Consider the following 144,179-nt stretch of genomic DNA (forward strand, 5'->3'; position numbering starts at 1 on the left):
GTTAGCACACTTCAGCGAATGGCTTAGTTGTACAAAAGCACCGCCAATTCAGAGGATCTGTTTGGTGCCATGAATCGCAGGTGTGGAGAGAGACTATACCCATCCCTCTCTTGGAAACCGTGATCACGCAGTTCGTATATACCGAGGCGATGCCACTGACTGGCGGGTTCATCAATAGCGTGTGGGATGACCACATCTAACCATCAGACTTCGTACGCCCTCTACGTGCACATATCCAGCAGCTACGTCTCGTTGTTGCGAGAGACAAGCAGACCCGTCGACCATTTTGTTTTCTACGAGCTACAAAGCTGAGATTTGTACAGCATGACGCAGCCACATTATGACAGACCTTATCGCGTTATCAGTAGGGACGTAACAACTTTCATAGTCGATGTCATGGGTACACCTACCTCCATATCAGCTCTCGGGTTCCAATGAGCTTTCAGTGCCCCCTACACCGGTACGGTCTCATCCACGGACACAACCACTACGGACTCAATAGACGGAACAGCAGCAACGCCTCTCGCTACAGATAAGTAACAGCGGACGTCGGAGGCTACGTCCGACGACCCAGCAGCAGCGTGTGCAAGACTGGTTGTAACATGTTCTGTTCAACAAGAAATATCGTTGACATTAAAGAGGAGAGTGGTGGAGTACAGCGTTAAGAGAAGTGTAGTGTCATGCATGAAAATGATTATTCTGAGCATTGTTTATATCTGATGCAATCTCAATTGCATTTATGTGACGCAGTCTCTGATTGATTTATGTTTGCTACCTTCTTATTAATGTTTGTGCTGTTTATATTCCCTGATTAGTTACGGGATAAAAAAGTTTGGAAATTTGTGATAAGGCCTTATGGGACCAAAGTGCTGAGTTCACTGGTCCCTTTGGTTACACATTAATTAACATAACTGAAACTAACATACGCTAAGGACTACACACACACCCGTGCCCGAGAGAGGACTCGAACCTCTGACGGGAGAGCCGAGCGGACCGAGTTAAGGGATAGTTTTTAGCTTTGAAATAAAGTGAATTTATTAAACCCGCAACATCACCATCCATTCTGTATTTAAAAGCTTTCAAAGCTAATATCTCTGAGGCAAGAGTAGACTTTGTATAAAGTTGTTTATATATGGCGTCCCACAGGGAATAATTAATTGATTCCTTGTTTGCTTGGAACCAGCTTCCATCGGAATTAAGCAAACCAAAAGTTTTCTCTTCTCTGTGAGAATGAGAGGTGAACACAAATAACATTAAAACAGTTTATTAAAACAACGAAAAATAATTAAATAAATATAACTGAAATATTGGTCTCAGGGCGCTAGCACTAGCCTTCGTATTTGGAACAGGTTTTCTGAGAAGCATGTCACTTGGCTCTCAACAAAGGCTTGATTCCGCTGTCGTCAGTGTATAGTTGGCTGTTGGTGGGTGTCGACCTCCAACGACATGTGTCTTGGTCTGGTGTCTTGTCCTCCATCTCTGCTATCACGCAGTGAATGGAGGATGACTGACATCTGTCTGTGACTGAATGGCATATTACCTTTGTGAAGGTCGACAGAACTAGTTGTCCATCTGCTGGCGATGGCCATTCATTTAACTGTTAGAGGTTGCCTCTCCGATGCTGTAATGTAGCCAACTTACAAAAGTGGCAACCAATGAGACGGATGTGCACCAGCTGGCTGTGGTCATGAGAATGATTCGTTGAAAACAACTCGGATTAGTGCCTGGTCAGACTACAAAGGCAACCTGAGATGAGACATGGAGGCTGGAATGAGGAAAGAAAACTATACCTAATGCTCCTGAGAGTAAGCCGTGGGGTGGAATGAAACCTATGAAAGACTGGAAACGCTCTACGAGCAATATGGAGTAGACTGAACGCGTCATGGGATCGAATCAAAACCAGCGGTTACGTGGCTACTGTAGGCCATGTCCTGACTAAGAATTCACGAGATGGTCCCAAAACGAAGTCTCTCGAATGAGTACACATGAAGCCTCAGTCATTGCTCTCAGAAACAGTTGGCCGTCTTTTAACACAGATTTCCTCCCTCTAACACTTCCAAAGTAATGAGATTTTGCTGCCACGTCTCGACATTGGCTAAAAGTATATCAGCACCAGCCAACAGAAAATTTCTCCTGGGTAATTCTTCTCCCTTTAATTCCTCATTCCAGGACCGAGCATCCTGTCGTTGTTGACGCAGTTTCACGTACAAGCGTCCAACAAGCGCTCTCGTAGTCTTGTTCTACACTATGACATCTCGTGCCATGTCGCAGGCAAGCCTAACTATCCTGGAATCTTCAAGTGACTTTCAGGTGGTGGTACACAGGATAGAAAGTTAGGATCCACATCTCGCTTCTCATGGAGGCAAAGGTTTAGCGAAATGATGCGTTTTCCGATTGAAGAAATTCTGCTGCTGACGAGTCAGTCACAAGTCTTCAACAGATACAAAACAGAAGATATAACGTGCATATTAAGATAGAAACGAAATAAATGACTTATAAAGTACACAATGCACGGATAGTTTACTCAAAATGAAATATAAATAAAGCAGTTCACCAGCAAGTCCTGCTATAGTTCCAGATAATATGCAGACAAATAACACCACGACAAAATAAAAGACAAGCAAAAAACAAATACCATAGATGGCGGTACCTCACATCTAAAGTTAAAATGTCTCATCAGACATCAAATTATTACATGACCATATGGTATACAAACAAATTAACAACAACAGCTGAGCAGTTGTATGTAAACAGATAAACAACATAAACGTGTCGAACATGCTCTGTTCCGCTAAATTGTGAATAACTATGCAAGGAAGAATATAATGTATACCTGAAACTTACTTACATTCTAAATGACACAGAAAATACAAGATAAAAACCGAAGAAAGGAAAAAAAGTAATTCTGTCATACTGCACTACTTGTAATTGGTATGGGCTTGGTGGGCGCTTTATCGTGCTGAAGGCCTCCTGTAACTAACAGCTATTCAGTATTTGTATCACAATGCCTTGCCTTTTGCTTAAAAAGCTGATTCGTGTACAGGAAAAGGAAGCATTGAATATGTGTCCAGCTTTGGTCACAAGTGTCATGAGTATAGCGTGCCTAATGAGTGTAAAAGGTATCTTCTCTTAAACTTATCTTCTAGCATGCCTTGTTACTAAAACTTCCTGGCAGATTAAAACTGTGTGCCGGACCGAGACTCGAACGCGGGACCTTTGCAAAGGTCCCGAGTTCGAGTCTCGGTCTGGCACACAGTTTTAATCTGCCAGGAAGTTTCATATCAGCGCACACTCCGCTACAAAGTGAAAATATCATTCTGGAAATGCCTTGTTACTATTAAAACCAGACATGGCTGGACAGAGTCTTGAAAGGAGGACGGAACACCAAGCAAACAAAGGGTAATATTGTCGAATTAAACCAGGTGACGCTGAAGAAATTAGGAAATGATACTCTAAAATTAATAAATGAGTTTTGTTAGTAGGTCAGTAAATTACATGATGATGGCCGAAGTCGGTAGGAAGTAGAACATAGACTGGCAATGGCTAGAAAAGAGTTTCTCAAGGAGTGAAATTTGTTTACATTGAATATAAACTTAAGTGTCACACGAACACACATTTATACAGATCACTAACACTTTTGTAAAGGTTTTAATAAGGAGTATAGCCAAATGATAAGTTGACAATGAGCAATTCAGACAAGAAGGAAATAGCTGCATTTGAATAGTGGTGTTGCAGAAGAATGCAGAAGATTAGACTATTAGACAGGGTAGTTAATGTAGTGAATGGAAGTGGGGAGAAAAGAAATGTGTGCTAACCTTGCTTCAGAGAAGAGATAGGTTGATAGGACTCATTCTTAGGCATAAAGGAATCGTCAATTTAATATTGGAGTTAAGTGTCGGTGGTAAACATCGCAGAAGGACAGAAATTGTTGAGTACAGCAAGGAGGTTCAAATGGGTGTGGGTTGCAGTAGTTATAAGATGTAGAGATGGGGCAGGATAGAGCAGATCCAAGAGATCCAAGAGCTGCATCAAACCAGTGTCGGAAGGAATACCACTACAACAACAGCTTACATACATGGGGACCAAGTTTACTAAATGACTTATTGTGAAACGACTTGTTGTTTCGTTATTTCCGTCCTCGCTTGCGCCATGGGGTCATGGGTTACTGAATGCTACAAAACGCTTCCAGGATTACTGTGCATAGGAGCCGTTCTACACCCATGTGAACAATGGAAAATTATACGTTGTTAAATTAACATTCGGCAACAATCCAGACAAACAAAGCAGTACATCCCCTTAAGTGGGGTAGGACGTCCAACGGTCCGACTTGGAGCAGGAGAGGCACCACAGGACATTTTAATTTCGACTGCCTATACTTTTACAAGTAAATTGATAAAACTTCGTCAGTATGAGAAGGAAGCATTCAGGATTCACACTCGTAGCAGCGGAAGTTCAAAAACATAACAAAATAATTGTTGTACATGTGAAATTTGATCATTTTTAAAATTAATATTGGCTGGAATTGTTGCTATAAGTACACTTTTCTTCGTAAGTAAGAGAGACTGTTCGATGAAGTTTGCACAGCATACAAACCATACTTACAGGTGTCTACTTAATTTAAGACAAAATGAATGAGCTGTTTCTTTTTAAACTTTATGTTTAGGAAAAAAAACTAAATTTGCAATTAATTATCTCAATTTTTACAACAGTTTTTAACAGATTAGGAAAATTCTAGAGTTTCACACACCTGTAAGTATGGTTTGTATGCTGTGCAAAATTCATCAAAGAATCTCTCTTACTTGTGAAGAAAAATTTACCTAGAGCAACAAATGCAGCCAAAAGTAAGTGAAAAAAATGATGAAATTTCATATCTAGAAAGAATTTATTATGTTATTTTTTTATACTTCCAGTGCTATGAGTGAGCATCCTGAATCCTTCGTGGTCATACTGATACAGTTTTATGAATTTATTTGTAAAAGTAAGGACAGTAGAAAATAAAATGTCCTGTGGTGCCTCTCCTGCTCCAAGTCGGCCAGTTTGACTCCCGAACCCCTTAAATAAAATAGGGAATAAGGCATTAGAGGTACGTCAGCGCAAGGCTAATGGAGGCGCTCTCCGTGTGGCAGACTTGACGTGTATGGTTCGGGTTGCACGCTGGCACACTCTTTTGAGCACTGCAACCACTCTGTACTCACTCACGGCAAGTAAATGGTATTATTATGCATACGAAATATCATGCAACAAAATTAAGATACATTTAAGGTCGTAAGAGTGACGGAAACAGAAGACGGTAATTACTCATTTACAACAACATCATCGGCCAGGAACCTTTTCCTATCAGGAATCAACCTACTCAGTACTGCAACAGGATCCGACTATTCGCTGATAGCGCACCTCAGCGAGTCTTGTTGCTTTCTAACAATCACCGGTGGCAATTTCACTCCATGTGAGTTGCATAGTCATCGTAGGATTTTGTCTCTGGTATTCGGAATCACGTTAGTGCGCTTATCGATGGGTTCTCACACACGAGGATGTGTGGCGGTCTCAGTTGTAAACTGGCATAAGTCTCAAATGACAATAGCTCCGTTCCCGCATAGGCAGCACGAACTGTCACAAGAGCATACGAATCGACTATGCCATTTCTTTTAGATCATATTAGAGCCTGTGACAGGCCCTCCACAGCCACAGCACACTCGTCAGATTCCTCCGGATATAGCACGTGCGGGGCGTTGTTTATTATTACATACACGGCGGTAAGGAGAAGGGGGCACAGAGTGATTCGGCAGCTGTGTTCGTAGTGCAGCTGTAAACGAGCAGAAATGATTAGCGAACACGTAAATACAGCAAACAGAAGTTTCAGTTAAGTAGTAGCTCTAACCAGGAATAAAGTCCAGCTATTACAAGAAGCAAACTGAAGATCATCGTGCAGTGTGTGACTCCGCTGGCAGCGGTGGTCTCGCGGTTCTAGGCTCTCAGTCCGGAAACGCGCGACTGCTACGGTTGCAGGTTCGAATGCTGCCTCGAGCATGGACGTGTGTGATGTCCTTAGGTTAGTTAGGTTTAAGTAGTTGTAAGTTCTAGGGGACTGATGACATCAGATGTTAAGTCTCATAGTCCTCAGAGCCATTTGAACCATTTTTTGAACAAACTCTTAAACATAATAGCCTTAATACAGCTGTTATGTTCGTAATTGTCCCAAAATAATCCAAAGGCAAGGCGACGACCTGTTCTCCTTTGTCACAGCAATATTACAAATACGGCTACCACATTGGGCAGTTTCCTTCCTCCATCAACTGATCATCGGCTCATACCATTTGTAATGCTATAAGCAAATTGAATTGCTTGCTTTGCAACATGGAGGGAAAAGCGACAAATTACAGGTCCCGAGGAGAAGGGCACTAAAACAGACTAAGTTAATAACATTATTAAGGAGTAATAATAGGCCATACCGAAAGATTATATTGTTTAAATGGGCGATTGGCATATGAACAGTGACACAAATTTAAATTCTGTTATCTGACAAGAATGAAACTTGTATTTACCAAGTTACTGCCTATCTGCAGTAATAAGGTTCAGTGTGTGTAATTACAGCCAGCACGATACGGCAAAAGGAGCGTTTGCAGTTATGAATACTAACAGGCTAGCCGATCTAGCTCAGCTGACCAAGCTATAGCACAAAGTCACATGCGAACCTACACTTGAGCCTACTACACTAGTGAGACCTTTAACCAGCGTACATAGTTCCAGTAATTATGCTCGATTCACAAGAAACATTCACAACCAGATTGTCATCCTACTCGCCACTTTACAAACATTCGTTACCCTCAGATTGGTCCGATGCGCAGCAAGGCTGGCAGTTTATAGTCTCCGGAATTGGCCTCATAGGGCAGCGTACACAGTGGCATCCACAGACGCGAGTGCACCACGTCACAGCTCCACCTTCACCTCCACGAGAGACAATCGCAGCCGACAATGGTAGCAGCCGCCAAGTGGGTACGGGCCCGTCTCCACACCCCGTCCAGGCATACAGCGCTCCTCCAGACTTCATCTCGCGAGCGCCGTCCGCATGCATCTCCTCATCTTCTCGTTCACGCACCAGCCCCGATCTCTCGAGGTTGTGTCTCTACTCGACCTCGGGAAATTCTCTCAAAGATCTTCTTGTCCAAGGAAAATTGCCCCTCGCATTGACCGGCCGGGGTGGCCGAGAGGTTCTAGGCACTTTAGTTGGGAACCGCGCGACCGTTACGGTCACAGGTTCGAATCCTGCCTCGGGCATGGACGTGTGTGATGTCCTTAGGTTAGTTAGGTTTAAGTAGTTCTAAGTTCTAGGGGACTGATGGCCTCTGACGTTGAGTCCCATAGAGCTCAGAGCCATTTGAACCCTCGCATTGAGCGCCACGGCTCAACAATATTTTCTTCACCGCTGCTGCCGTTTCCACCCCATTGAATTTGATCCTGAAATAAATTATCCAACGCTCTCAGGCTGAATTTCATGACTACGGCCCTTTCCGACAATACGTCGTTGCCGATAATAAGATCAAACGAAAACCCACCAGTAATGATAATTTTAACTTGAAATTCGCTTCGTTAGGGACTGAGTTACACTAAGCCTCGCTCATTGCGCGTTTCAATGTTGCCCTAAACCAGTGTATAAGTGAGATTTCTTTAACAAGAATCTCGGCTAACTTTCTGCTGTCTCTCCACCAGTTTTGTGTATAACGTCATGGACACGTCCATTACTTAAGGATCCGTCTCTTCACAAGCATTCGTATGTATCTTCTCATAAGTCTCCCTTCCACAGTTATTTCGATGAGGGGATACCGAATTTCAGCCTCTCCAGACAGACATCGTATGTGCTAATGATCGCCAGCACCTCGTACTGCGTTTGAGATTATCCGCGCTGAAGGATATGTCCCTTGAGGAATACTGTTCTCAGTCTTGCCTTTCATATACCTCTTATGCTTCCGCCTTAGGTAGCGCCAGAGGCGGTTGATTTGTTTCGTTGCTGCGATATTTCTTGTTTCGTGATGCTCGGAGACGATTATCGAGGCTTATTTGATGCGGCGATTCATTCCGTCGCTGATCAAACACGATTGGTCCAGAGATCAACCACAGTGTCTCCTATGCGTGTCAAGATTACTACACTCCTGGAAATTGAAATAAGAACACCGTGAATTCATTGTCCCAGGAAGGGGAAACTTTATTGACACATTCCTGGGGTCAGATACATCACATGATCACACTGACAGAACCACAGGCACATAGACACAGGCAACAGAGCATGCACAATGTCGGCACTAGTACAGTGTATATCCACCTTTCGCAGCAATGCAGGCTGCTATTCTCCCATGGAGACGATCGTAGAGATGCTGGATGTAATCCTGTGGAACGGCTTGCCATGCCATTTCCACCTGTCCCCTCAATTGGACCAGCGTTCATGCTGGACGTGCAGACCGCGTGAGACGACGCTTCGTCCAGTCCCAAACATGCTCAATGGGGGACAGATCCGGAGATCTTGCTGGCCAGGGTAGTTGACTTACACCTTCTAGTGCACGTTGGGTGGTACGGGATACATGCGGACGTGCATTGTCCTGTTGGAACAGCAAGTTCCCTTGCCGGTCTAGGAATGGTAGAACGATGGGTTCGATGACGGTTTGGATGTACCGTGCACTATTCAGTGTCCCTCGACGATCACCAGAGTTGTGTACGGCCAGTGTAGGAGATCGCTCCCCACACCATGATGCCGGGTGTTGGCCCTGTGTGCCTCGGTCGTATGCAGTCCTGATTGTGGCGCTCACCTGCACGGCGCCAAACACGCATACGACCATCATTGGCACCAAGGCAGAAGCGACTCTCATCGCTGAAGACGACACGTCTACATTCGTCCCTCCATTCACGCCTGTCGCGACACCACTGGAGGCGGGCTGCACGATGTTGGGGCGTGAGCGGAAGACGGCCTAACGGTGTGCGGGACCGTAGCCCAGCTTCATGGAGACGGTTGCGAATGGTCCTCGCCGATACCCCAGGAGCAACAGTGTCCCTAATTTGCTGGGAAGTGCCGGTGCGGTCCCCTACGGTACTGCGTAGAATCCTACGGTCTTGGCGTGCATCCGTGCGTCGCTGCGGTCCGGTCCCAGGTCGACGGGCGCGTGCACCTTCCGCCGACCACTGGCGACAACATCGATGTACTGTGGAGACCTCACGCCCCACGTGTTGAGCAACTCGGCGGTACGTCCACCCGGCCTTTCGCATGCCCACTATATGCCCTCGCTCAAAGTCCGTCATCTGCACATACGGTTCACGTCCACGCTGTCGCGGCATGCTACCAGTGTTAAAGAGTGCGATGGAGCTCCGTATGCCACGGCAAACTGGCTGACACTGACGGCGGCGGTGCACAAATGCTGTGCAGCTAGCGCCATTCGACGGCCAACACCGCGGTTCCTGGTGTGTCCGCTGTGCCGTGCGTGTGATCATTGCTTGTACAGCCCTCTCGCAGTGTCCGGAGCAAGTATGGTGGGTCTGACACACCGATGTCAATGTGTTCTTTTTCCATTTCCAGGAATGTATCTTCCATGTTGTACTGATGCGGGTCATTGATGTGCTTGGCTCGACCCTGGCCGGCCTGTTCTTCTATCGCATCGTGGGCCTACAGAAAAGACTCCTTTGCTTGCATTCTCGATTGTACGCTGCCCGTGCATGTAGAAATGTGAACACAAAACGATAAACCACACCTCATCCACCATTTTGTTATCCAAATATCCATCGGAACTGTAAATCGCGCTGCAAATGATGCCATCTGCTGTCGTGAATGTAGCAGATGGTTCCCCCGAATAACGTTCGTTTTTGCAGTCCCCCTCGCATTTAGATTCCAATCGGTAGCCAGGAATTTCGCACAATAGTAGCAGCATGTGCTATTTTAGTGACTACAAAAACACCAGAAAGTTCCCTCGTGATCTAATGCTTGACGTGCCAAAAGTAGCGCCTTATATTCGGCCACTTTTTTCCCACGTAGGAATGTAGGTTTTTCGTATATGTTTACGGGTATATGTTCAGTAACTGGCCACACCTGGGAAGTGCAATATCGACCTCAGATCTGGAACCATTGTAGGTCGACATGGCGATGAAACTTGTGTCCCAGGGCTATTTAACTACCGAACTGCCAACACTCAAGTTTTAGTATTTATATCCTAGCTTGTTTATTGTCCTGTTATTATTTGCATTCCCCATGTGCCAAATGAGTGATTCTTTTGCCCTCGACGCTGGTGAAGATATCCATCCACCATTTTCAATTTGTGATTGACCTCGCGATGACGCTTTTCCCTCCGTCCCTTTACGACGAACCTGCACTTACCTGTGAAAATTGTCTCAGCATATCACCAGTAGGAAAGCGGAGCGAAACCTACTTTACCTCGACGTGAACCAGGCTGCAATTAAAGTCACTACTCTACGTTTCGAAAGAAAGCCGTTGAGATTGTCGAATACGCAAATTGCACCTCATTCAGTAAGTTGCTTACCTCTCGCTTCTGGGACATGATCATCAGTCTTGTGGTAGCACTGCCTTATATCAAATAAAATTCTCATATATGAGTCTGGTTTCCTTTGCTCATTTCCTTTCTTGCTCTGTGGTCTTATCCCTAACCGGAGCAACTCCGCCGAATGCCCCATGGTGTTCCTTAATGCTGAGAGAACAGTTTCCGGTGCAACACACATGAAATAGACATATTTTCTACAGCAACGCTGAGTGGAGCTTCGCTAGCATTCCGAACTGTGCTCAGTCTATCTATCCGACTGCATATTGACTAACTGTTCTGAGACAATTCTCATTTAATTCAAAGAAGATATCCGACAGGATGAGGAAACACTTAGCACTGTTCACAGAGCTGGTTTCAGTAAACTTGTGACTGCGGATGCACAGAAAAAGTTAAGACATCTGTGGAGTCTTGCTCACCCGTCGCTACTACGATGCAACGTTCTCGAAATTCTATACAACAATTCAAACAAATAACATTAGTATTTTATTTCTAGAAAGCAAGTTGACAATAATAAACTCTGATAACAGCAAAAGTCGCTAGCAAGTGGTGACATGAAAACAGTAAAGCTCTAGCTATACACAATGTCCAAGTAAGCACTTGATACGGATCATGACAATCTGATAGTGTACCACTAATGTCCGTCTCAGACTGGGGCCGATCTGAGAAGATGAGGTTAGCAGGAGCAACGCTTATAATCACTTTTTCCTGGAGTCGCTCTTGGCTCAGTGCGGTCCAGTTCCGAGAACCATTGGCTGATGAATCCTCACCGCTTCTCTGGTCTTGCGTACTGCATCTTCGTTCCGGCGTTTGTGGTCACGCCAGAAAAACAACGACTAACGATACATGCAAATTAGAACATAACAATAAATAGGTGGATGATACATATACCGTACTTTTCTTTTCAGTTATCAGTTTTATGACTGGTTTGACTTGGTCCGCAACGAATTCCTCCTTATGGCCAACCTCTTCATCTCAGGGTAGCACAACCTACGTTTTGAATTACTTGCTGGATGTATTCCAGTCTCTGGATTCCTCTGCAGCTTTTACCACTACAGCTCCTCAGGTAACATAGAAATTATTCCCCGATGACTTAATAAGAAATGCTCACATGGGAAATGGGAAGAAATCGAAAAATAAATGATTGTCAGAAGGACTGACTCAGAACGTATACAAAAGTCAAAACAACGTAAGGTGGAATTAAAAGGGAAGGCGGTAACATTTAGAGTGAAATGGGAATTGCACTGCTAAACATAGAGGAGGGAGGGTAAGGGTGAAAACAGTGCATTGAGGGCGTGTACCAGGTAACATGGAGATTATCCCCCAACGACTTACCAGATTTCCTTTTATCCTGTCCTACCTTCTTGTCAGAGTTTTCAAAATATTCCATTATCTGGTGGTCCTGTGAAGAACCCCCTCATCCCTCACCTTATCAGTCCTCCTAATTTTCAGCATTCCACTGTAGCACCATGTCACAAAATCTTCTATTATCATCTTTTGCGGTTTATTTTTCCGTCCATGTTTCACCACCCTGAAATGCTGTGCTCCAAATGTACATTCTTCGAAATTTCTATTTCAAATGAAGATCTGTATTTGTTATTAGTACACTTCTCTTGGCCATTTCTGGTTTCCTTCTCGTTCTCCTTGCGTCGTCCGTCATGAGATACCTCGTTGTCTAGGTAGCTGAATTCCAGAACCTCATCTACTTCGTGATCACCAATTATTATGTTAAGTTTCTCGCTGTTCTCCTGTCTATAACTTCTTATTACATATGTTCTTTCTTCAATGTACTATGAATCCGTATCCTGTGCTCATTAGACTGTTCATTCGATTCATCTGTTCATTCCAGCTTTCTTCACTCTCACTATTGACAACAATGTCATCAGCGAATCTTAACGTTTTAACGTTGATATACTTTCATAATGAATTTTACTCTTCCGTCATTGCTTCTTCCAGTATAGATTGAGCAGTAGGGGTGAAACACAACAACCATCTCTTACACCCCTTTTAATCCGAACACTTCGCTCTTGGTCGTCCACTCTTATTATTTCCTCTCGGTTCTTGTACATGCTGTATATCATCCGTCTATATTATAGCTTACACATATTTCCCACAGAATTATAAACATCTTGCACTATTTGACATTGTCAATCGTTTTTCCATATCCACAAATCCTTTGAACAGGTCTTGATTTTTCATTAGTCTTGCTACCATTATCAAGCGCAAAGTCAGAATTCCCTCCCTGCTGCCTGTACTTCTCTAAAGCAAAACTGGCTTTTATCTACCAAATCTTCAATCTCTTTTCCATTCTTCTGCATATTATTTTGCCAGCAGCTTGGATGCATGATTTGTTAAGCTTATTGTCCCATATAAAATTCTCGCACTTATCAGTTCTTGTAGTCTTCGGAACTTTCTCCCGAAAGTCGGATGGTATAGCGCCAGTCTCATACATTCCACGCACCAACATGAATAATCATTTTATTGGCAATTCCTATAATCATTTTATAAATTCCGATCTAATGCTATCGATCTCTTCTGCCTGTTTTGTTTTTAATTTTTCCAAAGCTCTTTTAAATTCTGACTTCAATACTGAATCCCCTATCCCTTCCTGTGGATTCTTATTTCTTCTTCTATTACGTTATCAGGCAAGTCCCACCCCTCACGGCGGCCTGAATGCAATCTTTTCACCTATCTCCTCTTTCCTCTACATATGGCAGTGCAATTCTCGTTTCACTCTTCACTCTTAATGTTATCGCCTTCCCTTTTAATTCCGCCATAAGCTGTTTTGACTTTTCTATAGGTGGGTCAGTCCTTCCGACAATCATTTATTTTTCGATTTCTTCACATTTCATATGTAGTCATTTCCATGCACTTCCTGTTTATTTCACTCCTAAGTTACTTGCGTTTCTGTATTCCTGAATTTCTCCGAACATTTTTGTCGATTAACTGAAGCCTTCCTTCTGTCAACCATGGTTTCTTTGCAGTTACCTTCCTTGTACTTATATCTCTTTCTCCAACTTCTATGATTGCTCTTTGTAGAGTCGTCCATTCCTCTTCACCTGAAATGCCCACGGAGCTATTTATTATCGCAGTACCTATGGCCTCAGGGAACTTCAAACGTATCTGTCATCCCATCCTTTAGCATCCCACTTCTTTATGCACTGATTCTTCCTGATTGGTCTCTTAAACTTCTGCCTACTCTCCATCACTACTAAATTGTGATATGTGTCTTTAATGCAGTGGTTTCCATTGCCTTCCGCATCCTCATGCCGTTGATCATTTCTGATTCTACCGCCGTAATGGGCGGTTTCCCACCCGAAGGGCAAGGGGTTGCCGTGGAAATCTGGCGACCCCTCCGCCCTGCTTGACAAGACTATTGGTTGAACGAGAGTGACAGCTTATACATAAAAAGATACTGTACTTAGTAAGAAAACTCACTCACGCACACAAACACACACACACACACACACTCACACACGCACACCATGCATGGGTGACAATGTGTGCACAATATAATTACCGCGTCCTAATGTCCTGCAAGGAGTTGGTTCGTTGACAGTTTGCCATGCCCCACATGGCACACAGTCGTACATAGTCGGTGCCTAATGTTGGGATGCCAGAAATGTGATAATTAACGTGATATCAGGTCCCATGGTGGACACTTAAATGTTGTGAATGAAACAGAGAGAAAGGTAATTGATTTCTTGTTTGGTGGGAGCCATAATTTGTCATAATTAAGCAAAGCAAAAGTTCCTATTCACTGTATGTGCGCAAATTATTGTAATGACTGCGTTGTGAACACAGATAGTAAGATCAAAACAGTTTATTGAAATAACCACAAAAAGTAAACATCGTCGAATGCCTGGTCTCTGGGCACTGGGAGAGGGCTAAGACACCTGTGATCTCTGAGGAGCTGGTTACTGTGTTAGAGCGCACCAGATCTGCGACGTCGTGTGCCTTCGGCTGCTGTTTGTCCTTTATCGATGCGAGCGACAAGCGCGTGGCGGATTCAGAGCTGTCGGCAGTTCTAAAGTCGAACGTTTTGGCGCTGGGGTCTGCTGGCGAAGTCCAGGGGTTCGGTGCCCAGGTAGTAAGCTGTAATACTTCACATTACGAAGGTGGCACCTGAGTCCAACGGTCATGAGAATAATCATCGAGCTTAATGAAATCCAGTAGGGACTGGAAAGCGAGTCAGAGTAACGTGGAGTACGCTGAGGACATTACAGCACCGCCGGCCGAAGTGGCCGAGTGGTTCTAGGCGCTACAGTCTGGAACCGCGCGACCGCTACGGTTGCAGGTTCGAATCGTGCCTCGGACATGGATGTGAGTGATGTCGTTAGCTTTACGTAGTTCTGAGTTCTGGGGACTGATGACCTCAGATGTTAAGTCCCATAGTGCTCAGAGCCATTTGAACCATTTGAACATTACAGTACCGTATCAGCCCCACGAGTTAATGTGGGCCGTGTCCTGATTAACGTGTCTCGAGTTTTCACAAAATGAAGTCACTCGAAAGAATGCTCGTAAGGTCTCACTCACCACGCTAACAAAAGGGAAGCTCTCTCCACTCGCAATCTCCCCGATTTACACGCATGCAGGTAAGGCGTCTTAAAATTAATTAGAAATCACATAACCAAGTGAGATAGCCGCAAGCGAATCCGTAGTACTGTAATCAAACAAAAAATTCAGTCGATATCTAATAAAAATTCTATTGCCTTATTTGGCCAATCCTCCTTGTGTACATAGTACCTACTGAATGAAGTTTTGGAGCCACTTGTGTGTCACTTTCACACATTTACGGAGCATTGGAAAGCTACATGATACATACGAAATGGAAATTGTTTTATCATAGTGGGCACAAATGCACCTCCTCATTTACGCCCAACTCACGGCATGTACTCATTCTTTGTACTACGACGACAGTGCTTCTATCTTCCACGTGAGTTTCCACGCGTCTTGCGTAGGTCTATGCCACAACTACCTGGAATCATATTGTCGGCCATCCTGCCGGTGTCGTTGCTACGAAACCAGCTGTTGGCTGCTCCATTTACCTTCCCTGGCGGGCTCCGTACATCTCTTTGCAGTTGATATTCTTCTCGTAACTTGTATTCCCTCTTAGATACACATAACTGACATATCTTCATTTTTATAGTTTCACTTTGTGGATAGTCTAGAGGTAGCATCTTTCATTACTAATCGAAACGTCCTCGGTCCGGGGTTCATTGGCGACCGAAGACTTCCGGCATAGGAAATCACCTTCATTCTGCCAACGGTGGTTTCAGAGAGGACGGAGGTGACGACAGAGGTTCATGGGAGTCTCTTGTCCTTAGTGTGGGGAAACTGATTCTAAAGGCGGAAGAATCAGCAATGATCAACGGCATGAGGATGCAGAAGGTCATGGAAACCACTGCATGAAAGACAAATAACGTGTATTTAGAAGACATGTGATTTGTAATTGAAAAAGTGTCATCATTATTTCTCCATTGGCAAAAGATTCCGGAACAGTCACCCATTCGAATCTCCTAGAAGGGACTGCCAAGGGGGAGGTGGCCGTGAGAAAAAACTTGAATAGCCAACGAAAGGGTAACGTTTTACAAGCCGAAGCGTGTAATGTCAGTAGCTTCAACGTGGTAGGGAATCAAGGAAACCTGCGATTGGAAATCCAAAGACTCAATCTAGATACAGTAGTGGTTAGTGAGGTGAAATGGTAAGAAGTGAAGGATTTCTGGTCAGATGAGAATAGTGTAATATCGACAGCAGCAGAAAATGGTCTAACGCGGGTAGATTTCGTTATGAATAGGATGGTAGGTTAGAGAGTGTGTTACTCTGAGCGGTTCAATGATAGGATTGTTCTTATCAGAATCGACAGCAAACCAACACTGACATCGATAATTCAGGTGTACATGACAATGTCACAAGTTGAAGATACAGAGAGAGCAAATGAGGATCCTGAAATTATAAAACAGTGCTCAATAGGAGATGACAATCTGGGGTATTGGAATATAGTTGTAGGGGAAGGAGAAGAACGTAAGCTTACAGAAGAATATGAGCTTGGGACAACAGATAAGAGAGCAAAAATACTAATTAAGTTCTGTAACAAATTTCAGCTTATAATAGTGAATACTCTGTTCAAGAATCACAAGAGCAGGAGGTTACTTGTAAAAGGCATGGTGATACAGGACATGATCACACAGAGATTCCGATACCAGATTGTGGATAGGAAGATGAACCCAGGAGCAGATGTAGACTCAGATCACAATATAGTAGCGATGAAGAGTAGGTTGAAGTTGAAGAGATCAACCAGGAAGAATCAATACGCAAAAAAGTGGGATACGGGAGCACTAAAGAATGATGAGATACGCTTGAAGTTCTCTAAAGCTATAGATACAACAATAAGGAATAGATCAGTAGGCAGTACAGTTGAAGGGGAATAGACATATCTAAAAAGGGCAATCATAGAAGTTGGAAAGCTAAACGGAGGCACTAAGAAAGAAACTTCGAAGAAAGAAATGACCCTCGCAAGGACTGACACAGAATGTAGGAAAATCAAAACAGCAATTAAAGGCAAGAGTGGAATTTGTCGATCTGGAAAAAGGATTCGGCAGTGTAAAATTGTGCAATATGTTTGAAATTCTGAGAAAAATATGCATAAGCTTTAGGGACGAACAGGTAATATACAATATGTGCAAGAACTAAGAGGGAATAATAATAGTGGACGACCAAGAACCAAGTGTTCGGGTTAAACATATACATAGAAGAAGCAATGGTGAAAATAAAATAAAAGTTAAGAAGCGTAAAAAAATTCAAGGGGTAAAGATATCAATGACACGATTCGCTGATGACATTGCTATCCAGAGTGAAAGTGAAGATGGTTTACAAGATCTGCTGAATGGAATGAACAGCTTAATGAAATCAGAATATGGATTGACAGGAGATCGAGAAAATAAGAATGTAATGAGAAGTAGGAAAAATCTGCTTGTATCTGTATATGTGTGGATGGATATGTGTGTGTGCGCGCGCGCGCGAGTATATATCTATCCTTTTTTCCCCCTAAGGTAAGTCTTTCCGCTCCCGGGATTGGAATGACTCCTTACCCTCTCCCTTAAAACCCACATCCTTTCGTCTTTCCCTCTCCTTCCCTCTTTCCTGAAGAAGCAACCGTTGGTTGCGAAAGCTAGAAATTTTATGTGTGTGTTTGTGTATTATTTTATTGTGCCTGTCTACCAGCGCTTTCTCGCTTGGTAAGTCTTGGAATCTTTGTTTTTAATATATTTTTCCCATGTGGGTGGAAAACACTAGTCTAACATTACCACTCGTAAATTTTCGATGAATTTTTTTTCTTACATTGAGTTCTGTATGGGTGCAGACGGTATTCTGTGTGACACAGTAACTATAAAACAAAATGCAGATAGTCACAAAAACCACAGCTCATGTATCAAGCGATAACTAAAACTCTTGGTCTTTTTCCCAGTTTGTGATTGCTTTTCTTAAAAACTGACATTCTATGTGTACAAATGGTAAAAAGCAGTTTTCCTATTGCTTGATACAAATAAATTAGAAATGTCGCTGATGATGCAGTAACTTCAGCGAAACATATCTGGCTAGAAAGTAATAAATAGTTGTGTTTGCGCAAGTCAGAACCTATCCAAAAGTAAACTGAAATGTAAGCACATATCGACATAAGCTTTAGCTCCACACACATGACGGTTACATGGTCATGGAATGCTACTGGTCAGCTCAGTCATAGGGCTGAAGTAGCATGGACTGACGTACTTGAAGCTGTCATTAAACATGTGTTCGACTTGATGACAAGTGGGCTAAAGCCCTTGTCGCATAAACAGGTGACTACTCTATGAACTAAAATTCCACCCTCTGTAGCCGAAATCACCTACAAAATGAGTCTTACATACTTCCTTCTATACTGTGTATACACAACACATAAACTTTCGTTATTTCCTGCCTATATCCTGGTGTTGAATTTACTATGGTCAACAGTGTATTTTGTCTTCAGTCAGCTGTGTTCAATGTTCTTTTATTTTGTATAGTTTTCAAATTCGGAAGCCCTCTAGTCTTAGGCACTGTAGTTCAGTAATCAGTGTCAAAACTGTGGCTAGTGCGAGTACTAATCTGAGTTCCGTTCAGCGCATTTAAAGACCAATAACAGAAACCTGTTCCTCAACTGTGTATAGTAAAATCATGTGTAATAACTAACTAAAACAGTGTTTGCTACAGAAGCTGATGTGACTGTTTCCGGATAAAAATTCATGATTTTTAAGTCGCATTCTTTTTAAGTCGCATTTTTTAAATTTTACACAAAGTCATATTTTTAAAAGGGAACAGGGCTTTCCAAACGTAAGGTTATATTCAAGTTCCATTCCATGTATTTCAGCACATGACATTCGTGGTACGCTTCAAGTCACTCACGTATGCCTTCATGAAAAAAGTTTCCATGAAAAATGAAAATACAAGTTCCTGTGGCTCAGAGCACTTACTGTTACATTACTTTACTTTACTTTACACGTGGTAAGAGCTTTATCGACGATACGTTTGCTCAATGAATCTCTTCAGTTTCTTTCTATCGAGTTCACTGTTTGTCCATTTTGTATTGTTGTTCATCCAGGCTGTGTTCTACCGCATGTTGTCTCGACACAGTGTTCTGCATCTTCTTGTTCCTCTCGTTCCGTCTATCCTCCTGCAGAACGAGAACCTAGGTAATACATTCTCTGCCGTTCGTGCTAGATGGCCAGTCCTGTTCAAAAATCTCTCCTTCAGCACAATGTTATGGTGTTTGTACAACTCTCCTGATTCCATTCCATGTTATTTTCATCACATTGATTTTTTGCTGTCGTCGATGGTGCTAGTTGGATAACTATTTCTACAACTTTCGTATTGTTGCTCCTAAAAGGACTTCCCAACTAAATGATCGGTAAATCGAATCCACATACAGCCAAAGGAGCATCACCTCCGATTTTCTTAGTTATGGCCAGATATTTTGTCTTTTCTTCTTTAACGCGTAATCCGGTTGTCTCAGAGACACTGTAATAATTTTGCATCGTTATTATTAACTCCGTGTATGGACCATTTAGATGGGTAGATCACATAACTAATGAGGAAGTATTGAATCGGATTGGGGAGAAGAGAAGTTTGTGGCACAACGTGACCAGAAGAAGGGATCGGTTGGTAGGATATGTTCTGAGGCATCAAGGGATCACCAATTTAGCATTGGAGGGCAGTGTGGAGGGTAAAAATCATAGAGGGAGACCAAGAGATGAATACACTAAGCAGATTCAGAAGGATGTAGGTTGCAGTAGGTACTGGGAGATGAAGAAGCTTGCACAGGATAGAGTAGCATGGAGAGCTGCATCAAACCAGTCTCAGGACTAAAGATCACAACAACAACAACAATGAACCATTTACTAATGCTACAGAATTCGCATAGGCAAATCTGGTACTCAGCAAGTGGATCACTTATGGATTAGTATTAGTAAATTCTCTAACGATCTTCTCTAACGCAGTGTTAAACAAAAAAACGTGATATGGTGTCCTCCCTCAAATTTTCAGTTTCTCCTCCAAGTACCTTTACATGACTTACAATTTCGTCTAAACCAATTCTAACTGATCTGATTAACTTTGGGAGCATTTCAAATACTCCCTTTACATACAGGAACATCCTCCGGCATATGTTATCATAGGTCTCTTAAAAAAATATAGAAATAATTTTTGGACGTTTACACTAGATTCCCAGGATTCGCAGTTATATCTCTTAGAATGAACAAATGCTGTAATGTGGAACTATTTCTGCGGAAATCGCATTATTAGCCCCAGTTACGTCTTAAATTATGCGGACCAGTCCGTTTTATAGGCAAATCCATAGGATTTTATGACGTAAAGAAATTCCTTTGCTCTTATCGCAAACAATGGGATATTTCTCGTTAAATGTGATATATGATTGCGGTTTTCCAGTCTTCGAGTTTAATTTCTGTCTTAAAAATTGTTTCTATTAAAGACTGTGGTTCTGAATTCAGTTGTGGTCCTCCATTTTTAACAGTACAGCGTATACCTGGTTTTCAGCGAAATCCTAGTTTCTCTTTAATTTCTTCATTGCTTGCTGTATCCCATTTACTGGTGGGGTGGTTACTTGCACATAAACTGTATCGCGTTCTTTAGCTTTACAGTAAGACTTGATTATTTCTGTTGAGTAGTCGTGAAAAGCAGATTTTCCATATATTTCAGTGTCATTCTTGTTGGTCAGCACTTTCCAGTGCTGGTCCTTCACAATGTGTTCCCTTTCAGTAAATGTACCAAAATATTTTTTTACTTATATTAATACACCTGCCTTCCCTTTTAATGCTTGAAGTTATCATCTGCTTCCCTTATGGTATTATTCCTCTTGTCTTAGCGTGGTGTGAGGTAACGAGCATTTCGCTCTCGTTTCAGTGTATGGCCGAAAGATTCAGCCTTCAGAGATTGTGAAACAAATCCTGTCGTCCAGGACCGGATGCTACAAAGGGCACAGATTCACCATGAGATAGGGAAACTCACAGATGTCTATTGTCTATTGAGAACTAAGCGCTGTAGTTTGTGGGTGAGACAGACGAGAACCTATGTCATAGGGAAACCCAGTAGAAGCCGTTTGTGGCCATGGAGACGTAGCAGTGATAAATATGGTGGACCTAAGATCGGCCATAATGGGAAACATTTATGAAAACTATTTAATTCTGTAGTAGCGCAGTCAATTAAGCCACAGTAATTTAAATCGACTATCCTCCATTAATTTCCATGGTGATCCCAATAAAACTTGTATATTGATCATACGTATAATAGTTCAGGATTTACTGCTAATGTGAAATTAACTTGTTTTGCAACAAAGACCTTGAAAGGTGGCTACACTGAGTCACAGCTCCAGAGATTGTGCCAAAGAGTATTATTCAGCCGCCTCCACTGGCAGTTGCAGCTGAGAAGTTGCTGTGGGAAGTTGTAGTTCTGAGGTAGCAGTAGTTAGAGTACTAGTTGTGAGCATGTCGTGTGCAGTTGTTCTGCTGGGCAAGACGCCAGATGTTGTTGGATTGGGGATGTTGTAATGATCAGAGTGTATTTTTCGTCAATATATATAAAGGTAAAGAATTTTTTTTATTTCAAATGTCTTAAATAATAATGCCTCTTGGTCACAGGTTCAGTCAACAAATTATCTGGCTCGTGTTCTTGTATTAGACTGTAATTCTGGTTTCTATATGCAATTATAGTATTTGTGGTTTTTTTTAATTACTTCAGTGTAAATGGTGTTTAAAATATCTTGTTTTATCGTGGAAGAACGGTGCTAGATGTGTACGTTGAATCACACTTCCACACAGAGGACAGTTACATTTGTGCTTTGTTGTTTCGTAGCTTTTTTAGTTGCTGGGGACATAATTAATTAATTGTGTTAACGGAAATTTCCTTTCCTTCTTTGTTGTTATTCTAAGCAGTCAGATTGTGTACTAATACTATTCAGGCCAACCGGTTACGAGACTTTGTAATCGGACAAACAGCGACTAGAATTAAAAATATTTCCATTTTATTTAATTAAGCCCCCATGCAACCTAAATACAAAAAACTGAACACTTTGTTCGAAATTAACGATCGACATTTCATATAGACGTGCGCCATTAGAAGGACAAACGTTGTAAATATCAGCTCTGTAAATTTATTTTGTTAAAAGATACAGTAAATTTAAATTATCAGTATATCAGTTAAGCATCAGATCATCATTTCCTCCACACATAACACATTAAATGATGGCAGCTTGACACATTATTGAATAATTAGATAATAGAATATTTACTTTAAAGTTCATAATGCTTACGTTTGTTCTTTACTTATTTGTCAGAAAGCACATTGGTGCAAGGCTACTGGCCGTGGCATTCAAAGCTAAGAAAGATATTGTATTGATTTTACGTAAAATACTTTAACGCTTGTTATGTAATGGATATTATTGTTTCTTTACCTAGAACGTGAAAAAAAAAGCAGAACAAACCGTAGCCAATCAGATGGAAGCCTTCAGGAGAGGGAAGTGCACTAGTCAGTTGAGTGCAGATGGTCGGTGCGCGGGAAACGTAGCCGAGGACGCGCACAGGAAAAGTTCTGGTCTACACACCAAAGAGGACAGTTCGGCCGGAGACACCAAAGGGTACAGCTCGGATTGAGACACGAAAGTGGACAGTGGGTTTTTAGGGTGCTAGGAAATGAAACTACTTAGAAAATTTCGCCTTGTGTGGCATCGCGGGACTTAGGCTCTGAATGGTGAGCAACCGCGAGTCTGGTGTGAACTCTCACTTTTCGTGTAAATGACGAGGTGGAGTATCGGACTTGCATTTCACGATGATACTGTGACTGATCGAACCGTGTGAATTGGATATGAGCTCGACTGTAACATTACCTCTAAATACAGCCACTTTCGCTATTAGTTTGCTTTCTGAATATACATTATTCTAACCAAATCGCAGCTGTATGACGTACATTATTTATTGGTCGCTAATTTAGTTTCCGATATCATTTTTACTGTTATTATATGGTATAATAACTTTGTTTTTCGCAAATTTGCCGTCAGGCAGGCAATTTAACCAAAGAGTCACAAGTGTCTAATTTTTGCCGTGTAATGCTTTACGTGCTGTTCAACCCATCGACGAGTTTGAGCTTAGACATTTTGACGAAAAGGAAAACCATGAGAGACCAAACGTCTGTTGGATGTTAGCTGTCAGTGTGTAGTGTTTCCATGCTAATTTTATAATATCTTTACTTTAGAGTAACGTTATTCATTTTTTAAATCCATGTTTTCCTGGCATCTCTTCTATCCAACACTTTCTCTTGACACTTTTGTTAAACAGAATTTTGCTAGGTCAGATTCTTTTTTCTGTAAGTTTGGAAGTTACTTCTTGAACCTGTTTCTTTAGGTGTCTCCATCTTATTTCCACCACTTGTTCTTCCCAGTGGACCAGTCCACCTTTGTTCGGTTACTTTCCATTCTTTTTGTGTTGTTACATATTTGCTTCCGTTGGATTTACACCCTGACAAAACTCTACGATCTGGTGAGCAACATGTATGCAACAGGAGAAATACCCTCAGACTTCAAGAAGAATATAATATTTCCAACCCCAAAGAAAGCAGGTGTTGACAGATGCGAAAATTACCGAACTATCAGTTTAATAAGGCACCTCTGCAAAATACTAACGCGAATTCTGTACAGACGAATGGAAAAACTGGTAGAAGCTGACCTTGGGGAGATCAGTTTGGATTCCATAAGAATGTTGGAACACGTGACAATACTGACTTTACGACTTGTCTTGGAAGAAAGATTAAGGAAAGGCAAACATACGTTTCTAGCATTTGTAGACTTAGAGAAAGACTTTGACAGTGTTGACTGGAATACTCTCTTTCAAATTTTGAAGGTGGCAGGTGGAAAACACAGGGAGTGAAAGGCTATTTACAATTTGTACAGAACGCAGACGGCAGTTATAAGAGTTTAGGGGCATGAAAGGGAAGCAGTGGTTGGGAAGGGTGTGAGACAGGTTTGTAGCCTCTCCTCGATGATATGAAATCTGTATATTCAGCAAGCAGTAAAGGAAATGAAAGAAAATTTCGGTGTAGGTATTAAAATCCATGGAGAAGAAATAAAAACTTTGAGGTTCGCCGATGACATTGTAATTCTGTCAGAGATAGCAAAGGACTTGGAAGAGCAGTTGAACGGAATTAAGGGAGGAAAGAAGATGAACATCAACAAAAGCAAAATGAAGATAATGGAATTTAGTCGTATTAAGTCGGGTTATGGTGAGGGAATTAGATTAGGAAATGAGACAGTTGAGGTAGTAAAGGAGTTCTGCTATTTGGGGAGCAAAATAACTGATGGTCGAAGTAGAGAGGATATAAAATGAAGACTGCTAATGGCAAGGAAAGCGTTTCTGAAGAAGAGAAATTTGTAATCATCGAGTATAGACTTAAGTGGCAGGAAGCCGTTTCTGAAAGTATTTGTATGGAGTGCAGCCATGTTTTTAAGTGAAACATGGACGATAAATAATTTGTACAAGAAGAGAATAGAAGCATTCGAAATGTAACGCTACAGAAGAATGCTGAAGATTAGATGGGAAGATCACATAAGTAATGACGAGGTATTGAACAGAATTGTGGAGAAGAGGAGTATTTGGCACAACTTGACAAAAAGAAGGGATCGGTTGGTAGGACATGTTCTGAGGCATCAAGGGATCACAAATTTAGCATTGGAGGGCACCGTGGAGGGTAAAAATCGTAGAGGGAGACCAAGAGATGAATACACTAAGCAAATTAAGAAGGATGTAGCATGCAGTAAGTATTGGGAGATGAAGAAGCTTGCACAGGATAGAGTAGCATGGAAAGCTGCATCAAACCAGGCCCAGGACGCAAGACCACAACAACAGCAAATGTACTTAGTTTACCTTGGAATTTATTTTTATTCTTGATATAATTATTAAGTATGGTCTGTGCCGGAAACTGCGCTCCTAAAGGTTCTAACAACTTTAAAATTCCTTGGATCTTTTCTGGATGGCTTCACAGTCAATTTCATTCACTGCATCTCAGTCTGTTGATATCTTGTTCCTAAATGAATCATTTACACGGATATTTTGTGAGGCTTAGCGCAAGGTCAAATGTGATTCCAGAGTTTATGAGTCGAATCGCTTTATTTGATCTTTCCTCGTGCAAGCAGAAATTACCAGTGATTCGTCTGTAAGATTCTTTCTTTCCTACTAGGCGTTAGACTCTTCTAACACTACTTTTAAACTACGCCTACTTATTGAGTTGCACTTGAGTTCCAGTTGGCTGCAGAATTCTTGCCGGCAGCTGTGGCCGAGGGGTTCTAGGCGCTTCAGTCCAGAACCGAGCTGCTGCTACGGTCGCAGTTTATAATCCTGCCTCAGGTATGAATATGTGTGATGTCCTTAGGTTAGTTAGGTTTAAGTAGTTCTAAGTCTAGGGGACTTATGACCTCAGATGTTATATAGTGATTAGAGCCATTTTGAGCAGAATTCTTCTTAGCGTAACTGCTCACAGGGAATAAACCATGTTCATATGGATGATTGATTCCGGAGTAGAAAAATTATGAAGGGATCATATGAAATAAATGAAATTTAACGCTTTTATTAGCTATTTTAATATGATTGTTAAACCTGGGAAACCAGAAATAGATTTGTACGAAAGCAGCTTTCTCTGCAGTAAGAAGTTCTCCACACATCAGGAATGAATAAACGGGAATTGTATCGTTTACGATATTGATTATTTATTTTCCTGATTCACTACTGAACTCTTTCAATACTTACACATTTTGCTCTCCTTTATTCGCTAGTATTATGTATGTCATGTATTTATTCCTGTCCGTAGTGTTTCATAAACAGTTTCTTCTATCTAGGTTGTATTCTACCTTCATACTTTCAATCTAATGTACGCTAACGGACGTGGAAAACTTTACTTCGTGAAGATTGAGGTCTATATTTCTCAAATAATGCGGAGATTTTCGTCACATAATGCGTATTAACTATTTAAACGTTAATACCAATCAAAGCTAGTAAACATCACCGAGTTCAATATGAGGTGTAACCTCCACGGGTACGTAGACACTCTTGTATTCTTTAACTGATTTTGTGACACGTTAAGCTGATATTTTCTTTGTGACTGTTAAAATTATCCTGGCGTCAAGACTATTCTATGAAATTTCGCGATTGCAGCCGTAAAACATATACTTTCTTCCACGATATATTTCTACTTCCTGCCACGATAGTTCGGCTGACAACTATTCAGTCGTTTTCAGGATAGACTTTTATACTGGAGGTCGCTAGTTTAGTCGGTACCTTCACACCGAAAATAGGTGCGAAGAAGCATGTGGGAAGCCAGTCGGTACATGAGCGATGTCTGTCGAGTTACGCCTCCCTTCGAATTCTGCTCCATTTGTGGCGTGTAGGCGCATGCGTAATGATATATTGCATGTACCGTCTTTGTCGGAATGCGCTCTCACGGAGTGAACATTCAGACGCTAAAATTAACTACATTAAATGTCAGTAGACGTGTCATTGTTCATAAAATGATTTCTTTCTCAAGAAATTAAAGAAGTCATAAGGTCTCTCGTCTTATCCATTTGAAAGCCACCATCTCAAATGATAAGATTTTGCGTTAAACGTATTTCCACTGGCTCTGAACTTATTTCCACTGATTCCTCAGTAACTGAATCCCAGAAAGATGTCGAGGCCAATATTTCTTCGGCAGAGATACAATGCTCCACTATGGCTGACTTACCTGGGCTAAGAAAGGTGAGTGTGGCGATCATGTTCAACGCATCTTTCACGGACTGTGCGTGTAGCCTTTGCCACACAAGGTATTCTGTAGAGTCTTCTCCCCCAATCCCTTTACTGAACCGAGAAGAGCAGAAGTCTTTGTAGGTGGGTGAAAGATTACTTTGTCATGACGTTTTCTTAAGGGTCTGTCTAATTCCGACAAAATTTTTTACTATCTAAGAGCGCTGGAGGGGATTAAGAAATGCCTAGAGTCGATGAAGGGAAAGTCCTGATCTACACCACTAGGAGGTAGAGAGTGGGCAAGGTCACTTCAGGTGATGGCAAACGTAAACAAGGACCCAGGGATGACCGTGATAAGTCATCACTCCAGCATTTGGTAGTCAGGGCACACTCTTTCCCTGGAAATGAGAAATCATTTGCAAAGGCAGAAGAACCATGTAATGGTCAACGGCATAGGATGTGAAACGCAACGGAAAACCACGACATTAAAGAACTACGGTTACCCCAAACACCATCAGTAAACCACGCCAGTATCTTCTATAAACTTTTCCGGGGAAAAAATTGTCCCTGTAACATTCCAAGGACAGAAAACCCCAATTAACAAATTTTGTGGAAACTTAAAGCAGGGAAGTGAGTTATCTTGACAGTGACGGCAACTATTCACGATAAAATCTACACTGGTAATATTTTGACACCTATATCATTCAAATACTGAAAACGCATACAAAAAGCGGAGATAAAAGGAAAGATTATCATAGATGCTTTATCAACAGAATAAATTCTAAATCATATGAACGAAGGTTAAATCCAAGATAGTAATTCAGTCAAAGATAACATTTACCACGCCAGAGAGTCCTAGTCGCATTATAAAGGAAATTCCATGCGACTACAATGCAACTCGGATATGGACATATTTGATTAGTTGCCCTTGAGTCGCTCTAGAATGCTTTTGCGATAGTTGTCTGGATGCAAACTCTGTTAGATTGTTTCAGTTTTGGAAGTTTGATAATTGGTGACATAGAGATTGAAGTATTGCTCAATCATTCGACTGAAGAAAGGTAATCTTTACCGTTCTAAACGCGACGGTATAGTAATACGAGAGTTAGACTTCAAATGAGTGTTATTGGTTTGTCGGACTTATCTTTTCTACTGATGAACAGTTACAATTCGTAGCCTTGAGAAGGACACAATAAAACTGTAAGAAGGCTGTTTAGGTTTTCTTATTGGCAACGCCACATAGCGCTCTGTATGAAAATCACTGGCTGTGCTGTGCGCAGTCAGTGGCTAGTTTGCATTGTTGTCTGCCATTGTAGTGTTGGGCAGCTGAATGTTAACAGCGCGTAGCGTTGCGGCAGTTGGAGGTGAGCCGCCAGCAGTGATGGTTGTGGGGAAGTGAGATGGCGCATTTTTGAGAGCGGATAATCTGGATGTGTGTCCATCAGAAACAGTACATTTGTAAGAATGGATGTCATGAAATGCTGTATATATATATTATCATTTTTTAACACTATTAAGGTAAATACATTGTTTGTTCTCTATCAAAATCTTTCATTTGCTAACTATGCCTTTCAGTAGTTAGTGCCTTCAGTAGTTTCAATCTTTCATGTAGCTGGCAGTAGTGGCGCTCGTTGTATTGCAGTAGTTTGAGTAACGAAGATTTTTGTGAGGTAAGGGATTTGTGAAACGTATAGGTTAATATAATCAGGGCCATTCTCTTGTAGGGATTACTGAAAGTCAGATTACGTAGCGCTAAAAAAAAATTGTGTGTCAGTTTAAGCACAGTCATGTACAATTTTTCTGAGGGGACGTTTCATAAGTCGACCCTTAGCCGAGGATACCTCACTGGAATCTTCTGATTTTTTTCTTGTAGTTTATGTAATTAGTGTAGCTGTTGTTTATTGGTAGGGCATAATTATAGAGAGAATTTCCTTTGTAGTTGTAGTTTTTCATTGTTGTACAGTAAAACACTTGTGGCATGCATGTAGATTTGCACCAAGTATTTCGCAGCTGCGCTTGCTATTAACAAGATATTGTTTTCAGTGCTATGTTAATGAGTTTTCTTATTTTGCTCTTCAAATTGTGCTTTTCTGTGTTGTCGTGTGAAATATTGTGACAATAATGGCGTGTGAAAAACGTAATACTAGGCTCCAAATAAAGGGAGGAATGACAGTGAAGACGTGAGTAGTGTGTTAGCGCCACCGTGTAATGAATTAACTAATGTTCAAACTAGTAATTTGGTAATCGTGCATAGGGAAATGGGGCGGGCGGCAAATAATGGTGTAGACAGTGAAACAAGTAGTGGACAGGGAAGCATTATCGATCGATCGATTGGTCGGCAACAGCTCGCCTCAGGAATCCGAAATGACAGAACACAATATTGCAAATACTGTAGACTCAGGATTTGGGTCCTCACCGTCTTCTCAACTAAGTCAAGACACATTTTCTGCTCGTCAAAATGTGAATGTTGCCAGTGCAAATGCACTGCCGAAAAGCATGGGGTAACAGATTCCAGACACTACTACGTTATTATTGCAATTAACGCAGCAAATGAAACAAAATCAGAGAAAAACACAGCAACAGTTAGACACAATGGAACAAAATCTTCAATAGTTAGACACAATGGAACAAAATCAGAGACAAACACAGCAAAAGCTTCAAAAGTTAGACACAATGGAACAAAATCTTCAGAAGTGAGATACCACGCTTGAACAAACACGTAACGAATTTACTACTGAGTTACATAAAATCGAAGCTAAATGTCAAAAAGTCGGTAATGACGTAAAAACACAAATTTGTGAGCATTTCCAACCTATTTTTTCGCGTCATGAAAATGCATTACAGAATCACAGAGCAGCCATAAAGGAACTGCAAACTATTGTTCATGAAAATCACGACACCTTGCAAGCTAAATTTGACTCTGTTGCATCTACCGATTCGGTTACACAACTTGCAAAAACTCAGGAAAACTTAAAGGACACAATAGATACTCTGAAGATTTGTTCAAAAAGACACATGGAGGAAATTTGTTCATTATCAGATAAAGTAGCTGAACTTTCGAATCAGCTAAATAATTTATCTACGAAGGTAGATGATAATCTGAATGACACAAAACCGGTAGTCTTTCATGACACAGAAGAGTGCGACAAATTAGGATGTTTAAACAAAATCAGAATCAAATTAATATGCAACACCAAAGAGAAATCTGGGAAGTACAAGATCAGTTGACACAGGTAATACAAGAATTACATATTTTAGAGGACACTCGCGCTTCAGTACAGGAAGATGGACATAGAAATACGGAACAGCCACTAAATAATAACACAGCGCATTTCGGAAATTATGAAAGAAAATGGCAAGGTGCACCGAATATTGAAATGGAACCGCCAAAACGACGTAACAATGAGCGACATACGACTCGCCGACACGATGGTTTCGACTGTAAGCAGTTCATTACTACACGCAAATTCAAAACATTTAAGAATTCCGGCAACGACATTCATCCACAACCGCGGCTTCATCAATTCTCTCATTGTCCCCCCCCCCCCCCCGGCCACCAACTGATCATTAGAGCAAAGTTTCGAATTTATGTGTGGCTATTTAGAGAATGAACCAGCTGTAAGAATGCGATCGGTCCTTCACGATTGCCACAGTGAAGGAAAATTTTATCATGCCGTCCTCTCAGCATATTGGTCTCAAGCTACACAAGACCGAGTAAAACACAGCATCATAATGATGAAACATTTTGAACAATCTGAATTTTCCAGTCTTGTGAAATATTTTGAAGACATGTTGCACAAGAGTCAGTACCTGTCAAACACATACAGCCCCTCAGAACTCATCCGCATTTGCTTAATCAAATTACCTGAACATTTACAACATATTACTTTGGCACGACGTTGCAAAGACGAGATTGAAGGTTTTCAGGGACTCTTACAAGAATTAGAAATTTACACTGACAATTGCGGAACGCGAAATCAGGAACACAACAATTACAGGACACATCCGTCGCAATTCCACGGTGAAAGAAATAATAACTGGACACGACAAGGCTATTCTCACAATACAAATCATGACCAAAACAGACACCATCCGTATGACAACCGTTGGCAGAGTAATAATTACATGGAAAGATCACCTCTCCGCAGTAGTGACTATCACAGAGACAATCAGAGAAACAGACAATATGGGAACCAAAATAAATATAATCAAGGGAGACAGAATAATTTTAAACGAAACGGTACAACGCGCAGTTACGATTCAGGGAGAAATTCTCCACCACGTGACTGACAAGAAAGGAACTATGGAATCTACCGACATGACGACAGACGATATAATCGTAACGACAGACCTGAATTGCATCAGAACTGGCGGGATTCAAACAGGGAAGGGCCCTCTCGACAAGATAAATTTCTAGAAGTTAGGTCTCCTAATCCCAATAACGACGCGCGCCAACAAAGAGACAGACAATGACTCGCACCGCAGGCAGCCACGTGCGCCGGCTGGATCAGGGAAAAATAACATAGACGCAAACCTTGAGAGAAATTCCAGTATTTCTTACCGATATATACAACATGATTAATGCTTTGAAGATGAAACTCTGCACGCTAGTAAGGGTAAATGGTTGCATCACATTTCACATGTAAAACCGTTTATTGAAAGATAATCTGCTTTTTACCTATGTCTTTGCCATAAAACTTTTCATATCATGCTACTAGTACAATTTGTCACACTGAGAAACGGTTAATATGCAACAATGTTTTGAAGTTAACTATCCAGTCTATAACCTAGGGTACATATGTAGACAGCAATTACGAATGCATTGTTATAGTGAACAGACAACACAGTGTTATTGTGTGTGTACATTCTTGCATGTTAGTGGCACAGCTACGTAACGACCAAAGGCTCACATACTTAGAACATGTACTGGTACTGCTAATGAGATTTTAATCCAACATTTTGGTTTACTTGAAAATACATTCTGGATTTAAAGTACTTTCTGAGAGATTTCTGATGACACAGTGGTTAGTTTTTTTGACAGCTACATGTTTATATCACGACGCTACTAATGAGTGACACAATTTATTTTATTGCTTTTGCGCTGTATTTGCACAATTTTTCTATACTATTCTGGAAAGTAAAACATGTTTTAGTAGCAACTTTTGTGGCATAGCTACAACGAGACAGCCTTTTTCGTAGCACAACAATACGTTGCATTATAGTACATTCTTTATCATGGCAAGGTACGTAGTAACTACGATATCTATACGCAAAGCATTTCACTTTCGTTTATGATGAGGTAAGTACATCGACTTCAGCAGAACTTTGCTTACAGAGGACGATAGCTACGACACTTCCACTGAATTATGTTACAGAAAGACGCACATTTAGCGCTACAGGACACGCGTATGTGTGATTAATTTTGTACTTAAATTATTTATTTTGCAAGATTTTTTGATTACAAAGAAAGTTTTCCATGATACATTTCATTTCATTGCTGTAATCTGTAGAACCTGAGGTATAATTACATTAATCCTCAAGGGGTGGACGCTTACTTTGTGTACCATGTGTCTGGCAAGCACAAGGAGCCCTAGCTAATATGGTATTTGCTTATACAATTTTACACATCCTTACCATATTTCTCTAACACATAAATTACACAGCTATCTGATTATCTAACAGAGAAACAAACATTATTTTTAACTGTGTCAGTGACAGATATTTACGCAATTACACAGTTGGATAACTTCATACCTATGAAATTGTATTTTGTCTGTACTTGTAAACTGTTCATATTTTTTCGGAACCATTGTGAAAATATGAGAGCTTTGAATGTCATATTTGGTATGGGATCATGACTTTTAAAGTACGTTTGAGGTAGATGACACTATTGAAATGAGCAAAGAATTTTTTTAGGTTTTGAAATTATTGGTGGAAGCTATGACGTTTTTGAGAATTGACTGAGATGTTATGATATTATTACGACGACGACGTGTATTATGCTGTTGAGGTATGTTTATGATCAATAACATGACGCTACCCTATATGAGGAATTTGATTATGCTACGTATTTCTTATGATGAAATATTGAAGAAGTGTAGATGAATATGTAAGGTAAGGAATAATGAGTAGTGGTTAGGGACGCTGATTAGTGGAAAAGGATGTTGGAAACCAAGAATCGTACTTTCAGAATTATGAAATGTATGTATATGTTAAACGTATCACAACGCCGACGAAAATTTTTTGGACACTGTTATATTTACAGGATTTTGTTTACATATATAAGTAACGCAAATCCTTGACCTGTGAAATCTTTTATATGAGACTGTCACTGTAGTGCAAACTGGTGTCGTAAATATTTCGGTAAGAAAGCTAAGAGACCCAGGTGGCACCCAGGTGTGCCAGTCGCCTGGAAAAAAAGCCATTAGCTAAGAAAAGGTCCACTATCCTCGAGATTGACATTTATTTGTAGAAAGCATCGCAAATAAGACACACTCAATCTTGAAAACATATGATTACACTGTGGAGCTCTCAATTTATGATGTTTACTGAAATGCCTAATGAAATGACGACAAATATTTTATGTCTATACAGCTGATTATGACTATCGTATTTCTAATAGAGAGATTTTTTTACTGCCTTATGAAATGACGTTTGGCTAGTGAATGATGTTTCATGCCTTCCTTTGTACACATTTGCTCATTTTATTTAATATCTAGTTTCTAGCTGCACTGCAGCATTGGTTAAAATAAAATTTAATAGATGTACTAACATCACTATTTTCTGTCTGCAGACCCAGTAAAGAATAATTTTATGATGTACTTTCGTAGAAAAGAGAGCACAAATAGACATTTCCCTTCACAGAAATTGCAAAAATAACTTTTTAACGGTTTGGTAACTTGTCTGCTACAGTAAGCCAAGGTGATGTATCACTATAGTGTTCAGATATGACATAGGTATTACACATGGCGTTTTTCATGGTAATATTTTTTATGCTTGAGCTTTGTCATAATTAGACATAAGTTATTGCATTTGCTGCTGCTGCTTTCTTTGCCAATTTGCATTTTTTTGTCATTGCTGCTTGTATTAATTGTTTTGTGCTTCTGCACTGCTTCCTCCCTTAGTTTATTCATCTGAGCTCAGTAGATTTAAGTTAGCGTAAGATAGGATAGGCTATATATGAGAAAGAGTGGCGATGAATTGAATGAAATGCATTGACAAGCTATAAGAAAATGGTTTGGCCAAAAGAAAGTATTTTGAAGTAGGATACGAACAAGAAAGTAGGGTTTAGGGATAACAGGTTTAGGTAGGATTTTCTAGGAAATAAATGATGAATTAAGATAATGGAAAATAAATATTAAGGTAAGAAAAATGTGGACATATAAATACAGAAAGGATGCTTGGCTAGGACTTTTTTGGTGGAAACAAATGTTGAAATAAGAGGAAAGATCTATGAAATGAAGTTTTGGGTTCGACTGCAGTACCAAATGTTACACTGAAAACTAACCCTGTCTTTTCCTTTTGTGTTATCCCTCTATGTGTTTGTGTACCCTTGTTTATTTGTGTTTTTCCTGTCTTTATCTGTTTAGCTGATGAGAGCTGTGGTGTAGAAATTTTCTAATACTATGTTATTTACTTCGTAAAGATGTTAAAACATTATGTGTTCTGTTTTGTTTTAATGCTCAAGTGTGAAGTTCATATTTCGAAAGTTATTCAGATCTTTTATGTATTTACTTATGTCATAATTCCTGTAACACTGGTGTATATGTTTATTCCTATTGTTTTATAAAGCCTCTATTACTACAACTGTTATCTGTATCATTATGTTTTAATGATGTTTTCTGTATATTCGTAATTGTATTCTCATTTTACAAAACTGTAATGGACACCATTTCATCAAATTAAGTATCATTTCGCTGCACACATTTCTGTTGCTCATAGTATAAGCACAATATGTGAAATAAAAGAGGATTGTTAGTGCTCCCATGTGTGTTGATAATTCAGCAAGGTACTGGTTAACAGCGTTAACAGCATTGCTGCTTCTAAGGACAATTCCAAAAACTTTGTGAGTGCACAAGTGGTGGTTCATCGACTTGCTACATTCTCTGCAAGACTCTTCGATGGTGATTGTGCACCTGCACTGTCGCAACAGATGGCTGCTCGCCGTCTCTACAAGGATTACAGTGGGTCTGCACCTTTCATGACTTACCAATACCATTATTTATACAAGGACTGCAGTGGTTCTGCACCTCTGGTGGCCCACCAATATCATACTCTCTACCAGGACTACAATGGGTCTGCTCTGTGATGACCTACCTACCAATATTCTTGAAATTGGACTGACTCTGCTGTGGGTTTGCTCTGTTGTGAACCAATAACTGTTGACATGTCAAGAGTCAGCACTGTCTTTCTGTTGGAAGGACAACACTACTTCTTCAAGACTGCATTGAAATCCACTACTTCCACGTGCATTGTCTTTTACTGCTCAGACTTTAAGAAAAAAACGGCAATTTTACTGTGATGAATGATCAGTACTGTCTTTATGGACTGTGAGAATATTTCAGACACTGAACAACATTGTATCAATAAGTGTGTGTATATGATTTCTTTGTTAATGTAATTGTGAAATTTTTTTAAACATATATGTATTGGGCAGTGCCCAAAACAATTTGTAAAATTTTTTGTGGGGAGCATGGGGGCTACGTAAGTTTAGGTTTTCTTATTGGCAACGCCACATAGCGTTCTGTATGAAAATCACTGGCTGTGCTGTATGCAGTCTGTGGCTAGTTTGCATTGTTGTCTGCTATTGTAGTGTTGGGAAGCTGAATGTTAACAGCGTGTAGCGTTGTGGCAGTTGGAGGTGAGCCGCCAGCAGTGGTGGATGTGGGGAAGTGAGATGGCGCATTTTTGAGAGCGGATGATCTGGATGTGTGTCCATCAGAAACAGTACATTTGTAAGAATGGATGTCATGAAATGCTGTATATATATATTATCATTTTTGAACACTATTAAGGTAAATACATTGTTTGTTCTCTATCAAAATCTTTCATTTGCTAACTATGCCTTTCAGTAGTTAGTGCCTTCAGTAGTTTGAATCTTTTATTTAGCTGGCAATAGTGGCGCTCGCAGTATTGCAGTAGTTTGAGTAGCGAAGATTTTTGTGAGGGTAAGTGATTTGTGAAACGTATAGGTTAATTTAGTCAGGGCCATTCTCTTGTAACGATGACTGAAATTCAGACTGCGTTTCGCTAAAAGAAAATATTGTGTGTCAGTTTAAGCACAGTCTTGTACCATTTTTCTAAGGGGACGTTTCAAAACGAAGACACGAAGAATGGCAAGTACGCCAATTAGTCAAAAGTTGTCGTCAGCATCACGATTACTGAAATGAGCAGAAGTTAATCTTGAATGTTATATCGGTGTGCGTGTATTATAGGGGCAAGCAATTGATTACAGAAAGAACAATAAAATATGAGTCAAAAGATAAATGTTACCTGTCGGCTAACTCATTAAACGGACAATACATTGTGTATAAATGCAAGTTGATTGACTCTTTAAGCATTTTAGGTGACTAAGTGAGTTCATGAATAATGGACAGTGGAAAGTGATTAGTTTAACCAGTATTACTGCGTATTAAAAAATCATTTACTGCAACTTAAGTTATCTCTGGAGTTACGTAGGACCGTTATTAATAACTTAACGTATCAACGGCATAGCAACGGAATAACAGACAGCAAAATTTCATCCTCGCTATGTATGATGTGAAAAACGACCGTAATGAAGAAATCAAGAATCAAGATTTTATTTCAACACGGAACTAACATGGTATAAAAATCAAAATAAACTATTGAAGTTTACGAATTTGCACAAGTTGAGAAGACTGTTGCGGACAGGTAACAGCATGTTTCTAAACAACGCGAGGAGGTGTGTTCTTACGAGAGTTACAGGTGCTGCTCCACGTCATACCGACGGGGACGAACATCGTTACGAGTCGCATCTCCTCCCGACGAGTGAAGAAGGAGGGAAGGGACGTCACGTTCCCCAATCGGAACTCCAGTGCGGATTGCAAAAGATATAGAGAACGTGAAGGAAAATAATCCTAATTTTAAAATAGAAACGTGGAATGTGAGAACATTGCTTTAGTGTAGCAAACTAGAAAATCTAAAACAGGAAATGTAAATAATGTAAACCGATATCCTAGACATATCGAAGATGAGATGGCCCCAACGAGGTAATCTAGTATAAAGAATACAGAATCATTCACACCGGGACCAATATAGACCAGGAATGGGAGGAGTTTGAATAGTTTTCAGGAAAAATTATGGCTCACGTGTCAAGGGATGTGTGCAATATAGCTCTCGATTAAGACTAGTCAAACTTAATATTAAACAAAAGCACACTACGATAATACAAGTATGCAAAGCAAAATCCAAAGAAAATGATACAGTCGTTGACGAAATAAACGATTATGTAAGTAACGCGATGAGAAAAGTTAAGGGAGGTGAGAACCTGTTTGTCAGGGACGACTGGAATGCGATTGTGCGTGAAGAACTGAAGGAAGCAATTGTTGTCAAACATGGACTTGAAAGAAGAAATGAAAGAGGAGATCGACTAATCGAGTTATGCTAGAGACAGCAATTAGTTGTTGCAAACACACTTTTCCAACGTCAAAAACGAAGAAGATACAAGTGGAAGCCCTTGAAGACCTGAGGAGACAGCAGATTGATTACATTCTAGTGAAAGCTCTTTTTAGGAACCAGGTAAATGATCCAGGAGCTACCCATCTGCCAACATAGGCAGTGATCTAAACCTGGTCCTGATGAAAACTTCACCTCAGATTCAAATGTCTCATGAAGGCGACAGCAAAATTTAAATGGGAAATAGAAAAACTGAAAACCGAAGGACTGGTAAAGCGCTATGCTTACGCAACAGAGAACGTTGCTAAAACTTTTCAACATGGTGGAGCAAATGAAGACTGGGATCAGATTAAATCTGGTTAATACAAACAGCAGAAAAGATAGTTGGAAAAACTAAACCCAAAAACACGATTAAATGGAATACAGCAGATGTTATTGAACTTATAGGACAAAGGAGATTGTATAAAAACGCAACTGTTGAACAAGGAAATGCTGAGCACAAAAGACTAATGAATTTTTTCATTAGAAAAGCTAGGAAACCAGAAGAAAATTTTCTTTAAAAATGTGCAGAGAAGTGAAAAAATATGCAAATCGGAAGAACTGATTTAGCCTACAGAATAGCAAATAAATTTTTTAACAAATGTAAAACAACACTCTTAGTTACAATAGAAAATAATGTGGGGAAAATGCTGTTTGGTGAAGACATGTAGAAGAGATTGAAAGAACACATTTAGGCCTTGTATGCCGGAACACCTCTTTCGAAGGAAGTAATAGAAAGAGAGGAGCAAGTAGATGAAGATGGCAAGGGAGACGACATTCTGCAAGAAGATTTTGAGAAAGGTCTAAAGGAACTGTGGAACAACAAAGCTAGAAGTATTAATGACATCTCCTCAGAACTAATAAAGAATGCTGGTGACCGCATGAAAACGATGCTGCTTAAACTTATTAGGTCAATCTACAACATAGAAATGATGGCAGACTTCCAGAAATGCATCGTCGTTCCTATACCAAAGAAGGCAACAGCTACAAAATGTTAGCAGTACCGAACTTTAAGCCTAATATCACATGTATCAAATATTCTCATAAAAATAATTTTGAAAGATTTGACGGTGTAGGATATGCTGAGTGAATATCAATTTGATTTCAGAAGGGGATTGGGAGCAATAGAAACGATTCTGGCACTGAGATTCCTATTCGAAAAGCAATTACAGAAAAATAAAACAACTTATAATGCCTTTGTATACCTGGAAAAGGCATTTCATAACGTCATCTGGCAAGAGATGTTAGGACTGCTGAGGAAAAGTGGAATGAAGTACTAAGACATCCGTGTGATACTCAGTTTCTATAATAATGAGGTGACAGTGATTAGGAACTGTCACCAGTAACAAGAAGCAAATATTAGGAAAGGGGTAAGACAAGGATATGCTCTCTCTCCTCTTATATTCAACAATTACATCCAGAAAGCTATAGACCAAGTTCGAGAAACTATTGAGATGGGGATCAAAATTAATGGGCACAAGACGCTACGTTATGCAGATGATATTGCTATAGTCACGGAGACAAAAGAAGGTCTACAAGAAGTCAGAAATGGAAAGGATTCTATGGAATCATTATGGAATGAGAATAAACAAGAAAAAGACTAAAATGGTGGTATGCAGTACAGAAGCAGAATATGAACCTCTGAGAATGAGATTTCGAATAGAAGAGCTGGAAATGATAGAAGAATTTACCTACCTGGAAAGCAAAATCACAAGGGAGGGTAGAAGCCATACAGAAACTGTGAGCAGAACACAACAAACGAAATTTTCATTTAATCTGAGGATGAACTTACTCACCAGCAAGAACATCAGTCTCAAAATAAGGAAACGTAGCATGAAAGTTTTTGTTTGGAGTGTGGTGGCTCTATAAGGATGTGAAACGTGAACAGTGGGAAGAAAAGAGAGATGGCAAGAGTCCATGGAGATGTGGTGCTATAGAAGGACGATGAAGATGAGCTGGAGAGACAAAGTAACAAATGAAGAGGTGCTTAGAAGAGTACAGGAAACCAAATCTCTATGGAGGCACATCCAAACAAGAAGATACAAACTTGTAGGACACATCCTAAGACATACCATCATCATTGGAATGATAGCAGAAGGAGCTACTGAGGTAAGGAATCGGCGGGGGCGACCAAGCAAATCGTACACGCAACAGATCATGAGTGATGTTAGACGTAACACGTACGTTGGAATGAAGTGGAAGGCAGACAGAATAGAGGAATGGCGCTCTGCCGCAAACCAGCCTCAGGGTTGAACACTAGGAATGAAGTTGCCGACGCATGGGAGCAGTAAACCATGACTTTAACAGATATTTTTCCTCTTTCTCGTGTAAGTGGCCACGTTTCTTCTTCCTTAAATGTGTGCCGATCTAATGTGGCATATAGGTAGTGACATGAACTAGGAACATCCAGTGCAAAACACTCACATGAATATAGCTGAATGACTGTCAGCCGAAATATCGTGGCAGGAAGTTGACGTTACCCAGCTGCAATCCCGAAAATTCATGGAAGACATTTTCTTTAATTGAAGTACGATTGTACACCTTTCAGTCTTAGGCCACTTTCAAATGTATGTAACAGATGCATTGCACACTGAAATCATTAGTACCACTTATGAACTAAACACAAGAACAAATCATATCCCTACATATACTAGGAGGATTGTAACTTACTTTACTGACGATCCTTTAATAGTACATTATGCCATAAGGGTCTTTTCTCCTATGTTGTGATTACGACTGCATGTTAACTGTTTTAACATAAACTGGAAATACGTTGTCGCTATAACGGGAGCACATTTCCTTTAACTAGCTATTGCTAGGCACTTACATAAAAAGTTAATGTTATTAACGTACAGATTCTAGGAAGATTCAAAACTGGCTTACATGATAGCTTTATTTTAGTTGAATATATCTTAATATTTTGGAGTCCAATAAAAACTAAAAATCGTTGTCCATCATGCATATACGTTAAATTCATCGACTTTATGTACAACATTTTTGTTACAACTGTGCTCCCCTTAAAAGCAAAACAAATTTTTCGAACTTATTTTATGGGAATTGCTGCAGTCGTATTTACAACAATGATGTACTATAGTGAGACATACTTAACAAAAAAGAGGTATTCTGCGTAATGTATCATTAACGAAATTCTGTAAACTACTTTAAACTCATCTTATGTACGTAAAAAACATGGACTTCATATGTTCTTTGCAACAACTGCTCAAGAGTAACGTGGCCCTATAATAACAAAAAAATTTTTGCAGTTTAATTTATGACAAAGATATGAGCTCACAGTTACAACATAGAAACAAGAAAGATATATTGACGTAATTTACATGAATGAATTACCCCAAAGCAAATTATAGTCCTATATGTCATGGGATACGACTTTTCTTATGTTTAATTCAGGAAGTGATAGTAACACATTCATTCTATTATAGTTCCGTTTAAATGCTTAAACAATACAAAGGTCTAAATTGTACAATCGTCCACCGAATAATGAAAATGTCCACTGAAAGTATCAGAAAAACATTAAAAAATTAACAGGAACTACGGCCCCTGTAGTAATGAAGATTATAGAAGCACTCTTGTAACAGGAAAGCAAAGAATCTCCTAATGTCAGATTAAACACACAGTGTTATTTCATGAAAATTTCTTACTGGATGTTGGCATAATAATATATACCATCTCAGATATGCTATTTGTGTGACATATATGGGGACTATTCTAGCTACCCAAGGGTCCTTAGGTATCTCATTTCCTTTGTGATGAAAATTTCAGTGTTGACCATGCATTGTGTTGCATTATGGAGTTTTTAACCTACTTTATATCTTAACTTTGTGGGTTCTTGCCTGAGTTCGTTCTCTGTGACAAATGTCGACTTGATATTAGGTATCTCATTTCCTTTGTGATGAAAATTTCAGTGTTGACCATGCATTGTGTTGCATTATGGAGTTTTTAACCTACTTTATATCTTAACTTTGTGGGTTCTTGCCTGAGTTCGTTCTCTGTGACAAATGTCGACTTGAGAAAGTTCTCATATATTTGGGCAACAGTCATGTAATCGGCAATCTTGCTACTGCATGTGTGTTTAACGTGTACCAAAATGCCGCGCTTACCAAGGGGACTTTCCAGTGCTTATACCACGCCACCTGGTTGTGATAAAGAGGAAAGATTAAGTATTCTGCATAGTCCTTGGGCTATAGACTATTTTTACACCCAGTAACTAGATTGTCTTAGTGCACCTTTACTATAGTACATGGTCAAATTATGAACATTTCACACTTCCTCCTGTTTAGGCAAATGGAGCAAATTCGTCGATTCTTTTTGCTATTGATGTAGACTGCACTGGGCTTAATAAGACTTGGGCAAGCACCATTAGTTCTTGGGCAGTTTCTCGGAAAACCCCACAAAATAATTTTTACTATATTTTCGCCGCCGCCAGCGAACGGAAACCAAACCAAGGATTCTAAAACGGCTGTGCACAGTAAATATCTTAGATATTTACGTTACATTCCTAAGTTCCCGATCTCGAAGGCCCTTGAAAATTTCCTTGATATCTCTACCCTTGTCCAAGACAAGAGGTTCTATGTTACCCTATTTCTACGCGTATAATCCGGTACGCAGCGAAACGTAAAAAAATAGTAACCGCTGCTAATTTCTCAAATTTTAACAGTGTATTTTCTAGGCGTTTATCTAGATGAACCAACTCCCCGTCTTCAAAAATCTTTACTTGTAATCGAGAGACACCCCCAAACAAAAAACCAGTACCGGATTCCGAGATAGCTATGGACAGCAAATGGCTGTAATCTTTACGATGTATACCTAAAATCCGTATCTTTATCAACTTTGGATAGTTTCTTTATATCTCTATCCGTTTCCGACCGTACGGTGCGTGGCGGAGGTTACCCTGAACCTGTACGACTCATTTCCTTCCCGTGGCACTCGAAAATAGAGCGCGGGAAATACGACTGTCTATATGCCTCAGTATGAGCTCTAATTTCTCGTATCTTACGTTCTTCTCTCTGATGAACACTCCCAGTAGAAGACAGCGTACTGGGTTCTATTATTTAAGATGTCTTCGAGACACTAACAGAACTTTGAATATATTTAATATGCAGGTACCTTTGTTAACAGCCTGCAATGGGGCACCGTGTCAAATACTTTCCGGAAATCTAGAAATACGAAATCTGCCTGTTGCCCTTCATCCACAGTTCGGAGTCTGTATCAGGTGAGAAAAGGGTAAGCTGAGTTTCGCACAAGCGATGCTTTCTAAAACCGTGCTGATTCGTGGACATAAGCTTCTCAATCTCAAAAAAGTTTATTATATTCGAAATGAGAATATGTTCAAGGATTCTTCATAAAAATTAAGTTAAGGATATTATTCTGTAAAATTTTACTGCCACATTTATTTCTGTTTCCATGAGTTACATGCCCTGTTGCAGTATGGTAAAAGAAGGGTAACAGCAGAAAAATGCTGCTATCGGAGCACAAAAGACTCTGAATGAAAGACCCTGATACTTCATTCTAGCTTCAAATACAGCTATAAAAATTTCCCAAAAATTTTCTCATGCAAACATATTCGCTTTTCTGATGCTGAGAGGAAAAGACACAGCAGCAATGGCTAAACGGAAAAGTTGTAATTGTTGGAAGATGGTAGACTCTGGTTGTGTTACAGAAAAAGCGATGGAGGCAATAGGAATGTTAGAGGAAGAGAGGGACACAGTGGCAGTGGCACATAGTTGTCACTAACAGAATAGTGCTAGGAAAAGAGTCGTGGTGGCAGTGCCCGGGGGTGGGGGGAGGGGGGAGGGGAGGTGTTAAGGTGAGGAGAAAGTGGAGATGGGTGAGAGCCAGTGATAATCAGGGACAGCATGTATGATAATGACAACGTGAAAGATAGAGACACTGAGACGAGATAGCAGCACTAGGAAGAAAGGAATGCGATATTAGTAGCAAGAGAGAACAAGAGGTAGCGACAATGCGAGGATATCAGTAGGATATCAGTAGGACAGAACGGAGGGTATTGAGGCTATGACATGCTAGACAATGATTGACCCTAAGAGATAATGACAATGAGTTGGTCTGAAGGAGTGAGTGAGAAAGAGCTACTCAGAATCGATGGTTATGAGCGACTTACATCAACGATCTAGTTGGTGTGAATAAGTTACAGTCACGAGACCTTGCGGCAGTCTCAGGTGAGTTGTTTCTTAAAGAAAGAAGGAATATGTTTAGATGCAGCCGGACGCTGTGGCTGAGCGGTTCCAGGCCCTTCAGTCTGGAACCACGCGGCTGCTACGGTCGCAGGTTCGAATCCTGCCACGGCATGGGTGTGTGTGATGTCCTTAGTTTAGTTAGGTTTACGTAGTTCTAAGTGTAGGGGACTAATGACCTCAGATGTTAAGTCCCATGGGGCTTAGAGCCATTTTATTCGGTTGCAAAAATTTTAAGTGTGCTAAGGAAGGTACAAAGGAAGCTGGTACACCACTTTGCAGTCAGAACCATTTAAATAAACAGGAACATATTCGCATTTTTTGTGCTCCAGCCAGCAGGGACATTTTTCAGCTTGTAATGTCTTAACGATATTTCCGTCATGTTGTTGTACAAACTTCTTCACTTAGCAAAGTAAAATTGCACCCAACATTGTAAAGGATGATCATGACAGTAATACAAACATAAAGACGCTCGGACAGTCAAATGGCGGGAATAACAATCAAGCGAATTTCAACGCGCTCTATTAGATGGACAAGCTGATAACTCTAAGCTCCACCAGAAGGCAAAAACAGGGGGCTTTGTATGTAGTGTCACAGAAGATGAGGGGGCTTTCTATGTGGTGTCACAGAAGATGGGAAGAAGAAATCTTCTGTCCAGGTAGAAAGGACGAATGCTAAGGTATATAGACTTAAATGTATCCTACCTTGAAGGGGATTACAATTAATTGAACAAATCTGGTTTGAACACTAACTGGTATCGCTTCTTTCTGTGTGCGATGTCGTACACTACATTTTACAGCGCAGCCAAGAACACATCTGCAGTAAATTATTGATATACTAACACAAAGATAACCGATTTTGATAAAACCTGTCACAGCGTACTGTCTAAAATTAGAAATTTATGATGTAAGCAGCACCGTAAATTTTTCACGGCTCAGTAACGTAAAATTGAGTATAACTTCCCCACTTTGACACGCATTACTCAACCTACAATGTTTGTGTTCAAATATCAGGAAGTAGCAATGGTACGTCAATGACATCATCAATTTTCTTACGACAGAATAAATATTTAAAAGGCTCGTAATTTGCTCATTCATCATACTAGAACTTATCTGTAAAATTCTTGAAGCGATACTCTGAACTGCTTAGTTCCGCTTAAGCTCATCAGCCAACATTTTGCTTGATTAGGTAACTTACAGAGATTACACTATTGGATTCGGGCAAATACAAACACTATAACCCAACTCAACTGCGTCCCGTTTCTAAGGCTTCGGAAGTCCCTGGAAATCCTTCCTAGAGGCTTTAACGCAGATGCGCATTACGCTACCACAGAACTCCTGGGAAGCAGGCTCTGCCGTGCTAGCAGCATGGTATTAACCTAGCAGGCGTAACTTTGTCTAATCTCAGTATGACATTTCAAGTAGTTCTCTGTCCTTTTTTAGGTCATCATCATTAGTGTTTTCTTGATCAGTTTGCTTTTGTATCTCTATTAGTCCTATCATCATGATTTACTTACGTGGTTGGCTCTAAGGAGAATGCTCCGAGGCCAATGAAATAAAGGGAAAAATGTGGAAGCCGTAAGTATATCTACGAGCTACAGAACACAACAGTGTTTTCTTCTTAAAATATCTATTATAACATTCTCAGTGGCAAGCAATCGCACTCCGTAGCTAGTTTGTATCATATATGATGATACCTTCATATAAAAAATAAAACAATAGTAAATAACTATTTCTGAAGGTAAAAGATATATTCAATTTTTTAAAATAGTACCTGAATATGCAGACAACAGAGATTTATAATATAAATAATATTAAATTTTTAGTAATTGTACCTGATCAATCACGATTTGTGAAAAGTAAAAGTTCTTTATAAAGAACCTAGTGAAATCTGTAAAATAAAGTGAACAGCACAATGGTACGCTTATGTCATCATTTCATGTCAACTAGCATTTTACTGACCCATCTATGGATGATGTGGACCCATTCATCGTTGATGATGGGTAGCGGAGGTAGGAAGGTTACAAGGTACCTATACCCTACTGCGCAAGGTTTCACCGTTCTATCATGATAAGTGTTGCTAGTGTTTATCTGTTATTGGAACCACGTCATCGAATCCTAAGATCAATACTACCGATAGAATATCAGTAGTTGCAACCTGACTGCTATACACTAACATTTACTACTGTGTACAACGACCAAAAAGTAAAGAAAAAAAAGTAAGAAATTACATACCCACTGTAGTTAACCATAATTTTGAATATCAGAATTAAGTTTAAATGAGTTTTGATTGCAGAATGAAACGGTTGCCAGTTCCGTAAACGAGCAAAAATTAACTTAGTAAATGACTGTAATGACTTTCGAATCACGAATTTCCTGTGAGAAAGAAGGCAGCAAAATGCACAGGTGCTCGTCTACATATAAATGATACGTGTGGCACGAACATAAAAGACATTTAGTATATGGAATGCGACGATTTTAGTTACATTAATGATCACCAATAATGAGTGATGGCTAACAACACTTTATGGAAAGTTGCAAGACTCGTACTAAATCTCCAGAAGTGTCTCAGTTTAGCGGATGGGTCCGTAGATAGTGGTATAAGGACCGTGCAATACAACAGGCCACGCTTTCACGCCCGAGTTCCGCGATAATGAAGCCAGTCCATTCTTGAACCGACTTAGTGAACTGCCGCATAGGAATCTTCCTGCCTTTTATATGGAGATACCCTCTTAGTTTTATGTCCCCTTGCAGAGCAGTAGCAGTAGCAGTGCCGTCGGGTGCAACGCTAATGTCTTACGTATTACGTAATGAAACGGGAAGAAGTTATTTCTTTTTTTTTTTGCGCCAATAATTTTTACAAGGGGTGCCGTTACGGAGCGTTGTTTAAGAAACATCACAAAATGAAGTTGTTCGCTCTGATCATAAGCTAACTATTAACGGTACGAGAGCATAGTCTAAAGCATGACTATATAGAATGGCATCCTGTGGACGATTGCCGACTATTGCGCACAGTCTGTAGCTTCATTATACAATAGGTACAGTTTGTACGTCTTTCCATTGCTTATTAGTAGCATTGTAAAGTTACTGAAAGATAGTATTTACGAGCCATAGACTCCTTCTGAAGTGTTTGTGGCAGAAGTCAAATTTTGTTAGCAAATGTTTAGCAATAACAGTTACTTGATTCGTGCTAGAATAAATATATTTTCCCTATGTATATCTTTGCTGACTTCACTAGCGAATTCTGCATCGGCAACTCATCCCACCGGCTATGAAAGTGCCAGATGGCCAACCGCCTCTGCTAACCAGCATGGGAAGCTACTGCTCGCTCCTTATTCCGTACTTATGGCAGTACTGATACATTCATTTCAGGTACAGTCAGTTCCACGAGAAAGTGTATGCCATAATTGTAAATGTAAGGTCGACACCGCCATCTCTGGTAATGGTCTCGAATTTGTAATCAGTGTCCATTTGCACACTGTATAGATAAGCACTGTGAAAGTTGTGTGTTTTGTTTTGTCGGTTGCAAAATATCTGAAGCATCGTGAGGCAGTGTTCCTCCTAATTCATCCAAACGGACCAAAGATTTCATATGGAGCAGCTGCTAAAATTCATTGCGAAGTGTGTCAGACCACAAGAACTAAGATGCCAAGCTATAATCGATAATGGTGGCGACTGGATTAACTATCAGTTAGTTGTGCAGTTAGTATTAACATTTATTTTCATATAAACATATATTTACAGTAGTGTCTTTTATTTCATACAGATAATAACGTACTCTCCCTTTTGTTACTGACTATATATGAAATAGCAGAACTGAAAATAAAGTGAAATGCGCTCTTGCCTGAAAATAAGAGGTACCTTTCAAAGTGCTCTGTGTTACGTAACTCATGATAATGCTATACTTTTGACAAGTGCCTAAATGTAACAAAAACTGATTATCATTCTTTATTTATTATTCTGCAAACGATTGCGTCTCAGATTAATGCCAGAGTAACTTTACTTTTGGCTACAAATATTTTTCAATACCACATACATAAAAATGCTAATCTACTTTGACTAGATGAAAGCCATCATGCCTCTATTATAATTTCACTTTAAATCACTTTTAATGTGAACCGATGGTCTCCAGTAGTAATGTAAAACCACATATCAACTATAGTTACCCCTGCCTTTTATTACAATAATCGTTCGATTGAAAATGAACTGTAAATTCAATTATAGGTGTATTCTTTTGACTATTTCTTAAAAGGATAGAACCCAGAACTTCAAGATGTGTCTCTATTGGTATTACCGATCACTTTGTAGTCATATAAATTTTTTAAATAGTTTCTTAGAAGTTCTACCAGTTTGACCTACATACTGCTTCCACAACTGCTGCATTTAATCTTACACACATCCTATGAACTAAATTTACAACTTGATGTATTGATATCATGTTTTTGCTTAAACAGGTTCCCTAATGCAAAAGCCAGACGTTAAACCGATTTCCCGAAACTACTATGTTACTGTATGTATCACCGTTGCTCTTGCTCTTTTCAAAGAATTTAGATTTTTATGTTTTGGCAACCACTATTATCTGCTTGTCGAGGTGTTTTTATTTTATTTTCAGATCTGACGATGATTGTTAGAAGTATCTAAGGTATGTTTGGAGTGTGACTATTTGCATCTGAGTTGTCTGGCAGTAGTCAGAGAGAGGAAGAAAAACCCATAACTTGTGTCACATCTATGAGCAAACCATTCAGCGATGTATAACTTCTGTTGAGGTAAATCTGCATCCTGTTGATTACCAATGCATGTGCATTTGTTGTTAAGTTCCACTTTATAAAATTCCAAAAGCAGAGAATGTTCCAGCTCTTTAATACGTCCTGGACTAGGGTTAGAGATCAGCAATTATATTTCCTATAAATACAAAATGTGTCAGTAAGACACAAATGTTACAGATGGTTAAGAATAGGGAAAAGATCAGATTTTAGCCTCACGCTCATCTCAACAATTACTGGACCGCTGCATTATTATCTGTCGATAGCGGGAAGACTTAGAGCCACTGACAGAACATCTTCACAAGAAAGGACTGTTTATGAGGCCTTGTCAGAAACCATTCCTCTCAATGCAGTCGTGGGACCCACTCCACATCATATAGCAGTCTCTATATGAGTAAGCTGCAGGGGAATACGGTTGTTATACAACATGTAAAGAAACCAAGACAGAACAATAGAAAATGATCAAGAAGTGCTTCGACTAAAACGGGTATAAGACGGAAATAGTTTTAGCCCCTACAGTTCAATCGATCCAACGATGAAACAATGACGATAATAAATGAAAAGTTCAGGAGTGGGATTAAAAGCAATAGTGAGAGGAAGTTAACGATAGGATTAGCTGGTGACATTGTTGTCCTCATTGGAAGCCAATAGTGAGCATACTTTCTGGACTGGGAGTAAATCAAGGAAAGACAGTGGTTAGGCGGCGTAGCATAAACGAGATAGTCATAAACTTAACATCACAAGAAGTAGACAAAGTTAAGGAATCACAGTACCTTGGAAGCAAAATAACGCAAGACGGAGGATGCAAGGAGGACATAAAAAGTAGATCATGCAACGACAGAGAAGGCTTAACTGGCCAAAAGAAGTCTCTCATACTCAAATATACACCTCAGTTTGAGGAACAATTTCCTGAGGACATACGTCTGGAACACGGCAGAAAACTGGAAAATGAGAGAATCGAAGAGTTTCAGGTGCGAATCTATAGATGGATGTTGAAAATTAGGCACACTGGCAACATAAGGAGACAGAAGTACCTCCGCAGTATCAACGAGGAAAGGAACATACGGCAACGAATGAGCTTGGTTACAGCACATCTTTTAAGACATCAGGGAAAAATGTCCACGGTGCTAGAGGGAGCTGAAGAGTGTACAACCTCTCCCCCTTCCCCACTCCCCCCCCCCCCCCCAAGAATACCTCCGTACTGATTAAATAAGTTTTGAATTGGTCAATAGTACGATGAAGATACTCATAAAGATATTCACGCTTCAACAGTCTTAAAATGTGACGACTATAGCATTTCATTTTACATCGTTTCATACATCAGATTTTATGTACTTCTAACCAGTAGAGCCACTCAGTTTAAAGATTTGTTTCCATTGCAGGCTTCTAGTTATGATGACGTATTATTAGCTGCATCATCACTCTTCAAAAATGAGTTGCAGCCTCACCCCAAATTTGTAGACATGAGCCATACTAAGTATTCCATAAGGCAAGTGTAGCACTAAAATAGTATTCAAAACCATGTATTCTTCTATCGGCTTTCTAAATTCCTTATACCATTCGAAAACAGGTGACTAAATTTTTATGAGTAGTAATGAATTTCGTGTTTTACTACTACTGAAGTTCCTACTACTTTTGTGATACGACGAAGTTTTATCATTGTAGCACTTATTTTCTTGGGGAATTTTTACTTATAGTATTCTCTTCTTTCCATTCTTTCTCTTCATTTTATAGTCTTTCCCCTGATTTTCAGCGTTCTTCGCATTTCAGATACTTCCCTTTTCTTCTTGTTCTTCGTTCGTTTACAAATACATCAGTGGTTCAAACATGTTACTGAAATTACTGAATCTATTTTTGGTAAGGCCCTTTTCTCAGAGTAATTCATTGCTTGTGTCGAAGTGTTTCTGATGACTCTGTTCCTTCGATGACCTTCTAGACTCACGTTTAGTAGGAAACTTAATTCTTTCCTCTTTTCTAGTAGGTATTAGCACTTCTAAGCCTAGTTTCTCGCGTCTGTTCACGTTATTTCACGTCGTTTTCGTCTTTACTTACACTTATGTTATACTTCATTACTCTTGTCTTTAATTTTGTGGTATTTCAGCTGTGCATTTGCTTCTGCAGTTCATCCATGTCTTTTATACCTTCAGTAAAAATATTCCGAAGTTTCGCAAACTTAGTATGTACATCTATTCTCCTTACACGATTACCAGCCATCAGATTAGATTTCTTGTCTGTTAACAATTTTCGTTGTCACGACATATTAGCTACAGGCGTAATATTGGGGGTATACTGAACATATTCGTGTATATGATTTGCCACTGCAAAGAGCGTCAGTTGGATAGTGCTTACAACGTAATCTGTTTTATCACTAATGAGATACACAAATCTGTACAGACGCAGATTCTGCACGCAACAAAATACCTAGTCATAAAAAGCGTGCGCAAGCAAACCACATTTCACAAAGGACCGAGATAACGCACAGCCCCTTGGGACCACAGACAGAGTACAGGCACCCCCAGGCATTGTACCAGCAAAAACCGAGATATTTACTCTGACACTAGACGTCGTTTGATGTATAGGCTAAAGCAGGGAATTACGGTCATCGTGAAATATAGCTTCAAAAGCAAAGCAGCAGCGCCAATGAAATTGCGGCGCGTTCGTGTGAATAATGGGTTTCGTGGACGGCGAAATCGCAAATTCTAGCGGCCCACGTCCACACTTTTGGCCCCGCTGTGCCGCTGGTCATGTCACACGTCATTAAGCGCTAATTACAGCTCTAACAGCGTAATCGAGGAAGTTATTCAACCATAATTATCTAGTTAACCCTTCATTACTGTAATCCGTTTTACTACGCTGCGGATTTGTGGCGCGAAAGATCAACCACTAATACGTCGTAGTAACACAGCGCTGTGCTGATAGAGCGACAGAGATAGAATCACCTGGTTGTTTCATAGCTCAGACCTCCCGTAGGTGCTTGTTTAACTGATACTCTGGGAATCGGTATTTGCACCAAGACTGTAGGAAGTTCACTTCGTCGTTACGCTTTGCTTGCTAAGCAGACTTTACACGTGGGTAACTTTCCTGATTTATGTACTCGTTGTTCGGCATAGTCACGCTGTTGCTACGAGTTAAATACAACGAAGTTTTAGTTAATTTAATAATGAATGGATGTTGTTATATTCTTCTATTTCTTTTAAGCTCATTGAGACGAATTCACGTTTGGGCCATAGAAGAACAATTTAAGTGTAACTTTTGTCAATTTACAAGAAATTAGAGCAGCTTACTTTAGGGTTCAAAGCATAGGCTAATGATGAACGACTCAGCGATGCATTAGAATAGAAAGTTGCTTACGGAAAACAAATGAATGTACTTATATATTAAGAATCAAAAACCAATTAGGATATTTTTCCTGTTTCGCTGTAAGTCTATGTTGAATGTATTATAATGTAATGCAATATAAAAATGGATTCATGTTTATATTATAGCTGATGAGTAAATTAAATTAACACTGTGTGCCGGACCGAGACTCGAACTCGGAACCTTTGCCTTTCGCGGCCAAGTGCTCTATCAACTGAGCTACCCAAGCACAACTCACGCCACGTCCTGACAGCTTTACTTCTGCCAGTACCTCGTCTCCTACCTTCCACGGGGAGTGAGTAGTGCTTGGGTAGCTCAGTTGGTACCACCGAGCTCGCACCTGTTTCGAGACAACCACCGACCTCTTTGGCGCGCATCCCACCTCCGATGTCACATATCGGCCGTTTCTTTATGGAGTACAGCTACATATGCACCGAGCTCCCCAGGACCAGGAAGACGACCACCCGCGACATCTACCCCGCCGAAACACGTCAACCTCAGGTTTCATGGCCTACAGTTTGGAAAACGATCCACCAACCATATCACACCACTGACACCACCTCTATGTGGTACCTTCTCGTCAACGGCAAGTATACTACAAGAAAGAAACTGCATCGTATCGCACTGGTGGACTCACCCCTGTGCCTCAAATGCAATGTCGAAGATACAGATTTACATCATTTTGAGTGTGGGCCAGCAGCAGATGTCTGGACCCTCGTACAGAAGATTGTGGCTTTCTACCTCCGAGTACCACCACATCATGTTTCTCCTACTATGATGATATATCCTGACACGACCTACTTTCCACCGGCTAAGTGGCACGCCGTCACATGGATCAGTGGCATGGCTGTCAACTACCTCTTCCGGGACGACATCGTCGATCCGGCGGACTTTTGGACACGCCTCCAAGTACGTCACCACACCCTTCGCCGACATCGACACTATCGGGCCACTTTCGCGAACTATTTACAGAGTATTTTCACCAACCCGCCTCAAAGCTGGAATCTCAACTAACATTGCCAGCCAAGACTGGACGATCCCACGTTCCCCTTCAATGGTCAATGATAGAATGCATTTTGTTCTGATGGCGCGCCAAAGTGGAGCATGACGCGGAAAGGATTCCTATTTTATTTCACTTCTCTTTTCTCCTCCTCTTCTAAGTTTTTTTCTCCTTATACATGTTTATCCCTTTCACACATAGCTCTCTATCTGCAGCCTATTTGTTTTTTTCTTTCTCCTGTGCTCCCCCAAAACAAAAACAAAAAAGACTAAAAAAAAGAGTTTGCTGCTGATGGTGAGACTGTATGCTCCTTTATGTTAACAAAAAAAAAAAATAGAAGGCATTTGCGGAAATATAGCTACCTCTTATGTTTTCCATTTTCAAAGGGTATTGTGTTATTTTCATGCCCAAGAGGTTTTTATAAATTTTCTTATTAAAAAAATGGTAGAGCGCGAAAGGTAAAAAAATAAAAATAAAATAAAAAAGAAAAAAAAGAAAAAGTAAAAGGAAGAAAAAAAACAAAAAAGTCGGTAGAGCAATTGCCCGCGAATGGCAAAGGTCAACAAAAAAAAAGTTGGTAGAGCACTTGCCCGCGAAAGGCAAAGGTGCTGAGTTCGAGTCCCGGTCCAGTAAAAAGTTTTAATCTGCCAGGAAGTTCCATATCAGCGCACACTCCGCTGCAGAGTGAAAATCTCATTCTAAATTAACAACTTCTTACATCGTAAGGATTCGGTATTTTCGATTTTGTTACTAGAAAGACATCCAGTCGTACAAAAAGTCAATGCAGCACGAAATTGATGTTGAAAAAGACGAAAGAAAATCGCAGGATTATAGGGACGTGCGACGTTTTCGCCATTGAAAGTGGAATGGAGGCAAAAATTAATCTTGTTTTGTAATACCTAGGAATGAAACTCAGTATATAAAACAAGCAGGTAAGCTGTCCGGATAACCATGCGTCTTAAAGCGCAGCTTTAGGGAGGGGGAGGTGCTCCAGCCCCGCGTCCAACACGTCCTCCAGATTAACAACGAGGGTTGGTTTGTCAGCAAGCCTGGGTGAAGTTTTTAGGGGATCTGCTACATCCCACTAGCTGAATACCGACCTGATACCCAAATCTCACTTGAGTTACACGATTCGCAGACATTTAGTAAACTTTCACGTGAATAACACTACACGCAGACAGTTGGGGTACACATGTTCTGTCCCAGGAGTTAAAAGCGGGATGGGAAGGGGATGGGGAGGCAGGCCACAGGTAAGGGAGAAGGCTGAAGAGGAGGAAGAAGAACAATGATCTGTAGGAAGGGTAATAGTTCTGGCAGCAAGTATAGCTCTACGGAACACTAGAATGCTTTGCAGTATCATAAAATGACTGAGAAATAGTAGTTTTTATTTCGTACTGTCGAAGTGTTTGAAGAAAGGCCATATTACAGTGAGACGTCTTAAATGTAATTTACAAAAAATGCAAATAAATTAGTGCATCTCAGCATTTAGAATAGAATATGTCGCCTTTCACGAAGTACCTACCGTCCACTAAGGTATTCCACGTAGAAATCAAGTGATGTGAGTTGTTGTCTCAGAAGAAAATTGCATAAATCTTTGCGAGAAATCTGTTTGCTACTTTGTTGTTGGTGACATAGTTACCCATCGCTTTCATTCCGTTTGAAAAATATGGAAGGCTAGTGATACATTCACACATTTAACAAGTACAGACACTGCGCGCGCACACACACACACACACACACATACACACACACACACACACACACATACACACACACACACACACACACACACATATTTTCGTCTATTCCCTTTTGAGAGAGCTATTGAACTTTAGTCATGATTTCTTATTCTTTCTTCGTTCTTCCCAAATTCTCTTCATACGTTCACTGTGGTCTCTCTTACGTTCTTCTGACCATCTTCTTCCCGTTCTTTCTGAACTGTTCTCTATGGTTTATGCTGTCTTGTGTGATCCCCAGTTCTTTAATGTCTTCTTCTGCTTCAGTGATCCACTTTGTCTTGTATTTGCTGTTGTTTACTATCTCAAAGATTTGTCTTGTGAGCCTGCTTTTATTCATCCTGCTGATATGTCCCTAAAATTTGGTGTTGTGTTTGTTCGATGGAAAAAACATGTTGCTATATAAGATTTTGCCAACCTTTTTAAAGGAGGTTGGTGGCAATGGTCTACATCAACATCTACATTTATACTCCGTAAGCCACCCTACGGTGTGTGGCGCTGGGCACTTTACGTACCACTGTCATTAACTCCCTTTCCTGTTCCACTCGCGTATGGTTCACGGGAAGAACGACTGCAGGAAAGCCTCCGTGCGCGTTCGAATCTCTCTAATTTTACATTTGTGATCTCCTCGGGAGGTATAAGTAGGGGGACGCAATTATTCGATACCTCATCCAGAAACGCACCCTCTCTAAACCTGCCCAGCAAGCTACACCGCGATGCAGAGCGCCTCTCTTGCAGAGTCTGCCACTTGAGTTTGCTAAACATCTCCGTAACTCTATCACGCTTACCAAATAGCCCTGTGGCGAAACGCACCGCTATTCTTTGGATCTTCTCTATATCCTCTGTCACCCGACCTGGTAAGGATCCCACACTGATGTACAATACTCAAGTGTAGGCCAAATGAGTGTTTTGTAAGGCACCTCCGTTGTTGATGCACTACATTTTCTCTGTATACTACAGCATCATCCGCGAAAAGTCGCATGGAACTTCCGATACTATCTACTAGGTCATATATATATATTGTGAAAAACAACGGTCCCATAACAGTCCCCTGTGGTACGCCTGACGTTACTTTAACGTCTGTAGACGTCTCTCCATTGAGAACAACATGCTTTGTTCTGTTTGCGAAAAACTCCTCAATCCAGCCACACAGCTTGTCTGATATTCCGTAGATTCTTACTTTGTTTTTCAGGCGACAATGCGGAACTGTATCGAACGCCTTCCGGAAGTCAAGGAAAATGGTATCTACCTGGGAGACTGTATCTAATATTTTCTGGGTCTCATGAACAAATAAAGCGAGTTGGGTCTCACAAGATCGCTGTTTCCGGAATCCATGTTAATTCCTACAGAGCAGATTCTGGGTTTCCAGAAAGGACATGATAAGCGAGCAAAGAACACGTTCTAAAATTCAACAGATCGATGTCAGAGATATAAGCCTATAGTTTTGCGCATCTGCTCGACGACCATTCTTGAAAACTGGGACTACCTGTGCTTTTTTCCAGTCATTTGGAACCTTCCGTTCCTCTAAAGACTTGCGGTACACGGCTGTTCGAAGCGAGGCAGGTTCTGTCACGTACCCTGTGTAGAATCGAATTGGTATCCCGTCAGGTCCAGTGGACTTTCCTCTGTTGAGTGATTTCAGTTGCTTCTCTATTCCTTGGCCACTTCTTTCGATTTCAGCCATTTTTTCGTTCGTGCGATGATTTAGAGAAGGAATTGCAGTGCTGTCTTCCTCTGTAAAACAGTTTTGGAAAAAGGTGTTTAGTATTTCAGCTTTACGTGCGTCAACCTCCGTTTCAGTGCCATCATCATTCCAGAGTGTCTGGATATTCTGTTTCGATCCACTTACTTACATGCAAGTCTTATATTGCAACTATCAGCAAAACTCTAAACAAATCTTACGATCGGATCTAAACCCTTGTTTTAGCATTCTTTATACAGGCTTCAGTCGCATTTCCAAAACGGTATGTCTGTAAACTGTTCGCGTGCCACCTTTGTTAAAGTATAAAGCACTTGGCAAAATGTCACTGTTCAGAACCGACGCCGAGGCTCCACGGGCCATAGACGAAGGGGGTGAACGAAGGCTAGTGAGTTGTGTATGGGCGAATGGACGTGCAACTGTTGAACAACTGACCGCCCAGACGAACTAGTGGACTAACAACACTGTCTCCTCAACGACCGTTCTGCGACTGCTGTTCATTGCTGACGAAGGCTGGAATCTGCACGCGAAAGCGCAACTGGATATCGACTGAATGATGACAGAAGGCCTTTTCAGATGAATGACATGTGGTGTGTATGACGTGAAACGACTGAAAGCAAGCAACGTGCAACAATCTTCGGAGCGTTATTGTCTGAGGAGTGTTTTCGTTTGATTCCCTAGCTGATCTCGTCATTCAGGAAGGCACTGAGGATCAACATAAGTACTTTTCTATTATTGGGGGCCATGTTTACGCCCTACATGCAATTTGTTTTTTCTCGGCACGATACCATCAACCAGCAGGGCAAGGCAACATGTCACACAGTTCTCAGTGCACGTGCATGGTTCGTAGAGAACGAGAATAAGTTGACCGTACTTCACTGGCCACCACTCTAACAAGATTTAAACCCAATCAAGAATAAGTGAGGCCACTTCGATCGGGCTCTTTGCGCCATGGATTCTCGACAGAGGAACCTAACCTAGCTGGTGACGGCACTGGAGGCAACGCATTGCTTTTGGTACTTCCTGACGTCACTCTGTCTTCCTGAACGTGTCACAGCGATACGTGTTGCAAAAGGTGGTTATTCAGACTTTTGACAGATCGTCACATTAACGTGATGGAGAGACTAGATTACTCAATTATCGCTTTGACAAGAGGAAATTGTTACGTGTGCGGATATCAGCAAAGTGTTGGAAATATTATTAGACCGAGAACTGAAAGAAATGGTGGTTTCGTGAGTACTCGATAGATCAATCCCATAACAGAGTCACGGATATCTGGATAGGTTAATACTGCTGGAGTGCTGTAACTGGATTTCTAGCACCACGTTTCTTCCAAAATCCACATGCATTTATACTATTTGTGCGTTCCTTGCTACATATTTATGTTACGTCTGTAGTGCTACAACGATGAAAATTAATATTACGACGATGTCAAACCCTATTTTCATCATTTAATGAACTATTAATGATATTAAAAATGTAATTATAATTTTATTATTTTCATTTTTGTGCTCAGTGTATCAAAAACTTTCTGTGCACGGAATGAATTATCTTTGTTTGTACTACGAAACTACATATGTTTATTAAGGTTTAAACATGTAATAATTCGATGTAAGACTTTTGTTGAGTCTGAATTTTGTTCTTGTACTGGTCGGTAGAAAGCAAAAGTTCCTTAATCGATGTGAAGGTATAAAGTGTGCAAAAAGGAGAGAGAGAGAAGGTAAATACAAGTTATTCAAAACAAATATCTCCCAAGTGTAACGTCTAGTCATTTCCTATAACTAAAAATTGCAAGATCTAATGTGAGCCTCTCCTGAATAACAGCGAAGAACATTTATGTTATCATATATTTTCTTCGTTTGATCACGGTTGTGATTCGCATGTTTCTTTTTGTCACGCGACGTATTATGAATATTTTCATTATATGCGCAAAAGTGCACACAGCTTTAATCGAACCTGCGTCTTTCGGAAACGATAACTTTCAATCAGTACAGTTACGCGAATAGCGTCTAAATCGCAACCGCGATCGCAAAAGTGTTTCCTGGACCAAATAATTCTTATAAAATGTGTATTTTCCAAAGCGAGTAGCATTGCACTATCGCTGACTCGCAACAATCGAAAGAGTAAAATCAATGCTTAAATAAAATTGCCACCTTTTAAAAATTATTATTATCCCATTAAATAAATAAATAGCAATTCAGTGGCTATACAATCAATAAACAAAGGGGGCAATTCAGTGGCAACCTAATGAGAGTACTAGCTTGTATGTGTGTGCTAATGTGTGTTTTTTCTATTTGTTTCATGCTGTAATTAGCTGATATCTTCGACGACCCTAAGCACGATATTTTTGCTGTACCATTCCATCGCAGCGGCAGCAGAAAGAAGCACTACACGTCCCCTATTACTATAGCGCACAAAGTTCCGTGATGTCGTACCTTCTTGGGGAAACTGCGATACGAAACATGTGACGTCAAGTTATTTGCTCTTAGGGACTAACCATCATGCCCGTCACATCTGTTACGTTTCTGCTCTTCGACCTTTTTCGCTGTACCATTTACACAGAAGTCGCATAACACATGTTTCTCATATTATCCAGTTAAATAATTACTCATTGAACCTTGTAGTTTCTACGTTACCTCGCCGGCCTCCGTGGTCGGGCGGTTCTAGGCGCTTCAGTCCGGAACAGCGCGGCTGCTACGGTCGCAGGTTTGAACCCTGCCTCGGACATGGATGTGTGTAACATACTTAGGTTAGTTAGGTTTAAGTAGCTCTAAGTCGAGGCGATTGATGACCTCAAATGTTAAGTCCCATAGTGCTTAGAGCCATCTGCGTTCAAATTTCGTGTCTAGTCACTATCCAAAACCTTTGAGTCAGTTTAATGAAATACGATGCGTTCTTAGCCTAGTCACAGATTAGACAGCGGTAGTCGTAGACAATCTTTGCAAATTAGAGACGTATATTACATTTTGTACTGTTTACAACGGGGCTCATCAACCGCAGTAGATGGCGCGAACTACATGTGGTAATTTAATTCTGTTATTCTAGTGAATTTCAGTGGAAACGTGACGTCTGCTGCTCCAGGAAACTAATGTCGTTATACGTTGAAAAGTTCTGATAGAACAAAGAGCTCATACGTCCGCGCTGGATGCAGTTAGCAGTTAAGGCGTAAGTGCCTGAAGCATTAATTAAAATAATACTTCATGGAATTCACTGTTAAATCCTGTCACTCAGATTTTGTTAGTATTTGTCTTTCTTTATTTTTTAGCAGTAAATGGAGAGAGTGCATCACAGAAACAAAACTCGATACGCTGTAAAAATTAGTGGCAAATTCTACAGTCTCTGCTTCAATCACGGAAGCTCTAAGTGACCCCACCAGGACATTTGTATGATTGCTGCTGAAATCGTAAAACTGCCTGAAAAGTACTTCTACTTTTTAAGGTAGGGATTACAAACATTGGAATTCGTGGTAATAGACGTAATAGCTGAAGTGATTCTGTTGTTTTTAGCATGATTTCATTTCTAAGATAACAACGAAATCAAGAGCATAAAACATCGAGATACAAAATGACATTTATCCACAGACGTACGAACATTATCTTCATTGCAATTTTTTGTAGGTTAATTCAGATTTTACATTTAAATTCATATACAACTTGTATTTTTTACTATGTTACGTTGATAATTTTTACTGCTGGACCATCTGGTCACAAGTGAATGAAGACAAATTTTTCAGCAATACCCGTTTCTCCTTTATGCTTTCAAAGGCATCTTCATTGGTCTGGGATACGTATATGTTTTTGTTGATTCTATTTAGTTTACATCTTGATTCAATGTATATAGGGGTTATAAACAGTTCTGGTGGTTGGCTTTTCTGTGACGTAGTAACAATTTAAAATTCTACTTACATGTCCCGTTGATGTTGTTCTACATGTTGCGTTTATATTTCATTTTTGGCGCTGTTCTCCTTCTTGTAACTGCCATTTGAAGTTCCGTTTTTCAGACTTCATAGTATCAGGAACTGAACACTTGTTTTTCTGCTATGTTTTGGTTGCTGCTGCCAACTGTCGAAAGTTATTGCCATTTACTGAGTGTAATATTGAGATAATTATGATTTGTGTGTGACCAGAGGGAGAGAGTAAGAGAGCGAGAGACAGAGAGAGAGAGAGAGAGAGAGAGAGAGAGAGAGAGAGAGAGAGAGAGAGAGGATTTGTATTTGTTTTAATGTGGTTCCATGTACAACTGGACTATTTTTATCTTATCATTTCTTATATTAAGTGTTGGAGAGAGTTTGTATTGATGTGCGTTTGCTCATCTACCACAGATTTGTTTTCAGCAGTAGCTTTCTGGATGCCGATTAGACCGTCCAAAAGTGAAAATTGTCAACATACCGTAACATTACTCGCACCTGAGGACGAAAGAACCACAAAAATTGAAGATGCAGGCAGCTTGTATTTCCTTCTATATACACGACTGCATACACTGAGGTGACGAAAGTCGAGAGATAGCGTCATGCATATGTAAAAAATGGCGGTAGTATCATGTACGCAAGGCGTAAAAGGGAAGTGCATTTGCGGAGCTGTCATTTTTATTCAAGTTACTTATATGAAAAAGTGCTTGACGTGATTAAGGCCGCACGACGGAAATTAAGAGACTCTGAACGTGGAATGGTAGTTGGAGTTAGACACATGGAACATTCCATTTTGGAAAACGTTAGATAATTCTTTATTATGAGATCCAAAGTGTCAACATTGCGCCGAGAATATGAAATTTCAGGCATTACCTCTCACCTTGGACAACGCAGTGGCCGAAGGCCATCAGTTAACGACCGAGAGCAGCGGCCTTTGCGAAGAGTTGCCCCTGCTAACAGACAAGAAACACCACGTGAAATAAACGCAGAAATGAATGTGGGGCGTACAACGAATGTGTCCACTAGGTCAGTGTGATGAAATCTGGTGTTATGACCAGCAGACGACTGACGCGAGTGCCTTCGATAACATGGCCTGCAGCGCCTTTCCCAAGTTCGTAACCATATCAGTAGGACCCCGGACGACTGGAAAACCGTGGTCAGATGAGCCCCGGTGTCATCTGGTAAGAGCTGATGGTAGGGTCCGAATTCGGTGCAGACCGCACGAAACTATGGACCCCAGTTGTCAACAACGCACTTTCTAGGCTGGTAGTGGCCCCATAATGGCGTGGGTTGTGTTTACATGGAATGGCCTGGGTCCTCTGGTCCAACTGAACCGATCATTGACTGGAGACTGTTTACAGCCATCTATGGACTTCATGTTGCCAAACAACGATCGTATTTTTATGCATGACAACACGCCATGTCACCAGGCCACAACTGTTCAAGACTGGTTTGAATAGCATCGATGGACAGTTAGAGCAAATAATTCGGCCACCGGTATCGTTTGACCATCAAACGTTTATGGCCAGTTCGCGTACCACATCCTGCACCGGCAACACTTTCGCAATTTCCTTGTGGAAATAGTGAACAGCCAATCGGTTCTGCGGTTACTGATCCAGACATTTACAAATTTCCAAAACTTTCGCCATTATGGACGGTGACAGGGGTAAAATGATGCAATATTCCTGCAAGGAACTTCCAACGGATTGTTGGGGGGATGCCATGTCGAGTTGCTGCATTACGCCTAGCAAGTGGATGTTTGACCAGATATTCTCTTTCGGTCACATTGTGTATTGATAGATTTGGAAGGGGAATCATATTATGTCGAATAGGATATATTCGGTTCTCAGAACGACCGGAAATAATAAAAATCAATACACAGGTTTTTCTACAGAGGAAGTGAGCAGCGAGAGAATTCATGTGTAGGCTTTGTAGTAAATGAAAAGAATATATAACATTGCATGTGATGTCTGAGACTGAGTAACAAGACTTATCTTTACAAAAGAAAAGTAAATTATTTTTCAAAGGAATATAGCACCAACGTTGTCCGCCTTCTTAGTTGAGAGGTCGGCACGTCTTACTGTCATGCAGTCGGCCCGGACTTAATTCACAGCCAGGTTAGAGATTTCCTGTGCTTGGGGACACGGTGTTACGTTGCTCTCATCCGCATTTCAGTATCATCAACTCAATGCGGCGTCAACTGAAAAGACTTGCAACTCGTCGGCCAGACAACTCCCAGCCATAAATGTCATATGGTCTTTTTATTCCATTTTCACCAACGAGATCACATTGTTAAGAGGATGTAGAATATTTCTACTAATAGTTATAGGAACTGATAAACGAAAGCTGTTTTCTGAAGAGGCTGGATTTTTAAGCGAAACCTAGGGAACTACTTATTAAACGGTTCGGTTTTTTGCCTGCGGTTATAATACACTGAGATACAACACCCGAAATGACAAAAGTGAATTTGCGACAACAACGAAGTGTTAGCCTTCATGTCATTATATCAGAAGAAAATAAGTAAAATAGTTACTGAGACAACTCAAACGCAGCTAACACTGAAAATGGTATTAAAGATAATGTACGTGGTGTGAAGGACCTAACGTACTTTCAAATTTCATGTATTCAAAGACTCATAAGACGCCGAAGAAAACCTATACATTGTTGGAAAGAAACAAGCTCAAATCTCATCATATGGGAAATTGTGAATTTGAGAGGGTATAACACACTAAATTAATTAATAAAATCAGCATCATTAAAAATTAATGCTACACAGACATAAAAGAAAATGGGCAAATATTTAACCAAACTCCTTTTGCGAAAAGCAAAGGATATTGTGGGTACAAAGGAAACAGGAGATACTACAGATATGAAGAAGGCAAAAGACGAACTATGTAGAGAAGGTGAGAGTTGCGAGCAGATGTTGGTAGGAATACGATAAAATATTCTGAACTGAACAAAACTACTCAGAAACGTTCCACGAAGTGTCTAACGAATTGCCGAATGTCAGTAACCTGATGGCAAGACATTGCGACGCAAATTCTTTTGGGCATCTTTCGGTATATACTAGCGACCACAAAACACCAAAATATCAGAAATGCAAGGCACATGCTACGATACGAAAACAGAGACCGAGAGTATCTCTCAGTGTGGCCTCCAAGTGAACTTCGAATTCTGGAAAATACGGCGCGATAATCTGTATTCTTGCTTTGATAGCATACTTTTCATTTATACGTGATGGATGCTCAGATAGTAAAGCGTATTTATTTATAAAACCCCATATAGAAACATGACGGATTGACTGTTCTCAAATGGATATTATGTTCCTGATTACGACGCCCTTTTGTGTGTAGCAGTCTTTTAACTGCATTATAAATATGCTGCTCGTATTCTACTGAACCTTTGCTCTCATATGTAATATTGGGCGCGATAAATAATTCCATGGTTATTCTTGTTTCATGTGAAACCGTAGCTGGTGTCACAGGGCGTACTGTGGATATAAGGCTATTTATCACTGCTTAAGAATCCGTTTGTGAACTGGTCCATTTAAATGCATTGTAAGTGTATTGCTTGCGTTCTATTTTATTTTCGTTCCTCTCTGTTTTTCGTGCTCTCGCATTTAATAGAGGATACAAAAATTTTCATTGACTTCTGGTAAAATTTACTGTTTATGGTTCCTGTTAATAAAGTAAGGAAACATTTGTATAACTGAAATGAGACTATGTGGTTGAAGAGACCATTTCATGTCTCAAATACATAAAATGTATACACGATATATGAAGGGACGAATCAAAATTTGTACTAGTTCTAGGATTCGAAACCAAATATCTTGCTCACTAGGTTGATGTGCTAATCACTACACCAACATGGCACAGTGGCGTTGTATAGCTGCACAGGCTATCTAACACGAATCCATCGTTAATCCAAATTCCGATTCACATTTCAGTGTACTTGGTATTCTACCTAAACTCGAACAGCATTGCAAAGTGTGGTGTGCGTACTGTAAGACCTTCGGTACACACACCATCAGAATATTTGACTTGTCGCTCTAACGAAGTAGGCGAGTGTCAGCAATATGTCTCCTGGTCTTATAGTGGCGTGTTTATCTTCTGCCGTTAGGTCAGACGATAGAAATGCCACTTGCATGCTTAGAGTAGCAGATTGACGGTGACCAACGTTAAACAGAACTTGATTAATTTTCACACACATTTATTAAAATAACAACAATCATACACATTACTTAACTTGATTCTGGATGCTATTTACAATTGAAAATCTGAAGTTCCTTTGGTCTTGGTATGTTAATCTTATTCTCATATATCTCTGATACTTGCCAAAGTGTCTATACATTCTTCTTCATGGCTATGTACAGGAATATGATAATCTTATTAGGCGCAGACTGTAACTTGACTACGGACTAATGCAGACTGACTAATTGGAGGTCTGTACACTCATTACAATACCTCGAGCGTCCAGGTATCACTGCACGAGTGTGATCTGCGAGGAGAAGAGGTTCTACATTAGCACCAATCTCATTGGCTGCGTTACATATTGATATGCGGATCGGCGGAAGCAGTATTTTGGTCTGTCTTTAAAGCAGCGCCATCTCGTAGTGCGGAGACGGACAACCTTGAGCTTAGCAGGGCGCGCTCTATTCAGAAAGTTGTGACTAGGCGGAACTATGCATACAACACAAAGGCTCTCCTACTGTATTGGAACAGTGCCTCATCAGCAAACAGAACGGTGGTTTCTTCCTCTAATCCAGGTGCATCTGCCTTAATCGAATAAAAGTATATGGTTCAAGAGATTTTTCTACTCTCAATCATCTATGATGTGTATAAGCGGTGTGAAACAAAGAATAAAAATTTGTACCCAGGCCGGGATTCTAACCTGTGTCTCACTCTCACTAGGCAGATGTGCCAACCACTACTCCATACTGGCACAGCGGTATTTCGCATCAGTATGGACTATGATAGCAAACCTCCCTTCTCAGTAAAAATTCCCTTTCATGCCACACGCTACTTGGAATTCTTCCTACACTCGAACAACATTGAAGAGGCTCTCCAACTCTACTGGAAAGGCTGGATCACCCATTTCCTTTGATACTTAGGTGTCATTCAAATATAAGTGAAGTGCCTCTGCAACGCTCTTCTAGTTTAGGGTTAATACCAATTATACTGAGGCGTGCATGGGACTTTGGTTTGAGGAGGAAGGCATCATTAGTTAATCCATGTAGTGGTGCAAAGCCATTGTGCCATGTTGGTGTAGTGGTTGGCACATCTGTTCTCTTAGCAGGAGACCCAATTTCGAAGAGTGGCCTGTGTAAAAAAATTTCATTCGTCACTTCTGCCTACACATGTACAACGTTTTGGAACTACTGACGCATTTCTGGTATTTGCAAGGAAAATGCTCTAGTTACCAAGACTGCAAAGCATGATAGGCCTACTCATGCACACCTATACCACACTCAGCAAGCCATTGTGAAATGCTTGCCACTTAGTGGCAAGAAGCAACACCATTCAAAGCTGAACACACCCCCATTCCGCGACAAGATGACCGGTTCTGTCAAAATCTTCTAATACTGAGTTCTCCATTGAATGTTATAAAGTAGGGCAGACGAGTTCAAACAAGTAAAATAAAAGCAATATACACACATAAAAAAAGTTTTGCATCGCCTCGGTTCCTACGGTTCCGGATACATTACAGAAAATTGGAACAGAGATCAACATAAACATTATTTCCACCCATTTAACTGCTCATGAAAACCACACATTACATGTTCTACCCCCATACAACGAGCACCTTCAGAGGTGGTGGTTCAGAGTGCTGAACACACCAGTACATCTAATACCCAGTAGCACGTCCTCTTGCACAGATGCATCCCTGTAGTCGTCGTGGCATACTGTCCACAAGTTCACCAAGCCACTGTTAGTCCTGATTGTCCCACTCGTCAACGGCAATTCGGCGTACATTCCTGAGAGTCGTTGGTGCGTCACGTCGTCCATAAACAGCCATTTTCAATCTATCTGAGGCATGTTTGGTAGGGTTCATACTGGAGAACGCGGTGGCCACTCTAGTCAAAGGAAGTCATTTACAAGGTGTGCAAGATGGTGCCGCGAATTTTCGTCCATGAAGACGAATTCCTCGCCAATATGTTGTCGTGGTTGCGCTATCAGTCGGAGGATGGCATTCACGTATCGTGTCTCCGTTACAGCTCCTTCCATGACCACCAGCGGCGTACGTCGGCCCCACATAATGCCACCGGGAAAGAGCAGGGAACCTCCCCTTCCTACAGTCGCTGAGCAGTGTGTCTAAGGCGTTCAGCATTACCGGATTTCCTTCAAACACACCTCTGACTGTTGTTTGGTTGAAGGCATATGCGACACTCATCGGTGAAGAGAACGTGATGCCAATCCGGAGCGGTCCATTCGGCATGTTTTTGGGCCCATCTGTACCGCGCTGCATGGTGTCGTGGTTTTGCAAAGATGGACCTTTCCATGGACGCCTGGAGTGAAGTTGCGCATGATGCAGCCTATTTCGCACAGTTTGAGTATTAAAGCGATGTCCTGTGGGTGCAAGAAAAGCATTATTCAACATTCCTCCGAGCCATAATCCGGAGGCCGCGGTCATCCACTGTAGTAGTAGCCCTTGGGCGGCCTGAGCCAAGCATGTCATCGTGAGTTCCTGTCTCTCTGTATCTCCTCCATCTCCGAACAACATCGCTTTGGTTCAGTCCGAGACACCTCGACAGTTCCATTGTTGACAGCCCTTCCTGACACAAGGTGACATTGCGGACGGGATCAAACCGCGGTATTCAAATGGCTCTGAGCACTGTGGGACTTAACATCTGTGGTCATCAGTCCCCTAGAACTTAGAACTACTTAAACCTAAATAATCTAAGGACATCACACACATCCACGCCCGAGGCAGGAATCGAACCTGCGACCGTATCAGTCGCGCGGTTCCGGACTGAGCGCCTAGAACCTCGAGACCACCGCGGCCGTCCGGCGGTATTCACCGTATAGGCATGGTTGAACTATAGACAGTACAAGCCGTGTACCTCCTTCTTGGTGGAATGACTGGAAGTGTTCGGCTGTCGGACCCCCTCCGTCTAATTGGCGCTGCTCATGCACAGTTGTTTATATCTTTGGGTGGGTTTAATGGCATCTCTGAACAGTTAAAGAGACTATGTCTGTGATATAAGAACCACAGTCACCATCTATCTTCAGGAGTTCTGGGAACCGTGATGATGCAAAACTTTCTTTGATGTGTTTATTTACAGTCTACTTAAATTGATCAGTACACACACACACAGATTGGTAAGCAATGACAAATACGCATAAGTCCACAGCACAACAGGCAACGAAAGCAGCTTATATTTTATATGCAAGGCTAACAAATAAGGAATCATTTACTAGACCCAATAACATGGATTTGGGCAGAACACAATCAGAATATGGTAAACATTTTCACAGTGCAGTTCATACAGTGTAATACAAACGAGAAGTTACAATCAGAAGTAGAATGTGATGAAACACACTCATGTTAAGTACCAAACGGTAACAAACGTGGACAACTAAAAGTCAATCAGTAAGGAAGCTCTCGATGTGACCTGACAGAGAACCAAGGTCGTGTTTCTGGAAGCCACTATATGAGTTTCATCCCTGTGTTCGTGATAGTACATTGAGCTACGCTATTTAAAGCCCAACCAGCTCATGCCTGGTTTACACTATTGTCGCTACACACGTATTGCTTGAACACATGCGTATGACGATATAGCAGTACCATCAATGGTTGTATGAAGAAGTGTACTGGGCAAAAAATGTGTAAAAGAAAAGCAATACACACAATCAATAAAAACATTAAGTCTATATCCTTGTCTCTGAATAGTAACAACATTGCTGGGAAAAGAATTCGTACAGCTCCTCAAGGGTCTCCAGCTCACTTAAGATTTATTTCTGCAACAGTGTGTAAGTAGTACATTTACAGATCAGTAGCACAGGCGGTTCTGAGGTACCAGGTTTCACATCATGCTGGAACACCCATATTAATACCTGGTGTAACCTCCAGAGGCGTCAGCCTGTCGAGAGATGGCGAATACTGTCGTGGTGTACGTTACGCCACGCCTGCTCGACCTGTCAACGTAGATCTGTGAGATCGTTGGTTCATGAGTTCCACGAACCACGTCACTTCCGCCCCATCATTTCCCTCATATCTTAGAGTGGAGCCAACTCCACAGATCATGCTGGCCATGGATGTTGCTGCACATCTTGGTATCCGCATTCTGTTTCAAGGGCAGTGTGTGGACAACATATTACATTCCTTCTGCAAGAACAGCAAAAGAATGGGTCTAAAAACATTCTGGATACACCAAGCTCTGTTTAGCGTAGCCACCAAAACACCAAAGGTGAACAAGAGTTGTAGCTAATCACATCTCACACCATAAGCCCTGTGGTGTCTTGGATGAGAGCACTCTGCAGGACAGCACTCTCCAGGTCTACGTCCACAGACACCCACAGGAAGAATCTGCTTTCATCGCTGAAGACTACGGTGCTCCTTTCGATCTTGTTCTTTATCCTCTGATGGCACCACTCGGTTCCAGGTGCTTCAGTGCGGAACCATGTTGCTGCTACGGTCGCAGGTTCGAATCCTGCCTCGGGCATGGATGTGTGTAATGTCCGTAGGTTAGTTACGTTTAAGTAGTTGTAAGTCCAGGGGACCGATGATCTCAGATTTTAAGTCTCATAGTGATTAGAGCCATTTTAGCCATTTTTGAACTAAAGGAATGTCCAGCGTTATAATTCGGACGTATTGCAGCCCTTCCACATATACCTCCATGAACAGCTAGGTCGTAGTGAGTTTCAAATCGATTACAGTTCGCCAAATGAAATCTATAAAAACTGTAAAATAATGCGGCATTTCTATAGAAGATTTTTTTTACCGATGAAGCGCCGCTTACAGAGGGTGGGCAAGTCATTCTTCAAAGTATGCACTACTAGTTGGAAATATATTTGGGATCAATGAATTCACTTTATAACCACTGTGATTTGCGGCATAATTGGAAGATGGACTAGAAGTGTGCGCGCTTTTAGTCCCAATGCCAATAACCGCTTCACAACTGTTCGTCTTGACATATCTAGGATCACAAGCACTCTCATCTATGCTGTGTGATAGCTGTACTATGTTCGTCTGCTGCCCTTACAGTACGACATCCCTGGCGGCCACAATTTGGTTCCTCTCGAATTCACCCTGCAGGCTGAAGATGGTACGAGTGCATCTCAGTGGCACTGTTGCCAACCTGCTTCACATGTTTGCGCCACACCGAGCCTTCTAGCTGTGAGCGCTCCCTATTAAAGAGTAGCACAGATGGCGCTATGGTGGCCATATGCGACTACGCTATCTGTTGGCGGACGTTGAAACTATGATCAAAAATGGTTCAAATGGCTCTGAGCACTATGGGATTTAACATCTGTGGTCATCAGTCCCCTAGAACATAGAGCTACTTAAACCTAACTAACCTAAGGAAATCTTACACATCCATGCCCGAGGCAGGATTCGAACCTGCGACCGTAGCAGTCACGCGGTTCCGGACTGAGCGCCTTAACCAAGTATTATCAGTTCATCAACTAACCTCAAGGAGGCTATGCCGTTAATAGATCAAAATCGACGTTTTCCCAGGTGTACAGTTTAATTTTTCCGGCAGTATATTTCTCGTAACAGTGAGTTGTCTCAGTACGGCACACGGGGTTAGACACTTAAGACAGGCCTCCGAAATATATGTAAAGCGTATAATTACGGCACATCAAAGTGCGGTTTTCGTAAAATTATAGCGGACAATCTGGTGAATTTTCTGAAGTATGTAATAAACTCTTAACAATTACAACTGCTGAATTACAATACATATCATTTTAACAGAACTACGTATATTTTTCTGTAGTATTGGGAAGCGTCTCTGAAAAAGACTTGATTGACATAACACGTATGGAACCTAAGTGAACAATAAGAGCATAAAATCCCTGAAAACAACTGTCCAGCCGTCAGTTGAAGAGGTCCAACAAACGTGTGCCCTCTTCTACTCAATGTAAGCAAACACCTAAATCTGGTATGGTTTGCGTGCTGAAGCCCACCAGTGTGTGCTCTGTTGCTGTAACGATGAGACAACGTACTTTTGAAGCTATCAAGAATTCCACAAAGTACGAGAATACGACACTGGAAAAACTATGAACGAGTGCCCTGTAAGGAGCATGTCACCAAACAATTTGAGTAGCGTGTGAGTAATGTTGAAAGTTAATCGTCTCAAGTCCTCACGATACCTTCTTGCAAATATTCCAACATTCTAAAAATAATCAATAACGTTAAAACATATTCAAAAAATGGACAATAGCTCTCTGTGGGTTCTGCACAATATTAATTACAAATATAGAGAATTCAAAGATAGGCTTTGATGAGTGAGCTTGTGAGTAAAAAGATATGTGACATTAATAGCCGTACCTCTTGACGGCCCTGACTCGGAAGCTTAAGTGGTTTACACATTCAAGGGATTGTAGACCCTAAATTTGACATAAATTTCAACTTGATATCTCCATCCATTCATGAGAAAAAGGGGTCTTACCAGATGAAATAAAGTGACAGGCGCCCAAAAATGGCTGCAAAATATTTTTGTATGTGATATAATACAAAGTTACAGTTTTCAAATTTTTTCCTTTTGTCGTACTGTGAAATCTTACTAGGTCAACGGCAAGTGCCCTATAGGGTCTGAGTTTTTGAGTGTCAATAAATGTGTCATAAATGGACGTATATTTTTATTGCATTAGGTTTAAAGGCTACATTTTTTGCACTAAAATGATAGACTTTAATATTTGACATAAATTGCAACTTGATACCTCCCAGTTATCCCAACAGACGGGCAACAGAGTTACCCTATAAGCACTCTGTCTTCAGAGACTGATGTAAGGAATCCCAAAGGGAAAATCAAGTGCAGATAAAAATTAAATTATTAACACACAATCCATGTGCCAAATGGAGGCAGCGGTTCTAGGTGCTTCAGTGCGGAACCATGCTACCGCTACGGTCGCAGGTTCGAATCCTGCCTCGGGCATGGATGTGTGTAATGTCCGTAGGTTAGTTACGTTTAAGTGGTTGTAAGTCCAGGGTACCGATGATCTCAGATTTTAAGTCTCATAATGATTAGAGCCATTTGAGCCATTTTTGAACTAAAGAAATATCCAGCGTTATAATTCGAACGCATTGCAGCCCTTCCACATATATCGTAGTGAGTTTCAGATCGATTACAGTTCGCCAAATGAAATCTACAAAAACTGTAAAATAATGCTGCATTTCTATAGAAGATTTTGTTTACCGATGAATCGCCGCTTACAGAGGGTGGGCAAATCATTCTTCAAAGTATGCACTACTAGTTGGAGATATATTTGGGATCAATGAATTCACTTTATAACCACTGTGATTTGCGGTTTTCTACTACCCGTCATTTCACTTGATATACGTGAAGGCACTTTCGTATTTTTTTCTCAGATACAATTCCCCAACTCGCAGCTTCCATGAACTCACAATGTCTCAAATAGATCACAGTCATAAATAACAAGCAAAACGCGTCTGAAGTTTAATACATTTATATAAAATGTACATCCTTGTCCAGTGGTTTCATTTCGAAACCACACATAAAAGTAAGAGTAAAAACTAAAATTTATGTTACAGTAAGTTAGGATGTGCTTCCTCTCAAGGTCAGTGATCTCCTCAATACGATCAGTATAAACAAAATAAACAACAAGAACATCTAATGGATATAAGGCAGGAAAACACTGACAGATCTGTGCTTTCCGAATCGAAAAAGAAGGGTCCTGGTGGTGAATATCTTCTGGTGTTCGCTCATTATTTTAGTGGGGTGTGCAAAGCAGCAGTGCGAGAGCAGGAGTATCTATAATTCTAAGCAAACAGTAAACATAATTTGTATGCTCGTGGGAAGCAATTAATGAAAGGTTGACAAAGCGCAACCTGAGAGCTAGATCCGTGAATATAGTGGTAGTGGGAGTGTAAGTCACTACAGAAGACTCGCCGTTGAAGGTAAGAGAGAGTTTTGACCATATGCTTATAGAGACTATAGAAACCGTCCCAAGGGGCGAGAGATTTTCATAGCAGGATAGGAAAAGAGAGGATTAACAAGGCTATTGGGCTGTATGTGGAGGATTTTAAGAATGAGAAAGGGAAAATTGTAGGACTTAATGGAGCAGTATGAGCTGCGATCAAAAAAATACATTGTTTCCCCACAAGGATAAAGATAAATTTACATGGTTTAATCATACAAGAGGGTTGAAATGAGTTACTGATAATCTAGTCTTTGTGCAAATAGATAAATTTAAAATTCAAGATGTCACAGTTAAGAGAGGGGTGACTGTGGAAGAGACCATCATCTGTTGAAATGTAAAATTTATGTCCCTATACTTTGAGGAGCAGTGGCAAACAGAAGAAGGTACAATACTCTGACCAGCCTGAGATCATAAGCAACAACTTGGACAGTTTGACGGAAGAAAGTACCACGTACGTACACCAGCAATGGCTGGAAAACAAATTGAAGGGAGCACATAGAACTCAAGAAGAGGAATACGGGTATATAAAGAAGGTCATAGCAGAAGCAGCGAAAAAAAGATTTGGAGAATATGAGAAGAAGATGAAACCAGTTCGCTGGGACGCAGAAATAGCAGATGATCGAAAGGAAAAAGAATCTTATTTGACGTACCTGAATGTGAAAGACGTCAGAGTACAGACAGATGTAAGACGCTAAATAGAGATTTAAAAAGAGAACCGTTAAAAAGGAGAAAACAAGGCGTGGTGGGAAGAAAGATCTGAAGGTGCGGAAAGAATGATTTGTGGGGTTCCTAGTGCTGTGGCATTGAGAACAATCAAATGAATACGACTTGACGATGAAGGCACCAGGATATAGATTGATATATCTATTACAATATGGTCCACCGAAATTTTTGGAGATTCTACGAAGGCTGTTTAAAAGAGTGTAACATGGAGAAGACATTCCATCGTAATGTAAATCATGTTACAAAAGAAAGGGTTCCGTAGCTACCCAAATAATTATAGGGGATTGGCAGTGATCCTTTCCGTAAGAAGACGGTATTCGAAGGTACTGAAAGATCTGTTAGCGAGAGGAACAAGTCACTAGAATGAAGAGTAAGCAGGATTCCGAGCGGGAAGATAATGGATAGAATCTACACAATGATTCTAATATGTGAAAAACAAACAAATATTGGACTGGAGGCCCAAATTGCTTTCATTGACTTACTAGAAGCAAAGATTATGTGTTCACCAACAAATTATGGGAAATGTTAAAAGAGGTAGAATTGCATCAAAGATTGTTAATATCTTTTATGAAATTATTTGAAAATAACAAAGGTAGAGTAACGATTGGGAATAGTTGGACAGAGGAATTCGATGTGAATAAGGACGTGTGGCTTGGGTGTGGGCTGTCACTGACCCTCGTTAAGCTGTATATATTAGCGAAATAGCACACTTACATAGAAAATGGCAGGTTTTGTGACTGACAGTAGAGGACAGAAAATATTTTGCAGGTGACTAAACTGTACCAGCAGAAGATGGAGAGCTACATGAGAAGAAAACATAAAGTTGGCCCGAGATGAACACAAAGAAGTGTGGTAAATTGGCTGTTGGAACGGAAAAATCAAATTATTTGAAGGTAGATGGAGAAGTGATTGTAGGTATGAAAAAGACATCGTGGGGGGAAAGGGACTGTATTATTTAATAACGAGGATTCAAGCAATGATGAAATCTTTAATAGGATTAAAAAAGGAGGAGGTCTAAAATGGGCAATGAACCCTTTTCCGTGGCGAAAAAGGTAAGAAGTACAACGAAGAAGAAAATGTAAAACACTATTGTCGAGATTGTAGTTCATTACGGAGCAGTAGCATGGGACATTAGCAAAAGAAATAATAATAATAAACTGCTTGCCACTCAGATGGATTACTTAAAGCAAAACTCAGGCTGTGCTAGGATGGTTAGAACAAGAAATGATGGGAACGACTTTTCATTAAATAATTTGTCTTTGTTCCTTAACTTACTGAATGTCTTTTGGAATGACGATTCCAACTTGGGTCTTTTCAACAGTCCCAGAGTGTCAGATATGTCGTCAGTAGAGCGTCTTGTCAGCCTGATAATTACCTCTTGCCAGTTTCTTTTTTTTTAAAAAAAATAAGGAATTCGAGGAAAAATTTCAATTACTGATAACAGTCTCGATTTCGGTAGTAAGCGCGCCGATCCTATAGCGTGGTCATGATCGTATTACTTAACAACTCAGTTACAAAAACAACCCACCATAGCAAAGAAATTTACTACAAAATAAGAGGGTAGAGTCTGAACAAGCAACATCACTGAATACACAAAGTGATATATAAACGACGGATTAGAAATGAAAATCAAAATTCGTGCTGAAAATACAGCCTAAACAATACTCAGCACAAAGTTTGCCTTGTAAAAAAAATAAAAAAAAAATAAAAATCAACCAAAATTTGGTACACATATCCCTTACTGTGGGGTAACAATCGTTGTTGGTGTAAGAACCGCCTACCCATCATAGTTCAGGTGATATGAAGTCATAAACAACGAGATTTGTAAAAAAGTGCCATGTCATGCCTGACGTTTAAATTTATTACTTCAGTGCTACTAACTCCATTCGCAATAAACTTCGCAAATAATATCCACAAGTGGATCTAAATGCGCCTACAAAATTATACCATGGTAGCATGTATAAGTCATGAAGTATGACATCGTAAACACTGAGATACCTTGACAACAGCCACATCATGTACGACATTTAGATTTAGCACTTCTTTGCCACTGTCTCCGTCGTAACATATTTCGCAGACAGTATTCACTTAGGCAGATAAATGTGGCTACAGAAGTATATAGTTGTCCGAAACATGTTTCAAGAGATGTGAACACCGAGATGCGTGAAAAAATGCCGCAACATGTATAAAGTTTTTACTAGTAAGACACTCCTACAATTGAGTCAACTTAAGGAAGTCATTGACACTTGGTAACGCTTCCGACTGCTTTCAGCTTTGAAGTGCGAACGGCTGTAGAAGAGATCAAAAGGCGTCTATAGTGCTTTGAAGAGGTGTTGTCTTGGGACGTTTACAAAATCGAGTTGTAGAAACACGAAGCAGCTGCAACCAGCTAACATAATTTTCTAATAGAAAATCGGCAAAATGAATACCCAGGCGACGTTAGTACAATCAAATATTTTGAAATCAGAGATGGTAAGATAGTCTACATTGAACTGAATCAAAATCGAAATCCACAATAGCTGTTTATTGGGTTTCCACTGTATGACGACTAGTTTCATACCCTGGAGGTATATCTTCAGGTCATATATGCATATAGGTGAAACTACATGAGCCGGCCGGAGTGGCCGAGCTGTTCTAGGCGCTACAGTCTGGAACCGCGCGACTGCTACGGTCGCAGGTTCGAATCCTGCCTCGGACATGGATATGTGTGATGTCCTCAGGCTAGTTAGGTTTAAGTAGTTCTAAGTTCTAGGGGACTGATGACCTCAGAAGTTAAGTCCAGTGGTGGTCAGAGCCATTTGAACCATTTGAAACTACACGAGTAAAAGCGCTAATAGCCGCATAAACTACAGAATTAAATAGTAAAGCGATGTATTCCCAAAACTAATACTTTATGTGTCATGACTTCCGAGGTGCAAGTGCGCATAAAAACATGTCACTCCTCCGTAAAACCCTGGATGAAGCTGTAGATGGGCAACCAATGCGAAAAATGCATGCTGAGTAATACATCACATGGCAATACACGTATTATAGTATGAAACCTATTAGAACAAAACATTGCAGAATGTTAATTTAGACTGTATAAAAATGATAAGACGCAATTTTTACGATACCTTGGTCTATCATTACATCGCACTATTCTCGTATTTTGTTTTTTATACCTTTTATAAATGTTTTTTTTTTACATTTTTATCGGTTTAATATACTTTCCAATCAAGGACTAAGACTTAAGTCGGGTTCTGTCATCCTGTTGTGGTTGTGGCCAGATAGTTCAGTTTCCTTAACTGTATGCAATTTTAAGTGTGTCATACTTCTCATAGGTGTAATTGTTAATATTAATTGTCTCTTGTGCTGGAATACTATTGAACATTCAGATCCACTCTGTTACTGTGATTTCCAAGGTCCTCTCTTGTGTCCTTTTAAATTTGGTTTCAACCGCTACATGTCGCTATCTGCAACCCGCTGTGGGATGGCGCGTACTCAGCTTCACAGTATTTAGTGTGAGGCTTCCGCTGTAACGTGCTGTTCTATTTGACGCCTGCCAACATATTTTAGTATGTTGACGACTCCCAAGCATTGCTTTATTTTAAATCTTTGTTTCCTCCGCGGATTTTGACGATTGTAGGTTTCTTCTCTTTTATACTCTACCGAGTATGCGAGCTGGGTTTCAGTGTTCATTACATTCATTCTGCAATGTTTTGCGCTTATAGGTTTCATCTGATAATACGTGGATTGTTATGTTCTGTCCGGCATCGCCTTTTCACAGTGTTTTGGAGATATATTAGTGATCACGCAGGATCGGATGTGATCCCCATCAGCCGTTTCATCCAGAGTTTTACCGAGGAGTGGCATGTTTTTATGCGCACTTGCACCTTGGAAATCGTGGCACATAAAGTATTAGTTTTGTGAGTACATACTTTACCGTCTACTTTCTTCTTCAGGTTATGTTGATTATGCTGACTATGAGAGCTTTTGCTCGTGTAGTTTCATCCACGAGAGTTGGAACTTGAATAGTGTCAACTATTTATCTATAGCTCGTACAAAATAGATACGTGTTTCAAAGTTTTAATGACCTTCGGAGTAGTCACCATCATTGTGTATAACCCGTTGAAAGCGATGTGGTAGTCGTAAGGTACTCTTAGCAATTGTGTTGACAGTTAGAGCGCCGCTGTCTATTGCCCGACGAATTTTGTAGTAGTTCTAAAGCGAATGCCGTGATGTGTTTCCTTCAGTTTAGATATCGAGCTAAGCTCACGAGGTATTACGTCAGGGTAGTGCAGTAGGTGGTATAGCACTTAGCACCCCATCAGCCAAACAAAGCAGTAATAGCTTGCACTGTACGTGCTTGAGCATTTTCCTGCGGCAACCGGTAGGGTCCTGCAGAAAGTGTCATCAGTTATGTCTCTAAGCTGGTCGTAGGTCGTGTTCCAAAAATGAACAGCATAGAGGCAGAAGTGATGGCACTTTCTGCAGGACCTGACCGTCATTTTGCAGGACAATACTCAAGCACGTACAATGAAATCTCTTATTTTTGTGACTGATGGGGCTAATAAGTGCTATACCACCTACTGCACTACCCTGAGTTCAAATAGATTTCTAAACTGAAGGAAACACTTCACAGCATTCGCTTCAGAACAGCTACAAATTCGTCGGGTAATAGACCGCGCCGCTCGAACTGTCAACACAAATGGCACTGGTAAGAGTACCCTACGGCTTCCACATCGCTAGAAACGAGTTTTATATTATGGTGGTGACTACTCTGAAGGTCAGTAAAACTTGGAAACACGTATCTATTTTGTACGAGCTATAAATAAAGAATTACTATTATTAAAGTTCAAATCCTCGTATATGCAGATATCACCAGAAAATATTCCTCTAGGAAATGACATCGGTCGTCATTCAGTGAAAAACAATAAACAATTATTGTGTATTTGGGCTCTGACTCAGTTTAATATAGACTATTTTACAGTCTCTGATTTTAGATTGTTTGACTGTTTTTAAAATTATGTACATGTTTTTCAGTAGTGGTTGCCCGACCTATAAGGTTATTTGTAGGAGTCATAACGAAGTTGAAGCTCACCTGATTCAGTAGCCTCCAACTATATTGGCGGTGTTCCTGTAAGGAATTCGCTGCAGATAAATGCCCTTCGTTACTCGCCTCACTGCGCGCCGAACACCAGCGCGCATTCCTCTGGAATTGGCTGCTAAGGACTTGAAGCCCGCTCACCTGTAGACTTTTGTCGAATGGCCGCGCCACAAACAAAGATGATTAGGGTAGATTCCACCCTGTGTGACCAAAGCCATCACCCCATGTCACATGCTGGCCGGGGTGGCCGAGTGGTTCTAGGCGCTACAGTCTGGAACCGAGCGACCGCTACGGTCGCAGGTTCGAATCCTGCCTCGGGCATGGATGTGTGTGATATCCTTAGGTTAGTTATGTTTAAGTATTTCTATGGTCTAGGGGACTGATGACCTCACATAGTGCTCAGAGTCAGTAGAACCATTTTTGAACCCATGTCGCAGATGGCATACGCAGTCCGCGCAAACACGATCTGCTGTTCCAGAACTGAGAACAAGCAAACACTAGCAAGCGCGCGGACCAGGAAACACTTGGACAGGTGCGCGCGGTGTTGAGTTTACTTTCCCGCCTCTTCGTGAGCGGCAAAATTCATCACCCAGCTATACAAGTTGGCTCAATAACAATGCTGGCTCCCTGGCCGATACGGGAAAAGCGAAAAGGAAAAAAGACCTCGTATTCCTGCCACTTTACACTCCGGAAGTTAGCTGAAAAACACGGTAATTAATTTGCTTAAAAATACAGGGGGAGGGGGGGGGGGGGCGTTCAATAAGTCAATGCACCACAATTTTGAAAGTTGGTTCGTTTTATTAAGGATTCCAGTACACCACATTAGTCTCTATTCTTTTGGCTACACAATCCTATTTTTCAACATAACCTCCGTTCAATGCGACTGCCTTAAGCCACCTACTGCGAGGGCCTATATGCTCTCAAGAACCACGCTACTGGTCGACGTTAGGGCGAACGTTTTACTTCATCAGTAACCTCCTCATGATCCACGTAATGCTTACCACGGAGTGTACTCTTCATTTAGCCAAACAGATGGAAGTCGGAAGGTGCGAGATCCAGGTTGTGAGGTCAATGAGGGAGAAGCCTTGTGTGAGGTCTCTTGCATTGTCACGGAGAAGGAGAAGATCGTTTGTGGCGACGGACAAGTTCAAGTCATTTCTTCAGTTTCCTGAGGGTACACAATACACTTCACAGTTAAGCGTCGCACCATGAATGAGAACATCCAGGAGAATAACTCCACCAGAGTCGCCGAAGGTCTCCGCATGATTTTACCGGCTGAGGGCGAGGCTTCCCTTCTCCATAGACTGCCCTTCCTTTTCCATTCCGAAGTGATAGCCCCAAATTTCATCGCCTATGATGATGTTCGAGAAAAAATTGTCACGATCAGCTTCACGACACGCAAGAAATTCCATATAGATGGTCCTCCGTTGCTCTGTATGGTCTTCTGTTAGGCAACGAGGAGCCCAGTGGGCAAACAACTTTGACTACCCCAACTGGTGGATGAATGTATCACCACTACCAGCACAGATATCCAGTTAGGTGGCAAGGAGTTTGATTGTGATCCGTTGTTCACCTCGAAGGAGAGTGTCGGCACGTTCAAACGTAGCAGGAGTCAGCTGTGTGCTGCCAACAAGTACCCGGGAGATTGGACAGGTTCGTTCCACCTTGTTGCGACGACGATAGACCCTTCACCCAACGACGCACCATGCATATGTTTACATCTAGTTCGCGGTAGACTATTCATTTCTGCAATGCTCTGCATTCCCTCGAAAAGAAACTCCACGGCAGCTTTCTGCTTTTAACGCACCGCGATTACAGACTCCATTTTGAAGACTACGTTTGGGTTCATCGACTGACGCAACTTCATGAAATAGTAGGGGCAGAAGCTGAAATATTCCAAGATGTCCCACAGCAAATTCTGCATTTTTTTTCAACCGAAATATGCCTAGAAAGAAATTTGTTGCACCACTTATTGAACACTCTTAGTACAGCCACATAATCGGGGTTCATGTTGGGGTGAGGGGAGTTGTGACTCCAAGACCCTCTAGAATACACACCCTAGCTCTGACTTGTCTGAGGCGGTCCATTATTATTCGCAAGACGGCGGAACGAGAGGCAGACGCCGCAGCGGGCAGGCGCGCCAGTGCGAGACACTGGGCTGGCAGCCTTTTAGGGCGGCTGCGGCGTCCCCGGATGCAAAGTGGGGATGGTGGCGGCGGCGGTGGTGGTGGTAGTGGCAGCCGGTGGTGGTGGTGGTGGTGGTGCTGGTGGCGGCCCAACTTGGCCCCGTCCAGCGCGCGGCGCCTAATGGCGGCGATTACTGGCGCAGAGTGCGTCGTTCCGTCGGCGGAACTTGCCCCCGGACGAACGAGCACATTGTAAATTAGCAATAAACTTCCTCAGGGCATTGCTCTTTGAAACTTTCCAGAGTCCGGAGTAATTACTGCGCAGCTAAAAGGTTTAACTTTTAGCGCGGTTCAGCAGACCGGGGCGCGGGCAGCGCCCTGCGGAGCCCTGTCGCTGACGCACCGTCCAAATTATGCTTATTAGTGCCCGGAAGAAGCTGGCGGACGCGGCGTGCAAACGGTTCGTGGCGCTGCTGATGACAGCCTCGACACTCCAAGAGAGTGTCAAAGGGCGCCCCGCGGACGGCTTATTTCTAGTGTTGTATAGCTCAAGACCAACTGTTTATAAAATATAGAGTATCTTTAAGTAGTGCTACTTACACCTTCGCTGGCCGGTGTGGCCGTGCGGTTCTAGGCGCTTCAGTCTGGAACCGCGTGACCGCTACGGTCGCAGGTTCGAATCCTGCTTCGGGCATGGATGTGTGTGATGTCCTTAGGTTAGTTAGGTTTAAGTAGTTCTAAGTTCTAGGAGACTGATGACCACAGATGTTAAGTCCCATAGTGCTCAGAGCCATTTGAATCATTTCTTGAACTTACACCTTCAGCTATATTTATAGGTCTTATTATAATTGCAGTGAACTTCAGCGTAACGTTTATCCATCCTCTGACTCACTTAAGATACCATATCATCAACTGATACCGGATTAATCATCGTTATACATCTCTCAAGGGGTAAAAAAACATCCACCGATCTTGGCAATAATGAAGTTGATAAAAAATTCTGAAGCCAAGATCGCATAAATATTTCTTTACTGTTATACAACACAACCGTGTGAGATAGATTTTGCTATGATCTTTGCCTCTTAAAATGTTTTTTGTCATGAAACGTTTTCAACTTAACAACGGGAGGCCACCAACTGTGAAATTCAGATTCGATTCATACTGCGCATAATAAAAGCTCAAGGCCAGAGGTGTAATGTGGCAAAGCACCAAGATGCACTTCTCAGCCGTTGTCGAGAAAATCGACAGTTAAAAGAAACCGTTGCGGTGAACTACTCTCTACAATTATTTATTTTCTACAGCGTCGTGGCGCAGCGGTAAGCGCTCGGGTTCGTAATCTGAAGGTCGCCGGATCGAATCTCGTGCCATGCAACATTTTTTTTATTGTTTGTTTTTTGTCATTCAAATGTATATACTGTATACACACACACACACACACACACACACAATGGTTCAAATGGCTCTGGGCACTATGGGACTTAACAGCTGTGGTCATCAGTCCCCTAGAACTTAGAACTACTTAAACCTAACTAGCCTAAGGACATCACACACATCCATGCCCGAGGCAGAATTCGAATCTGCGACCGTAGCAGTCGCACGGTTCCGGACTGCGCGCCTAGAACCGCGAGACCACCGCGGCCGGCACACACACACACACACACACACACACACACACACACATATATATATATATATATATATATATATATATATATATATATATATAAAATTCCCGGCAATCAGTTGCAACAAGTATGCATATAAAATGTTGTAGAATGTCGTTTGTCGTGGAAAAATAACACTTGAAATAAAACACAATATCACAAATAATATTCAAGTGGATTCAATTTATTGAAAAGTTTGGTACACACTCGCACATAATTGACAATTAGTGACCAGAGGTAGCTGGAGTATCGCACGAAACAGAGTGATAGTTATCATAGAAATATGGAAAGCAGAAAACAGCACGACATGGACCACATCTGATAAACGATGCGTTTTTACAAGAACAATTGTTTTTTTAAATTATCTGTTGGGAAACACGCCTGATTGACATTCTGTAAAATTGTTCTATCGTTCGTCAGGTTTGATGCATGCCTCACGTATCATATCATATCGTCAAAAATCGGAGAAGACAATTTGTGGTGGACGATGGATTGGATTTTTATACAATCTTCTCTGGAGTTGATGTCACGGTTTCGCTCGATTAAAAAAGCACAATTTTGAAGGCACTTGATCAAATTTTTTTCCTGCCGGTAAAAATACACGTCATACGGTTGGACGAGAGGAGTGCACTTTCGAGGAATGATTTTTACAGTGCACGTTGGTAACTTCTTATCGTCCTGGAATATCTCATCGTATAACGCCGGGTTCGTTTGCCCACGCCAAGAGTAGATCAGAAGGAGAAATTCTTTCTTTTGTACGTATGGTTGCAAAGCATTACCCAAGAAGTCCATGAATAAACCCGTTGTTAGTTTACTGGATTTGGAGAATGTAATAACAACGTTGGTATACTTCTTGCCATACTCGTCGACTGTCTTCTGTACTCTGGGTCCAAACGTACTTGTGGACTCTTGGAGGCATACAAAAACAAGAGTCAAGACTCGTCCAGACATCGTGATTGAATATTGTGCCGTATACAAATGCGTCACCTTGTTCGTGTCGTGTCGGGTTACCAGGTCAGCCTTTGACCCTTTTTCGGAAAAAGTTCTGTTGAACGTGGACTGGTACTGGCACCCTGACAAACAAAATATAAAAATATCGTTTATATAAGAAATATACGAAATCTGTGTTGTCTATCATATATCAGATTATCATATTCTATCATCATGTCATATGACATTTGTGAACTGCTGCAGGTTTCTGGTGGTAACCTGTTTGATCAGTATTAATTATGAAATCTTTGTCGATGTTAGTTATCAACGTTCGAGTCTGGATCCGAAATGTGTCCGCTGCGGCCAAAATTTCGTCTTGGGTAGCCGTCTCTTTCCGGGAATCAAATTTTGTGATTTTCCGTTGCCGAATCCCATGCTTCTTTTTAAATTCGGTGACCCATGTTTTCGAAGCTTTGAAGTTGAAATCTGGGAACTGACTTGCAGCGACCAAGGCCCACTGCTGCAGGTTTCTGGTGGTAACTTGCTGGAAGTTTTGTCGAGCTCCTACGAAGCGATCATGCACCAATGAATTGATGGTACAATATTTATCAAATTGGCTACCGCCACGTTTGTTCTGCTCTTCACACCTGGATAAATAGCCCATATTTGTCAAAAGAGAGCACCCCCCCCCCCCCCCACTTTTTAAGGTTTTGAGACTCCAGCCTGGATGTTCTTTGGCCAGATTGTCAGCTCTAATTTTGTAATCCAGAGAAATATAGTCGTACCCTTTTTTTTTTCTTCTCGTCCGGCTCGTATTCGTCTGATGATTCGTTGGCAATGGGACTCGTTTCAACGTCTTCGTAGGAATTATTATCGTCGATTTCATTAATGTCTATCAGTTCCTCATCATGAACGAGGGTTTTCTCGGCGAGCATTTACAGCATATTCTCGAACATTTCTTCCCTAATTACCATGGCTTCTTCGTTGATTGATGATGACGTTTCTGCTGCGATGCGATTACTGTCACGAAGCAGTCTTTCAAAATACACAAACGCATCTTTCAATTGTTATTTCACCACTTCACTGTGTATAGAATCTTCTTCGATCACATCACTTTCGTGCGATGGGCCCGGATCGCTCTCCAATTGTACCGCCTCCATTTTTCCGTTTGTTTAACAAGGTGTACCAAAGCTCTCACGTACGCACTGATTTTCGACGATTTTATAAGTTGCGCTAGGGACCGCATCTACCTTTTTTTCGAAGTTAGCAGGCAACTACGCTGATATGGGGCGGCTCTTTTCGGCCCATTCAACATCTGTCCTTCAAGTGTAACGAGCGAGGAACGGAGTTTATATTTCATACCTGCCACATCAAATTTGGGTTCGTGGGGTCTCTGTTCTACTTTGAAGGTTTGACTTACACTATACGTATTCGTTTCGGATTATCGTTTCTACGTCTTCCGTCAACTATACGTGGTAAACATTATGAAGACAATTAATAACATTCGTGAAATACAACTTACTTTGTTTGCGGAAAAGTCGCCAGTCAACAATTTATTATATGCATAATTGTTGCAACGGATTCCCGGGAATTATATATATATACCCGCTCTTAAAATTCTGCCATTTCTCTTCCCACAACCACCATTGTAGACCTGAAGGTAACAATAGTCTGTCTAAACCCGTTGTTTTATATTAAAATGAAGAAGTTCAAACGTCCCCTTAGAAAAAATTATGAATTACTGTGCTGATAAATTTATTACATTATTTGATTTTCAAAGAGCTGAGCAGAACTGAACGTACTCAGACATTTCGCTCCTTACTTATTCTCATCAACACTAAACTGACACACAATATTTTTATCCCAACGCAGTCTGACTTTGAAAAATCCCTACAAAAGAATGGCCCTGTCTAACAATAACCCATACCTTTCATGTATCACTTACCACACAAAAATCTTCGTTTCTCGAACTACTGCAATATAGCGAGCGCCAATACTTCTAACTACTTCTAACTACTGAAGGCACTATCTACTGATAGCTATAGGAAGCAAATGGAAGATTTTGATAGAGAACAAACAATGTATTTACCTTAATAGTGTTCAAAATCCATTATATATATATACGCTGCCCTCCAATAAAACTGCATGCCCTCGGGAAAAATTACGGCTGTAGTTTCCCCTTGCTTTCCACCGTTCGCAGTACCAGCACAGCAAGGCTGTTTTGGTTATTGTTACAAGGCCAGATCAGTCAATCATCCAGACTGTTGCCCCTGCAACTACTGAAAAGGCTGCTGCCCCTCCTCAGGAACCACACGTTTGTCTGGCCTCTCAACAGATACCCCTCCGTTGTGGTTGAACCTACGGTACGGCTATCTGTATCGCTGAGGCACGCAAGCCTCCCCACCAACAGCAAGGTCCATGGTTATATATATATTGTATATCAGTTAATGACATCAAGTCTTACAAATTTACTCTTTCTGGCAGACAAACATCCAGATCGTCTGATCTTAAAATTCTGCCATCTCTCCCCCCACAACCACCACTGTTGGCGACTCACCTCCAACTGCACAACGCTATTATGCGCTGTTCACATCTAACTGCCCAACACTACAATAGCGGATATTCGAAAAATGCCGAACAGCCACAGACCGCTTACAGCACAGCCAGTGATTTTGATAGAGAGTGCTACGTGATGTTACCAACATAAAAACATAAACAGCCTACTTACAAAGTATATATGTAATCGTGGCTTCAAAATATTCTTAGCTAGTGAAACTGATCGTTCCTTCTGTCTTCTTAACATACGAAAATTCAATCAATTATGAAGTTAATTTAAATACACCATAATGATACATATTCTACTAGTAAAGCAGTCTTTCACATTCAAATCACTACATAACTTATGGTCTTACAACGTTAAATACATACTACATATCTGCACATTACCTCCACTAGGAACTTATATAGTCAAATATTTTCGGACGTTTGTGATAGTGAAGTTCTAATCAAATCAAATGTTACTCAGAATTAGAATAACTACGTGATTTAAATGTAACATGATACTCATTTATTACAGGTCAGTTTGTAATACATCCATTTATACATTTCTTTTGACTCAGAGAACAATGTTTTATGTAGTTATTAGATACGTTTACTCTAGACATTTAAGGTGCTTTATGTGGTGCCACTATATTTCCGACAGAATGGTACACGTAGTTACAACATTGCTACGCAGCTGTTCGCTGTCTCACCTGTCCTCTGAACATTTTTAAACGAGATGAAGTTTGCTAACGACAGTTATTAGTGAGAGTTTCTTTCCGATTAAACTACTAAGTTTTAGTCGCCATTTAAATAATAAGACCTTATGACAACATGTGAGTGCACATAGTTAACTACTCTCTTCGTATACAGACAATATCTTCTTACTGTAATGATACCCGTATAACTTTTATGGTAAGTGAAATTTTTCCTAGGCGCTGCCGGAGTCACCCCAAATAAACACTGCTCATCACGTCTTTCATGTGACAGAAAGCGTCTATTTGTTTCTCACTGAAAAATAAACAAATTTAAAGCCGAACTTTTCGGGAACAATCAATAGAACTGACCCAAATTACTGTGATGCGATATTCGTTTGACCGAAATGTATTAACAGCGAGAGAAAAATGACCAGTACTATAGCTGTGATAGAACCAACCTTCGCCCGCAATGACTGCCACAGCCATTTCGTAGTTCTTTTCAGTGGCTGCTGAATTACTTCTCATCCTTCATGTTTTACTGTAGTACTAGGGTGAGTCAAATTAAATCCTTAAATTTGTAATAACCTATCGAAATTTTGCGCCGTTATCTTGTAAGTTGGTAAACGTGCTACAAACAGCATGGCAGCATAGTGCAGATGGATACATACCGTCGCAGTATCAGTATAAAGATGGCCGCCCCACTTGCGACTTGCACAAGGGAACAACAGCGTTCTCTTACTCGGTTTTTGCGTAGTGAATGTGTGAAACCTACTAAAATTCATCGACGAATGAAGGTTCAGTACGGTGATGAATGTTTGTCTCAGCAGAAAGCCTACGAATGGAGTAGGAAGTTCGCAAATGGTGTCACTTCAGTAGAAGATGCTCCCCGTCCATTCCACCAGTTGAAGCCTTAGTGAAGGAAAACCGCCGAGTGACACTGAATGGCACTGCAGCATGTTTACATATTAGTCATGGTTCAGCACACCACGTCGTGCATGATGTGCTCCATTTTCACAAAGTGTCTGCAAGATGGGTGCCATGGCAACTGACTCCTGAAATGAGAGAACTACGTGTTGATGCTTCTGAAGAACTTCTTCTGCGCTTTGAACGAGAAGGTGATGGCTTCCTTGCCAGAATCGTTACTGTGGATGAAACCTGGGTTCACTTCCACCAACAGGAAACGAAGAGGTTGACTCTCCACTATCACAAGTGGATCACACACAGATCTCATAAAAAAAACCATCTGCGGCCTGCATTCAAATCAAAGCAACGTGGAATGCTGTCAGCAGGTGTCCTTTTGCCACATCTCAATGCAAGGCCCCACACTGCCCTTACAGCAGTTGTAACAATGACAGACCTGCATTTTGAGTGTCTCAGTCATCCATCATACTCATCAGACCTTGCCCCAAGTGATTTCCATATGTTTGGACCACTCAAAGACACAGTGGGAGGAAAGACGTTCCGTTTTGATTAACAGTAACGCCACGCGGTGCATGAGTGGTTCGCTACCAAAAGAATTTTTTTCTAAAGTAATTTATGCATTTTGTAAGCGCTGAAGGACTCACATTGAGCGTGGCGGAGATTATGTTGAAAAGTGATACAGCTTTGTACCACTTCTCCACAATAAATAAAAATTCAAAAAATTTAATGTTTCCATTTGACTCACCCTCGTACATATCGCTAACAGGAATATCTAACTAGACTGATATGGGGCCGATCTGTTTATCAGCTTTATAAAATACCACTTTAGCAATCGTAACATTTAAAATAAGAAATAAACGATGCTTTTTGTAGACACTGGGCGTCACATGAAAGAAGTGATGAGCTGTGTATGTTCGACCTGACTTCAGGTAAACACTGCATTACAGATATTACAAATACCTACCGGATCATAAGGGAATATGCACCTGACGACTCTTCCAAGAGAGACACCCGACCACACCCCTTTCATTTTTAGTCGTCAAACGGACCAGTGAATAATCCGTCATAAACACAACACACATCAAGCTGTGAACTCTCCAAGCTCAAGATGTGCATCATCGAGTAATTTGCAAGGACCGCGGCGTCGTGGTTGTGTGGTCTTGGTGTTGGCCTGCAGAGGGTGTAATCCTTGTTCACATAGTTTTCTTTTCACAAAATTGTGAAATTTTCGTACGTTTATTGATGTGTCTGTTCCCCTTCTGTGATCCTGGCAACTGTCATATTGTACACTGGTAACAGAATGTGAGTCATGTGGCAAGAATATTTTACAGTCGCAATTATATGTGATGAATAGCGAGAGCAGGCGAGATGCCCCATAGACCTCTCACGGAAGTGAAAATAACAAATCAGCGGATGTGAACTATGTCACAACAAAGACATTTAAGAGTAAATACTTCCAAAACGGAACGTATTAGTCATAATATGTCGCACTTGTGTCGAAAAAATCGGAGATAAGTACTTCTGGAAGTCCCTTCCTTATATCTCACTGTTTCAAACTGCGTGACACAACGAGCCAGACACATACCTAAATATGGCGAACAGACCCGTCAATGGCTGGACGTACAGCTTTGCTGTTACTGAATTAGAGAAAAAAGTGGCGCAAGGGAGATCTGAATACGGATTGCCCATTCGCAGTGCACCACTGTAGTCACATAACAACGACGGCATCGCTGCTTAAGAGCTCTCGGTGTTACACATCTTAAGCTTGGGCCGCTAATTGTTTCTATTTTGATACTTTTTCCACAGTTCAGTGTACCTTCTTCCTGTTTACAAGCTTCATTTGTTCAGCTTTTGATGGACTATCCACTGGGCCATATTGCCACTAACCATTTGGGGGGGAGGGGGGGTCCGTTGGGGAGATTTTCCTTGTTAAGAGGAAAATTTATGCGAATTTAATACAATTGTAGCCGTTTATTACTTCCAATTTTCCATCGCTTCATCTCCATCCAGTTGCCATAATGCAGATTTCTACTCTGCATTGCTTTATTCACATTCTGTTTCCATGCCTTTGTTGGTCTGTCTCCTTCTCTTCCTCTGGGGTGTATCCACTGCTATTTCCGTTTAGGCTATCCATTCTATATCAAAGTAACATTTTGTTCAATTATGTGTATAATAGCCTTTACAATTTCCATTTTCCCCCTGTATTTCTCATTTCTTATGTCACCCAATCTTCTTGTTCTATTACTTCTCGCCCAGTAGACCGTAGTAGGGTAGCTCTCGCCAACTTTGTAGCTGAATATCAGGTTATACTTCCCAAGTGTGGTTTTGTCTGAGGCAGTTGTTATCCTGAAGGTCCTCCTAACTGCACATGCCCTGCCACCTCCTGTGCTCCCTTCCCCCCATCCCACCCTGCCACACTCCTTCTTCTCGTCCATTTTCCTCTTAGCCAGTCGCACGACATAGTCATCATGCTCTCCGGTTATTACATGAGACCCCGTTGCTGTTGAGCAGTCTGCTCTCCATTGTAGGTTTATGCTACGCACTGAGAAGACTGTAATTACTATGAAAAATAGTAGAGTACCTCGCAAAATTGGTGAAATCACAGGATAAATTGACGGACTGGCAGGATGGGCCGTAAAATTGGCTAACTGGCAGATAGGCCATAAAACTGGTGTATTGGGGGAAGGGACAATTGCCTTATGTAAAAATAGTGCAATGTAAATTGATTTTATTGTGGCAGCCAGAAACAGCAGAAAACACATCGCTAATATTGAACTTCTCCTTTGAGAAATTGCATGAGACCAACCATTTGCACTCTGTTATGAAGGGATGACTTTCTCTGTAAGTAATAGAACTGATACAAAAAATAAACAAACGTTTATTTAAAATCAAACTTTTATGAACAGTATGTTTCAGTAATCCGTTTTTGTACTTCAAACAATGGCTTATCAAAAAATACAGTAAAGTAATAGCTTTTTGTAATAATAATTTCCAAAGATGTTATTTTCAATAATCATTTTCTTTTTTAAAGATGAATATATACATATTAAGCTAGACGTCAATTGTAGGTGAAGAGGACAGGAAGGAAAAGAAAAGGAGGGGATCACGGCCGACAGCTGTATGGGGACATTACGCGCAATCAGCGGCGATAAGCGAAAATGTGTACTGGACCAGCATTCGAATCCGGGATTTCCTGCTTATTAAGCAGGTGCGTAAACCACTGTTTCGACGCAACTGACAGCTGCGATGCCCCCCTTTCCTTTCCTTCCTCCCCCTCTCCACCTTCAATTTACATGAAGCATAACAGCTGCGGATTCTACGAGGGTGAGTCAAATGGAAACCTTAAAAATTTTTTAAGTATTATTTGTTGTACAGAGGTGGTACAAAGCTGTATCACTTATCAACATAATCTCCCCCACGCTCAATGCAAGTTCTCCAGCGCTTACAAAGTGCCGAAATTTCTTTACAAAATAATCCTTTTTGTAGGCAGGCAATCACTTATGCACCACGTGGCGTACCTCTTTATCAGAACAAAACTTCTTTCCTCGCCTTGCGTCTTTGAGTAGCCCAAACATATGGAAATAAGAATGACATTTTCACTCTGCAGAGGAGTGTGCGCTGATATGAAACTTCCTAGCAGTTTAAACTATGTGCCCGACCGAGACTCGAACTCGGGACCTTTGCCTTTCGCGGGCAAGTGCTCTACCATCTGAGCTACCGAAGCACGACTGACGCCCGGTACTCACAGCTTTACTTCTGCCAGTACCTCGTCTCCTACCTTCCAAACTTTACAGAAGCTCTCCTGCGAACCAGAAACGTGTTGCACTGTCATTCAGTGTCACTTGGTGGTTTTCCTTTACTACGGCCGGAGTAGAGAACATTCCACTGGAACTACTGACGGCCTTGGGAGAGCCAGTCCTGACAAAACTCTACCATCTGGTGAGCAAGATGTATGAGACAGGCGAAATACCCTCAGACTTCAAGAAGAATATATTACTTCCAACACCAAAGAAAGCAGGTGTTGACAGATGTGAAAAATTACCGAACAATCAGTTTAATAAGCCACAGCTGCAAAATACTAAAACGAATTCTTTACAGACGAATGGAAAAACTAGTAGAAGCCGACCTCGGGGAAGATCAGTTTGGATTCCGTAGAAATACTGGAACACGTGAGGCAATACTGACCCTACGACGTATCTTAGAAGAAAGATTAAGGAAAGGCAAACCTACGTTTCTAGCATTTGTAGACTTAGAGAAAGCTTTTGACAATGTTGACTGGAATACTCTCTTTCAAGTTCTAAAGGTGGCAGGGGTAAAATACAGGGAGCGAAAGGATATTTACAATTTGTACAGAAACCAGATTGCAGTTATAAGAGTCGAGGGACATGAGAGGGAAGCAGTGGTTGGGAAGGGAGTAAGACAAGGTTTTAGCCTCTCCCCAATGTTATTCAATCTGTATATTGAGCAAGCAATAAAGGAAACAACAGAAAATTTCGGAGTGGGTATTAAAATCCATGGAGAAGAAATAAAAACTTTGAGGTTCGCCGATGACAATGTCATTCTGTCAGAGACAGCAAGGGACTTTGAAGAGCAGTTGAATGGTATGGACAGTGTCTTGGAGAAATATATAAGATGAAAATCAACAAATGTAGTTGAATGAAGTCGGGTGATGCTGAGGGAATTAGATTAGGAAATGAGACACTTAAAGTAGTAATGGAATTTTGCTACTTGGGGAGAAAAATAACTGACGATGGTCGAAGTGGAGAGGATATAAACTGTAGACTGGCAATGGCAAGGAAAGCGTTTCTGAAGGAGAGAAATTTGTGAACATCGAATATAGATTTAAGTGTCAGGAAGTCTTTTCTGAAAGTATTTGTATGGAGTGTAGCCATGTGTGGAAGTGAAACATGGACGATGACTAGTTTGGACAAGAAGAGAATAGAAGCTTTCGAAATGTGGTGCTACAGAAGAATGCTGAAGATAAGGTGGATAGATCACGTAACTAATGAGGAGGTACTGAATAGGATTGCGGAGAAGAGAAGTTTGTGGCACAACTTGACAAGAAGAAGGGATCGGTTGGTAGGACATGTTCTAAGGCATCAAGGGATCACTAATTTAATATTGGAGGGCAGAGTGGAGGGTAAAAATCGTAGAGGGAGATCAAGAGATGAATACACTAAGCAGCTTCAGAAGGATGTAGGTTGCAGTAGGTACTGGGAGATGAAGCAACTTGCACAGGATAGAGTAGCATGGAGAGCTGCATCAAACCAGTCTCAGGACTAAAGACCACAACAACAACACGGCTTCAACTGCTGAATTATTCTGTGGAGTTACAATTTGTTGTGCCTGACCTGGACGAGGAGCATCTGCACTATACTGCCACCTACAGGCCACTCTGCATGCTGTTTGTAGCACGTTTACCAACTTAAAGGATAACGGGGCGAAATTTCGATTTGTTATTACAAATTTACAGTTTTCATTTGACTCACCCTGGTACATGGTTTCTGATTTTTAGATCATATCCGAAAGAACAGACACCACGCATTCATGTAATTTTTAAAGTAATTAAAGTACAGAGATATACAGGTATGTACAATTTATTTACACTAATACAAATAAGGAACGTATATATATGAAATGTATTTGCAGTTGCGAAAGTGCACTATCTCAAGCTGTGTAATGCAATGATGTTAATAACAATTTGTGTCGGACTTGGTTTCGAAACTTGATCTTCTGCTTATCGCGAGTGGTTGCCTGACCACTTAAGACTGTCTGAGCACTCTCACGAGACTAAATCACACTTCCATAAGTAACACTATCTACATCTTCTCATTGATTATTAATGTGTTTACGCACAATCACATATATAATGACTCCTATGCAGTGTTTAGTATCCAGGCAACCAGGAGCCATAGAGTATCACTGTATTTTCGTCAAGGCTTGTCTTAAATTTATATCTACTTGAATCTGATGATGAAGTACTGTTTCAAATATAGAAATTTATTCTTGGAATTCACCTGAGCTGTAGTAGGTACAAATGTACTAACTAATTCGAGATATGACGATTTGTGCTGGTGGACTTCCCACTAAACAAGCGGTCCTGTTACCACTTAGGCTAACCGAACACACTCTTACGACCAACGCACAGTTCCATTTGTCACACACCGTTCTACTTCTTCCCATAGATTAGTAATTCATTTACCCATGCTCACACATCTCACAATTACAATGCATGTTTCAGAATCAAGAAAACCGTAAGTCATATAATTATTATCCTTGACATTTTCTTTATAGGCACTTTTCGCCTTATATATATATATATATATATTTGTATTTAATGATGACACTGAAATGCTGAAATTTATTTGAGAATTTCAAGTTAAATTTAATCGGTATAAATGTACTACCAGTAGCAAAATACGAAAATTTATGCCAAACAAGGTCTCGAACCAAATTTCCCACTCATGGGGATCGATTTACTTACTACTTGCGGTATCTTAGCACGTTTCCCGAACCAACTCGAACTTCGACATGTCGCACATATTTATTTTTTCTCATAGATTGTTAATTCACATATTCAGTCACACAAATCTCGTGATACCCGTGTAGGTTTTAGTATCAACACAACAAGAAGTAGTAGACTATCGTTGTCAGTTTCGTCACATGTCCGTCTTTACCTTTCCGACAAGAACAGCAATTACTCTTAACCCCGGAGCCGAACGTAATGAAATGAAATAATATCTGACCAAGCCTCAACTTGGCACTGAAATCATTCAATGGCAACCAGTGAAAATTTGTTCCGGACCAGGACTCGAATCTGGTTTTAGACAATCGGTCCCCTGTTTTAGAATTATTTCGTAACTTTATTTTACATTCAGTAAATAACATTGCCTCAAACATTCCTTTCGTCCAAGAATATTACCAGAAAGGAAAACGTGGGAATCAAGGCGTCTTTCCCGTTCTTATGTAACGAACCACACGAAAAACGGAGTCCCATAACGAGCCAGTGAGTGAGTCTGGACTGCCTGCTTCATAAACAGTAACACAATCCCCTGAGTACCTCAGGTGGAACGTAGCCATCTAACATTCTAACTGTACATTATATTCTTACAACTTGTCTCGTACCTGGAAGACTCGGCTCGGCCCTACTGATGCTGCTAGCACTTCATCATCGTCTCACTATTAAGATCAGATCGCGAATGAGGGAGACTCAGGCAGCTGGATTCAGGGGTTTGTGTCTCACGAGTGTCATTGTTTATGGGATTACGAAGAAGATTCATGTCTTATTGTCTCTGCATAAAAATTCCCTAGTGATAAAATAATGACAAGAATTTTTATTAGAAAATCTCACGCCCTTGAGGAGCCATATCAATATGTTTCATAAGATGTTAGTCAACGATGTGTAGATCGAAACAGAAAAGCTTATCGGCTAAAACAGTCCCCTTTTCGTCCCTCATCCACCCCCCCCCCCCACACACACACAAACACACAATTCTCAATTTACCTACATCCTCTGTGATCATTAACAGAAGGATGCCTTGCCTACTTGAGAAAAGAATCCCAAGTTTTTAATGTAACCGATTTCTGGACTCACTATCAGATTTAGTTGCGCTTTTCGAATTATCTCTTTTAACTGCTTCACAAGACATTGCACACGGTGGAATTGGGATAGGGACAGGTATTGCGTACTTTTAGCAAGAAGCACAGTAGCTTCCCAAAGTCCATGGTATGTGGCTCCAGGTGCATTCTTAAAACAAATAGATAAGGTATAATAGAAAAATCAAAGTTAGTAATAGAAGAGTAAACGTTTAACCTTCAACGGACACCTTTCAAGTTTTACAAAGTAATCGTTCACTTGATGAGTTTACAAAACAAAGGAGAAAATCCCCAGAGGAAAAGATTTAAGGTCCAATGGATTGAAGGCATCAAACAGCCAACAATGTTTGCAAGGTAAGCTGAAGAAAAACGAGTAAACTTAGTCCGCAGGAAAGTGGTTTGCAATGAAGGTTATGCGCCAACTAACAAATCAGCAAGAGCGCATGGGATGATTCTTCAATCCATTGCACGTCTCACACGTGTCAAGAAATAACTTTTCCTGCTTCCTATCCAAAGGAAACAGGTTCTGAGTGAAGAGAAGATTGTGAAATTAAGAAGTATGTAGCGAACGATTACTACCCAGTTTTGAAGAAGGATTAAAAAAAGAAAAAAGATTTCTGTTGGACTAAACATTCATTATGCTCTGAAATAGGGAATTCAAAGAGTAAATAAAACTACTTGTGTATCAAAATCATTAATGGATAGTAATGGTATGCTCGGAGGGTGGTGGAGTACAGGAGTTTGCATGGGTTGCAAATCATAAACAAGGCGAAGTGGTAACTGTGGCAGTAGTGGGAACTACGTTGGACACTAGACTAGGTAGAGCCAGGCCCTGCGCGACAGGCACAATGGGTCATATAACGCATTAGAGAAACCTTATTTTGGGTGTGCAGGATAAATAAGACAACCTGATGGGTGTACACGGATCGGTACTGGTTCATGTTGTGTACGTACGTACGTAAAACGTGCAAGAGGGAAACCATTATATGCTTATGGGAGTTGATGGCAGAAGACCGTATTATTCGTTTCGGACCTCTTGATGAGTATGGAGGTGTGATTATACATGTCAATCACATTGTGATTACAGGCAGCATGGGGTTCACGCCTGAGCCTCAGGACGTGCGATAGCAGCGCATGTAGCTTGTTTCAACTTCGCGTCTCAATATCTCGGGATGTAATGGGAATATTGTGATGCCATCAACGCCATTGTGTAAGTGCTTTGTCATGCTATGGATTGCTGAAGAACAAAACATAGGAGGTCCATTTAGAAAAAAAAAACATAAGTTTGCGTTAAAAAACACATATGCTTTCGTTTTAGAATGTTTCCAAATATGTACATTCATGGGCCCCAGCCCTACATTGATACCGGTGAAAGTCATTTTCCAATAGCTGTTATTGTTCCAGAGATATTTTGGGTGAAAAAGATAGCTGGGACACTCTGTATATACAACAAGAAGCATACCAGCCGGCCGTGGTTGGCCGTTCGGTTCTATTCGCTTCTGTCCGGAACCTCGCGACTGCTACGGTCACAGGTTCTAATCCTACCTCGGGCAGGGTTGTGTGTGATGTCCTTAGGTTTGTTAGGTTTAAGTAGTTCTAAGTTCTAGGGGACTGATGACTTCAGATGATAAGTCTCATAGTGCTCAGAGCCATTTGAACCATTTGAGGCATACCAAAACACAAAGAATACTCGGCCGAGTTAAGAAAAGCTGTTTTCCACGCTTTGAAGAAGGGAAAGACGCAATCTAGTGTTGCTAGAGACTGTGACGTATCACAAAACGAATAAGTGTGTGGAATTGATGGCAAAAATATGAAGGAACGATAGCCAGAAGGAGAAAGTCTGATCATCGGCGTTATTTACCAACAAGGTAGGACAGAAGAATGACCTGTTAACAGTCAGCTGCTGATCCAGGAAAATGAGCTCGGCAAATTGGGGATGATCTGGAGCAGCATCAGGACTGAACCTATGAGTCTCTATCATAAGCCGTCGCCCACTAGCAATTCAATTAAATGATAAACAACCGTCATGTAAACCACCCATAAATTTTTTAAAAAAAAGTAGGTATCCCAGGATAAAATTTACAGAGAAACATCAACCTTGGAATGCTACAGATGTGTCTAATATTTTATAGACTGTTTAAATTATATATCATGTATTTTCTTCCGATAGTGTGGAATATACACGTTTGCCGAGAAACCAAAGAGACAACAAAAATTATCACACCACTGTTTTCCCAGCGACATCATATGTTTCTTTAGACGCTCGTTTGGTCCTGTAATCCTAATAAAATGCACAATGGATTATTTCCAGTATACTGACATTTTAGAAAAGAACTTAGTTCCACTTGGGAGAAACAATATGCCACATAACTGGCTATCATAGCTGGACAATGATTCAAAACACATCTCCGGCCATGTAAAAAAAAAAAAAAAAATCATGTCAGATAAGACAATTAAACTCGTGTAGTGGCCAAGGAAGGATCAGAATCTAAATCCAACTTAAGACCTCTGGGAGACACTGGTTGGACATGTTCATGGAAGAATCTACTCAAACAAGAATTAATGTGCTACTGCCTCTTTGGAAGAATTCCACATTCCAAAGAGATGTGCATCGAAATACTGATTTATTCTTCATAATCCAAAATAGTTGGCGTTTAGTCGCACACACTTATATCTGCAAACTACCTTTCAGCTAGAAGAATTTTTATTTCTGTTTTCGTGTAAGATAATTTTATTTAAAATAAAGGTAGTTTTATATTAAATACAGTGCAATTATGTACTTTTCAATTATTCACTGACAGATTTTTTTATAACACACTTATCTTTATGTAATTGTTGCTAGCGCTTTCTACAAAATACTTTTGTGTGCTACAGGATGTTGACAATATTTTAACTATAAAATATTTAACGAACTCGGTTTCACAAACTCAGTAATGTGTAACATTCAAAAATCGTTCGTGGCTCATATCGAAATTCCCCGACGGAGCTTCTGAAAATAACATCCATGCTGATGCAGAGTTGATATTGTGATATGATGGGTGAGTTATCTGTATAGAAGGGGTCCTACCGATTTCAGACGGCGAGGATCTGTCAAACGTCTATGCGAACATTCCCAGAAATACGGATGCTTCGAAAGCAGGTGAACACGACTTCTGACGGAGAGATTTCTACGAGGAAGACGAACCGGCAGAGTTATAGTGAATGTAGTAACAAACAAAGATAAAATATGAACACAAGCATCGGACCACGATATTCCGTACAGGAGTATTAACGCTGCAGTAAAACAAGGTCTACCTTTCTGTTACCGCGAAACACAGGAGTGGGCGTCCGACTTGATTGGCAAGTTGGGTCACAATCATCAAGAAGGGATCTCTTCTCGGAATTTCAATCGTCAGCACTCTCAACCGAAGGCCAAAGTATTTTGTTGGGTCCCACAACATACGGAGGAATTACCATTCTAATAAAAGAAGAGAAATCAAAAGTTGGTCGGGAATATTTGTATCTATATTTTTCTAAGTCGTATTCAAAAGTAGAACAGTAGAGAAATTGCTTGCTAGCGACTCTATGAGCATTTAAGCGCGTAGCTTGCAATTGCAAAAATTTACAGAGAACATAAACTCCGTAATTAGGACAGTGCCGCGTCCTGCAATAGCCACAATTATAGCAGTTACATGCTAACAATAAAAAATGAGTACGTACTTGAATTAAGGATCATGTCCAAAATTAAAGTTAACAGGTGATCAACAAAAGCAAGACGTTGATTACGATGTACGTATGTAACGAAGAATTAAAATTTATCACTTTTCACCACAATTTGTATTTTATTTCGAACAGTTCTGTGCTTCTCTGATTATTCAACCAAGATACAATATTGTGCACCAAACACTACATGGTGCAGCAACACAAAAATAGGTTGTATAATTATTATCATTGACAAAAGTTTTGGATGTTTTATTTTTGTTCAGCGCAGTGTTAAGTTTATAATTAATGGTTTCCAGACGATTATAGTCCAAAGCAGAACAATATTAAACAATAATGAATTATTATTTTAACAGCAGCTTTATATTTAGTTTAGCTTAGTTAGTTAATATTTTTGTTGACTGCAAACACTTAAATGACGATTTAGGGGAACATGAGGAGGATCTGGCTTCGTGAGCACAATAATGGACTGCTCGGCATGTTAAAAAGGAAAACTTACAGGCAGTTTTTTCTCACGGAAAGTATGTCGATATGTACGATAATTTCGGTCACTCTATTTCATACTTACTGTTTTAAGAGGAGTTTTGTGTTGAAATACTTGGATATATAGTCTAAGAATATGTCCTGTGAGACACTATCGGCGCATTAATATCGTCAACAGTTTTGTAGTAAACAAACTTTTGTAGAGAAGATGTCGGGCCCCTAATTCTGATAAGGTTTAACACTTATGAGTAGTTGTTTTTCTGCAGTCTCACGATATTAGACTTCAACACAGGAGTTTGATATGTATCAAATACAGCTAACATAAGTAGAAAATAGTTTTTAGAATACAGTTTTGTCACACTTAACTTTCACTAATGACTATCTGCATATTATCGCCGAGTGACGTAGCACAGTGTTCAGCACACTGGGGTCGCATTCAGGGGGACGACAGCTCAAACCAACGTCCGGCCTTCTTGATTTAGGTTTTCCGTTATTTCTCCATCTATCTCCAAATCGATTCAGGCAGATGCTGGGACGGATACCTTGAAAGAGCACGACCGATATCCTTCCTCACCCTTCCCTGATCGGGCCTTGTGCTCTGTCTCTAATGACCTCATCGTTGTTATCAGCGCTCGTACAAAGTCCCAACCTTTTTCACTGTCCAATCGCGCCACTTTCCCGAATGACGATAATATGATGATGACAACACAAAGACGCAATTCCTGGGCGTAGAAAATGCGCGACCCGGTCGGAAACTGAACCGGGGACCATGTGATCCAGAGGCAGCAACTCTAGCGACTAGACCAGGAGCTGCTGGACGACCATCTTATCGACAGGGCGTTAAACACAATCATTTGAATATTATTGTGCCTTATCGGTACGCTTCAGATTTTTGCTCTCGATCTACTAACAGTTAATGACGTAAAAAATATATTTGGTCGTATATGCAGTGATTACAACTATTTTGTGTGACTGTGTGGTCGGCTACAAGTCTCTTCTTTAGCATTTTTATACACTCTCAGAAAAAAACATACATTTAATATTAAGTCAACTGACATTGCTACGAGAATTTGATTTCATTGACAGCAATCACAAACGAGCAGTATTAACGTTTCAGTGATGCTGCGGACTAGAAGTTCATGTCTTCACTAGAAACAACTAATTTTGTAAAAAAACATAGAATCCTACCAGCAGAAGAGGAACAGAGACTTGGAGGCCTTTTACGACTGTAGCCTTGCCATATCCCTGTGTAACTGAGAGTTTCAACCCACTAATTGCAACTATCAACCTGTTATGCGATGCTAGTCAGCCCGATGCTAAAATCAACAGTTCTCGCTGTTTGCGTCAGCTGCTTCCATTCAGTTGCTGGCTATCCTTCCCTGTGAAGCGTTCCCAGTCGTAAATATTTACTCTGCCTGCAACTGCCTCCAGTAGCATCAGTTAACAGACGCAAGTGATTCGTTAATGAGACTGATCGTGCTACCACACATTCACTTTAAACAACCCCGCAGTAAGTTCTGCTAATGTTGCATTTAACCAGTAACAAAAGCTGTACATCAAACGGACACTAATATACACGTATTAGATTAAAAAGGTGTGCCACACCGGAACAGCGACGTGGAACAATTAATATGTTCTTCTGTCATGATTTCGGTAGCCTGGCATTCGAGGGATAGATGTTATATTTACCTGAACTGGCCTTCTAATGCCTCAGTGACAACATGAAGTGATACCTCAGCCTTAGGCTAAGACAAGTGATACCAGATTTTCGGTAATAACAAAGAAGCAACGAGAGATTCAAACATCATCGACAGATTTTTTGATACGGGACAAATGGCGAAGCCGTTAACACTATAGTCTCATATTTTGGAGGAAAAAAATTCTTAGCTCAAAGAACGCTGCCTCGTGGTCAGTTATTTTCCTAAATCCCTCCATACGAGTGCAGAAGAATAACCGAGTTCTTAGCCAGTCTCGTCCAGCTTGTTGACAGTATGACATTCTTGGGCGGCTTTGACGTGTATTAAGCACTCCTCGCACAAACATGATAACCAGTATAAGTGCGGCAAATCCGTCTCAGAAGTAACTGTATACTGCCATATGACTTTGTATTTCATTTCTTAAACGTGTTTTGTAAGGTTAGACGTTCATTTTTAGCAATCACTGATTCCATTTAATGGATGGAACCATTAATCAAAAGAAGCACATATAAGTTATTATGTGTGTATTTACAAACAAAAGAAGCAGATGTCACAAATGCTGACTTTCTACGTCAGCCAACGTAGCTGAGATGTCATCGACATCAATACACATGCACCAGCACTTATTCTAAATGTTAGTTTTTAGAAACGCTGCTTACTGCATCATAATTTACAAGTCAAATATCTGTTGGCCAAATTCAGACATTGACAAGTAGATTACAATTTTCAATAGTTTTCGTTAGTGAGTGCCAGGTGTTATGGTATATTTTTCGTCATAAAATTTAGATTACTTCTGCAACATGTTGGTTCACATTTTTTTCAGTATTTGTTAAAGGTCATTTATGACATTAAAATGTTATATAGTAAATGTTTTAATTTGGCTTTGTTAATTAATTCAGTATTAATTTCAGTATAGGCTTTTACTTGTACCGCAATGTCTTCACCGATGTTGAGGACACCCTGTGTCACGTGCAGTAGCTCTATCAACGTGATGAAATAATTTGTTCACAATTCAGAGTAAAATTTAATTACATTGTACTTTATTGTCCCTTACCGTACATAGTTTATAACGTCATAGTGGAAAATGTGTACGTCATTTCAATTTGTATTATTGGATTCCACTCAAAGCAAAGAACTAAAGGAATATGTTGATTTTACTGATAGAGATTCTGAAGTGTAAATTTATTTAGTGTGTCGAATATCGGCCAATTCAACAAATTAACAAGCAATTTCACCAAAAGTGTATGAAATTTAACTGGAGTAAGATGTAAATTATACTATAAGACAATAACGCCCCACTCGTCATTAGTCGCCCAGTTATAGATGTACTTTTAAATGATCTTGCAACTTTAACATCAACAGATAACGAGAAGGATCTTCAGACATATCACACTTAACAGTAAACTTAACTTTCCCTTCTCTTAATAAGCTAATGTCTAGTTTTTAGTTACCTCTGCACCGACATGGTGTCTTTTAACAACTGTATTTTTTACCTGAAAACAACCTTCCGTGGTCCAGAGTGCCAAGTAACTGAGCAATCAGAAATGGATTCTGACGACGTACTGACGAATGTAGATATATCCACGCACTTTTCGTAGTCCTTGAAACCCACTGACAGTTAAATTCGGCTTCTGGTCTAAGACCTGAGTTTTACGGGTGTGACTTTTTCTGAAAACAGTGGAAATGCTTTAAGAAGCTCAATTTTTTCTAGGTAGGTCATAAGATTCGAACCTAGGGCTCCCGCAACAGATTGACGTTAGCGATACCGGTCTGTAATGATGCGTACAATTTTTTTAAACATGGGTGACTTGCTCACATTCTCAGACACACGTCAAATATCTGTGTGAGGGATTACTGGTAAAAGTCAAGGAAAACAGCATATCGTAGCTGAAAAACTACGACTGTCATTGCAAACATTGATCTCATGAGTAAGGACTAACACAGCATCTACGAGGAAACAAAGAAGTGTATTGTTCCACCCTCGTCTCTGCCTTACAGAAATGAAGGACAACTCAAGGTTAAAGAAGTTTGTTTGGCATTGAATTTCGGTGCAGCTAGGCGAGAAAAGACAGAAATTCTTCAGTGAAGAACTAATCTTTTTAGCAACTAAGACGGATCGGTAAGCACTGTAAGTTTATGCTCGTTTCCGCGGTAAAAGCAAACTGCCCCATAAAGCGTACTGAGTAGTTGTAAAACTTTACTTTGAATAATCACCCAGTCCGATCGCGACTTGTGAACGTACTTTTGAATTATTTAACGAAGTGTAACGTTCATTGGAACGTAAGGACTTGGCAAGATACGACAGTTTCAGTATTAATAAATTACGTACTTACTACAAGCTAGCTGTTTTGTTCGTAAGCTTACAGCTACATGACGTGAAGGAGGCCGTACGGAGTGGCCGCGCGGTTAGAGGCGCCATGTCACGGATTGCGCTGCCCCTCCCGCCGGAGGTTTGAGTCCTCCATCGGGCATGTGTGTGTGTGTGTTCTTCTTAGCATAAGTTAGTTTAAGTAGTGTGTAAGTCTAGGGACCGATGGCCCCAGCACTTTGGTCCCCACACGTTTGAACGTGAAGGATTTTTCCACACAGTGTATTAAATGTAGAGAAGATAAATACAAAACTGATTAGTTATATATGCGTTAATTATAGTTGCATGATTCCGAAACATTTGTAAACACAGTAAACCATCTTCATCGTTAGCTAACTACCAACTAGTGCTCGAAAAACGCTTCCTCTGACATCTTCATGCAATAGTGCCTCATATGTATCATTTCGGGACTTCCATGTTTTTTCTAATGTGGTCCACGCATGTTAAGTGGAGGTTTTGGTATTTCACAGCCTTATGGAATTAAAATATAACTTTCTTGTGGCATATGACATATTTTCGCTCAGCTACAAGTCCCCCACAACTGCATATCGTTTGCACTATGGTCTTAGTTTTGCCTTCCACTCTACCTTGTTGCTTGATTCATTTGTTTCTCTTTACAGTCTATCCCGTTAATTCCCAAACTTCATCACTAAATTAATACAGTCTGAATTTCTGTATTTCAGCGGCACCACTTTTAGGATAGGGAAAGTTAGTTTAGTGCTATATTCAGAGCACAAGTTAAAGCCAGGTGCGGGCCTGATTGCAGTAAGTTACGCTAACCAGAGGGTTGCGAAGTGGAATGGAGGCTACAGGGACGTCGCAACCGCTGAAAACAGCAGTTCGCATGGCGCAAGCTAAAGGCAGAAGGGGCCCACAGGCGCAACTGGGGCGTGGTGTGTACGTTAGCGAAACAGAGGGCGCAGCCGAGTATAAATAGGTGTTCTTGTCTAACGAGATCCATTCAAGTGTGGCAGCTCTCCTGGACAGCGGCGCGTGTCACTCCGCCGGGTTACACACAGCAAAAGATGCCAGTCCACGGCAAGTTTTTGGTTCGACCCTCTGAGGCCGACGTGGGGTCTGCACCCAGCCAGCGGCGGGCCACTCTTCTGCTCGCTTCGGGCAGGTGTCTCAGCTCCCGACACACTCCGGAGACTTCCATTCCGAGGGCCACAGGTTCAGACGCCAGATCGGAGGCGGCCATTGCCGCAGCGTTCTCAGCTGCACTAGCGAGGAAGAAGCAGCAGCGGGGCCGCCCTACGGTTCTCGGCGGAGCAGCACAGAGTCAACAGGGATGGCGGCCACTGAGTCGGCTGCCGACGCAGCCATCCTGACATAACTGGAACTCTACAGCTGGCGAACAAGGCCGGCACGACACAGCGTTGCGTTGCACATGCCGCTGGGATGCTACTCAGCAATGCAGGGCCTTGTGATGCAGACCGAGGTGAAAGGAGCTCTTTAGAGGAAACGAATAAATGATATGGAATGTTCTCACAGAGTTTTAATACGGCACTTCCTAGCACTCACCCACCACATTTCGTGTCTTCACGCCACAATTGGAGTGGGATGCCACAACAATATTAATGCAATTAGTACCATGAGATAATCTTTCTCATTTAGTGCTATGCCTTCCACACCACTAAGAACATCGAACACTTCTCATAGATATGCCTCTCTACGATCTGGAGATGAAGCTGTTGCTAGTGACAGTCAGATATCATACCTCCGTATAATGTACCACAAAAGAGCTCAGTTAAATATGTACAGTAATTCAGTTGTGATGCACAACTCTTCCATGGTAGGAAATTGTATACATAAGAGATAAATGTCTCCTGCCGGCCGGGGTCGCTGAGCAGTTTTAGGCGCTACAGTCTGGAACTGCGCGACCGCTACGGTCGAAGGATCGAATCCTGCCTTGGGCATGGATGTTTGTGATGTCCTTAGGTTAGTTAGGTTTAAGTAGTTCTAAGTTGTAGGAGACTGATGACCTCAGCAGTTAAGACCCGTAGTACTGAGAGCCGTTTGAACCATTTTAGATCAGTGTCTCCACACATCGATTAGTGGAGTGGGTTAGAGGAACCAAGTGCAGCCTATAATATAGCAGAATAGTGTAGGGGCCGTCCTCTGATGAGCTGGAAAGCCCTTATACATCATCAGGATGCAGACTTAGGGAATGTGCTGTATCTTTATACACAATAAAATAGTATATAAAATTATTTCATTTAATACCGAAAATTCAAGTCGTTGCTGCTTCTTCTGCATCGACTGGCGGTTACATAATCTAGAGAAGAATCTGCTGAATCCAATAACGGATTGACGCCTGTCAAGGAAGCCGTGTCTGGGCGGAGTGGAAGTCAATGACAGTCTAAGGTGGCGTTTTTGCCTAACACTGGTGAGGCAAACACGTCCCGTCGGTAGCTTGGCTTGGAAATAAGGCTGAGCACGACCTGTGTGTTTTGGTTTCGGGAAGTACTCAATCCATCCCAGATCACTGCCCGCGTTGCACTTTAGGTGGACCACGATTACAGATGCCGTGTAGTTGTGCTGAATGCTGGACGTGGAACGCCAGTGCTGGAGGCCTTCAGACCAGTGCGACCGTGTGTTTATGGCAGCTTCTGCCTTGGATGGGGGTAGTGCTGGGAGGTCCTCGGACGACCCATCAGAGCGGACTGGCGTGATGATGTCAGTACTGGATGTTGTACTCGGTCAGTCATCCCTTCGCATTGCTGATCGTCTCGAAGGGCAACAAGGGCAAGACAACCACTAGGACAATTTCACACACAAGATGGTACCATACCATAATCAGACAATCGAGTGCCAACAATATGAAAGCCATATATTTTAATTGTCTAGTGCTGAAAGATAGTGAATTGTGACCCGTGGTCTGGGGGTAGCGCCTTTGATTCGTAACTATAACGTCTTCGGTCCCGGGTTCGATCCCGCCATTGCCTAAATTTTGATAAATAATCAGCATTAATGGACGAAGACTACCGGCATAAGAAGTCAGCCTCATTTTGCCAACGGCCTTGTCGAAGAGGGCGGAGGAGCGGACAGAGGTTCAGGGCGCTCTCTTGTCCTAGGGGTGGGAAATTGTCCCTAAAGGCGGAAAAATCAGCAATGATCAACGACATGAGGATGAAGAAGGCAATGGACACCACTGCATTAAAGGCACGAAACGTTTATCCACAGGACATGTGGCCTGTAGTTGAAGAAGTGTCATGATGATCTCTCAATTGGCGAAACATTCCGGAATAGTCCCCCATTCGGATCTCCGGGAGGGGACTGCCAAGGGGGAAGTTACCATGAGAAAAAGATTGAATAATCAACGAAAGGATAACGTTCTACGAGTCGGGACGTGGAATGTCAGAAGCTTGAACGTGGTAGGGAAACTATAAAATCAGAAAAGGGAAATGCAATGGCTCAATCTAGATATAGTAGGGGTCAGTGAAGTAAAGTGGAAGGAAGACAAGGATTTCTGGTCAGATGAGTATAGGGTATTGTCAACAGCAGCAGAAAATGGTATAACAGGTGTAGGATTCGTTATGAATAGGAAGGTAGGGCAAAGGGTGTGTTACTGTGAACAGTTCAGTGACCGGGTTGTTCTAATCAGAATCGACAGCAGACAAACACCGACAACGATAGTTCAGGTATACATGCCGACGTCGCAAGCTGAAGATGAACAGATAGAGAAAGTGTATGAGGATATTGAATGGGTAATGCAGTATGTAAAGGGGGACGAAAATCTAATAGTCATGGGCGTTTGGAATGAAGTTGTAGGGGAAGGAGTAGAAGAAAAGGTTACAGAAGAACATGGGCTTGGGAGAAGGAATGAAAGAAGAGAAAGACTAATTGAGTTCTGTAACAAGTTTCAGCTAGTAACAGCAAATACCCTGTTCAAGAATCACAAGACGAGGAGGTATACTTGGAAAAGGCCAGGAGATACGGGAAGATTTCAATTAGATTACATCATGGTCAGACAGAGATTCCGAAATCAGATACTGTATTGTAAGGCGTACCCAGGAACAGATATAGACTCAGATCACAATATAGTAGTGATGAAGAGTAGGCTGAAGTTCAAGACATTAGTCAGGAAAAATCAATACGCAAAGAAGTGGGATACGGAAGTTCTAAGGAATGACTAGATATGTTTGAAGTTCTCTAACGCTATACATACAGCAATAAGGAATAGCGCAGTATGTAGTACAGTTGAAGAGGTATGGACATCTCTAAAAAGGGCCATCACAGAAGATGGGAAGGAAAACATAGGTACAAAGAAGGTATCTGCGAAGAAACCATGGGCAACAGAAGAAATACTTCAGTTGATTGATGAAAGGTAGAAGTACAAACATGTTCCGGGAAAATCAGGAATACAGAAATACAAATCGCTGAGGATGAAATAAATAGGAAGTGCAGGGAAGCTAAGACGAAATGGCTGCAGGGAAAATGTGAAGACATCGAAAAAGATGATTGTCAGAAGGACAGACTCAGCATACAGGAAAGTCAAAACAACCTATGATGACATTAAAAGCAAATGTGGTAACATTAAGAGTGCAACGGGAATTCCACTGTTAAATGCAGAGGAGAGAGCAGATACGTGGAAAGAATACATTGAAAGCCTCCATGAGGGTGAAGATATGCCTGATGTGATAGAAGAAGAAACAGGAGTAGATTTAGAACAGATAGGGGATCCACTATTAGAATCGGAATTTAAAAGAGCTTTGGAGGACTTACGGTCAAGTAAGGCATAAGGGATAGGTAACATTCCATCAGAATTTCTAAAATCATTAGGGGAAGTGGCAACAAAACGACTATTCACGTTCGTGTGTAGAATATATGAGCCTGGCGACATACCATCTGACTTTCGGAAAAGCATCATTTACACAATTCCGAAGACGGCAAGAGCTGACAAGTGCGAGAATTATCGCACAATCAGCTTAACAGCTCATGCATCGAAGCTGCTTACAAGAATAATATACAAAAGAATGGAAAAAAAAATTGAGAATGCGCTAGGTGACGATTAGTTTGGCTTTAGGAAAAGTAAAGGCGTTCGACAATATAAAATGGTGCAAGCTGTTCGAGGTACTGAAAAAAATAAGGGTAAGCTATAGGGATAGACGGTCCATATACAGTATGTACAACTACCAAGAGGGAATAATAAGAGTGGACGATCAAGAACGAAGTGCTTGTATTAAGAAGGGTGTAAGACAAGGCTGTAGCCTTTCGCCTCTACTCTTCAATCTGTACATCGAGGAAGCAATGACGGAAATAAAAGAAAGGTTCAGGAGTGGAATTAAAATACAAGGTGAAAGGATATCAATGATAAGATTCACTGACGACATTGCTATCCTGAGTGAAAGTGAAGAAGAATTAAATGATCTGCTGAACGGAATGATCAGTCTAATGAATGCACAGTATGGTTTGCGAGTAAATCGGAGAAAGACGAAGGTAATGAGAAGTAGTAGAAATGAGAACAGCGAGAAACCTAACATCAGGATTGAAGGTCGCGAAGTCAATGAAGTTTAGGAATTCTACTACCTAGGCAGTAAAATAACCAATGACGGACGGAGCAACGAAGACATCGAAAGCAGACTCGCTATGGCAAAAATGGCATTTCTGGCCAAGAGAAGTCTTCTAATATCAAATACCGGCCGTAATTTGAGGAAGAAAATTCTGAGGATGTACGTCTGGAGTACAGCATTGTATGGTAGTGAAACATGGACTGTGAGAAAACCGGAACAGAAGAGAATCGAAGTATTTGCGATGTGGTGCTATAGACGAATGTTGAAAATTAGGTGGACTGATAAGGTAAGGAATGAGGAAGTTCTACGCAGAATCGGAGAGGAAAGGAATATGTGGAAAACACTGATAAGGAGAAGGGACTGAATGATAGGACATTTGCTAAGACGTGAGGGAATGACTTCCATGGTACTAGAGGGAACTGTAGAGGGCAATAACTGTAGAGGAAGACAGAGATTGGAATACGTCAAGCAAATAATTGAGGACGTAGGTTGCAAGTGCTACTCTGAGATGAAGAGGTTAGCTCAGGAAAGGAATTCGTGGCGGGCCGCATCAAACCACTCAGTAGACTGATGACCAAAAAAGGAGTATTTATCTAGCCAAATCATTGCTCTGATTTTCAACGTCTTTCATAATACCTGAATTGATTCTGCTCCTCCGTGTCGCCAGTGGTTTTCGGTTTCGCTACATTTGTTTAACGAAATTGTTACAGGGTTTTCAGTGCTTGCTAGATATTATTTCGACATACCGAGTGTCTCTAATGTAATGTTACAGGACTAACGAAGGCGGTTATGTCTGCATAGTACTATTTCCTGCCGAGTCGCTCGCAGTCTCCGTTAAGATTGTCGAGGTGGACCTCAACCTGACTCAGTAGCCGGCCGTGGTGGCCGAGTGGTTCTAGGCGCTTCAGTGTGGAACCGCGTGAACGCTGCGGTCGCAGGTTCGAATCCTGCCTCGGGCATGGATGTGTGTGATGTCCTTAGGTTAGTTCGGTTTAAGTAGTTCTTCTTTCTAGGGAACTGATGACCTCAGATGAGTCCCATAGTGCTCAGAGCCATTTCAACCATTTTCCTGACTCATTATCAGTGTTGAAATGTTTACGCTTTCCGCCTGGCATACAGTGACACTTCCGTGTGTTTAAGTAAAGCAGGCTGTTCACGTAGTTCAAATGGCTCTGAGCACTATGGGACTTAGCATCTGAGGTCATCAGTCCCCTAGAAATAAGAATTACGTAAACCTAACTAACGTAAGACCATCACATGCATCCATGCTCGAGGCAGGTTTCGAACCTGCGACGGTAGTAGTCCCGCGGTTCCAGACTGAGGTGCCTACGTCCGCTCTGCTACCGCTGCCGGAGCAAGGTTTTCGAACATTAAAAAAATGGCCCTCACCTTTCCTTACCAGTTTGGTCAAGTAACAATGTGATTCGAGTCTCACAAGAAATAAATGAAGATTGTGGTCTAACAAGATGAAAGTACTGTAATGGAAGCATTATAATTGAAGGTCCATTTTGCTGAAAGTATCCCTCAAGTAATATAGGGGCAATCAAAAATTTTCCGTTTGAGAGTGTTACTGTAGAATATATGCAATGTAATGCGACTCCCATGCGGGTGTTTTAGCACTGACATATACTCAAGGGGTTGGTGTGCCATCTGTCTCTTTCCTGCATGCGCACGGTAAATGTGAAAAGTGAACTATGATAACGTGCTATGATAACAAATACCGGTACACATCCATCGACGAAAGAAGAATGTGCGTGGAGCAGCATGTGTGTCGCAAACAACCCGTTGTGGAATGGTACACCAAGTTCTGTGACGGTCACTATTCGACACATTACACCCCTCCTCCCTCCCCTGCCACTTCCCCCTATATCGCAAATTTCTTAACGAAGAGGTTACGCCAACTCAAGAAGGCGAGAGACGCTCAAGCAAACCAATCCCTCGCTCCCCTCTATAGTCCTCATTTCTCCCCATGCGACTGTCAGTCCTTTGCGCTCTTAACACGGACTTCTACTCGCAGCAGGACACGGCGTTTTACCAAAGGGGTATCTTCAACACGGTGCTTCTGGAGTATGATTACCCCAATTCTCACGGCGATTTTTTCTGATTGGCAATACGATTCTTGACCGTACACCCTCCAAATAATACCGTTTTTATCTGCCTTTACATAACAAACCTACATACTTAAGCAAGCAAGTGATTTATTTACATTTAGTACACACTAAAATCTGTGATATGTTCCTGAATACAAATATTGTTAAAAAATGGTTCAAATGGCTCTGAGCACAATGGGACTTCATGACTGAGGTCATCAGTCCCCTAGACTTAGAACTACTTCAACCTAACTAACTTAAGGTCAGCACACACATCCATGCCCGAGACAGGATTCGAACCTGCGACTGTCGCAGCAGCGCGCTTCCGGACTGAAGCAGCTAGAACACCTCGGCCAAAACGTCCGTCACAAATATTGTTGGAGAGATGAATGAACAGGAGGTTGTAACAGTGGATATAAAAACGAGACAAAATTGCTGTTTAATTTCGTAAGACACTTATGATTGTTACGGGCGCTGATGACCGCGCCGTTGAGTGCCCCACACTCCAAACATTATCATCATCATCATCAACAACAACAACTTATGAATGTGGTTCTCTGTTTACAGATGTAATCTAAATTAATTAGAAATTATCCTTATTTCAACACGCACGTTGCTCAACAGAATATTAGAAATCTGTTTATTGATGTATAATTCTACCAAACGGCTTGGAAATCAAAGAGCAAACAGACTGTGAAGCCGAAAGGGATTCAATGTTAGGCCGGCCGCGGTGGTCTCGCGGTTCTAGGCGCGCAGTCGGGAACCGTGCGACTGCTACGGTCGCAGGTTCGAATCATGCCTCGGGCATGGATGTGTGTGATGTCCTTAGGTTAGTTAGGTTTAAGTAGTTCTACGTTCTAGGGGACTAATGACCTCAGCAGTTGAGTCCCATAGTGCTCAGAGCCATTTCAACGATTTTTTTTTTATTCAATGTTAGCAGCTCCAAATGAATGAAAAACAATCCATCTGGAATATTTAAAGCCTTAAGCTGGCCCGACACGTAGTCTGAGGCTATCGTCTTTCAGTACTACTCAAACCGTCCTCAGCCACTACTCAAACTTTAAAAAATCAGTAGCAACCGCGGCCGACGACTCGCAGCATAAGAAGTCGTGTCAAAGAGGGCGGGAGAGCGGACAGAGGCTCAGGGCGCCCTCTTGCCCTTGGCTTGGGAAACTGTCCCTAAAAGACGGAAGATTGGTAACGATCAATGACATGAGGACGCAGAATGCAATGAAAACGACTGCGTTAAAGACACGTAATGTGTATCCACAGGATATGTGGCCGGCAATAATAAAAGATGTAGTGATGATCTCCCCATTGGCAAAAGTTCCAGACAAGTCCCGCATACGTATCTAAGGGAGGAGAATACCGAGATGGAGGTGAGCAAGGGCAAGAGATGGAGGATAAAGTTCTACGAAGCGGTCCGTGGAATGTCAGAAGTTTGAATGTGGTAGGGAAGCAAGAAAATCTGTAGAGAGAAGTGCAAAGGCGCAATCTAGGTATAGTGGTGCTTAGTGGCGTCAAACGGAAAGAACACAAGGTCAGATGAGTATAGCAGCAGAAAAATGATGTAACGGTAGTAGGATTCTTTTCGAATCGGGAAACATGGCACAGAGAGTTACTGTGAACAGTCTAGAGACAAGACAGGTCTGATCCGAAACGACTGCAAACCAACATCTACAACGACAGATATACATGCCGACGTCGAAAGATGATGATGAAGAGATAGATAACGTATATGAGGATACTCAAAGTATAATACCGTAGGCGAAAGGAGATGAAAATCTAATAGTCGTAGGGAGCTGGAAATCGGTGGTAAGGGAAGTACTAGAAGTAAGGGTTACGGGAGAATATGGACTAGATACTAGGAATCAGAGAGGAGACAGATTAATTGAGTTCCGTAACAAAATTTCAGCTGCAAATAGCGAATACATTGTTCAAGAATCACAAGACAAGGAGGTATACTTGGATAAGATAGGCAGATAAGAGGAATATTTAAGATGATATGATCTATCATGGCCATTCAGATTCCGAAATCAGATTTAGGATTGTGAGGCATACACAAGAGCAAATACAGGCTCAGAACAAAATTTCCTTGTGTTGAAAGATACACTGAAGTTTAAGAAATTAGTCAGCGAAAATCGAGACTTAAAGAAGTGTGATACGGAAGCACTAAGTTCTCTGGTAACAGTACACTGAAGGGCTGAATGAGGGTGGAGAACTTGTGGAGGACATGTGTGATCATAGATCATGTGAAAAGGAAGAAACAGGAGTTGATATAAAAGACGTAAGGGGTCCAGTACTACAGTCAGAGTTTAAAAGATGTTTGGTGGACTTAAGATCAAATAATGTACTACGTATCGACAACATTTCTAAAATAGTTAGGTGAAGTGGGCAATAACGACGATCCACGCTGGTGCACAGTATGTATGAGATTGGCGATATACTATCATATTTTCTGAAAAACATAGTCCGCAGAATTCCGAAGAATGCGAGAATTATCACGCAATCAATTAACGTCTCGTACCTCCAAGTTGGTGACAGGAATAGTACACAAAATTATGTAAAAGAAAATTGATTCTCTGATAGATGATGATCAGTTTGACCTTAGGAAAGTTAAAAGCACCAGAGACACAGTTCTGACGTTGCGGTTGATTATGGAAGCAAGACTAAGGAAAAAGCAAGACGCGTTCACAGGGCTGGAGAAAGCGTTCGACAATGTCATATGGTGCAAGATGTTGAAATTCTGAGATAAATAGGGGTAATCTATATCGAAAGACGGGTAATACACAATATGCACAAGAACTAAGAGTGAACTATAAGAGTGGAGCACCAAAAGCTAAGTTCTTGGTTTAAAATACGTGTAGGAGAGGGATGTTGTATTCCGTTCCTACTGTCAAATCTGTACATCGTAGAAGCAATTACGGAAATAAAGGAAAGGTTCAAGAGTGGAATTAAAATGCATGGTGAAAGGATATCAATGGCAAGATTCGCAGATGGCATTGCTATCTTCAGTGAAATGGAAGAAAAGTTACAGCTTCTCTTGAAAGTAGTGAACAGTCTAATGAGTAAAGAATGACAGTAAACCGAAGAAAGACGAAAGTAATTAACAGTAGAACTGAGAAAACCTAACGTCAGGACTGATGGTCACGAAGTAGATGAATTAAGGAATTCTGCCACCTAGGCAGAAAAATAAACCATGGAGCAGGAAGACATAAAATGTGGACTAGCAGTGTCAGAAAGGGCATTCATGGCCGAGAGAACTCTAGAAAATGCAAAAATAGGTCTAAGATAGTCATTTGAGGAAGACGTTAATGTTAACGTATGTTTGAAGCACAACATTTGAAACGTCTCCTTAGTAAAAAATTATGAATTACTATGTTGGTAAACCCCTTACGTTATTTGAACGTAGTCAGACATTTCGCTCATTACCTATTCTGATCAACACTAAACTGACACATTATATATTTAGCGCAACGCAATATGACTTCCAAAAATCCCTACGAAAGAATGGCCCTGACTACCATTAACCTATACGTTTCACAAATCACTTACCTCACAAAAATCTTCGTTACTCGAAGTACTGCAATACAGCGTGCGCCACTATTGCCAGCTAAATAAAAGATTCAAAATACTGAAGTCACTAACTACTGATAGGCATAGTTAGCAACTGAAAGATTTTGATAGAGAACAAACAATGCATTTACCTTAATAGTCTTCAAAAGTCATAATATATATAGCAGTTCATGACATCCAGTCTTACAAATGTACTGTCTCCGATGGACACACGTCCAGATCGTCCGCTCTCAAAATTCCGCCTTCTCTCTCCCCACATCCACCACTGCTTGCGGCTCACCTCCAACTGCCCAACGCTAAGCGCTGTTAACAGCCAACTGCCCATCACTACAATAGCAAATTCCAACAATGCCACCCATCCACAGACTGCACACAGCACAGCCAGTGATTTTCATACAGAGCGCTAGGTGTCAGTGGCGTTACCAATATAAGAACCTAAAGAGCCTACTTACAGATTGTGTTAGAGAAATATGGAATGTTGGGAAACTGGAACGGAAGTGGACAGAAGCATTTGAGATGTGGAGCTACAGGAGAATGTTGAAAATTGCACCAACTGTTAAGATAAAGAGGAAGTGCTCCGCAGAATCGACAAGGAAAGGAATATTTGTAAATCACCAATCAGAAGAAGGGCAGGGTGGTTGGATATCTGTTAAGACACCAGGGAATAACTTCAATGGTACTAGAGGGAGGTTGGAGGCTAAAAACTGTTTAACAAGACAGAGATTCTGCTACATCCGGCAAATACTTGAGGATGTAGATAGGAAGTGCTGCTTTGAAATGAAGAGGTTCGCACACGAGAGGACTTCGTGCAGGGAGAAAGAGAGAGAGAGAGAGAGAGAGAGAGAGAGAGAGAGAGAGAGACAGAGAGAGAGAGAGAAAAGACGGAATGAAGCCATCCGCATACGATTATGAACAGCTTACTTAGAGATTAAATAACTTCATTACCTAGGATGAAACGAGTAATTGCTTCACATTTGCAGCGTTAATCAAACTTTGAATTCAAGGAAATTTTAGCTATTTATTTGGCTTAAGACGCGTGGCATCAGGGGGAAACCATGTTTAAAACTTGCACAATCATTTTCTTTGAAAAGATACAGCGAGAAAAAAAAATCATATCAGAAGAGTTATCTAAATGCTAAAAGAAAAGAAGACCAATTTACTCAGTAGCACAAGTTACGCCGCGTTGGACTAATGTCACCAGTCCAAATTGCCTGCCCAGCATCACGCGAGCGAAAGCCTCCAAAGGAGTACACAGCCAGAGGGCTTTCCACCTCTCGTCTTCGCTCAAAGTGCTTACGAACAATACCTGCATAATTGATTTGCACGGGCTACACACGTCTCTTAGCGTAGAAATGAGTGACTATGTGTCGGCCGTTTCCTCTGTCTCGTCCAATTTCGGCCATTGCCGGACATCTGAGTCGAAAGTCCACTTATGGCACATACCATACAAAAGTAAATGACATAATCTTGGAACAGTTTCCACATCGAATCGGAGTCTTTTTCTTTATCTAACATCAACAATACGTACAAATACTTGTCTATATTAATGACAACAACCAAGTAACGTCTTCCGTGCGAAACCGTTTCAGTGTATCAGGAATGATGAGAGCGCTGCACTCGGTAAACTAGATTGGATAAAAGATGAGAAAAAAAATATAAGTGTTCTTTTTAAAGAAATCGGCCTGTTGTTTACGTCGGCAATGTAGGGAATTCGAGGAAGCCTAAATCTAGATGACTAGCTGACATTTCAGTGCTGATCCTCATGAATGTGTCCAATATCTTACCGCACCAGGTCACAGTGTAGGAGTAATGGTTGTTACTACTGGCCATTAAAACTGCTACACCAAGAAGAAATGCAGATGATAAACGGGTATTCATTGGATAAATACACTCCTGGAAATTGAAATAAGAACACCGTGAATTCATTGTCCCAGGAAGGGGAAACTTTATTGACACATTCCTGGGGTCAGATACATCAGATGATCACACTGACAGAACCACAGGCACATAGACACAGGCAACAGAGCATGCACAATGTCGGCACTAGTACAGTGTATATCCACCTTTCGCAGCAATGCAGGCTGCTGTTCTCCCATGGACACGATTGTAGAGATGCTGGATGTAGTCCTGTGGAACGGCTTGCCATGCCATTTCCACCTGGCGCCTCAGTTGGACCAGCGTTCGTGCTGGACGTGCAGACCGCGTGAGACGACGCTTCATCCAGTCCCAAACATGCTCAATGGGGGACAGATCCGGAGATCTTGCTGGCCAGGGTAGTTGACTTATACCTTCTAGAGCACGTTGGGTGGCACGGGATACATGCGGACGTGCATTGTCCTGTTGGAACAGCAAGTTCCCATACCGGTCTAGGAATGGTAGAACGATGGGTTCGATGACGGTTTGGATGTACCATGCACTATTCAGTATCCCCTCGACGATCACCAGAGGTGTACGGCCAGGGTAGGAGATCGCTCCCCACACCATGATGCCCAGTGTTGGCCCTGTGTGCCTCGGTCGCATGCAGTCCTGATTGTGGCGCTCACCTGCACGGCGCCAAACACGCATACGACCATCATTGGCACCAAGGCAGAAGCGACTCTCATCGCTGAAGACGACATGTCTCCATTCGTCCCTCCATTCACGCCTGTCGTGACACCACTGGAGGCGGGCTGCACGATGTTGGGGCGTGAGCGGAAGACGGCCTAACGGTGTGCGGGACCGTAGCCCAGCTTCATGGAGACGGTTGCGAATGGTCCTCGCCGATACCCCAGGAGCAACAGTGTCCCTAATTTGCTGAGAAGTGGCGGTGTGGTCCCCTACGGCACTGCGTAGGATCCTACGGTCTTGGCGTGCATCCGTACGTCGCTGCGGTCCGGTCCCAGGTCGACGGGCACGTGCACCTTCCGCCGACCACTGGCGACAACATCGATGTACTGTGGAGACCTCACGCCCCACGTGTTGAGCAATTCGGCGGTACGTCCACCCGGCCTCCCGCATGCCCACTATACGCCCTCGCTCAAAGTCCGTCAACTGCACATATGGTTCACGTCCACGCTGTCGCGGCATGCTACCAGTGTTAAAGACTGCGATGGAGCTCCGTATGTCACGGCAAACTGGCTGACACTGACGGCGGCGGTGCACAAATGCTGCGCAGCTAGCCCCATTCAACGGCCAACACCGCGGTTCCTGGTGTGTCCGCTGTGCCGTGCGTGTGATTATTGCTTGTACAGCCCTCTCGCAGTGTCCGGAGCAAGTATGGTGGGTCTGACACACCGGTGTCAATGTGTTCTTTTTTCCATTTCCAGGAGTGTATATTATACTAGACCTGACATGTGATTACATTCCACGCAGTTTGGGTGCATAGATCCTGAGGAATAAGTACCCAGAACAACCACCCCTGGCCGTAATAGCGGCCTCGATACGCCTGGGCATTGAGTCAAATAGAGCTTGGATGGCGTGAACAGGTACAGCTGCCCATGCAGCTTCAACACGATGTGCTGGCCAGGGCAGCAGTCGAACATTTTCTGTATCCAGAAAAGCCCGTACATGACCTGAAACATGTTCGTGTATTATCCTGCTGAAATGTAGGGTTCCGCTGGGATCGAATTAAGGGTAGAGCCACGGGTCGTAAGACATCTGAAATGTAACGTCCACTGGTCAAAGTGCCGTCAGTGCGAACAAAAGGTAACCGAAGCGTGTAACAAATGGCACCCCATGCCATCACGACGGGTGATACGCCAGTTTGGCTACGACAAATACACGCTTCCAATATGCGTTCACTGCTATGTCGTCAAACACGGATGCGACTATCATGATGCTGTAAACAGAATCTCGATTCATCCGAAAAAATGACGTTGTGCCATTTGTGCACCCAGGTTCGTCGTTGAGTACATCATCGCAGGCGCTTCTGTCTGTGATGCAGTGTCAGGGGTAACCGCAGCCACGGTCTCCGAGCTGATAGTCTATGCTCCTGCAAACGTCATCGAACTGTTCGTGCAGATGGTTGTTGTCTTGAAAACGTCCCCATCTGTTGACTCAGGGATCGAGACGGATAAAGTGCCTGTCATCTCGACTGCTAGTGATACGAGGACGTTGGGCTCCAGCAAGGCATTCCGTATTACTCTCCTGAGCCCACCGATTCCATATTCTGCTAATAGTCATTGGATTTGGACCAAGCGAGCAGCAATGTTGCGTACGATAAACCGCAATCGCGATAGGCTATAATCCGTGCTGTATCAAAGTCGGAAATGTGATGGTACGCATTTCTCCTCTTTACACGAGATATCACAACAGCGTTTCACCAGGCAACGCAGGTCAACTGCTGTTTGTATGTGAGAAATCGGATGGAAACTTTCCTCGTGTCAGCACATTCTAGGTGTCGCCACCGACGCCAGCCTTGCTGAAAAGATAATCATTTGCATATCACAGCATCTTCTATTTGTCTGATAAATTTTGCGTCTTCAGCACGTCATCTTAGTGGTGTAGGAATTTTAATGGCCAGTAGTGTTCATCAGTGATGCTAATTATCTCTCACATTTTGAAGGGAATATTTTCATTTGTTAGAAACAATTAAAATCTGAAAACATAAGTATGGAATGAATAGTGGAACTTAGAAAAAATTAAGATGCATTAAAGTGTGGCCTGAATACATGCTGATGTATAGTGTCGTAGAACAACAAAAAACAGAGCAAGTGCTAGAAATGCAATATTAAGAGAGAAGAAATGGAAAATGGGAATCACATCCTACAGATACGTAAATGAAAAGCAGTCAGCGCTCGTTTGAAGACTGAGAGAGTATCTCTTACATTGACTGGACTATTTCACCACAGGAAGGAGGAAACGATGGTACAGACGTCTCGTGTCAAACACTGCCGGCAAAATAAGACGAAACTAATAAAGAAGTTCTTGCCGGAGCAAGGAATACTGTGCTAGAAAAATGTGGAGAAGCACATGTTAAGAACAATGAGGTAAAACTTAGAGAATTCTGTACCTATAACAAATTAAACGCAACAAATAATTTTTTCCGGAGGAAAGAAATAGCGAAATAAAGTTAGAGTACCAGAGAAAGAGATCACCTACAAGGTATGTGCCAGTCTGTGAGGAAACCAAGGGCACGGTACAAGACACACCAGTTTTCGGAGAATGTAACAAATCTACAGATTGTGTTCTTCTAGTTAGTAATAAGATTATTTGGGTAAGGCTTAAGAGAAATAGTACAAAGGAGAAAAAGCGAAAACCCAGTAAGACGTTCAAGATAGGACTACTACAGGATTGCAATACAAGAGATCCTTACCAGAGATGACCGGCTAAATATTTGTTAGACACGCCAACCGCAGAAAACATACATATAAAATGGAACTTTATGCTCGTTTGCAACCCATAGCAAAGGCCTATTTGATGTTCAAAGCTCGTTTAGGAAAGGAAAGTTTGCTCAGGTAATACATATTGAATAAATAGAATACTGCACAATCAGGTAGAATATAATCTTCCGACACATGTTTCGTTCGCAGACTTTTGAAAGTCTTGGAAAGGGTAATAATTTTACATCAGCAGTAATGATCCCGTATTTGCACAAAAAGATCTTTCTCCAAAAAGGAAGAGAGTAGCAGGTATTAATTACAAATCAAGGAGTAGTCTTTCCCCATCACTGTTTAATAAATATTTCGCTGACATCACTCGTATGCGGTTCTCTTCCAGCACAAGGAATTAAACTAGGACAGAACGAATTTACTATTATGCTGTTAGTTGCTCACGACTTGCTTCTTGTAGATAAAACAGAAGATGGACTGCAAAGAAAATTACATAAGTAGTAGCCTTATTCAGGTCAAGGTAATCAAAATATTTCCATAAGAAAAGCAAGGGAGATGGATCTCTAGGCAGAGACCTCGTAACAGCCAAAATAATGACCAGTATCCAACTAATTGATCGGGTCTCTAACTTAAGATATTTGCCACATGATATATATTTAATTTAAATTGAATAAATTCCAAGTGATACGCGGCACATTAAGAACCACATTAAAAACAAAACCGAAGGGGCATCCAGCTCGAGTTTTAGAATGTACTGTCTGTCCGTGCGCAGCTTTATTCAGATGAGTCACGGTTAATGAGAAAGGGAGAGACAAAAACTGCGTAGAGATAGCGGAAAAAACATTTCCAAGGTCTGTGAAAGGATATTTTAAACAAGATCCATTGAGAAGAGCCCGGGAATATATGACCTAAACGATGAAATACAAATACATAAAAGAAATGAAAAGACAATGTAGAGCGTATGAATGAGAGAAGATTACCAAAATCAGCAAGATACAAGACGTTCGGAAGCAGAAGTGTGGAAAATCCAAAGGAAAGATGAAAGTAAATTTTATGAATCCAGAACAGATCACTAATTTAAGCCGTTGTTGGAAATGTGACGTAAATAATTGTATTTGTAAGAGAATGTGGTTGTGATAAATGCTGGTTGTTTATTTGATGCACGTCCTCGATAGAAATCTTTTGGAAGGCGCTCCTCGCTTATGTCCCAAGACGCTACATTCATTAAGGAACTTGTTCTCTGCAAACAGCAAGCCCTATAGAGAGTGCCACTTCTGAAGCGACTTGTAAGATGTCTTCCCTTACCTCAGCTTGCGCCTAATGAAACGAGACGTCTCCCGTAATTTCTTGGAAGTGACCGAGACCTGAGCCTTTACTTAATTTGGTGCGTAACGCCGGAGGTTTGTTCCTTCGCGCTTCTTGTAATCGAGTTTCGGAACTACAAGGGAGCATCCAATCAAGCCGCTTGCCAATATTGGTTTACCGCGGGAACGCACTTCTGCGGTGCTTAGTCCGCCCTCGTCCGTAACAGCCGTCCTGCTCCCTTCTATGTTGGGAAACCCAAACTGCTCGTTCCGTCTCTAGAACAAAGCCGTTTGTGCGACAGTGTATATTCATGTCAGCGTAGGATTACGCAACTATTGTCACAGTCAATAAAATTCTTCTGGTTCTGTGACCGTAGTGTCAATGTGTAAAAATTCCGATGTTTCGGCCACTATTACGAGTGTTTTGTTTTGTTGTTTGGTAACAGAAATGGCCGAACGTCGGAAGTTTCACTCACTGACGAAACTTCGACAGACCCAGAAGAGATTTTATTTGCTGTATATATTCAATTTAACACCTGTGTTATGCTGTAAAGTGTGGCACACACCATCAGCTAATAGTCACTCTCTAACGTTGCTGCCTACGAAATACAATCACACACACGTGTATAAATAACAGTTCCTTTACTTCCGGAAGATGATGAAGTGTGAGCGTACTGGTATTAGAAAAGATTGGAGACTTGCCGGCCGAAGTGGCCGGGCGGTTCTGGCGCTGCAGTCTGGAGCCGCGAGACCGCTACGGTCGCAGGTTCGAATCCTGCCTCGGGCATGGATGTGTGTGATGTCTTTAGGTTAGTTAGGTTTAACTAGTTCTAAGTTCTAGGGGACTAATGACCTCAGAAGTTGAGTCCCATAGTGCTGAGAGCCAGTTTTTTTTTTTTTTTTTTTTTTTTTTTTTTTTTTTTTGAGACTTGACAGCAATCGTGCCAAACGGAAATTTTCAAATGTAGAGGTAAATTCGAGCATATCCTAGGAATGTGTTGTCGCTCCATTGCTGTTCAGATGTACAGGGTGTTTCAAAGCCTTTACATCAGAGCTGTAGGGGTAATAGATCACGTCATGGAGAACACCTTTTGTTAGAAACAAATGATCACTGACACTTCCCAGGGACATTAGCGCCTTTTGTGACTGAACAGCTGACAAACCTGGGATTAAATGGGTATTTATTTTGGTAGTTCTCCATTAGAAACGGAAACAAAAACTGAACTGTATTTGTAGTGTAATGAAAAAACTTCATTCACATGTATTCATGAAAATACCTTTGAAATTATGTGTATAACGTACAAACGTACAATTATTTTGTAAAAGTCTGTATGGCAACACCTCCCCATAGCTCTACAAACGGCTATTGTTTTGGCCTACAGTCCTTTGCGCATTTCTGTTGAAAGCTGTCAAAAGCGATGCCAGCTGTTAGAGATTTCCTTCCACTGACTCGATTGTAGGAGTGTCCCGGTAGTAAAGAACAAATGTATTTAAACTTCATACATGATGCGGCATTATGCCACATAGCTCATAGTTTGCGACGTCATATGTCCTGAGCTGTGTCTTTACTTGCGTAGGTACATTCAGGGGCATGGGCCTATGTGCATACTCTCTGCGAAATATCTTTCAAAAAGAGTTAGTGGCAAAGAAACAATAAATTTGAACCCCATACATTACGTGGCACTTTTAAACACATCTCATTTAAAAACCATTCAAAAGCCAAGATCGCACATAATATTTTTTAATCCGCATAGCCAGTTTCAACAGTCGTAGCTGTCATCTTCAGGTCTTCTACCTTTTTGCAGTAAAACATGTTCATTTTACCTTGACATCTTGTGCATGAGGTTAGCGTCTCGAATAAAAAAAAATATTTTGTGCAGTCTTGGTTTTTTAACGATTTTTAGCATTTAAAACAGATCACCCTTGAGCACACTTATAACGAGAAAATTCAAACACATTTCAGTGTTTATCGTGTAATAACTCAAACTATGTGCGGTACCATGATATAACTTCTTAGTTACACTATGAGATCAAAGGTATCAGGAGACTCCCAAGAACATATGTTTCTCACATTAGGTGCATTGGGCTGACACCTACTGCCAGGTACTCCATATCAGCGACCACAGTAGTCATTAGAAATCATGAGAGAGCAGAATGTAGCGCTACCAATTCACGGACTTCAAAAGTGGTCAGGTGATTAGGTGTCACTTTTGTCATACGTCTGTACGTGAGATTTCCACATTCCTAAACATCCCTATGTCCACTGTTTCCGATATAATACTGAAGAGGAAACGTGAAGGGAAACGTACAGTACAAAAGTGTACAGGCCAACCTCGTCTGTTGACTGACTGACACCACCGACCGTTGAAGAGGGTCGTAATGTGTAATAGGGAGACCTCTGTCCAGACCATCACACAGGAATTCAAACTGCATCAGGATCCACTGCAAATGATAGCTAGGCGGGAGGCGAGATAACTTGGATTTCATGGCCGAGCGGCTGCTCATAAGCCAGACATCACGCAGGTAAATGCCAAACGACGATTCGCTTGGTGTAAGGAGCGTAAACATTTGACCATTGAACATTGGAAAATCGTTGTGTGAAGTGACGAATCACGGTACACAATGTGGCGATCCCATGGCAGGGTTTTGGTATAGCTAATGCCCCGTGAACGTCATTAGCCAGCGTGTGTAATGCAAACAGTAAAATTCGGAGGAGGTGGTGTTATGGTGTGGTCGTGTTTTTCATGGAGGGGGCTTGCAGCCCTTACTGTTTTGCGTGTCACTATCACAGCACAGGCCTACATTCATGTTTTAAACACCTTCTTGCTTCCCATTGTTGAAGAGCAATTCGAGGATGGGGGATCTTTCAAAACGACTGAGTACCTGTTCATAATGCACGGCTTGTGGCGGATTGGTTACACGACCCAATAACATCCCTGTGATAGACTGGCCTGCACAGAGTTCTGACCTGAACCATATAGAACACCTCTGGGATGTTTTGGAGCGCCGACTTAGGGCCAGGCCTCACCGAGCGACGTCGATACCTCCTTTCAGTGCAACACTCCGTGGAGAATCGGCCGCCATCCCCAAGAAACCTTCGAGCACCTTATTGAACTTGTGGATGCGAAAGTCGAAACTTTCATCAAGGCTAAGGGTGCATCAACACCATACTGAATTGCAGGATTACCGATGGAGGGCGCCACGAACTTGTAAGTAATTTTCGGCCTAGTGTTCGGATACTTTGGATCACATAGTGTACACTCAGGAGGGTGCGAGGAAACTGCCTGAATAATGTGTTGCGAAAAGTGTAATAAATTTGAATGTCATTCATAATGCGGGAGTTTTTCACACAAAGCATTGTTTATGATGTTATATCTCCAGAAATATGTATGGTCAAATGATAGTCTTTTGTTGGCACATTCATAGATATGTGACTATACTGTCTACGAAATTTATTGATAACAGAGCTAGTAGCACAGATGTTGTTGTTGTTATGGTCTCCAGTCCAGAGACTGGTTTGATGCAGCCCTCCATTCTATTCTATCCTGTGCAAGCTTCTTCATCTCCCAGTACCTACTGCAACCTACAGCCTTCTGAATCTGATTAGTTTACTCATCCCTTGGCCTCCCTCTACGATTCATACACACCCCGCTGCCCTCCAATACTAAACTGGTGTCCCTTAATGCCTCAGAATATGCCCTACCAACCGATCACTTCTTCTAGTCTAGTTGTGCCACAAATTTCTCTTCTCTTCAATTCTATTCAGTACCTCCTCATTAGTTATGTGATCTACTCATCAAATCTTCAGCATTCTTCTGTAGCACCACATTTTGAAAGCTTCTATTCTCTTGTTGTCCAAACTATTTATCGTCCATGTTTCGCTTCCATACATGACTACACTCCATACAAATACTTTCAGAAATGACTTCCTGACACTTAAATCAGTACTCGATGATAACAAATTTCTCTTCTTCAGAAACTCTTTCCATGCCATTGCCAGTCTACTTTTATATCGTCTCTACTTCGACCATCATCAGTTATTTTGCTCACCAAATAGCAAAACTCCTTTACTACATTAAGTGTGTCATTTCCTAATCTAATTCCGGCAGCATCACCCGATTTAATTCGACTACATTCCATTATCCTCGTTTTGCTTTTGTTGATGTTCATCTTATATCCTCCTTTCCAGACGCTGTCCATTCCGTTCAACTGCTCTTCCAGGTCCTTTGCTGTCTCTGACAGAATAACAATGTTATCGGTGAACCTCAAAGTTTTTATTTCTTCTCCATGGATTTTAATACCTACTCCGTATTTTTCTTTTGTTTCCTTTATTGCTTGCTCAGTATGCAGATTGAATAACATCGGGGATAGGCTACAACCCTGCTTCACTCCCTTCCCAACCACCGCTTCCCTTTCATACCCATTGACTCCTATAACTGCCATCTGGTTTCTGTACAAATTGTGAACAGTTTTTTGCTCCCTGCATTTTACGCCTGCCAACTTCAGAAAGTGTGAGAGAGTATTCCATTCAACATTGTCAAAAGCTTTCTCTAAGTCTACAAATGATAGAAACTTAGGTTTGCTTTTCTTTAATCTATTTTCTAAGATAAGTCGTAGGGTCAGGATTGCCTCATGTGTTCCAACATTTCTGCGGAATCCAAACTGATCTTCCCCGAGGTCGGCTTCAATCAGTTTTTCCATTCGTCTGTAAAGAATTCGTGTTAGTATTTTCAGCCGTGACTTATTACACTGATTGTTCGGTAATTTTCACATCTGTCAACACCTGCTTTCTTTGGGACTGGAATTATTATATTCTTCGTGACGTCTGATGGTATTTCGCCTGCCTCAAACATCTTGCTCACCAGATGGTAGAGTTTTGTTAGGCCTGGCTCCCCCAAGGCTGTCATTAGTTATAATGGAACGTTTTCTACTCCCGTGGCGTTGTTTCGACTTAAATCGTTCAGTGCTCTGTCATACTCTTCACGCAGTATGATATCTCCCATTTCATCTTCATCTACATTCTCTTCCATTTCTATAATATTATCTTCAAGAACATCACCGTTGTATAGACCCTCTATATACTCCTTCCACCCTTATGATTTCCCTTCTTTGCTTAGTACTGCGTTTCCATCTGTGCTCTTCATAGTCATACAAGTCGTTCTCTTTTCTACAAAAGTCTCTTTAATTTTCCCTATAGGAAGTTTCTATCTTACCCTTGCTGATATGTGCCTCTACATCCATACATTTGTCCTCTAGCCATCCCTGCTTAGCCATTTTGCAGCTCCCGTCGATCTCATTTTTGAGACGTTTGTATTCCCTTTTGCCTGCTTCATTGACTGCATTTTTGTAGTTTCTCCTTCCATCATTTAAATTCTATATCTCTTCTGTTACCCAAGGATTTCTACTAGCCCTAGTCTTTTTAGCTACTTGATCCTCTGCTGCCTTCACTATTTCATCTTTAAAAGCTACCCATTCTTCTTCGACTGTATTTCTTTCCCCCATTCTTGTCAATCGTTCCCTAATGCTCTCCCTGAAGCTCTCTAAACCTCTGGTTCTTTCAGTTTATCCAGGTCCCATCTCCTCAATTTCCCACCATTTTGCAATTTTTTCAGTTATAATCTACAGTTCATAATCAGTAGATTGTGGTCAAAGTCCACATCTGACGCTGGAAATGTCTTACAACTTAAAACCTGGTTCCTGAATCTCTGTCTTACCATTATATAATCTATCTGATACTTTCTAGTATCTCCAGGCTTCTTCTATGTAGACAACCTTCTTCTATGATTCTTGAACCAAGTGTTAGCTATGATTGATTTATGCTCTGTGCAAAATTCTACCAGGAGGCTTCTTCTTTCATTCCTTACACCCATTCCACATTCACCTACTACATTTCCTTCTCTTCCTTTTCCTCCTGTCGAGTTCCAGTCACCCATGACTGTTAAATTGTCGTCTCCCTTCACTATATGAATAATTCCTTTTATCTCATCATACATTTCATCAATCTCTTCGTCATCTGCGAAGCTAGTTGGCATATAAACTTGTAGTATTGTGATAGGTGTAGGCTTCGTATCTATCTTGTCCAGAATAATGAGTTCACTGTACAGTTTGTAGTAGTTTCCCCGAATTCATATTTCCCATTCAGAGCCGTAATAAATTTAAAGGTCATGATGGATGCATCATTTTTTCGAACATCAAATATCTCCTGAAATGTGACAGGCAGGTGGTTCTTACCTCCACAGTGACTCTTCCCTGACAGTAAGGGATATGTGTACCATGTATAGGAGGAAATGTAGAACACATACACATACACGCAATTTTTAACGTATATGGATTATGCCCCGGAAAGGCAGAAGATATGCAGTGTCTGCGGAGACAATGTGAAATGTTTGTTGCCTATAATTCATACATCTGGCCTACAATGTTCAGATGGCTCTGAGCACTATGGAACTTAACATCGGAGGTCATCAGTCCCCTAAAACGTAGGACTACATAATCCTAAAGAACCTAAGGACATCACACACATCCATTCCTGAGACAGGATTCGAACCTGCGACCGTAGCAGTCGCGCGATTCCGGACTGAAGAGCCTAGAACCACTCTGCCACCGCGGCCGACCATACGTCTTTTCTGTGGTGAAAGAAGTATTCCGAGCTTGTTAAATATCTTCCTGTGCTTAGAGACACTAATCGTTAAGGTTTTCTTGTTGGAAATCACAGTATCAATACACTACGGTAGGCGGTATTCACATGCAGCGCACCTAGTTTGGTAGGCCTCAGCACTTTGGTGAAATCTCATCGTCCCAGGGCCGGCGAATGTAATAAAAAGATATCTGTTGTCGGTGGGTAGCGCCAGCGTACATCTTACCCCTAAGAAAAATTTTCTCCATGGAGTGATCTGTCACCCCTGGAAGTCTGATGCCAAAATACTGAAATATCCTATATATACAGCGTGTTTATAAATTAGCGAGTTGAAACGTCGGGAGCTCAACCACACTGTTTTCCACGATGCTGTTGTATATAGAAATGTCGCAACATCGGTATATTGTAGTGATATGCAAATAAACCCATCGAAGGATTTACTGAAAGTGGAACGATCAATGAAATTAACCGCAGAAAAGGCAGATTACAGACTGATTCATTTTAAGAGGACTCAGGAAATGTAATCCACCGACGAAGATCATCAACATCATCATCCTCACAGGGATTAGGCTCCTCGGTCTATTCCGACCTCAACCCAACTTTATTTCAAGCTACCTGAGACACTTAGGCTAAAACGTATTGAATGACATTGCTATTTTCTGATTTATTGTTCATTCATTCTAATTGCTCTTCACAGTTGATTCTATACTCGCACATTGTATCCTATAGAGTAAATATTTGAAACTGATTCCGTGTAACCGGGTTCACACCTTATGAAGATGTATGTGCCCTAATAGTGCCGTAAGGAATTTAATTGTTAGTTTGTTTCTTTCCCCTTTCTTATTTACGTGTATATAGAAGAGACTCCTGTGTTAACCATGTACCGAAGATTCTCATTGTCAGAGGTATGTAGTGAGTCCTCAGTTGCACTACTGTACTCAAGAAATCGCTCTCCTTCGTACGGCGTTGCAGACCGCTTATACCCGAAATCAGACTGTAGTGATGGGTTTCCAGTTACATGGGCAACATATGGAGTGCTCGAGAGAATACTGAAGGCCAATTCGGAAATGAAGTCACACAAACCGGCACCGGGTTTACAGCGAGTATACGGAGCTTATTTTACGTCCCTATAATTTTCCCATTCGAATGTCTGAAGCAGGCATGGTTCTTAGACAGTTTTTTAGTATCTGTTTGCCCATTGGGTGTAAAATTTGATGACATTTTTTACTTCAGACTGCATGAAAAGATTTCTAAATTCACGGCAGCAGATTTATATAAAACAAACTGTACAAAATGGTATAAAGTTTAGGTAGGCTAGCAGCCTGAATGATTCAACACGTTTTAAAGGGAACGTGTCAATAGACGTTTAAGAAACGACCTTCGTTGAACCTATTCTAACTTCTAAGCATTGAACCCATTTAAAAATACTACGAACTACTATGCATGAACCTAAGGGACACCTGCAGTGTAAGTTCAGTGGAAGTAACTGAGACTTATACACACCGTTTACAGTAGCTTGGCAATATTTTAATTCATCAGACCGACTTCATAAGAATGCAATTCTTAGAAACTTGGGGGGCGTGGTACAGTCACTTGCTTCGATAGAACGTCCTTCAGTAGTAAGATTTTTTAATCTCTGTGTATTAATCTAATTTATTAGACACAGTTCCTGTGATATCGTCAGCATCTGCAGTAGAGTTCCGCAGAACCTGCGATAATCTGTTTATCAGGGGTGTTTTGTCATCCACGGTCTTTAGTATGGATTGGGACTGTGATTGTTGTGTGCGATTGCGAGCAGAGTTGGTGACACTTCGCTGTCAGCTCCAGGCTGTGATGACTTCGGTTACACAGCTTGAGGCTACAGTAGATGGACACCACCGTTATGGGCTGGCTGTACGAATACAGTGGACGTCCAAAACGCCTGAGTCCTTTGATCAGTCCTCACCGATGGCCAGCACATTTACTGCTCACCTGTGGTCGAGTGGGACATCGCCCCAGGGCATAGGAGGCGGCGAAAGACCTCCCAGAGGGACGCACGTAAGGCCTTCCCTGTTAGTCCGACAAACAGGGTCTAGGTACTGTCTGTAGCTGACCCTCGCTGAGCCAGATTCTGACCCCTCTCCCATTTCAGAGGGAACGTCTCAGCCTGCAAGATGTGGGCAGTAATAGAGGGTCGCATTGTTGATAGTTGGAAGCTCCAACATTAGGCGATTAATGTGGCCCCTTAGTGTCACGGCTGCCAAAAATGGGAACAATACCAATGTGCACTTCGTGTGCATACCAGGTGGAATCATTCCAGACGTGGAATGGATCCTTCTGGATCCCACGAAGAAGACAGGGTATAATCAAATGCAGCTGGTGGCTCACGTCGGTACCAATGACGTGTGTCGCTGTGTATCAGGAGAGGTTCTTTCTGGTTTCGATCGGCTATCAGAAGTGGTAAAGGCTACCAGTGTTGCTTGTGAGATGAAAACAGAGCAGATCATTTTCAGCACAGTCGACAGGGTCGATTGCGGACCTCTGGTACAGGGTCCAGTAGAGGGACTGGATCAGAGGCTCAGACGGTTTTGTGACTGTGTAGGCTGCAGATTCCTCGACTTGAGCCATAGGGTGGTTGGGTTTCGGGTTCCGCTGAATAGGTCAGGTTTCCACTATAAGCAGGTGCTGTGTGGCGTGGACTGGGCGGTTTTTTAGATTAGAGGGTCTCGGGAAAACACAAAAACGGCCTCAGTCGCATAAGGGTGCATGCCGATCACAGAAAAAACGTGGATACAGGAAACGTACATACAGGAACCGTCGGTATAACAGTTGTAAGTTGTCATAGCTGAAAGTACCAGAGCTCCAAGCGCTAATAGAAAGCACTGATGCCTAAATCGTTATACGCAATGAAAGCAGGCTAAAGCCGGATATAAGCTCAGCCGAAATGTTTGCGAAGTTCCCAACGGTGTTCTGAAAGGATAGGCTAATCATCGTTGGCAATAGCGTGTTTGTTGCCGTTAGAAGTAGTTTACCTTGTCGCATATCAAAGTAGATAGTTCCTGTGAGTTGTTTGGGTAAAAGCCGTTGTTGGCGACTGGAATGAAATAATAATTGGACCCTTTTACCGACATCCCGCTTCAGATGATACACTTGTTGAAAGTTTCAAAGAAAACTGGAGTTCGATTTCAAACAAGTGCCCGACTTAAGCAGTTATGGTTGGTGGAGACTTTAATTTACCGTCGATACGTTGGCAAAAATACACGCTTAATTCCGGACGTATGCATAAATCATCATCCAATATTGTGCTAAATGCATTCTATCAAAATCATTTTGAGGAGTTAGTTCATGAACCCACACGAATAGTAAACGGTTGTGAAAACACTCTCGACCTCTTAGCAACAAATAATCCTTAGTTAAAAAGAGCATCAAAATGAAAAGAGGGATTAGTGAACGCAGGGTTATGGTAGCGAGATCGAATATTGAGAGATTTGTACCAAATAAATTAACGAACGACGGAGCTGGTTCTCCTTGGTAGTTAAAACGGGTCAAAACACTATTGCAGAAACAAAGAAAAAACATGCCAAATTTAAACAGTCGCAAAATCTAAGATTGGCGACCTGTTGCAGAAGTTCGAAATTTAGTGCGGACTTCAATGTGAGATGATTATAATAGTTTCCACAACGAAACTTTGTCTCGAAACCTGGCAGTAAATCCAAATAGATTCTGATCGTATGTGAAGTATGCTAGCAGCAGGACACAATCAGTGCATTCTCTCAGCGACAGCAATGGAGATACTATCGAATACAGTGCTTCTAAAGCAGAGTTATTAAGCACAGACTTCCGAAATGCTTCACAAAAGAAGACCAAGTAAATTTTCCAGAATTCGTACCAAGAACAGCTACCAACATGAGTAACATAGAAGTATATATCCTCGGAGTAGTGAAGCAACTTAAATCACTTAATAAAAGCAAGTCTTCTGGTCCAAACTGTATACCAATTAGGTTCCTTTCAGAGTATACTAATTCAATAGCTCCATACTTAACAATCACATACAGCAGTTCGCTCTACAAAAGATCTGTCCCCAAAGACTGGTCACAGGTAACCTAAGCAGTCGAAAAAATTGTTCAAATGGCTCTGAGCGCTATGGGACGCAACGTCTGAGGTCATCAGTCCCCTAGAAATTAGAACTACGTAAACCCAACTAACCCAAGGACGTCACACACATCCATGCACGAGGCAGGATTCGAACCTGCGACCGTAGCAGTCGAGCGCTTACAGACTGTAGCGACTAGAGCCGCTCGGTCACCCCGGCCGGCCAAAGCATTCGTCTTAGGTTTTTTGCAGATGACGCTGTCGTTTATCGATTAGTAAAGTCATCAGAAGACGAAAACAAATTGCAAAACGATTTAGAAAATATACCTGTATGATGTGGAAATTGGCAGTGGACCCTAAATAACGAAAATTCTAAGGTCATCCACATGAGTGCTACAAGAAATCCGTTAAATTTCGGTTACATGATACATCAGTCAAATCTAAAGGTCGTAAACTCAACTAAATACCTATGAATTACAATTATGAACAACTTAAATTGGAAAGAATACACAGAAAATGTTGTAGGGAAGGCTAACAGAAGACTGCGTTATATTAGTAGGACACTTAGAAAATGTAACAGATCTACTAAGGAGATTGCCGACTCTAAGCTTGTCTGTAATGTTTTAGAATACTGCTGCGATGTGTGGGACCCTTAGGAGATACGATTGACAGAGTACATAGAAAAAGTTCGAAGTAGGGCAGTATGTTTTGTATTACCGCGAAATAAGAGAGAGAGGGTCACTGAAATGATACAGGATTTGGGATGGATATCACTAAAACAAAGGCGTTTTTCGTTGCGGAGCAATCTTCTCACAAAATTCCAAACACCAACTCTGTCCTCCGAATGCGAAAATATTTTGTTGACTACGACCTGCATACGGAGAAACGATCATCATGATAAAATAACGGAAATGAGAGCTCGTACGGAATGACATATGTGGTCGTTCTTTCCGTGCGCTATGCGACATTAGAATTAGAGAGAATTGTGAAGGTGGTTCCATGAACTCTCTGCCAGACACATAAAAGTGACTTGCAGAGTATCCATGTAGATGTAGATGTAGCAACTGTCATCGAATATCCGTTCCCTTTCCAACTTGCGATGAGTCTCAATTCAGAATGTGGAGCGAGCTATTTCGAGTTCCTTTATTCTGAGTGCTTATACGTCTGTGTGTTTGTGTGTGTGTGTGTGTGTGTGTGTGTGTGTGTGTGTGTGTGTGTGTGTGTGTGTGTGTTTTTAATAGCTCGTCTGTAAATGACGGAAAGTTAAATTAACTGTTTGAAATGTCTTACTTCCTATTTACCATTGAAGTGCAAATGGATGTCTGTTTTATTTTTCAACATTTGAACTATAATTTACGACTGAAGCCCAGATTAAACCAAAGACGTAAACAGAGGAAAATATTTTGTTTTCTAACACATATTTGGTCAGTTATGTGGAGCAAATGGTTCAAATGGCTCTGAGCACCATGGGACTTAACAGCTGAGGTTATCAGTCCCCTAAAACTTAGAACTACTTAAACCTAACTAACCTAAGGACATCACCCACACCCATGCCCGACGCAGGACTCGAACCTGCGACCGTAGTGGTTGCGTGGTTCCTTACTCTAGCACCTAGAACCGCTCGGACACTCCGGAAAGGTAAGGATTTTTAGATCCTATCTTATGTCTTATCAGACATCCTTAGTGAATCAACAACACGGCACATATGGTACATGGCCAATATATTAGGTAACTGGAGAATAATGCTGCCTTGTGCAATACACCGTTTTGAAGTTTTGGGTTCATCCAGACATGTTTCAGCACTTTTTCTGCTGCCTTCTGTGAATTCATTTGTCTATTTTCATTCTGAAAACTTGTTTTAACATATTAACGTGCGTAGGAAGCTTTGATACAAAATATTTACATTTGTATAATTAGCGATTATTGTCAAATACTTTAATGTAAAATTGTTTCCATATAGTACAGATTTGAGACAAGTATCTCTGAGTTGAGGCATTGCATGTTGTTCATTTATGGTACATCTAAAGGTTCTGGTTTGACAGGAAATAATGTGTACGAATACATTTGATTACATACCTCACATGAAGCTATTGGAGTTTATACTGGTTGCTCTAGATCTAATATTCAGTCTACAGTTTCTCAAACTCAGACACCAAAACGTTTTTATTTTTCGGTTCATTATGCATTTCCAACTGAGAATTGTCGTAAATCATTTAACGTAGGGTGCTACCAACAGTTTTGATGTTGTGGGCTTTATTTTTTATTTTTTTACCTTGTGTGGAGGTAACATACTCATTTCTTTCGGTGCGGCCATTACACAAGCATTTTCAAAGATTTGTTCGCCAGGCCCTGAGTTTGCGCCGCCATTACGTTTTATTTCGACTGAACTGTAATGGACATATGGGTTTCAACAAATATCAGTCTTATTAATGTTACTAAAAATATTATTAAAAAATTACTTATTACATTCTTGTCGGATGTATAAGAAAACTCTAGGACAGCACTGCAGTGGGAATCTATGTGAAGAGGAAATTTACTGGCCAGAGGAACAGCGAAAAATTTTATGCCCGTAATGTAAGATTAGCAAATGATATGAAAGGATGAAAGCAGAAATGAATAGTTATGACAAAAGCGTGAAGAGGTTACTGTGAGAGTGAAATATTGTTCCTATGATGGACAGACTGAAGACAGCTGGGATATGCCGAGAGGGATGTTACGCAAATGATAATAGGTTAACCATTAACTTTATTTTGAACGCATATTGAAGCTGGATCAATCGTTGGTTACTGGGTAATTCGTTCTAGAGCAGTATGGCTGAAATGAAAGGGCCGATGATTTTCATCGCTGTTCTACTACTCTAATCAGTTATGCAACGATACACCATACATCTCTGGAAGTATGCCGTCAGGCATCGCAGATGAGTTATATTGGTGCGTTTTGGATGATGGAGCATTCTCAATACCGTCTACATCGATCTCCTCCGAATGATTTATAGCTGTGCATAATATCATAAAAATATTTTTTACCATTTGCGGTATTCTCTGGAACGTATTAAAATAATGTAACGTGTACTTCCTTTAAATCCTTTTAAAGTTGTCCCTTGAAGGATCATGCCTCATCACTTGTCTACTCATCAATAATTTGTGGACTTATCCACCCGTCTCATCATCATTGTCATTGATCTCTTGTCTTGATTTACTATTTTTCAGAAAATTCGTCTTGTTGTAGTGTCAACAGTATATCTGAGATGAATGTAATTCGGCACTCATCGTTTCGAAGGAAAGAGCCTACGGCACGGCCGTGTTGCGGCCCTGGCGTACAGCCTCATTAGGCCAAAGCCGTGGTAATCCGGATAGAGTATGCTCTATTGGGCGCGACATGCATTACCGTATCAGTTTAATCAGCGTCATAACAGCTCTCGCTGGCCGCCGTTAACTATCGCAGCTTAGCGCTACTGCTAATGCCTTATAGATTAGCATAATTGTTGTCAGCTCTTACGAGCGCCCTGTCCACAGGCACTAGTCAACAGTTCCCTGGAAACGATGCTTTGATGACCCCCTCCCACCAAACATCATTCGTTAATGACAGTCCTTAGTAACTGGTACGTAATATGGATGTCACATGTACTTGAAAAACAGAATAACGGGATGTCGATAGCTAATTAATTCAGGAAGTAGATTCCACCCTCATAGAGTAAGATTCACAACAGCACGCATCTTCAAAACCTTATTTGAGAAAAGTTGCAGTTACTCTTTACAAGACTGCATTATAACAAGGAACCGAGATACATCCAATAAATTTTGTTTATTGTCTCTTGGCAGTTAACATTAATGTATCGAGGGAATTCTTAACTTGACTGCGTGTAAACGTACGTGTCGTTCTCATTCTTTGTCAGTTTGATATTAGACATGCATATATAGGTTATTTAAAGGGTTTTCCAAGGAATCATCTCGGCCTGCAATACCTGCGCAGCTACAAGGGGTGGGATTACTGGTAGTTGGTGGCTCCAACCTTAAGTGCTTATTAGGGCCCCTTAGGGATATGCCTATGAAGGAGGGGATGGTCTGTAGTGTGTAGTCTGTGTGCATACCGGGATGAGTCATTGTAGATGCGGGATGGGTGCTATCTGTAGCCAACTGTAGGTTGTGGGCTCCTGTTGGTTATAGAAGTGTGTGTCGCTTTGGATCGGATGAGATTCTCTCTGGTTTCGGTTGGGCAACTGAAGTAGTAAAGATTGCCGATCTTGCTTCCGAGTTGAAGGTGAAGCACACCATCGGCACATAGTCGACAGAAACGACTGTGGTCCTTTGCTACAGAGCTGATTAGAGGGTCTGCATCCGGGGCTCGGACGATTCTCTGCCCGTTTAGATTACAGATTCAACGAGTTGCGCGAATGGGTGGTAGGTTTCTGGGTTTTTCTAAACAGCTAAGAAGTCCACTACACGCTGGAAGCGGCTACGCGGGTACAGGGAGTTGTGTGGAGGGGACTGGGCGGCTTTTTAGGTTAGAGGGCCTCGGGAAAGTGCAGAAAGGATCTCAGTTTCAGAGGGTGCAGGACGTACACAGGAAAAGGGTATATTTAGGGACAATAGACGTTGTAGTTGTAAACTATCGTAGCTGCGTTGGAAAAGAACTCCAAGCGACAGTAGAAAGCTCTAAATCTCAAATCACTATCGATACAGAAAGCTGTCTAAAGCCGAAGCTGAGCCGAAATTTTTACAAAGGACCCAACCGTGTTCAGGAAGGACAGGTTATAAGCACTGGGTGGTGGAGAGTTTATTGCTGTCGGAAGTAGCTTACCTTGTAGTGAAATTCAAGTAGATACTTCCTGTAAGTTACTGAACCCCGACTCAGGTCGTACAGTTACATCCAAACCCAATAAAATTACTCGCAGAACACATTTGTATAGAATACCAGATAAAAATTAACTTGCCACCTTCCTAAGAGATAGCCTCCACCCCTTCCGTATGCAATTGAGAGATACACACCAAATAAAATTATAAGAGATGGTACTGGTCCCCTATGATACACAAACCAGGTCAGAACATGACTACAAAAGCTACGAAAAAAACCTGTCAAAATTTAAAAGAACACTAAATCCCAACCATTGGCGAAGTTTTTCAGAAGCTCGAAATTTAGCGAAAAATTTCAATGCGAGATGCTTTTATGGAATAGTAAGTAGAGGGTGGATAACGAACAGGGATGGACTGGAAAGAAAAGGGAAGAAAAGAAATGGGATGGAACTAATGGTATCAGCTGCATCGAAACTTTAAGCGGAATCAGTGGTGACGACTGAAATTTGTACCAGACTTGGACTCGAACCAGGGATCAGCTGCTTACTAGCCAGTTCACCAGCGCACTGTTTATCGCAAACGCAAGGATTATCTCGTCACGCATGCCCGACTTGCGCCAAAGGATGGTAGGTATCTAAACAGGTCAGGAGTCCACTGCACGCAGGAAGCAACTTCACGGGTAGCGGTGGCTTTGTGGAGAGGAAACGGTTTCTTAGGTTAGAGGGTCTCGGGTAAGTGCAGAAAGGGGCTTCAGCTTCAGAGTGTGACGGACGAACACAGGAAAAGGGCATTACCACCTAGCGCCACCTATCCCCAATCCCCGTCCATGTCCTACTTTCTCGCTAAATTTAAATTTCCGCAGGAGCTCGAAGGACATTTTCCATCCGCGCTGAAGGTTATGGAGTCATTGCCAATCGAGTCAAATCAATTATGTGAATACGTGATGTCTGTTCTGTCGGACATGTTTGAAGGAAAAGATAAGAGTCCGAAAGAAACCCCAGCACGCATTCGTATAACGATGTGCTTTTAATAGTTTCACCGCTAAAAATCCCTCTCGAAATCTGGCATAAAACCCAAAGAGAACCTGGTAATACGTAAAGCACACCGGTGGCAAGATGCAATGAGTACATTCACTGCGCGATAACAACAGTAATGTTGTTGATAACGGTGTCACTAATTCAGAGTTACTAATCACGGTTTTCCGAAATTCCTGTGCAAAAGAAGACGAAGCAAATATTCCAGATTTCTGTTCAAGAACAAGTAGAAATCCTGGTTGTAGTGGAGCAGCTTAAAACACTTAAGGAACGCAAGGTTTTCGGTCCACATTGTGTACCAGTCAGGTACGTTTCAGAGTATGTTGATACAACACCTCCATACCTAGCTGTCATATACAACCACTCGCTCCTAGAAAGATCCTTACCAAAAGACTGCAAAGTTGCTCCAAGTCACACTAATACCCAAGAAAGGAAATAGAGCTAATCCGCTGAACTCAGCTATGCCCAAACATTATGATTCACCTAGAAGAAACGATTCATTGACAAACAACTAACACGGATTCAGAAAACAGCGTTCTTGTGAAACACAACTTGCTCTTTTTTCTCACGAAGTACTGAGTGCTATCAACAGTGTATGTCAAATTAATTCCTTATTTTTAGGTTTCCAGGTGGCATTGGACACCGTTCCTCACAAACGATTTATAATTGTGTGCCTGTGGAGTATCGTCTCAGTTGAGTGATTGGATTCGTGTTTTCTTGTGAGAATGGTCACTGTTCGTAATAACTGGCGAAAAATCATCTAGTAAAACAGAAGAAATATATGGCGTCCCCCAAGGAAGTATTATAGGCCCTCTTATGTTCTTGAGCTACATAAATGATTTTGGAGACATTATGAGCAGGCCTCTTAGATTGTTTGCAGATAATTCTGTTATTTAACTTCATGTAAAGTCATCAAATGAACGAAACGAGTTCCAAAATTATTTAGACAAGCTATCTGAATGGTGCAAAAAGTGACAGTTGACTCTAAATCATGAAAACTCTGAAGTCATCCACATGAACACTGAAAAGCATATACCAAATCACAGTTACATGATAAATCAGACAAATATAAAATCTGTAAGCTCAGCTATATACTTAGGGATTACAATTATGAACAACTTAAACTAGAACGACCACACAGAAGTTGTTGAGGTGAAAGCCAACTAAAGACAGCGATTTATTTGCAGAACACTTAGAAAATGTAACAGATCTGCTAAAAGTATTGTTTGTTCGCCCTGTCCTAAACTACCCCTCCCCAGTGTGGGATCCACAGCAAATGAGACTTATGGACGGCATCGAAAAAATTTAAAGGAGGGCAGCTCGCTTTGTACTACCGCGAAAGAATGGAGAGAGCATCGCGCATATGATAAACGAAATTCGTTGGCAGTCTTTAAAGCAAAGGTGTCTTTTGCTGTAGCAGGACCTTCTAATGGAATTTCAATCACCTACTTCCTCCTCAGTGTATCAAAATATTTAGTTGGCGCCCACCTTCACAAGGAGGAATGATCATTAAAATATAATAAGGGAAATCAAAGATCGCATGGAGAGCTTTAAGTGTTCGTTTTTGCCGCGCGATATTCGAGAGTGGAAAAGTAGAGGAATAACTAGAGGTGGTTAGATGAACCGTTTGCCAGATACTTAACTGTAAATTGCAGAGTAATCATGTTGATTAGATGTTGATTCAGGGGAGACAGATCATCGGCAACAGCTATTATTAAAGATGATATGTTCGCTGACGCCAGGTACAGGTTTGTCAGGCGTCCTGTAGTATTCTTCGGTCCTAGGACGACGAGATTTCACCGAACAAGCATGACTGTCGGAAGGACAGACTCAGCATACAAGAAAGTCAAAACAACCTTCGGTGGCATTAAAAAAAAGCAAACGTGATAACATTAATAGTGCAATGGTAATTCCACTGTTAAACACAGAGGAGAGAGTGGGTTGGTGGAAAGAGTACCTTGAAAGCCTCTATGAGGGGGAAGATTCCTCTGATGTGATAGAAGAAGAAACAGGAGTCGATTTAGAAGAGATAGGGAATCCAGTATTAGAATCACAATTTAAAAGAGCTTTGGAGGCCTTAAGACCAAATATGTCAGAACGAATAGATCACATTCCACCAGTATTTCTAAAATCATTGGTGAAAGTGGCAATAAAAGGTCTATTCACGTTGGTGTGTAGAATACATGATTCTGGTGACATACCATCTGACTGTCGAAAAAGCATCATCCATACAACTTCGAATACGGGAAGAGCTAATAAGTCCGAGAAATATCGCAAAATCAGCTTAACAATTCATGCATCCAAGCTGCTTACAAGAATAATATACAGAAGAATGGAAAAGAAAATCGATGATGTGATAGATGATGATCAATTTGGCTTTAGAAAAGGTAAAGATAAGAGAGAGGAAATTTTGGCGTTGCTGTTAATAATGGAAGCAAAAGTAAAGAAAAATCAAGACACGTTCTTAGGATTTGTAGACCTGGAAGAAGCGTTCGACAATGTAAAATAGTGCAAGATGATCGAAATTCTGAAAAAAGTAGGGGTAATCTATAGGGAGATACGGGTTATATACAATATGTACTAGGGCCAAGAGGGAATAAGAAGAGTGGACGACCAAGGACGAAGTACTCGTATTAAAAAGGGTGTAAGACAAAGATGTAGCCTTTCACTCCTTCTGTTCAATATGTTCTTCGAGGAAGCAATGATGGAAATAAAAGAAAGGTTAAAGAGTTGAATTAAAATAATGGTGAAAGGATATTAATGATACGATTCGCTTATGACATTGTTGTCTTAGTGAAAGTGAAGAAGAACAGCACGAGCTACTGTAGTATATGAACAATCTAATGAGTACAGAATTTGGTTTGAGAGTAAATCGAAGAAAGATGAAAGTACTCAGAAGTAGTATAAATGAAAACAGCAAGAAGCTTAACATCAGGATTGATAGTCATGAAGTAAATGAAGTTAAGGAATTCTGCTACCTAGGCAGTAAAATAACCAATGACGGACGGAGGAAGGAGGACACTAAAAGCAGACTAACAATGGCAGAATGGGCATTCATGGCCAATAGAAATCTACTTATATCAAATACCAGCCTTAATTTGAAGAACAAATTTCTGAAAATGTGCGTCTGGATTAGAGCGCTGTATGGTAGTGAAACACGTACTGTGGGAAAACCGGAACAGAAGCATTCGAGGTATGGTACTATAGACGAATGTTGAAAATTAAGTGAACGGATAAGGTAAGGAATGAGGAGGAAATGTGTATGTGGAAAACACTGATAAGGAGAGGGGATAGGATGATAGGAGATCTGTTAAGACATGAGGGAATGACTTCGATGATTCTAGAGGGAGCGGTAGAGGACAAAAACTGTAGAGGAAGACAGAGATTGGAATAAATCGAACAAATAATTGGGGATGTAGGTTGCAAGTGCTACTCTGAGATGAAGAGAGTAACACAGGAGAGGAATTCGTGGGGGGGGGGGGGGGGGGGGCTGCATCAAACAAGTTGGGAGACTAATGAACCAAAAAAAAAAATAGTCTACTAACGAGGTATGCTGAATATTATCAACCGCTTTAAAATGATTGCAATTTTCAACAAGTACAGCATAAGAATAGTTGTCGCCAATCGGAGAAACATTTTCTAGCAGCAAATCACGAATGTTATAATTGCAGGACCTACAGCCTTTCACACGGGGCAGATAACTGGATGATAAGCTACACTTTACATACAAACGACGCTGAGTGCTTATCCGCTGCCACCTCTCAGGTTCATAATGAGTCTTAAACGATGCCTGTCATTTTACGCAGTCTCAAGGAACAGCTTATTTCTAAGAAAAGTTGTTCCTCGTGACATGATCTGTAACCCCTAGACTTTTATCACAAAGAGTTTCCACCCGTCGGAGGTTCGAGTCCTCCCTCGGGCACGGGTGTTTGTGTCGTCCTTAGCATAAGTTAGTTTAAGTTAGATTAACGAGTGAGTAAGCTTAGGGACCGATGAACTCAGCAGTTTGGTCCCATAAGACCTTACCACAAATTTCCAAATTTTTCACGAAGTGTTGGGAACAGACTATACACGCCCTTTCCGCAGAACACATATTGAGAGACGTTGAAGTGGCTTAAGCATAAGACTTTCTTTCTATACGACGGCGCTTCAAATCCTGCTGGTCATCCTAATTTACGTTTTGCCTGGTTTCCCTGAAGCGTTCCAGAGAAATGCTGGAATGTTTCCCTTGAGAAGACGCTTCCCCAGCTGTCCATATCCACAGATTGTTTTATATCTTTAATGACCTCACTGTCGATGCGACGTTAAGCCGTAATCTTCCTCGGGCGCTAACGGTTTCGGTGTAAGCGTGCACCACAGGCAGCAGCACAGGCGTCGATGGGTGGACAACCCATTCCTGAGATTGCGTGTAGTCCAGCAATTGCCACACCAAGCAGCTGTGACGGAATGGCAGAGTGGACAATTCGAAGTCAGATCGACTACCGAGAAGACTGCTTTCTACTTGTGTACTTGGCGCCACACCACCGTCTGCTTCTAGAAAGTCCCCACCAGCCCGTCTTCAGTGAACGTTCTAGAGGGACAATATCTGTTTACTGTCCTCCTTCAGATTCCGTAATAAGAGTTCAAGATCTACTGTCTGATTCGCTTTGTATGAAGTTGAGTACCCGTTAGTAAATGCGCTCGTATGTTGTCATTAACCATTAGAAATGTTTCAGTGTTCTCCTCGTTCTCCTCACATAGTGCATAGTGCATAGTTGAGCGTCACGACGAGTAAAATTTAGTTGTGTGGTTGTATCAAAAGCACGATATAACGGATGGCACCAAGGAGCGAAAGGATCAGCACAAGTTACAGGATTAACTCTTGCTCTCGCCCACCCACCCTTGTTACTTGCTACTTCTTTTTACTTGTATGTCTAGCATATTTGTGTGTGGACTTTTGACTCAGGATAGATACTCACTATTGAGACGTGTGTGTTATTTTGTATGCAGTGTCTAATTCAAAATCCTTACAGGCAAGGCTTCTGCGTCACAAGAAGGTTCTTTAACTCGCGTTATTCTGCTGCAGAGCGAAAAAGTTCAGCAGTTGGCGCAAGCCGTGATACCATCTAACACAGTAACACAACAAGCAGGAGAGCAGTCTCAGCCGCAGCCTCCACCAGCTGTTCTACCATTCCACAGTTTCAACAAACAGCATAAAGTCTGATCGGAATACTGACACTGGTGCTTCAGTAACACTTCTGCACAAACTTACTTGTGAACGATTATGTTCACCAGTACTGAGTCCAGCTAAGCATGTGTTGTCAGCATATAACAGACAGGAAATTCCAGTTTTAAGAACTCTCACTATGCCAGCTACTTTCCAACATTTAAAGAAGGCAGTTGTATTCACAGTGCTTTCTGCCAATTTTTCGCAGAATATTACTGGTTTGGAATCTTTTCACATTTTCGATCTGTCAGTCAATAAGTCAGTGTTACAAATTTTAAAAAATGTGCCTAGATGCAACCTTCGAGCTCTATGTAACAAATTTAGTACACTTTTTAGCGGCGGTCTCCATTGTGCTATTGTCACTTAAGTTTTTTCGAGCTAGGCAAGTGCCCATTGCCAATAGGATACAGGTCGCTGAACAATTACGGCAGTACAATCTTATGAGGTCATCAAGCCCCTCAGTGCTAGTCAGTGCTCTTCCCCATTAATTGTCCTTCGCAAACATTCAGGACGTCTTCGACTTTGTGTTGATTTTGAGTAGACTGGAGACTCTCTGACAGTGATAGGCAAGTACCCTTCGCCCCTCCCCCCTCCATCCCCCTCTCCGCAGAGGAAGTAAAGGACAGATTAGTCGAGGTTCGCTATTTTGGCAAGGTAGACTTGGCGAATGAAACTTCCTGGCAGATTAAATCTGTGTGCCGGACCGAGACTCGAACTCGGACCTTTGCCTATCGCGGGCAAGTGTTCTGCCATCTGAGCTACCCCAGCACGACTCACGACCCGCCTTCACAGCTTCAATTCTGCCAGTACTTCGTCTCCTACCTTCCAAACTTTACAGAAGGTCTTCTGCGAATATTGCAGAACTAGCACTCCTGGAACAAAGGTTATTGTGGAGACAGGGCTTAGCCACAGCCTGGGAGACGTTTCCAGAATGTGATTTTCACTCTGCAGCGGAGTGTGCGGTGATATGACACTTCCTGGCAGACTAAAACCGTGTGCCGGATGGAGATTCGAACTCGAGACCTTTTCCTTTCGCAGGCAATTGCTCTACCATCTGAGATACCCAAGCATGACTCATGCCCCGTCCTCACAGCTTTGCATCCGCCATATGCGACCACAGCCAGGATCTTTTGGCGTCAGGAATACGGTGTCGTAAGCATATCACGCACCACCAGGCAATATCGCAGGCGTTGATAGGTCGATAACTACTCCAGAGATAGCCTATAACCGTGCAGTTGTCACACCAAGATGTTGCAAAGCAGGCGCCGCCAGATAAGTGATATTCGCTGGCTGGAATCGTAGAAAAGCAGGTAGTTCCAAGTCAGATCGACTATCGAGAACACTTCTTTCTACTCGTGTATTTTGTGCCACATCGTCCGCTGGTGATGAATCCACACCAGTCCGTTTTCAGTGATCACTGCACAGGGACAAGACCTGTTTACAATCACGCTTTTTTTTAGTCGTCTTTTTTCTGAGTGGTGTTATGCGGCCCTCCACGAATTTCTCTAATGTGCCAACCTCTTCATCTCAGAGTAGTACTTGCAACCAATGTCCTCAATTAACTGCTGTATGTATTCCAATCTCTGTTTTCCACTATAGTATTTGCCTTCCTCAGCTCACTCTAGTACCATGGAAGTCAGTCCCTGATGTGTTGACAGATGTCCTGTAATCCTGTCCCTTCTCGTTGTCAATGTTTTCCAGATATACCTTTCCTCTTAGATTCTACGCAATTGTCTGCAACAATTGTCTATAGCACCACATCTAAAACCCTTCGATTCTCTTCTGTTCCGGTTTTCCCACAGTACATGTTTCACTACCATCCAGTGCTGCACTCTACACGTACATTCT

The sequence above is a fragment of the Schistocerca gregaria genome, chromosome 6 (genome assembly GCF_023897955.1).
Source record: "Schistocerca gregaria isolate iqSchGreg1 chromosome 6, iqSchGreg1.2, whole genome shotgun sequence".
Lineage (NCBI taxonomy): Eukaryota > Metazoa > Arthropoda > Insecta > Orthoptera > Acrididae > Schistocerca > Schistocerca gregaria.